General features: G+C 45.9%; 2 protein-coding genes and 1 pseudogene across 2 annotated transcripts; 2 read left to right on the forward strand and 1 right to left on the reverse strand.

The window, feature by feature from the left end:
* The first annotated feature begins 51,004 nt into the window (after positions 1 to 51,004).
* LOC125549238 (sugar transport protein MST3-like) lies at positions 51,005 to 53,470 on the forward strand. The gene is made up of 2 exons (XM_048712698.1): positions 51,005 to 51,496; positions 52,309 to 53,470. The coding sequence occupies exons 1-2, from the start codon at positions 51,041 to 51,043 to the stop codon at positions 53,377 to 53,379; spliced, it is 1,527 nt and encodes a 508-aa protein (XP_048568655.1). The 5' UTR covers positions 51,005 to 51,040; the 3' UTR covers positions 53,380 to 53,470.
* Positions 53,471 to 72,028: 18,558 nt separating this feature from the next.
* LOC125549239 lies at positions 72,029 to 104,151 on the forward strand (annotated as a pseudogene).
* LOC125549240 lies at positions 100,316 to 103,521 on the reverse strand. Its single transcript, XM_048712700.1, has 7 exons — positions 103,311 to 103,521; positions 103,129 to 103,197; positions 102,116 to 102,844; positions 101,828 to 101,992; positions 101,609 to 101,728; positions 101,270 to 101,492; positions 100,316 to 101,146 (listed from the first exon to the last, which is right to left on the reverse strand). The coding sequence occupies exons 4-7, from the start codon at positions 101,951 to 101,953 to the stop codon at positions 100,932 to 100,934; spliced, it is 684 nt and encodes a 227-aa protein (XP_048568657.1). The 5' UTR covers positions 101,954 to 101,992; positions 102,116 to 102,844; positions 103,129 to 103,197; positions 103,311 to 103,521; the 3' UTR covers positions 100,316 to 100,931.
* Positions 104,152 to 133,725: the final 29,574 nt, after the last annotated feature.

Here is a 133,725-nt window from a genome sequence, read left to right on the forward strand (position 1 = left end):
GGAGATTTCACTAAAGACAAGAGTCACGTTCAATGTTATAGCCTTATACACCATCGCATACTACCAAGAAGATTGTCCGGCACATCAGTGGCCATATCATCCGTTCAATTTTTTAACACCCAAGAAAAATCATGATCATCAACGCCATTATCACCGTTCGAATCTTACACGTGCTTTGACAAATTTTTCTATGCGTACACGCAGATACATTACTCCCCCTCTATCAGGGTTTCGGAAAAAAGGCAAAGAATAGGGTTCCCATAACTCCAGCTGCTGAACCTTTTGCCACTCATCACCAGTCCACTTATGCTACTGCTTAGCCTCCTCACCCATTTCTTGCAGCCCAAATGATCTCGATATACATATTAGATCGCATGTTCTATCCTCTCAAGTTCTTGTGGAGACTAAGTTATTACACAATAATTGAATTTAGCTTGAAATTATTATCATTTACTTTTGCATATCTCTCTAAACGCTATAGCGCCGCAATATCAGTGTGTTTTCTGACTCTGGCTGGGCCACTAGTGGATTTTCAGTATTCTTTGGACATAACCTCGTATCATGATGGGCAAAGAAATAGGATATTATATCAAGGTCAAGTGCAGAAGCTGAATAAAAGGCACTAGCAAATGCAAGAACAGAGATTATTCCGGTTCAGTCCATCTTGAGAGAGCTTGCTGTGAAACACACTCAGGCCCCTCGCCCCTCCGCCGGCGCGTCCCCCGCCCTCTCTCCTCCCAGTGGCTGGATGCGTTGGCCGGAGGTGCCCTCCGCCGCTCCGCCGCCCCCTCTCCTCCCAATGGCTGGATGTGGTGGTCGGAGGTCCCCTCCACCAATCCACATCGCGGATCTACGCTACCACACCCGTGGGTCGTAGCCTGCCGCTGCTCGCCCGCTCTGCCCGCTACCGCACCCCTCACCCGATTCAAGGACTTCGTGGAGCTCCCTCTGTTGCGGACGCCAACAAGGCCCTATCTCGGTGTCCAGCAGCGGTTTTAGGGGATGTGGGTGGCGGAGATAACCAACTGGGAGACCTGCAAGCAGATGTGGGTTGGGTCGTTCCACACAGCTGAGCTCGCAGCCATGGAGTACGATCGGTGGCAGGTACGTTTCCACGACCGTGATGCGAGGCTCAACTTCCCCTTCGGGGTGGCTCCGGTCCACCTCGGCCCGCCGTAGCCCGGGAATGGTGAGCGCTCGGATGGCGCGAGTGGATCGAGAGGCAAGGGAGCACCTCGAGGCGGATGCCGCCGCCGAGGCCTACATGGATGACCTCCCCCAGCAGCACCCGGAGCTCATGGAGGCGAAGCGGGCGATATTCGCATCAATGGAGTTGAAGCAGGCGATATTCGCGTAAATGGAGGCAAAGTCATCATCCTCTCTGACGACGAGGAGGGAGGAAAGAAGGGCGGTGAGGAGGAGGAGATCGACGTCGAGGTGTGGTGGAGTGTCTTCACCCGCAACGACGCCGCATCCACCGGCACGGACCCAACTCTCAGCAAGGGTGGTCTCACGAGGAAGGACTGGCTTGACCTCCACTTCGGCCGAATTTGAGTGCAGTTTAGTTTAAGCTTTGAGTGTAGTTTAGTTTAAATTTAAACTTATGTTTAATGTTCGGTTGCGAAGACTATCTACGTTGAACTTATGTTTAAATGCATGCACCTTTCAATTGAAATTTGATTGACAAAATTACTTTTACTCCGCTAACTTTAGGGGTTCAGCTAGAATAGACCAAAATTTAGTGGATCATAAATACTTCACTAAGATTTCCTAGGCCGGATACTCCACTATTTTTAGTGGACCGATTAGAAATGCCCTTACTATGTACCTATGTACCTATCTGCTAACCCAATGTTTCATGCGAGGACAAAACACAATGAAATAGATTTTTATTTTGTTAGAGAAAGAGTTACGCTAACTGACAGTTGGAAATTCGTTTGTGTATTCACGTGATCAGGTTGCACATGGTTTGACAAAAACATTCCCCACAAGAAGCTTTGAAAAAATTAAACGTAATCTCAACTTAACAAAGTTATGATTAAAAGAGTGTGTTAAACATCAACATGCATACATGACAACAGAGGACACGGTTGTGGATTCCAAGTCTCCTACCGAAGATAGACTATGTTGTTAGAGTTTGTTCTTATCTTTGTAACAGAATATCTCTCCCTAGTCTATTCCTTTTTCCTCAAGTTGTAAATCCCAACTGTACGCATATCCAGGGAGACGCGCCCCTGGCGATATAATAAGAAGCTGTCACCCAGAGCTAGGGTATGACGTTTCCCAACAGTGATAACTTCGTCTGTCTATCAGTATTCGCTAAGCATGAATTTGTTCAAGCATGCTTGAAGAATTACAGACAAATTTTGCGGAAGAACCGGATAATAGAGATCATACAGACAATTTACTTGCTAAATTTCCATACCCAATGACAGTCTTGAGAAATCTTGTGCAATCCACAAATTCTTTTGCATGTGCATGAACTTTTATTAGTTTTTAAGCATATTAGTTGACGATTTACCAAATTTCTGACTGCATAAATAGGGACACGAGGTTCTAGTTGTCTCTTTTCAAACCATTGGAATGTATGTTTCCAAGGTGCTTTAGAGCTCGAGAATCAGCCTTGCCATGGGAAAAGTTTGAACTGACTCGACCAAATTTGTTTCCAAATTTTGTTCCTACTTTCAAATCTGAGGCTCCTGCTAGACAATGACGAAATTCGTCATCAGTCATTCATGGATGCTTGCTTTGCTTTGACCATTTGGCGCTTACTCAGTACTTGATTAAGCGCTTAATTAGCTACTTCTTCAAGCACAGGATGCATCATCGCAGGAAAATAAACTAACCACCTGCGTCTGCAGAGTACTGAACAAGGCTGTCAAACTATTGCTAGCTAATCCAGTTACATCTATCAGCATTTGACGCATGCTTGCATGTCCTGGAAAAACGCATACACTAGTAGAAAACAGGGCTATGGTCCAGGCCGGGTCAGCCCATTAGTCCCGGTTCAGTCTAGAACCGGGATCAATGTGGGCATTGGTCCCGGTTCGTGAGCCCAGGGGGCCGGCCGGGCCACGTGGGCCATTGGTCCCGGTTCGTCTGGACCTTTTGGTCCCGGTTGGTGGGACGAACCGGGACCAATGGGCCTCGCTCCTGGCCCACCAACATTGGTCCCGGTTGGTGGCTTGAACCGGGACCAAAGGCTCCCCTTTAGTCCCGGTTCATGCCACCAACCGGGACCAATGAGGTGCCTATATATACCCCCTCGCGCAAGAGCAGAGCACAGTGCTCTATTTTTTCTGGCCGAGGGGGAGAGGGCTTTGTGGTGCTCTAGCTCACCTCCTATGCATATGAGGTGTTCGATGGAATGCCCGAGCCACACTACTTAAGTTTTCTCCTCTCGAAGCTCGACCTCGAAGCTCCATTTTCCTCGAGATTTGTCTAGATTTAGCGGTCCGTCACGCCCCGTCCCCGTCTTCACCGCCGTCGATCACCCGCGCCGATCTCATCACCGACACCACCGTGGTGAACCTCTTGTTCTTATCTTCTTTCTGAAAGGAAAAATATTCTTACTTGTATGTTTAGATAGATACTTGTATCATTTTCTTACATTTATTATTGCATCTTATATAGTGCGATGGTTTTGGTATCCGCCCCCGTCGGCCCTCGTCCTGTCTATGATTCGGATGTGGTATGTATATTATCTTTATAACTATTGGTTCATTTATTGTTTATAAAAATTATGCCGACCAACGTGACATAGATTTTATTTATCTAGGATGTATGTGAATCGGAAATGCCAACCGACCCTATTGTCGAGAGGTTAAATTTAGTTGAAGAAGAAAACAATTTGTTGAAGGAAAAAATAAAAAAAATTAAGGAGGAGAAGATGATATTGGAGTTGCATGTTGCGGATGTCGTCGATGATCACAAGATCAAGATGGATGCAATGCGCTTGAAGATTAGAAAGATTAGAAAATATGCCATTCATACCGAGGCTTGGTATCATTATGCCGTTAGATCAATTGTTACCTTGGTTGCGATTATGATCGCATTTGTTTTCGCATTGAAATATTTTACATAGTTTCAATGTATGGTTTAATTAATTAGATGCTCTAGAGAGCTATATGTTGTTAGATGAGATCTATGTATGGACTTTGGTTTTAATGTGATGATGAACTTCTATTAATTTGAACACTTAATTATATATAATGCACGCAGATGAACCGGCAATGGATGTACGGTGACAGACACACCTCCGAGTACATTAAGGGCGTGCATGAGTTTCTCGATGCGGCTAAGGCAAACAAGCAGAATGGTTTTATGTGTTGTCCATGCATTGAATGTGGGAATACGAGGTCTTACTCTAACCGGAAAATCCTTCACTCCCACCTGCTTTACAAGGATTTCATGCCACACTATAATGTTTGGACGAGGCACAGAGAAATAGAGGTTATGATGGAAGACGGCGAAGAAGAAGAGTACGATGACAACTATGTGCCCCCTGAATACGGTGATGCTGCAACGTGGGGAGCTGGTGAAGATCAAGAGGAAACAGACGATGTGCCCAATGATGCTGCCACGGGTGAAGCTGCTGAAGATCAAGAGGAACCAGACGATGTGCCCGATGATGATGATCTCCGCCGGGTCATTGTCGATGCAAGGACGCAATGCATTAGTCAAAAGGAGAAGCTGAAGTTCGATCGCATGTTAGAGGATCACAAAAAAGGGTTATACCCCAATTGCGAAGATGGCAACACAAAGCTCGGTACCGTACTGGAATTGCTGCAGTGGAAGGCAAAGAATGCTATGGCTGACAAAGGATTTGAGAAGCTACTGAAAATATTGAAGAAGAAGCTTCCAAAGGATAACGAATTGCCCGACAGTACATACGCAGCAAAGAAGGTCGTATGCCCTCTAGGATTGGAGGTGGAGAAGATACATGCATGCCCTAATGACTGCATCCTCTACCGCAGTGCATACAAGGATCTGAACGCATGCCCGGTATGCGGTGCATTGCGGTATAAGATCAGACAAGATGACCCTGGTGATGTTGACGGCGAGCCCCCCAGGAAGAGGGTTCCTGCGAAGGTGATGTGGTATGCTCCTATAATACCACGGTTGAAACGTTTGTTCAAAAACGAAGAGCATGCCAAGTTTATGCGATGGCACAGTGAGAACCGAAAGAAAGATGGGAAGTTGAGAGCACCCGCTGACGGGTCGCAGTGGAGAAAAATCGAGAGGAAGTACTGGGATGAGTTTCCAAAGGACCCAAGGAATGTATGGTTTGCTTTAAGCGCGGATGGCATTAATCCTTTCGGGGAGCAGAGCAGCAATCACAGCACCTGGCCCGTGACTCTATGTATGTATAACCTTCCTCCTTGGATGTGCATGAAGCGGAAGTTCATTATGATGTCAGTTCTCATCCAAGGCCCTAAGCAACCCGGCAACGAAATTGATGTGTACCTAAGGCCATTAGTTGAAGAACTTTTACAGCTGTGGAATGGAAACGGTGTACGTACGTGGGATGAGCACAGACAGGAGGAATTTAACCTTAAGGCGTTGTTGTTTGTGACCATCAACGATTGGCCCGCTCTCAGTAACCTTTCAGGACAGACAAACAAAGGATACCATGCATGCACGCACTGTTTAGATGACACTAAAAGTATATACCTGGACAAATGCAGGAAGAATGTGTACCTGGGCCATCGTCGATTTCTTCCGACCAACCATCAATGTCGAAAGAAAGGCAAGCATTTAAAAGGCGAGGCAGATCACTGGAAGAAGCCCGCCATCCGCACTGGTGATCACGTGCTTTCTATGGTCAATGATTTACACTACGTAATCTTTGGAAAGGGTCCCGGTGGACTAGCTGTTCCGAATGACATTGAGGGACACGCACCCATGTGGAAGAAAAAATCTATATTTTGGGACCTACCCTACTGGAAAGACCTAGAGGTCCGCTCCTCAATCGACGTGATGCACGTGACGAAGAACCTTTGCGTGAACCTGCTAGGCTTCTTGGGCGTGTATGGGAAGACAAAAGATACACCTGAGGCACGGGAGGACCTGCAACGTTTGCACGAAAAAGACGGCATGCCTCTGAAGCAGTATAAAGGTCCTGCCAGCTACACTCTTACGAAAGAAGAGAAAGAAATCTTCTTTGAATGCCTGCTCAGTATGAAGGTCACGACTGGCTTCTCGTCGAATATAAAGGGAATAATAAATATGCCAGAGAAAAAGTTTCAAAACCTAAAGTCTCATGACTGCCATGTGATTATGACGCAACTACTTCCGGTTGCATTGAGGGGGGCTTCTACCGGAAAACGTCCGATTAGCCATTGTGAAGCTATGTGCATTCCTCAATGCAATCTCTCAGAAGGTGATCGATCCAGAAATCGTACCAAGGCTAAGGAGTGATGTGGCGCAATGTCTTGTCAGTTTTGAGCTGGTGTTCCCACCATACTTCTTCAATATCATGACGCACGTCCTAGTTCATCTAGTCGACGAGATTGTCATCCTGGGGCCCGTATTTCTACATAATATGTTCCCCTTTGAGAGGTTCATGGGAGTCCTAAAGAAATATGTCCGTAACCGCGCTAGGCCAGAAGGAAGCATCTCCATGGGCCATCCAACAGAGGATGTTATCGGGTTTTGTGTTGACTTCATTCCTGGCCTTAACAAGATAGGTCTCCCTAAATTGCGGTATGAGGGGAGACTGACTGGAAAAGGCACTCTTGGAAGAGACTCAATAATATGCAGGGACGGATATTCTTGGTCTCAAGCACACTACATAGTTCTACAGAACTCTACCTTGGTGACCCCGTATGTCGATGAACACAAGAACAGTCTGCGCTCCAAACACCCGGAGCAGTGCGACGACTGGATTACATGTGAACACATCAGGACTTTCAGCAGTTGGTTGGAAACACGTCTCAGAGGTGACAACACTGTTTGTGATGAGTTGTACTTGTTGTCCAGGGGATCATCTTTGACTGTATTGACTTACAAAGGATACGAGATAAATGGGAATACATTTCCACGATCGCCCAAGATCAAAAGAGCACCAACCAAAACAGCGGTGTCCGCTTTGATGCAGCAACCGAGAGCGGAAAGGATACATATTATAGTTACATAGTGGACATATGGGAACTTGACTATGGACCTAATTTTAAGGTCCCTTTGTTTAAGTGCAAATGGGTCAATCTGTTAGGCGGCGGGGTACAGGTAGACCCACAGTACGGAATGACAACCGTGGATCTGAAGAATCTTGGGTACACTGACGAACCGTTCGTCCTAGCCAATGATGTGGCACATGTTATCTATGTGAAGGACATGTCTACCAAACCGAGAAAAAGAAAAGATAAGGAAGCGAATACATCATACGATGAGCCAAAGTGCCACATAGTTCTTTCAGGAAAAAGGGACATCCTGGGAGTGGATGGCAAGACAGACATGTCTGAAGATTATGAAAAGTTTCATGAAATTCCTCCCTTCAATGTCAAGGCTGACCCAAGCATCCTGATAAACAATGAAGATTATCCATGGTTACGGCGCAATAAGCAAATGACACAAGCGAAGAAAAAGTGAAGACTTTCTCCCGCAACTATTATGATGATACCATGCCAAATTTGTAACAGACGAACATGCTACCATTGTCCGTTTTGTACATGCACATGCTATGTGGGTGAAATTATGATACTATCCCAACTTTCAACTTTTTCAGAGTTCATTTGAAATGCTTTCATGTCTTATGGTTCCGGCCCTCATAATACCATTATTCAAATTTTAACTATTCAAATTTGAAAACTAATGGCACTAACAGAAAGTTTATAATTTTTCTTTAAAACTGATGGCACTAACAGAAAGTTTATAATTTTTCTGACCTAAAAGCAAAAAGAATTAAAAAATGCAAAAAACAAAAGAAAATAATAATGCAAAAAACAAAAAAACTGGAAAAAGTAAAGTTAATCACAAGAAATTCAAACAAATTTCAAAGAATTCAAATTTTAACTATTCAAATTTGAAAACTAATGTGCACTAACAGAAAGTTTATAATTTTTCTAAAACTAATGGCACTAACAGAAAGTTTATAATTTTGCTCCTCGCCCCTGGCCCATGACCATTAGTCCCGTTTGTGCCACAAACCGGGACTAAAGGGTTGGTCCTCGTTGCGGGCAGAGTTTAGTCCCACCTCGCCAACCGAAGGGGCTCACACCGGTTTATAAGCCCTTCCCTCTCTGCCTTGTTGAGCTCCTCTCAAAGTGAAAATAGATGCCCTAATAGAGAAAAGTTTAACCTAAATTCATAGTGAATTTCTCTGAAATTCATAGAAATTTATGAATTTAGGTTGAATTTTCTCTATTAAGCGCATCTATTCTCAATTTTTAGTAAGTTAATCACAAACTTGTTCACACAAAATTTCAAAGAATTCAAATTAAACTTATTCAAATTTGAAAACTAATGGCACTTAACAAAAAGTTTATAATTTTTCTAAAACTAATGGCACTAACAGAAAGTTTATAATTTTGCTAACCTAAAAGCAAAACAAAATTAAAAATTAAAGCAAAAAAAAGAAAATAAATAATGCAAAAAAAAAATTCAAAAAAATGGAAAAAACTATTTTTATTGTAAAGTTAATCACAAAATAAAATAAATAAAGCAACAAAGAAAACAAAAAAACAAAAAAAATGTTTTCAAATTTGAAAACTAATGGCATTAACAAAAAGTTTATAATTTTCCTAAAACTAAAAGCATAAAGAATTAAAAAATAAAGCATAAAACAAAAGAAAATAAAATAAAGCAACAAAAAACAAAAAAAATGCCACCTACTGGGCCCCCACGGCCTGAATACGACTAGAAACCCATCCAAGGGCCAGGATTCAGACCCGCAGGAGGCCCAGTAGGCCCACAGGCATAGCAGTGACAATTAGGCCCGTAAGCCTGCAATGGAGAGAAGCTCGAGAGGGGTGCGGCAGTGGGGCTTATAAACCACTGTGCACCCCTCTCAACTAGCGAGGTGGGACTAAACTTTCGACGCCGCAGCAACACAAGGCCTTTGGTCCTGGTTGGTGGCACCAACCGGGACTAAAGGGGAGCATTGGTCACGGTTCGTGGCACCAAAGGCCGCCACTTCCCGCCCTTTGGGCTGCTGAAAATTGGTATTTGGTCCCGGTTGGTGGCACCAACCGGGACTAAAGAGGGTATTGGTCCCGGTTGGTGCCACAAACCGGGACCAATACTCTATGTATATAAGCAGGACTTAGGAAAATTTGACGAACTCATCGCCAGTTGCCCCCCGGCCCGCCCGACGACGCCGAGCTCATCGACGCCGCAAGGCTGCCCAGATCGACGCCGTCCGCTGCCCCCCGAGCCCGCACACCCCTGCCCTCGCCCCCGAGCGCGCCTTCACCGTCCGCCGTCCCCGAGCCTTCCTTGTCGCCGACGCCACCTCGCTGTGAGCGCCGCCCGTTCCCCTGCTCCTCCCCTTGTACTGGCCGCCGTCGCCGCCGCCCCTACCCTTCGCGCGTTGCCGCCCTGCGCCGCCCCTGCCCTGCGCGGTCGCCGCGCGCCGCCCTTGCCCTTCGCTGCCGCCGCACGCCGCCCCGCCGCGCGCCTCCCCTGCCCTGCCGTGCCGCCGCCCCTGCGCGCCCTTCATTTTTATTAGTTTAATTTTTTTGTTCATATATATATAATGCATATGTGTATGTATGTGGCTATGTGTATGTATATGTTCAAAATGTATAAAAAATTGTTCTGAGCATGTTCTTGTTCATATATGTATTTTTTTGTTCATATGTGTATTAATCTTTTTCCATATATGTAATTTTTCTGGTTCATAGAAAGAAGAGGAAGAAAGAAGAAAATTTTGTTCATATATATATAGAAAGTTTTTTGTTCATAGAAAGTTTTTTGTTCATATATAGAAAGTTAGAAGAAAATTTAGAATATGCTAAAATTTAGAAGAAAAAGAAGGATATGAAAGAAGAAAATAAGAAGAGGAAGAAAGAAAGAAGAGGAGAGGAAGAAGAGAGAAATAAATAAGAAGAGGAAAAAAGAAGAAAAAGAAGAGGAGAAGAAGAAAGGAATAGAGGAGAAGAAGAAAAAATATCTCCTCTTTTTTTTTCTTCTTTTTTTTCTTCGATCTTCTCCTCCATTCCTTTCTTCTTCTCCTCTTTTTATTTCTTCTTCATTTTCTTATGTTTTATCGGGTCTGTCGTCGTCGATATACCCCTCCCGATAACTTCAACATGAGGGGGGTCGATATACCCCCTCCCCGATAATATTTTTTTTGTTCATATTTTTTTCATAGCATTATTTCCATGTATATATGTATGTGGTTATGTATGTATAGATGGATAGCATTTTTTTCATGTATGCATGTCATTGTCGATATACCCCCTTCCTGTTAACTTCGACAGGAGGGGGGGTCGATATAACCCTCTTCGATAACTTCGAAATGAGGGGGGGAGGGTCGATATACCCCCTCCCTGATAACTTCGACATGAGGGGGGGGTCGAGAACTCGTTTAGGGGGTCGAGGGTTGAGAACTAGTTTAGGGGGTCAAGGGTCGAGAACGTCAGACATTCACGAGAGAGGCGAGGAAGAAGGGGAAGAAGAGGAGAAGAAGAGGAGAGGAAGAAGAGGAAGTCTTCTCCTCTATTCTTTCTTCTCTTCTTTTTTCTTCTTCTTTCTATATGTATTAGTTTTTTTTATTTACGTTGTTAATTAGTAGATATTAATTTTGTTCATATATGTATGGATGCATGTGATATGTATGTATCTATGTATCGGGTTTGTCGTTGTCGATATACCCCCTACCCGATAACTTCGACATGAGGGGGTCGAGAGGGGGTCTAGGGTCGCTGAGGGGTCGAGGGTCGTCGAAACATGAGAGGAAGAAGAGGATAAAAAAAGAAGAGGAAGAAGAAAAAAAAGAGGAGAAGAAAGAATAGAGGAGTTCTTCTCCTCTATTCTTTCTTCTCCTCTTTTTTTTCTTCTTATTCCTCTTTTTTTATCGGGAACAAGGGTCGTCGAGGGACATAGATGTAGTGTCGTCGTTGTCGATATATACCCCCTCCCGGTAGCTTGCTATGATTAGGTAGCTAGTTCTACGTTTGGCACTAATATATTCATCTGTCATGTTTGAATAATAATTGCCATGTTGTAAATATTTGTAGAAACTATGGACACCGCCCGAGACGAAGCAAAAGAAGTGTTGTTGAGGGACATAATCGCAGAAGGAAGTGATGCCGTCTCGTTGTTTCTCAACGACACCGATGGTCTGGAAGGAGAGGGTGAACAAGATGGCTACGGTGACCTAATGCCGGTGCAAGAAGAAGAACATGAGGACGGCTCTGGTGACCCAATGCCGGTGAGAGAAGGAGACCGTGATGACGGCTCCGGTGACCGAACCGAGTCCAGCCAGGTATATGTATTAGTTAAGCCTGTGCTGACTAGCTGATTGATGCATTCATTGTTTTGGTATGTACACATATTAATTAAGTCTTTGTTCTTTTTTCTAGCCCTCCGGATCGAGCACAACTTCGGTAAAGAGACGAGGCCCGAAGAAAAAGTTGAGCTCAGATGAAAAGTTAGAGATCATAGCAATCGCGCCCGACGGCCAACCGATTGAACCCCTCCGGAGAAAGAGCGCATTTGTTGCTTAGTGCGGGGTTCTGGTTAGGGACAAGATCCCGATAAGCATCCAACAATGGTTTAAGCCGGCTACAGAAGACCCTGAGGTGTCTTATGTCAATGATATGCAGAAAAGTGATCTTTGGACTGAGCTGAAGTCAAATTTCACCCTACCCCCATAGGATGATCCGGAGAAGCCAGTTAAAGAGCAATTAATCAAGTCTTTTGCTCTTAAGAGGATGGCAGATCTATTTAGGAGGTGGAAGAAAGAGCTGAATAGGTTTGTCGATAAAAAAGAGACACCAGAATTCAAGGGCAGATATGAGAAGATCAGAGATCACTGGCCCGCATTTGTGGCCCACAAGACATCGGAAAAGAGTAAGAAGATGTCGGCTACAAACAAGCAAAATGCTGCGAAGAAGATGCTTCACCATCGCACGGGGTCAGGTGGCTACCTCGTAGCCCGGCCTAAGTGGGCCAAGACTGAGAATGATCTGGTTGCTAAAGGGATCGAACCAGAGACAATTAGCTGGCCAGACAGTTGCCGGACTTGGTTCTTCGGGGCTGGCAGAACCTTGGACCCTGTAACAGGGAAGTGCATTTGGACGAACGATCAAATGGACATACTAGTCAGGAAGCTTAAGCAGTATATCGAAGCAGCGCAGCAAGGGAAGTTCTTTCCAAACAGAAAGAACGACGAGCTCACAATGGCCCTCGAGAATCCTGAGCACCCTGGACGGACACGAGGCACGCCAGGCTCCATTCCGTGGAAGGTTGGTTTTCCGGACGCAGGCGGTTACAAATCCCATGAGAGGAGGAAAAAAGTGCAGCAGACCCAAATGCAGGCGCTGCAAGCAAGGGTAGACGCGATAGAGGAACGAGAAGCAAATCGCAGCAAACGTACTGCCGAAGCTTCCCCCGAAGCTACCCCGCCATCTCAGGGCAGAAGCAGCGTGGCTTCCACCGAGCTGCTTCAGCCGAAGCATGCCTTGATGGCTCCTGCCAGCTATCCCGTGGATGCTATAACAGAGTCTCAAAATTGCCACCTTATAACGCAATGGATGAATTTGAAGGTCAAGGCGGCTGTTGGCTCTGTTTATCCTACTGAACCCGGCGCAACTTTTCACTGCCAGCCGATTCCAAAAGGATATGCTAGGGTGATGGTGGATGAGATAACGGAGGGATTTGAGGACCTCCAGCTTGACCACCCTACCGGTGAAGGGGAGACTCGGCTGGGGTCTGCTCTGAAGACTCCATGCCTATGGCGGAAGGAGCTCATCAACCTTCCGAACTGGACGCCTCCACCTCCTCCTCCTCCTCCGGCAAGTCAGGGCACTCCGCCTCCTCCACCGCCTCCTCCTCCGGCGAGTGACGATCAGGGCCCTCGGCCGGCTCCTTCTCCGGCGCGTGGCGGCACTCCGCCTCCTTCTCCGCCTGCGCCGACGCGCCCGAGCAGCCAGCCTCCTCCTTCTCCGCCTCGTCAGCAAGGGCGGAAGAGACCTGCCGCCGCTCCAGCTGCTCCGGCGCGTCGTAGTCCTTGTCCTCCGCCTCTTAAGCAAGTAAAGAAGACAACTGCTCCGTCTGCTTGGTCGGCATCTAGCAGTACAACCAGAGGCGGGAGGACATACAGATTCGGTCCTCCTCTGAAGACTCCAGAGAAGTTACCATATGAGAGGACCCTGGAGGAGAACGCCGAGATCGCGCGAACCGAAGTGGATGACTGGTTTCAAGGGTTGAGAGCAAAGAGATATCCACCTCCGGAGGAGAAGGTAGATCCGGTGAAAGTGAAGCGCACTCTGGCTGCCCTGACAAAACCACCGAAGTCTCCGCCGAAAGGAAAATATGACCGCATTATTGGAAAGGAATTTGCCGAAGCGGAGCGGTTGGGAAGTACTGTCAGTGATCAAAGGCTGAAAGAACGACGAGCTGGGAAACAAATTGCCCAGCTCGGCGAACAAGCGAAGCAATCGTGCCCCCCGCTCAAGGTGCCTAGCCACAACGTCGCTAATGATCCGAGGATGGTGCCCGGTTATAGCAATCTTGCAGATTACGTGCCCGACGGAGTACATTATGAACCCATGGACATGCAGATACAAAGATACGAGTACGGGAAGCCTCTCGTCAAAGATGAAAGATCTCTATCAACGATGATGCGAAGATTGCATGATTGGTACTTGAAAATCTGCAGAGACTCTGGGGGAGGAGTACTTTCTATGTGAAAGTTAAAAAGGAGCATGACCTCGTTGGAATTGATCTGTTGACTGTTCCATTTGAGGAGTTCTATCAGTTTTTCAATCAATTGGCCCTCGATAAAACAACGGTCGCCTGCTACTGTCTGTAAGTAGTACTACTTCTGTCATTAAGTTTCTCTATATAGCTTAGCTCTTTCATTGCATGTATTTATAATCATCCTCACTATATTATGCAGATTGAAGATTGCCGAATTGAAGGAAAGACAAGTCGGCGATATTGGGTTCATTAACACATATCTCATAGATGCAACTCAGGTTAAATTTCATGCCGCAGCTCGAGGCCAACTTGCTACGATCGTTCATAATAAATGAAAACAAAGATATAATACTCTTTCCTTACAACTTCAAGTGAGTGTTACTGTCTTGTGCGTATTCGGTTTCCCTTATATATTAGTCAAGGTTATAGTAATGTAATTGATGAGTTATGCATGCGTGTACAGTTTCCACTATATTCTCCTAGAGATTAAGCTTGAGCAGGGACTAGTAACCGTCTTAGACTCAAGACGAAAAGATCCCCAGGACTATGCAGACATGACTCAAATACTCGAGAAGTAAGTTAAATCGATCATTATCCACCATATCAGCAACTTTGTTCATTTCCTGATATATCAAGTAATTGTTTTCTTTGTCCGGCAGGGTTTGGAAAAAATTCACCAGAAAAGCTCCGGGACTGCCGAAGGAGCTGCAATTTAGACACCCGAAAGTAAGTACTATAGTAGCATTTTAAGCGCATCTACTAGTCATTCAAGCGCTAGTTTCATCAATACCATTTGGCATTCTTGCTTATCAGTTTGATTAACCTCTATTTCTTGTAAAGTGGTTGTGGCAAGAACAAGGGAATGATTTCTGTGGATACTATGTTTGCGAGTCCATCCGCCACACGACCTGTGAGCGGGGCTACACTGAAGAACAATATGAAGTACGTAAATAACAACATTCACAATTTTATTTTATTACCATCATTTGTGTTGAGTTTCATTCATTCATATATATATGTATTGACCCCCTTCTTTAAATTAGATGTTTCGGAAGCGGGATGAACTCCTAGCACCAGCTCGCATGCGAGCAATTCAAGAGGAATTGGCGGCATTCTTTTTTGACCACGTGATCCCTAAAGACGGAGAATTCTATGTGGACCCTGAGTCCGTATGGTTATATTTGTAAGAGATAATTATTGTATATATGTAGCCGGTAGTGTCAGATAGATATACGAGAACTTGTTGTTCGACCAATCTCTCGGAGAAGGAGATGTGGTCGATATCACTTCTCTCTGTATGCATATATGTTCATGACGATCTTCTGTTTCCTTCGTTTGCTTACTAGCTAGCCAGCGTGTCTAGTCCTCTCTATACGTATGTATAGTACGTAGCGTCGACCAAGCACGGACATAAGAGAGGACACTTCTCTCTATTAATTATAGCTAGCTAACACAATATATGAAACACCTAAATTAACCCCCCAAAACCCCCAAACACCCGCCCCCCTTGAAAAAACAAAAACCCCAGCCACAGAAATGCTGACGCGTGGATGTCTATTGGTCCCGGTTGGTGCCACCAACCGGGACCAAAGGGTCTCCTGCCTGGGCTCTGCGCACTGTCCATGTGGAGGCCCATCAGTCCCGGTTCTGGATTGAACCGGGATTAAAGGGTCGGGGCATTAGTACCGACACTTTAGTCCCGGTTCAGGAACCGGGACTAAAGGCCCTTACGAACCGAGACTATAGACCCTTTTTCTACCAGTGATAGTCCCCCGTAGCTGCCCATGCGAACTGACGGCCTTCACCATTCCTGCTGAAGGCCACTACTGTTGGGTGCCTGGAGTCGAAGCTGGCAAAAGGGCGCTTGTGGTCGAGAAGCTGACACCGGTGTGTGACGTGGTAGTTTGCTTGCTCGACCTGGGCTGTCAGTGCTATGCCAACAACTCGGAGGCAACAACTCTTCACTACCTCCCTCCTCGCGAATACTTGTCGCGGGTATCCTTTTACATCCCATGCATTTTTTTCAAAATGTTGTGTCTCCGTATGCCTCCCATTCATATTTCATAACGAATTGCATCAATCAAACTTATTGTTGATCTTCATTGATCCCTCACTCAGGAGCCTCGACCTTTTTTTCGATAAAAGGGCCACATGGCCCCCATTTTCATTAAGAAAATAGAAGTCTAGATACAACCACCACACCACTTTTTCCATCAGACCTGATGCATCACCTCATCAACTGATAAGCAACCTACATCCTAGACATATAACCATATCTATAGGATGCCAAATCACCCACTACCGGAGAGAGAACAGACTTTTGAACATCTTTTACAAATTGCACATCGGCCAAAACAATAGGCAAATCTAAAACCAGAACATACTACAGAACCGCCCAATTTCAGGTAGACACAAAACCCAGTCTTAGAGCAGAAGGATTCCACCCATATGTTCTTCTGTAGACTTGATTTGCTACCCGAGATAGCCTCTTGAAAACCTCCCTAAGCATTTTTTGCACACCTTTTCTCTGTAGAATCATCCATGAATCCAACAAAGAACACAGGGTAAATATTACATTGATAGGATTTGAAAGGAAAACACGTTGAAAACAGGATTTGTTCCTTGTTTTCCAAATTGTCCATATCAAAGCAGCAGCACCAATAGAAACAATAGCCCTATCCTTTCCAGAATAGGATGGTATCCAGTTTTGACAAAGATCAAAGAAAGATAAAGGTAATTTCGGGTTACCTAGTGTACCACATATCACATTCCATAAAAACCTAGCACAAGAGCACGAAAAGAATAGATGATCAATGCTCTCAGAAACGCCACAAAACTCGCAGAAATTTGGTGCTTTCCACCCTCGTCTAGATAAGTTATCCTTGGTTAGGATCCTCCCTTTGATCACTAACCATAAGGAGCCTCGACCTCGATCTTGTTTCTTTGCTTGCTAGTACTTTCTATCCTAAGAACATAGCTAGAGGATACCAGGATACTAAAGAAAGAAGTGTGTCCTTTATAAAGTCCGATCATGCTTACACCAAGGGAAGTTGGTGAGCGTATTACCTATCTATACATTAATTTTTTGACCAACTATTAGAGCCTACTTTTTACTCAAGCTATAACTTTCCTTTCGGTTACACATTGGTGCTCTGCAATATTGTCTCGGCTTTCTCTAGCCTCCACACTCAACACCGATTTGCCAGGCTTGTGGGAGATGTGTGTTCAGAGCTTGTACGTACTGAAAACCTGAATCATGCTCAACATTATAGCCTTGTACATCATCGGAAATTTGTGAAAGGAGCAATCTACTCGAATCTTCAGTGACATCACCTCCCACCACTTGCAACCACATGTGTCCATATTGCAAAGGAATTATCATCCATGTTGTAGTGGCATAATAGCCTAATGCTATATTTCTTCATTGTAACTCCAGTTTCCCTTTTGATACCTGCTAGGTTGGTTTAAATCTTATATCTACATGAATTTACTTCAATCTAAAATCAACATATCATCTAGCACAATAGAAAGCCTTGACATCATGTTGCTTCAGTTTAATGTTTGACTGTGAGATCTAGTGAAAATATGACCATCCATTCCATAACCATCCAGGTTTTATTTGTTTCTCAACGCATGCTACATTGCCTCTCCATGAGTTTGAAAATATAATTCTAGCTTTTGGATTTCATTCCCAACAAAAGGCTATTATACTATCTCACAGCAACCTTTTAGTACTTTTCTCCATTTCAGACAGGTCGTGTCATCTTATTTCTAAGATTCTACAGCAAAACACGCTCCTAGTGCTTTGGCATGTCATCTTTAGTGCCACAGTTGCAGGGAAATAGGTCTTATTTGTGTTTCATTTCAAAGTATTAGAATGTAGGCTTCCAACGCATTTTAAGATATGATTGTGCGTGCTCTAGTGAAAATCTTAATCTAACATTCCAAAACCTTACATATTTTTTCCCAAATGAATGATGCATTACCTATCCATGACTTATATCTGACTGTGTGCTGTTGTGAAAATCTGAATCGGCTATTCCAAGACCTCTCAGATTTTGTTTGTTCCTAAATGCATGTTCCATTGCCTCCCCATGAGTTTGAATCTAGATTTTGGATTTTATTCCCTACTGCAAAGTATTGTACTATCTCGAGGCAAAAAAATTAGTATCCTTCTCCATTCAAAATCAGGATTTCTGCACAATAGTTGATAATTATATATAGACTTTTTATATAAATATACATAGGAATCAGGCAGCACTGAAATGATAGCACTGGCCATGCCGCTGTGCAGTACGATGATGCTCCGGGATACTTGTATCCTTTAGTATGCTGTTTTCTCGATCTCAATGAAAATAAAGAAAATATTTCTGGGATATCATCAAGACTGACTTTTTGGAGTTGTTCAATTATTTCATGCCGACCGACTAGACCTATTCAAACTTAATTTTGGCGAGATTGTCTTGTTGCCAAAGATTAAAGAGGCCGAACGGATCCAACAGTTCAGACCTATATGCCTCCTTAATGTTAGCTTCAAAATTTTCACCAAAGTGGCTACGAATAGATTAAACCGGTAGCTGACCATGTTGTCCGGCCATCTCAAATGGCATTCATGCAAGGAAGAAATATACTCGATGGTGTAGTAATTTTTGCATGAGACCGTTCATGAGATGCATTGGAAAAACATGAGTGGGGTAGTATTCAAGATCGACCTTGAAAAATCATATGACAAGGTCAAATGGTCTTTCCTCCAACAGGCACTAAGAATGGAAGGTTTCTCAGAGAAATGGCGCCAGTGGATCCAAAATTTTGTAACTGGAGGTAGTGTAGCCATCAAAGTCAATGATGATGTAGGCCATTACTTTCAGACAAAAAAAGGACTACGACAGGGTGACTACATGTCTCCAATATTATATAACATTGTCGCTGACATGTTGGCTATTCTGATTGAGCGCGCCAAGCAGGACGGCCAGGTTGCCGAAGTAGTGCCACACCTTGTGGATGGTGGCCTCTCTATTCTGCTATATGCCGATGACATAATTCTTTTTATGAAAAATGACCTGGACAAGGCTCGAAACCTGAAACTCTTACTTTCAGTGTTTGAGCAAATGCCGGGTCGCAAAATTAACTTACATAAAAGTGAACTTTTCTTCTTTGGAGATGCTGCTGAGACGGCTACCGATTATGCTGACCTGTTTGGTTGTGCACACGGGCAAATCCTGATTAAATATCTGGGAATACCTATTCACTATCGGCGTCTCATCATTGCGGAGTGGAAACATGTAGAGGAGCGTTTAGAGAAATGGTTGAGCAGTTAGAAAGGCAAGATGCTCTCAGTTGGAGGACGGCTGGTTTTGATTAAGTTTGTCCTCACAATTATGGTTCTCTATATGATTTCTTTTTTCCAACTCCCAAAAGGGGTGCTGCAAAGACTGGACTATTTTAGATCCAGATTCTTTTGACAAGGAGATGGTGAAAAGAAAAAGTATAGGCTGGCCAAATGGAGCGTGGTTTGTAGGCCGAAAGACCAAGGTGGCCTTGGAATTCATGACCTGCAGGTCAAGAATGTGTCCCTACTTAGTAAATGGTTGTTCAAACTTCTTACTGACGATGGTGTTTGGCAAACCATGTTGCACAACAAGTATCTAGACCAAAAGGCAGTGGCTCAGGCCTATTGGAAATCTGGCAACTCGCACTTTTGGGCTGGCCTAATGGCAGCAAAGAAACATCTCTTTCGCTTTGGGTCTTCCACGATAAAGAACGGGTCGGAAATTAGTTTCTGGGAAGAAATATGGCTAGGCAATTCCAGTCTCCGAGAACAATACCCAACCTTATACACCATTGCTCGCGATAAAAATAATACTATTGCGCACGTGCTCAGTTCGTTTTCGCCGAATATTTCGTTCAGGCGGGACTTGATTGGCCCCTGACTTATGTCATGGCATAATATTTTATCCCGACTGGATTCGATTAACCTGACACACGGCAGGGATGTTTTTTGCTGGAACCTTACTACATCGGGGTCTTTCACAGTAGACTCTATGTATCGTGCGCTAATGCATTCTGAGGTACCAGTGAGTAATAACAAGAAAATTTGAAAGTCGAAGATTCCACTAAAAGTTAAAATCTTCATGTGGTATCTTCGTAGGGTTGTTGTGCTAACCAAAGACAACCTTGCACGATGCAACTGGCCAGGAAGTAAGCAGTGTTGCATTTGTGCTCACGACGAGACAATCAAGCACCTCTCTTTCCAATGCAAGTTTGCACGTTCTACATGGTCAGTCATTCAAATAGCATCAAATTTGTATCCGCCCACAAGCGTTGTTAATATATTTGGCCATTGGTTGAAAGGTATTTCAAATAAGTTCAAAATGCTAATAAGGGTGGGAGCGTATGTCTTACTTTGGTCGCTTTGGCTATGCAGAAATGATTTCATTTTAAGGACAAAAATGCTTCTCCTCAACAAGTTATTTTCCGTTGTACGCACTTGCTTCGTATGTGGTCTACGCTACAGCGACCGGAGCACCAACCGTTATTCAAGACGGTGTGTACGCGGTTGGAGCAGGCGGCTATGGAGGTTTTTTGCCAACATTGGTGGCATCATAACCTATGAATTGATCTACCTCCATTTTTGACATAGGCATAGTGTCGGTCTGTAGGACTCTACTGTTGTCGACTTATCATTTTTGTTACTTATCCTTTTGATAGACTTTTGTTGTTTGGCTGTGTGCATCCTAATTATGCAGAGGCCGGGTAATACTTATGATGTTTTGTATCCGTTTGATGCTATATTTTAAGTTAATAAAAGCGCCCTTTATCGAAAAATAGGGATATTTGAAAGATAGAGCTTGTATACATACGGGGAGAAAGATGGGGCCGTGGCCTCTGGCAGTGAACAGGATTTTATTCTAACTTCACCGCACTATTTTATCTCCTAGAATGCTTGGAAATCAGTTCCACTCAGTTGTTTCTACGCCGTTTCACATTGTGACACATTACGTGTTCCCATATGCCTCCCATTCACAGTGTATGGTCGTATTGCACCATAACAAACCATCGTAACTGTCACTGCTTACATCTGCTAGGTTGGTGAGAGCATTAGAAACCATAGGTTCACCCCGCAAAAAAGAAAAGAAAAAAAAAGAAACCATAGGTTTTTAAAAAAAAAAACCATCCCACACTCTCTCTCGTGTGTCGCCCTCCGTAGCTCGGACATCGCCATATCTGTCCCAGATGATGAATCCCCGCTTGCCTATATCTGATTATGCATTAGAAGATTCGTCACACTTAACCTTGAGTCTGTCACCATCAGGGTTTCTTCCAGACAGCCTCGACTTGTTTGTCCCTAGAAAGCACAGACACGCCAGATATTGTCAAATTGTTGTCCTGATACGGCAGGATACGCCGCGAAACACGATTTTTGCAGTATCCCCAAAAGTCAAATTAAAAAAAATACAAGGATACGCCGGGACACGTTTGGGATACGGCCTGGCCCAGAAAACAGCCTCGGCATAAGGAAGAGGTGCTCCCTGCCTCCTAGGTCTCACAGAAGGAGCGGCCACCTCCTGGATCGTCGCCGCCACCACCTGGACTCGCCGCCGCCGCCGGCGACGCCTAGATTGGGCCGGCGACCGTCCCCTCCAGCACCAGAAGCAGCAATCTCTCCTCGCAGCCGCAGATAACCCAGCAGCCTCTCGTCATTCCTCAGCCTCTTCCACTTTTAATCTTCAGATTTATTCCACTAAGCTATTGGATCTGGATGCTTGCTAGCTTGCTGCTCTTTGCTTGTGCGGCAGCTGTTCTGTTTGCTATCTGTCATAAAAGCAACTTAGTATTATCAAGAGGCAAAAGCCATCATATATACATGTAAAGGGAAGGCCAAAGGCCGAAATGCAAAAGGCCAAAGGCCACCATAAATATAACTCTAACACCCTCCCCCCTTCCCCCTCAAACTCATGGTGGATCCACAACACTGAGTTTGAAGAGGTAAAATCCATGTTGTGCTCTAGTCTGGGCCTTCGTGAAGAAGTCCGCCAGCTGTAACTCGGAAGGCACATACTGAAGAGCAATAACATGGTCTTGTACACCAGTGCGCACAAAGAAAGTATCAACACCAATATTCTTGGTAAGCTCATGCTTCACTGGGTCCCGCGCAATACTGATAGCACATGTACTGTCTGACAATAGTGCAGTAGGTGTAGTAACAGTAACACCAAAATCCTCAAGTAACCAGTGTAACCAAGTCACCTCTGCCGTGAGAAGAGCCATAGCTCGTAACTCAGCCTCTGCACTCGAACGGGAAACTGCAGTCTGTTTCTTCGTCTTCCAGACAATGAGAGAACCACCAAGAAAGACAGAGTAAGCAGAAAGTAAACGGCGATCCGAATAATCACTAGCCTAGGTAGCATCCGAATAGGCCTGGAGCATTAACGAGCCGGAACGAGGAAAGAAGAGACGGTGAGAGATCGTGCCACGAAGATATCGTAGAACACGAAGAAGGTGACTATAGTGAACCGAGGTGGGAGAAGAAACAAACTGACTTAGGATATGAACAGGATAGAAGATATCCGGACGAGTGATAGCGAGATAGACAAGACTCCCAACAAGATGACGATAACGAGTCGGATCAAACAAGGGCTCACCATCAGAAGCACAAAGGAGAACATTAAGCTCCATAGGAGTCTCAACAGTGCGCTCATCGGTAAGAGCCGCACGAGCAAGAAGATCCTGGATATACTTTTCTTGGGAAATAAAAAAGACATCAGAGGTGGAGGAAATCTCAATCCCAAGAAAGTAACAAAGAGGACCAAGATCAGACATAGAAACTGCTCGCTGAGACGGGCCTTGACAAAGGCAATGTACTCAAGATCATCGCTGGTGATGATCATGTCATCAACATATAGAAGAAGAAGAGTGCGACCACGAGTAGAAAGGTGGATAAACAACGCTTGATCATGGGCACTGGGCGAAAAACCAGCTGCAGTGACCACTGAGGCAAAACGCTCAAACCAAGCGCGGGGGCTTACTTAAGGCCATAGAGAGAGCGACGAAGACGACAAACCGTGCCATCAGGAACTGAATACCCAGGTGGTGGATGCATATAAACTTCCTCACGCAACTCATCATTAAGAAAGGCATTCTTAACATCAAGCTAAGACACGGACCAATGGCGAACAGAGGCCACGGCGAGAAGTGTGCGAACAGTGGTCATATGGGCCACGGGAGCAAAAGTCTCATCGTAATCACGACCATGCTCATGTTGAAAGCCACGAGCCACAAGACGAGCTTTATAATGCTCAAGAGAACCATCAGAGCGAGTCTTAATCTTATAGACCCACTTACAAGTGATGGGATGAACACGGGAAGGAAGAGAAACCAGATCCCACGTGTCGGTGCGCTCAAGGGCAGCGATCTCTTCTGCCGTGGCAAACTGCCATTTAGGATGAACAATAGCATCTCAATAAAAAGTCGTCTCAACAACAGTCGAAAGACCATAGCGAAAAGGAGAATACCGATCAGGGGGCGGACAAGGCCGAGAACGAAGACCATAAGTCGGCTGAGAGGAGGAAGATGACACATCAGAAGTAGAGGGTACATCAGTAGACTCATCCACAACACGTCGATGACGAGTATAATGGAAAGGAAAGGAGAGGAGAGGTGGAATCACTGGAGGTGGAGACGGGGAATGTATCGGTGATGAGAGTGAAGAAGAGGAAGGTGTCGGTGATGAAGGTGGAGAGGCATGCGATGAGGAAGGAGAAGAAATCATAGGAAAGGACAGCGTCAGATCTGCAACACCGGGACAAGTAGTAGGAATACTGGGCATAGAGGGAGGGGTATCCGGAAACGTAAGAAAAGAGATGTCCTCCATGGAAAAAGCCGGGGAGGATGGACGCGGGTAGAAGGAACAAGACTCATCAAAGGTGACATCCCGGGAAATACGCATCTGGCGACCCACAGGATCCCAACACCGATAGCCCTTATGCTCATCACTGTATCCGGGAAAGACACACTCAACAGACTGAGCGATCAGTTTGGTGCGTTCACGAGGGGCAAGCAAAACATAGCAAACACAACCGAACAAACGAAGCACCGAATAATCAGGAGAGCGACCGGAAAGACGCTCAAGAGGAATACAACCCTGTAGAGCAGCAGATGGCTGAAGGTTGATGAGATAGGTGGAAGTGGTAACAGCCTCAGCCCAGAAGTGAGGCGGGAGAGAGGCGGCGATCATCATCGCACGCGCCGTCTCAAGAAGTTGACGATGCTTGCGTTCAGCCACACCATTCTGAGCATGAGCACCAGGACAAGAGAATTGAGCAAGAGTAGCCTGCTCAGCAAGGAATCCTCGCAGCGCATGAGAGATATACTCACCAGTTGAATCTGTGCGAAAAACACGGGTAGGAGTGGAAAACTGGGTATGAACCATGGCAGCAAAAAATTTGTATATAAATAAGACCTCACTACGAGAAGACATGAAATAGATCCAAGTGTACCGAAAAAAAATCATCTATAAAGATAATATAGTAGCGATGACCCCAAACATCAGAGTGAGCGAGATCAAAAGGGCACTTAGAAACTGACTCACTGTGAGGATAGGGTAGCTGAATCTGCTTGCCAAGCCTACAACCTAGACAATCCAGCGAAGCGTTACCAAAGACAGACCCCAGAACACCACGATGAACCAAAGACGAGAGACGAGAACCACCTAAATGGCCAAGACGATGATGCCACTGCTGAAAAGAGCTGGTAGATGCAGCAGCAGGGGCTGTGAGACTAGCGACGGTGGCAGCGGAGGGAAGACGAAGCCAGTCAAGCTCCCATAGACCATCAGAGCGTCGAGGGCCAGCACCAAGCAGATCGCCTGTGCGACGATCCTGAACAGAACACGAATCGAAGTCGAGAATGACCCTACAGCTAGAGTCAACAATTTGACCACCGGATATGAGCTGCATAGTAAGTCTAGGAACATGAGCGACAGAGGAAACATGAAATGAAGAAGTGCTAAGAGTGCCTCGACTAGCAACAGGGAGGGGAGTGCCGTCAGCCGTAAGAACACAAACAAGAGATTCGATAGGTTGAACGGAGGTCAAAGCGGAAGAATCCTAAGTCTTATGAAAAGACGCTCCAGTATCAAAAATCCATGGAGATGTACCTGAATGAGCAGAATGTGATTTCTCAGTGCCAGAAGAGTTAGTCACAGAACTTGGAGAACCTGTCGGTGAAGAATCCCAAGCAGCAATCAGGCACCGCAGCAGCGCAATCTCACGCGCGGACAGGGACACAATGGAAGAGGTCGAGGTAGAAACACATGTTGACAATGAGCAGTCACCACCACCCGTGGAAGCCGCATGGAGAGTCGACGTAGAGCGGCCACCGTCGCGCGCAGAAGCCGCGGACGGAGTCGACGTAGAGCGGCCACCGGCGTGCGCAGAAGCCGCGGATGCAGTCGATGTAGAGCGGTCACCGGCGCGCACGGAAGCCGCGGACGAAGTCGACGTAGAGCGGACATCGGCACGCGCAGAAGCCGCGGACGAAGTTGACATAGAGCGGTCACCGGCGCGCGCGAAAGACGCGGACGGAGTCGACGTAGAACGGCCACCGGCGCATGCAAAAGCCGCGGGCGGATTCGACGTGCCACCGCCACACGCGAAAGCCACGATAGAGTCGACAAATAGCGACCCGCAAAGCCTGCTGAAGATGCCATGGAGACCAACGTCACACATGGACGTGCACCAAGCACCGAGCGACGACATATATGTGAGACTGGATCAGTGTAGGGAACCTGGTCGAAAATCACCAGACAACAAGGATGAGAGACCCGCCGCGACATCAAACTGAACAATCCTCAAACCAACAGAAGCAGCCAACAGCCGAACGAGCTGAGCCGAGCCCGTAGTAGCCGAGCTGAGTCGATCCACAGGATCTGAGCCGATCAGAAGCAGAGCAACTGCACATATGCAGTCGATCCGAAGAGAACAGCAGCGCGCGACGATGGGGGCCGGCGGCGGATGCGCAGAGGACCCGCGGCAGGCAGCCGGCGCCGACGGAGACCGGGCGGAGCAGGCAGCCACCGGCGACGGACACCTGGCGGAGCAGGCAGCCGCCGGCGACGGACACCAGGCGGAGCAGGAAGCCGCCGGTGATGGAGACCGGCCAGAGCAGGAGAGCAGACGGCAGCGGGAGGCCCACGCGAAACAGGGCAACGACCTGCTTGGGCAGGACGCGTTGTGGCAGAGACGGCCGGCTGGATTGCCATGCTGACCAGGCGAAGAAGAGCTGGAGGTGAGGCGAGCTGAGATGATCACCTCGAGCAGTGGATCGAAGCAGCCTGCAGGGATCCAGGCGTTTGACCTGATGCCAAAACGCACTAGCCAGACCAACCCGAAGAGAGCAGCGGCAGCAGAGAAAGACACCGGTGAGTTTGCAGTTCCTGGTCTTCCAGCGGAAGCAGATGAAGAACAGGGGAAAAAATCGATCACGCAAGGCAGATCAGGATCGAGCGTGGAGTTGCGGCACGCAGAGGAGTCCAAAACCTAGGCTCTAATACCATGTCATGAAAGCAACTTAGTATTATCAAGAGGCAAAAGCCATCATATATACATGTACAAGAAAAGCCAAAGGCCGGAATGTAAAAGGCCAAAGGCCACCATAAATATAACTCTAACACTATCCACATTACGCTGCTGCTGCTGCCCGCTTGTGTTGCTACTCGCTTGTGCTACTGCTGCTAATTCGCTACGGGTAGCTTAGCCTGGACGGGCTTTCAGCCCGGCTCGCGGCCCGCTATAGACCGGACCATACGGTCCTGGCCCGCTCAAGAAATTGGTCGGTCTGGTTATGTAATATCGGCTCGTAAAAGTCTCGGTCCGGTCCGGTTTTAGCTCGGTTCAACTCGGTTAACCGAAACAATGCAGCTCAAAAACAACCCAGCACCCGATTCTGCGATGTGCGTAATCAGCATATTTTTGTTTTCTTTCCTTTTTATTATGTCCGATCCACACATCTCGGGGATCATGACCGGTCGTTACGCTACGCCTCCCAACGATCCTATTAACCTGTGCCATCTAACTGAAGATCGATCAGAGGCAGACCAAACTTGTACGTGGGCATACCGGTGATAGGCCCTGTTTATTTGCCACATGTAGATGGTAAAGATGATTAATATGGCACATGCAACAACCCTGCAATGCAGACTCCTTTCGGCTCAACAGAGTTAACGTGACAGAAATCAGAATTAACGTGTCGAAAAACAGGAAGCAACGAGGCAACACCATCAATTGCATAACACTACGTCGCAAGTAACAGAGCTGTGTGGCCGTGTCCATGGGCTTCATCCGCTCGGGGGCCTCCCAGGTGAAAAGAACTCCAGCTACCCATGGTAGGAAGGAAGAATAGTGGCACCAGCCAGAACGCACTGACGGTGACACCGCCGCTGCTACTCGAGTCATCCCTGCGCTTCTTCTCAACGAGCTCAGAGAAGGCCATGCCGAGCGTGGCGATGACGAGGCTCGTGGCTGTTTCCTCTCTCCTTCCTCTCCTTCCCTGATAGAAATAAACCGTGATGGGTATGCACCCAGAGTACGTGTGTGCGTGTGTGTCACGATGGTGTACGTGCGTGTGCGTGCAGTCGTGGCCATGGCGAGTAGTTAGTCCAGCGCGTAGTGTTTAGTCGAGGTGGTTAGTTGGTTAGCTAGCTTCATGGCATGATAGGATAGTCATGCATGTAGTTAGTTAGCTGGATAAGTTGTTAGCTGGCCGGATAGACTTCATGGTTAGTTAGCATGCATCACAATAGGGGAGGTGGCGTGTGTGCCAGCCTATAAATAGAGGCCGATCTGAGTTGGTTGCATGTACGTAGTACGTGCCACAGTTTGAGCTGGAGAAAAACGCTGTTCGTTAGCGAGGCGTTTGTCGCCGCAAAACACCTATGCATTTACTTCTTCTTCTTCTACCTCTGTCCCCGAAAACCAGTTCGTGCTATCTAGGGTTAGACCCAACAATTGGCATCAGAGCCTTGTCGATCCGCGGTGAGTTCGCAGCGAGCGTGGTGGCGCAGAGGTCGTGGTGGCGCGGCGAGGAAGCTGCAGAGGCGCGGCATAACGAGGCAGCGTGGAGGCGCTGCACGTCGGCGGTGAGGCGCGTGGTGGCGTTGTTCCTCATGCCGGATGCATGCCGGTGGTGGCGGCGTTCGCCGGCGGCTGCGCGATGGAGCTCTGGGCCGTGTGTCGGCCCAAGGAAATGTGCGGTGCTGCGGCTATCACTGGCATGTGTCGTCAGAGTCGGAGGAGATGGCATATGTCGCTGCAACCGGAGACGAGAAAGACGGCGTATGTCGCCATAACGTCAGGCGTGTTTCGCCGGCGGAGAAGGAGCTCGACGTGTGTCGCCGAGGAAGAGCATGGAGGCTGCGTCAAGCGTGACGGAGGCCGTAGCGGCGGCCATGACGACGACAACGATGGGAGTGGCAACAAACTCCAGCGATGATGAGTCACGGTTTAAGGGGAGAATGTTAGAAATAAACCGTGATGGGTATGCACCCAGAGTACGTGTGTGCGTGTGTGTCACGATGGTGTACGTGCGTGTGCGTGCAGTCGTGGCCATGGCGAGTAGTTAGTCCAGCGCGTAGTGTTTAGTCGAGGTGGTTAGTTGGTTAGCTAGCTTCATGGCATGATAGGATAGTCATGCATGTAGTTAGTTAGCTGGATAAGTTGTTAGCTGGCCGGATAGACTTCATGGTTAGTTAGCATGCATCACAATAGGGGAGGTGGCGTGTGTGCCAGCCTATAAATAGAGGCCGATCTGAGTTGGTTGCATGTACGTGGTACGTGCCACAGTTTGAGCTGGAGAAAAACGTTGTTCGTCAGCGAGGCGTTTGTCGCCGCAAAATACCTATGCATTTACTTCTTCTTCTACCTCTGTCCCTGAAAACCAGTTCGTGCTATCTAGGGTTAGACCCAACATTCCCATACCCCGTAGACTCCTGCCGACGTGCGCTGCCGCTCGTCATCGCCGTGCGCCGCACTCGCCGACGCCGTACACCAACATGGACTGTCCACTCGGTCTGGCCTGAGCCTTACCACTGCCGGTCCGGTCCAGGAAAAGAGGACCGAGGAGCTGTTCGGTCTGGTCCGGTCTTGTCTGTCGGCGGCTGGTCCAAACGGCGGCTCGGTCAGGGACCGGACCGGCCCGGACCGTGTCGACCCTGGTAGCCCTGCTCAGCTGCTCTCTTTGAATGCTTGTGCTGCTGCTACTTGCCTGAATATATAGTCGAATCAATGCTTTTGCAGTAATGCTTGTGCTGTTGTAATGTTATTCAATGTTCATTATTCAATCTTTTGCTTTAATTTTGTTTCTTAGCTCTATATTATATGTCTTTTTTTTGAAAGATCTAGACTTGCTGGCTTTTCATTGGCTTAGCAGGGGAGAGTTATAAAATATGTGATCAACTAATCAGTGAAGAGAAAATTGTGTTACAGAGGCGTAGGAGGAGGGAGCAGTATGGCCCTTTCCCTCTCCGCTGCCTAGCAAAAATCTAGTCTATTCCTCGCGGTGTATCCATGAACAGGGGCGCTATGGCATGTGCTCCGGCGAGTCTCCATTGCTCGATGTCTGTCCGGCAGGCCTCTGTTATACTGAGTGCACTTGGTGTCTTTCCTCTGAATGTGCATCTGTTTTCCTCAAGTCAGATTTGCCAGGCGACCAATGCCACCATAGTCTTGGCTCCTCTTCTTTCCCTTGGCGCCGCGACGTTTAGGATTGCGGTGGCAGCATCTGTTGTAGTGTTGCATGTACTCCAGGATGCTAGGAGAGCGCCGCACAGCCCATCCAGGTGGCTGCCTTAACCCAAACCTCCTTCGATATGTTGCATTTCCAAATTAGGTGGAAGGAGGACTCAAGGTTGCGGCAGCAGAGCTGGCAGAAGTAGGGATTTTCCCAGCCCCTATGTTGTAGGCGATCATTGCACCAGAGCCGATTTTGGTGGAGAAGCCAGAGAAAAAACTTGATCTTTCTAGGTGCCTAGATCTTCCAAACCAAGCTTTTCATGGCCGAGGTTGGTTGCGGGGGGAGCTGAGAGTGGTATGCTGACCTCGCCGTGTAGTCTCCACCGGCTTTCCAGGTGATCTTGTCCTCGGTCCCTCCATGTAGCACCAAGTTGGCTTCTCTGATGCGTCGCTGCAATAGCACGACTTGGGGGATGATTTCCAGGCTGCTGCCGAGCCTCAGGTCCATGATCCATCTGTCGTCGCGTAACGCCTTCGCAACAATGCGGTTCTTTCTGGTTGAGCGCCTGAATAGGTCGGGGTAATCTTGCCGCAGCGGTTGCTCGCCGAGCCAGGAGCAGTGCCAGAAGAGCGCTCTGTGGCCGTCGCCCACTGTCACCGTCGTGGCCGAGGCGAAGAGTGCTCTATCGTTATCGTCGCAGGGCAACTCCAGGTGCGTCCATGGCCTGGCCGGGTCCATCCACGCCAGCCAAAGCCAGCGGAGGCGCAAGGCGCGCGCGAACCGCTCCATGTTGGGGATGCCGAGGCCGCCATGCTCGATCGGGGACGTGACAAGTTGCCAGTTGACTTTGCATCTACCTCCGGTGACCTCCTCGTCTTGTGCCCACAAGAACCGACGACGCGCTTTGTCTACATCTTTGTAGAATCTCTTGGGGATACGTAGCACAGCCATGGCGAAAGCCGTCAGCGCAGATAGGACGCACCTGACAAGTACGCGGCGCCCTGCGATCGACATGAGTCGGCCTTTCGAAACTACTAACCTTGCGCGGATGCGGTCGAGGAGGTACTGAATGTGCACGAGCCGAAGCCTGCCGATGCATAGTGGGAGGCCTAGATATCTGATCTATATTACATGTCATATTTTTATTTTATTTTATATACTCGTTGTATTCTCGAATGGCTGTTTTTGAAGAATGCCGTATCCCGTATCCCGTCTTTCCATCCCTCTGTCCGTGCTTTTTAGGTTTATCCCATTCCTACGCTGATTTCCACACAGATTGACCGAATCAATGACCATATGACTGATTTCTGCATCAAGTCGATCCACTGGTACAATATTTTCCCCTGCATTTAATTTATTACGCCAACACCACCAACTCCAGAATAGCCACGCAATCAGTACCTTTTTAGGTTCCTACTACAGCTGAAGAGTCACATGCATGAGCTCCATCGCGTCCTTGCATGCACACATGCGCTCACGCTCCTCCTCTAACTAGATACGATAATCCTACACCTACGAAGACTAACCTAAATCTCTTACATAACCTTCTATCAATACTTCTCTTCCCCCTGATTTTAATTGCGGTGGGGCCCGCCTTCTTTCTAACCCCAATCATAACCTGTCAGCTGTCTAATTACGTAATGATTACGTTAAACCATTCGTATGTGTAGCATTGCCCAACTAGATAACACCCCGAACGTTGCCACGGGAAAATTAGTAACCAAGTTGCAAAAAATGCATGATGTGTATTCTTAGAGGACATATAAGAGATAAGAAGGAAATTAAATTTATCACTGAAGTGGGATGTGTGCAAGCTAACGCAAACCACATATCCAAAATGACAGCTCTGTTATTTCAATCCTGCAAACTACAAAAAGCTTGTCAAAACAATATTCATAGTAAGGCGTTCATTCTTGAAAGTCTCATCACAAAGTCCCAACAATTATTAGATGTACGGTTTATGGAAAATAAATTCACTTCATGGACCAGACCTACTTGGCCATGCAAGCATACTTACAACACATACATGTGAAAATATGGCTAGCTTTAAACATACATACATCACCAATGGTATCAGATTAAAGAAACTTGATATGTTGTACAAAGATAGATATCAATAAAGAACATGATGTCAACATTTAAATAAACTGAATGGAATAACCAAAATCCATACATACAGATCAATTTAATACACTCTTTTTGCATGGAGAGATATTGGTCCAGAACTTAGGAAATAAATATATTGTAGAACAAACATTTGAGTCAATTAAAAAAAGTAATTCCTTTACATGTACATACACAAAAACACACCAGGTGTTGGCAAGTCTGCTTGCATAATCTTTGTTTGAGTTTGTTTCTGCTTCACCTATATATTTTACTGCATATAAGATATAGGGTTACTGATACAAAAGAGAGATGACCTTAGTAAGGTAGAAGCAAGAAGAATATGACCATAGATTAGCAGGAATAAGACCGTGGGCATAAGACACCTGGTAGTGTACAAGTATGTTTAGTGCCGAGGAATAAACTTTTGAAATCACTCGCTTCTTGGATGCATGCATCAGACTTACAAAAATAATGTCATGTGACAATAATATACTCAACCTTAATTTTTCTTTCTCCATATTGGTTTGCCTACGCATGTGCACTCTGCTCTATTGTACCTAGCTCACCACGCCCTATAAACTCAACACTGTTTCTTTTGGTTTTGTTTTTATAGATTACTTTCGCTACTTCTGTCAAACACGAGTACGACATGCAGAAACAGCGACCTTTTACCTTTCATAAGCATGGAGCAGACAAGAATGAGAGGCCTGAGGACGACCCACTATATCTTATTGTCTCAAGATTTTTTTACCTGTTCTTGGTTAGAGTTTTGATTCATGTGTTGGCTGTTGATGTGTTGCATACTCCCTTTGATATTTTTTTACTTGTTCTTGGTGAGAGTTTTGATGCATGTATCTGCTTGCTAGACTATAGTGCATATAAGGTTTTGATATTTTTTCCATATTACAAAATGTATGCTAGCTCATCTTTGCAAATCACAAAAAAAAAATTAAATAGCAGAAAACAGACAAGTTTTTATTGAGCATATGGACTACATCTAGAAGGCTTACACATCGAAACTACAACAATAGCTAGGCCCCTTGTAGAAGCGAGGATGCGAGTTAATGGAGGTGCTGAGCTCCCCGCCCTCACCATACTTGACAACGAATGTGGTCAAGCGGAGCACATACATCGACTTGTCCACTCCCTCGGATAGGAGGCGCTCCACAAGGCAATACTTACCACGCACACGCATGTAAACAAGCTTCGCATCCACATGTCTCCAGTGTGAGTCCTCTAGAAAAAGCTTCTCCTTGCTTACTTCCCACTTGGGCGGCTGCCAGCCAGACATGATGCAGCACGCACAAAGGTACCCACTAGCATCATCACTGTAAACAGATTGGTGGTGGAGGCCAACCCATGCGCCAAGGTGATGGTCATAATAGGCATGACCGTTGAATGGCAGCACCCAATCACCACGGTGCTTCCACTGCCCACTACCTCCGATGCCATAGGAAAACGTACCCCAGCGCCAGCTCAGATACCCTTAAGCAGACACGAAGATGGTGCCCGTCCGTGGGTGCACCACGTGTGCAACGATTTTAGAGGCATCTGTTGGAATGAGTGCCCACGTACTTCTCCAACTAATCACGACCGGCATGCCTCGCCTGCCTCCTAGCTTCTAGGGTAGATAGTGGGAGTCTGTTAGTTTGTTAGAAAAGTACGGGTGTGCGTTGTGGTGTTGTAATCTGTATATATATGATCTGAAGCTCAATACAAACAGTGTGTTCAGTCTTTACATGGTATCAGATACTTCCACGATCTTCTTCTTCCTCGCTTCCACTCATCGATGGATCTCTCTGATCTCTCCTCCGCCGGCTCCGGCTCCGGCACAAACCCCTTCGGTGATCCACCCTCCGCCAGCCCCTCCGTGCCTCTACACCTCATCCTCTCTCTCAACATCGCCTCCGCCATGCCCGTCACCCTAGAGCTGCACCCCCCCAACTACACCACCTAGAGCTCCTTCCTCCATGCCCTTCTCATGTCCTACAACATCCAGGACCATGTCAATGGCACTGTTGACACCTGGAACCGGCTCACCGACACCGTCTGGACGCAGGTCGACTGGTGTATCATCCGGTGGCTTCTCGGCTCCATCTCCGCCCAAGTTCGGGGGGCGGTCAACCACCGGAACCCCACGGCGTACACGCTCTGGACGGCGATTCGGCAGCTCTTCCTCTCTAATCGAAATCAGCAGGGTATTCTCGCTCTGGAGGAGTTCCACGGCCTGCATCAAATCGAACTCTCACCGAGGGCCTGTGTAGCCTCCTTTTCCACTCTTCCACGCCTTCTAGATTTTGGCCCGACGCCCTCGCCACCACAACCTATCTTCTCAACTTGCGCCCATGCCGGCCTCGCCAACATGTCACACCTTTTGAGCTCCTCTACGGAAAAACCCCATCCTATTCCCACCTACGAGTCTTTGGATGCCTATGTTACCCTAACACTACAGCAACAGCTCCCAACAAACTCTCCCCTCGATCTAAGCCGTGCGTGTTTCTGGGCTACCCTCCCGATCATGTTGGCTACAAGTGCTTCGACCCCACCACAGGCCGGATCATCATATCCCGTCACGTCTTTTTCAACGAGCACTCCTTCCCGTTTGCGCAGGTCTCGGCGTCTCCCTCTGCGTCCGACTACGTCCTCACCAGGGACACCTCGCCGCCACTGCTCCTCGCTGGGCCGCCGCCTCTGCCGCCTGCTGCTCGGACACCCCTGACTACAGCAGCAGCGCACCTCGGATCGGCTGCCTCGGCAGCGACTTCTGCTGCCACGGCTGCGGTTTCGTCGCCCGGATCGGCTGCCATGGCTGCAAATTCGGCTGCCTCGGCCGCGACTACTACTGCCACGACAGCAGTTTCATCGCACGGATCGGCTGCAGCTCGTGCGTCGCCCAGGACGGCTGCCATGGCAGCAGATTCGGCCGCCTCGGCAGCGACTTCTACTGCCACGGCAGCAGTCTCGCCCGGCACAGCTGCAGAATCGCCTGCACCTTCATCGTCGAGCGCGACCAGTGGCTGCAGCTCCCCTGTGGTCTTCGCCGGTGGCTCTACCCCACCTTCACCGCCCGGCCGAGCTCATCCCATGGTGACACGGGCTCGCGCGGGCATCACTCGCTGCAATACGCAGTACGACGACGACTACATCCTCACTGCCACCGTACCTTCTCCATCACCTGTTCCCAAGTCGGTTCGAGCAGCCCTCGCGGATGCTCACTGGCGACAGGCCATGCAGGAGGAATTTGACGCCCTCCGCGCCAACGCTACCTGGACCTTGGTTCCTCGGCCGCCCGGCGCCCACGTCATCTCCGGCAAGTGGATTTTTCGCCACAAGCTACATCCCGATGGCACTTTGGATCGGTACAAGGCGAGGTGGGTCGTCCGTGGCTTCACCCAGCGTCACGGCATCGACTACCATGACACCTTCTCGCCCGTCGTCAAGCCGGCGTCCATCCGCATCGTCCTCTAGCTCACCGCCTCTCGGAATTGGCCGGTCCACCAGCTTGACGTTAAAAACGCCTTTCTCCACGGTGAACTAACCGAGCATGTCTACTGTCAGCAGCCAGCGGGTTTTCTCGACGAGGCACGCCCACATGATGTGTGTCTTCTCTCCAAGTCGCTCTACGGCCTCAAGCAGGCTCCACGTGCTTGGTTTACGAAGATCACCACCTGTCTACGTTCCATTGGGTTCACGGCGACTCGCTCCGATGCCTCGCTCTTTGTCTATCGTCACAGGCCACGACATCGCCTACCTGCTACTCTACGTCGACGACATCGTCCTCACCGCCTCGTCAGACGTACTGCTCCGCCGTGTCATCGCGCACCTCACCGCCGCCGTCGCGCTGAAGGACTTGGGCGCGCTGCACTTCTTCCTCGGCATCCAAGTGCGGCGCACCTCGGCGGGGTTCTTTCTTCATCAACATCAGTATGCCAAGGACCTGCTACATCGCGCTGGCATGACCAACTGCAGGCCGGTCCAAGCTCTCTGCCTCCGACGGAGAACTTGCGGATGATGCCACCTCCTACCGCAGTATCACCGGTGCACTGCAGTATCTCATGTTGACGCGCCCGAATCTTACTTATGCTGTTCAACAGGTGTGCTTATACATGCACGCTCCCCGGCAGCCCCACTGGTCCATGGTGAAGCGCATCCTTTGCTATGTCCGCGGGACTGTCAGCCACGGCATAACCATCAGCTCCTCACCGCTGCATGAGCTCGTCGCATACAGTGACGCCGACTGGGCTGGCTGCCCCGACACATGACGTTCCACCTCCGGTTATTGCCTGTTTCTTGGTGGGTCGCTCATCTCTTGGTCGTCCAAGAGGCAACCCACCGTGTCCAGGTCCAGTGCAGAGGCGGAGTACCGCACTGTGGCCAATGCCGTTGCCGAGTGCTGTTGGACGCGGCAGCTTCTCCAGGAGCTTCACTCCGGCATCGACAAAGCCACGGTTGTTTACTGTGACAATGTGTCAGCCGTCTACCTTGCTCAGAATCCTGTACATCACCGCTGGACCAAGCACATTGAACTTGACATCCACTTTGTTCGTGAGAAGGTTGCTCTTGGTCAGTTTCGCGTCCTGCATGTGCCGACCACCTCGCAGTTCGCTGACATCATGACCAAAGGGCTGCCGACCGCCACGTTTGAGGATTTCAGGTCCAGCCTGTGCGTCACCAACGGCGACGCCCTGTCTGCGGGGGGGTGTTGGAATGAGTCTGCAGGCCCACGTACTTCTCCAACTAATCACGACCGGCATGCCTCGCCTGCCTCCTAGCTTCTAGGGTAGATATTGGGAGTCTGTTAGTTGTAATCTGTATATATATGATCTGAAGCTCAATACAAACAGTGCGTTCAGTCTCTACATGGAAACTCGGGAGGCCAGTCAGTCCAACTCCAAGAGAACTGCGAAGAACTGAACAAGGGTCGCCACGCCCAGTGCATCTCATCATCATCATTCGGATTTGCTGTGAGGCGGTGTAGGCCTCCACGTACATCTACATCTGTGCGGAAGCTGCTGTCTGAAACTGATTCAAGCACATATAGTCTGTTCCTGACGGCTATGGCAGCCTCATAGCGGCTAGGTAGGCCTCTCGGCCGAATTGGCGACACGCTTAAAGTTGCAGTCTCTTGGTGTCATAGGTGAGGGTGCCTCCCAAGCTGGGGTCTTATTTTACTGACATTCTCATGGTGGGGCATGTGGCGATGATGTGGCTGCCAAGGGCAGTAAACTGTGCGTTACTTCCAATTGTCGGAGGCCCTATACGGAGGACAGGTGGCTCTGAGAAGCGCCATGGGGTTTCTGCAGAGCAGCCGCTCTCATCCAGGTCGTCATTGTCATCTATGTCCAGTTTGTGGATGCTGAATGAGTCCTCTTGGTCATCAAGGACCAGGTACAAATGTTGCTTCATGGCCTGCAGATTCCTTCGTGGGCGGCCGTTGTCGATGTCCAACCCAGAATGGAAGAACCTTGCTGGCTCGCGCAAGACACAGATCCGATGTTTGCAACATCATGCCTGCTACCGCCAACATCCTGTCGACTTTGACAGAGATCGGGATGTGGTGCCCAATAAGTGGTGGTGCCGGAGGTTAGAAGGAAACGGAACCCGATCTACAAAACAAGAAGGGGAAACCAGACCGTGGGAGGACGAGAAGGGATGAGGCGTCGACCGGCTCTCCATACCGGTGCCTCGCTCATCTCCTGTGACGAAGGACATCTGGAGGAGGAGGTGCTCGTGATCTGAGTAAGCCGCCGCAGATCTGAAATTGACGGCGGCCGCTGCCAAATCGACCGCCATGCCACCGTATATCTGGAAGGAGAGGGTAGTCGCCTGAGTCTGAAGGGAGACGGCGTATTTTATATGCGGAAAAGAGGGGTTGGGGTCTGGTTTGGTCCGGTCTGAGCCAACCAAGGGTGGTCTTTTCCTGGACGGACCGGCTTGGTTCCAGTTCATGAAGCAAGAGATGGCGTGTCAGAGTGTTTCACAAAAAGGCAAGGACGAGTGTTGGTTGAGAACATTAGCCTACATTTTTTGTTGCCTGCAAGTGTGATTCCACCTGTCTTTGTGCATGTGGCAAAGTCTCAACAACCTGTCCAGTTGACTTTGTAAGACAGTGGTGGTTGCATTTATAAATACTAGCAAGGAACACTTGATATTTAACTAAGAATTTGTATGAAACAAACCTTCTCCATCAGAGCATCAAGTACAGGTTTCCCATGGAGATGCCATTTGGCAGATGCTAGTTCCTGCAAATGCACCAAAGAAACCTAAATCGAAGTCTCGAAAGCTGCATAAAGTTCCATACCACATGATGAATCCACATATACCTAACAATGTACAGAGCGCGATGCGAACCAATACTGAAGCCATATGCCATGAACCTGAAAATGAGCCGTCATGTGTTAAGTTCTCTGCAGATCACTGACGTCTAAGCAAAAATATTGTACTTCTAGTTACGCATACATTTGCCAACTCCTGAACCTTCAATTTTGCTTGTCTTTGCACCCCAGACAGTTTATCCTGAACATGAAGCATTTTTTAGTTGTAAAACACTCAGTTTTTTCTCGTTGATACAGAATAAAACCAGGAAGTTCAATTTTAGAAAGGGAAGTAGTTCGAAAACTATTACAATTAGTTGTAGAACACTCAGTTTTTTCTCGTTGATACAGAATAAAACCAGGAAGTTCAATTGTAGAAAGGGAAGTAGTTCGAAAATTATTACAATACTCGGATTATTCCCGTACAGAAGAACAAAACAAAAAGTCCAATGGTATATCACTTGCCCCGTTCCGCTAAATCATGCAAATATATAACAGAGCATTTTATTTTCACATTTTCAAAAAACAACGAGAAGTCCAAATTAAAAAATTAAGAAGTTCGAATTTAAAAACTCGGATTTTACTTGCTACTAAACAAATAAAATCGAGAAGTTTAAATAAAATAACGAAGTACTTCGATGTATATGGAAAACTCAAATTATTTCCTATTATAGGAAACAAAATTATGAAGTTCATTCAAAAATTGTTTGATGCTTATTTAAAAACATATTTTTCTAAAAAAAAGGTTGAGAAGTTCAAATTAAAATAACAGAGAAGATCGAAGTATATAAAAATTAAAAAAATTCTCGTTAATAAAAATAAAAAGGAGAAGTTCAAATTAAAAAAAAGGAACAACTAAAAAAGTTTTAAAAGATTTTCCCCGCTATAGAAAAAACTAGAAGTTCAAACTAAAACAGCGAAGTGCTCAATGTTTATTTAAAAATATATGATTTTACCTTTTTATAAAACTCATATATATTCGTTGTTATTAAAGAATCAACCATGAAGTGCAAACTAAAAACTGTGAAGTTCGTTGTTTGTTTGAAAAATCACAAAGAAATCTTTACTCAAAAAATGCAAAATGTGAAGTTTAGATAAAAAATAACACACAAGTTCAAAGTGAAAACAACCATCGATTCAACTACTACATTGAGTGTTTTTCATATACGAAAAAGGAATAAAAAGGCAAAGTTAAAAAAACGTTTGCTAAAAGTTTACGTGGTGGGCAAGGAAGTTCAAAACCTCTTATGAAGGAGGTCCGTGTATTTACTTGTGCAAACACACACACACACACACACACAATATGTTAGTTTTTATGTTTTAACAAAATTCTCTTTATCCATTACAAATTGGAAAACAAAAATTCTCTACATGAAAAAAGTTTCTCCTATTCAACAACTTTCCTAGGGTATATTGTATACTATGTTCCAAAAATAAATGGTAAAAACAAATTGGCGTATGTTGTTCGGAAAGAAAAGTTTACCCGTATTTGAAAAAGTTGCGTCTTTTCAACAAGTTTCTAATGATTTACCATTTGTGGAACTCCGAGGAACGGGTGAGGGATAACATACAAAAAATATGTGGCCAAAGTTCAATATAAAAACAACGAGAAGTTGAACTACTATGCAGAATGCGTTTCGGAATAGGAGTGGGCAATTACAAACAGAAGAAGGGGACAGAAGTTCAAGGTGAAAACAACGAGCAGTTCAATTACTACACGGCATGCGTTTCAGCAGAGAATAAAAGAATACTAAAATAAAAACCTAAAAGGTTTGTTGCAAGAAGTTCACGTGCTCCTCCTGGTGAATTGCAAGATCTCTAATGCGACACGTCCAACCTTCAATTACATGTTAAAAACAAAGGAAAAATGATGTTGTTTTTGCCATTTTTAATACTGCTCTCAAACGGCAACAAACTTGTGACGGTTGTCTTGATGAATAATTTAGTTGCTCGAAGTTCAAGTGACCTGCCCGGGAAAATTGAAAAAGGATTTTCGCCATTACTAACAAATAAAACTAAGAAGTTCAAATTTAAAAAATGGTGAAGTTCGATGTCTATAAAAAATGTAGATTTTCTCATAATTTTTCCCGTTACTAACGAAAAAACCAAGAAGTTCAGTTCGAAAATATCCAAGAATTTGTACAATTTTTATTGCAAAATTAGGATTTTTTCCGTTAAAAATGAATAACACCAAGAAGTCCAAATTGAAAAAACCAAGAAGTTCAATTTAAAAAAATACAATAGTTCAATGTATATGAAAAAAAATCAGATTTTCCTAGATGATAAATAATAAACCAAGAAGTTCAATTTCAAAAAATGGAGCAGTTCAATATTTATCACAAAAACTTATTTTTTTTACCGTTGCTAACGAATAAACCAAGAATTTCAGTTCGAAATAACGAAGAAGTTGTATAATGTTTATTATAAAACTAATATTTTTCCCGTATAAAAATCGAATACAATTCTTTACTCAAAATATAAAAAGGTGAAGTTCAAATTGAAATAACAAACAAGTTTGGAGTATATTAAAACCTAGGATTTACCTGTTCAAAAAATAAAAAACACAACGCCATTTTTTGTACTTTTAAAAACAACTCATAAACGGAAAAAAATGGTTGCTAGAAGTTCAAGTGCTCGACGAGGAAAAGGTCAAAAACTTCTTGTGAGAGAAGTTCATCGTGTATTTAGATGTCCAAAATACGTAAAAAAATATGTTGTTTTTGGTGTTATAAAATAATTCTCTCAAACCAGAGAGAAATTCAAAGTGATAACAACTGGAAGTTCACGTACTACATGGTGTGTATTTCATATAAGAGAAATACAATAAAGTGAAATAGAGTGAAGTTCAAACAGACATGCCCTAGAAGTTCAACTACTTCACACAGTGCAAAAGACAACATGTCAAAAACAGAGTGAGGGTCAAACAAACATGGCCGAGAAGTTCAACTACTTCACGCAGTGCGTTTCCATTCGCAATGAAGGCATAAATCATGATCTCGTCATCTCTCTAATTTACTTCAAAACAACAGGAATGTCATTTGTGTAAATTCAAGGCCTTGGTCGAAGAAAGTTAAAAAATATATTGTGAGAGAGGTTTGTACAAAGAGAATATCATTTGTGTAACACTGACGAAATGGATGGTAAAATTAAAAACGAAAATACGTCACAGAAGTTCAACGTGAAAACAACACGAAGTTCGACTACTATAGTGAATGAATTTGAGATGAAAAACTTTTAAAATTGTCGCGAGTATGAAAAACGATCAACACGGGAAAGTTACGTGTTTACAGCAGTTTTTCATCGGTATATCACTTGCTCAATTCCGGTGAGTGGATGGAGAGCTACGAGCAGTGGATGGAGAGCTACGGGCAAAAAAAGGACGTGAAAAACAGAGTGAAGTTCAAGTAGACATGCCGAGAAGTTCAGGTTCTTTACGCGGTGCATTTTTGAAGAATCCGTTTCGCGATAAAGGCAGAACGAACGATCTCGCCATTTTCGAAATTACTTCAAAATGGCAAGGAATCACATAAAACCATCAACATGAAAAAGTTTCGAATTTTCTGTAGATTTTCAGATGTATATTATTTGCCCCATTCCGATAAAGTTTGTAGAAATTACGGCAAAAATATGTTTTTAGCCATTTTCAAAACTGACATAAAACCGTAATGAATTAGGAGAAACAATATATACAAAAAAGTTTCACATTTCTTCAAGCTTTCCAACGCCATATCATCAGCTGCATTTGGACGTACGGTTAAAAAATTAGCTTGAAAATACGAACTCGGTGGAACTTGTACCGTTTTCTAAATTACTTTTAAACCGTTAAAAATTAGAAAAAAACTTTTAACATGAAAAAGTAGCGCATTTTCATAAGCTTTCCAACGTCATATTATTTGCCTCAATTGGATTAGGCATTTAGAAATGGCATCGAAAATATAAACTCGGGTGTTCCATTTGCGAAATTTTACGATATGCCGAATTAGTTTTTAATCGTAGGTAATTAGAGAAAGCTTTCAACAAGTGGAAGGAGGGGTTTTTCAACAGCTTTCCAACGCCATATTATTTGCCTCATTTCGATAAACAGTCTAAAAATGCGATCGAAAATACGATTCACGTTTTTTGTATGAAGAAAAAACGATTTTCAAAACTGCTCTTAATCTGCTTACATTTTGCCAAAAAATTAATTTGGGTCATGATACTGATGTCCATAGCTTTCCAACGGTATATCGCAAGCCCCATTTGGACACATTTTAGCTGAAGTTCAACCTAGTACTCGGGGAAAGTCAGACGCGTTACTCGGGAAGTTCATGTTGTGATCAGAATATTATTTTGATCCCGTGATCAGAATAGTGTTTATGTATATATATATATAGTATATATATATATAGTGTTACTATTCATCACCCAGGGTGCAGAATAAGTTATTGTTCACCCGAGGTAATCTTACGATCATTTCATAATTAAATTACATTTGGAATTCAAATAGTTACAATCCTATTGATTCACTAGGTAAAATTTGACAAAAGAAAAAATAAAAATATAGGTCATAAGACAAGAAATTTACAGTTTATGTGTATTTTGGACTATGTTTTTATGTTTGTAATTTTACATAACATTCAATATTTTTTACAGCGATTATATATTTTCTCACGGTCCCTTTTTGCGTCGGAAATAAGACAAAACTTACGAAACGTAAAATTACGATGCATTGATGGTAAAATAGAGGGGGGGGGTGAAGAATAACTATTCCTCTCCCAGGGTGACGAATAGGGCGACCATATATATATATATATATATATATACACTAGCAAAAATGCCCGTGCCTTGCAACGGAAGAAAAAAGATAGTGTTTATCACCGAAATTAATTGGAGTTTTTTTCTTTGGCGGAACGCATGTGCTTTACCATAGAATAAACACCAAAGCTGGAGTCTGTCTCGTTTGTTGCGAACTAATGCAAGTGGGTCCAACGAGTCAGGCTTCTTCGTAGAGGCATGGGCTTTGGCGGACACCCTGTCATGCCATCACCCATGCATATGTGTTTCATGAGTGTGGCGACGAGCTAGTCGGGAAACTATGAGCCGCTCCTCGTCTCCTACAATGCCTCATTGGTTTACAGTATATACATCATATGTCTTCGGATAATGGTCGACAACTCCTTATTTGGAGTAAGAATTTAACCATGGTGAGATCGCCACAATCCACTAGTAGAAAAAGGGTCTAATGTGAGACACATTAGTGTGGGTTTGAAGTTGGCCCGGCACTAAAGGCACCATATACATTATTACCGGTTCGTGTTGAGCCTTTAGTACCGGTTCGTGCCACGAACCGGTACTAAAGGGGTAGTGGCAGGCTGGCGTCAGGCCGGGTCCCCACGAGCCCCTTTAGTACCAGTTTGTGACACAAACCGATACTAAAGGTCTAACCTATAGTACCGGTTCGTGCCATGAACCCACACTAAAGGGGGCAATTTTCAAACTCTACCCCCCTGTATCGCCATTTCAGTTTTGAAAAAATCAAAAGAAAATGATAAAAACTTCAAAAAAATAAAATACTTCGAGAGGTAGTTATATTACTACATCTACTAGTTAGGAAAATTTGAAAACTTAAATTTGGACATGTTTTGCAAAAAGTGTAGGGAAAATGTAAAACGGCTATAACTTTTGCATACGATGTCGGAAAAAACGTATAATATATCAAAAGATTCAGCACGAAAATCCGCATCCGATGAAGACCGCCTACGGCCTGTTTGCAATTTTTTACAATCGTCAAATTCCAAAAGGAAAAAAAGATATGGTCAAATTTCAATTTTTTAAAAAAAATTTGGTTAAATCTGGTCAAACTACTTATTCAAGAAGTATTAATGTTACTACATAATTATTCAAGAGTATTAGTGTTACTAAATAATTATTTCAATTTTTTGAATTTTGGTCAAATCTGGCCAAACTATGATCAAACTGTGGTCAAACTATGGTCAAAATTATTCAAGAAATATTAGTGTTACTAAATAATTACTATTTTTTTAGAATAATAGTTTCAAACTCAAACGGTGAAACGTGTGACCTAATGCTCAAGCTAAACTGCTGAGGGTTAATAGGATTGACAGTTTACATTTGTCAGGAAAACAACAAGTGCAGACTTGGAATGTAGGGGGAATAGAACTCCGAAGTTAAGCGTGCTCAGGCTAGGGGAGTGAGAGGATGGGTGACCGGCCGGAAAGTTAGGCGATTTGGAATGAGTGATCCACACTTGAGCAGTTAAGAGAGATGATTAGAGACTAAATCATCAAATAATTCAGAAAAATTAAAAATAAAAAAATCAAAAAAAATTCCAAAATTTTCAAAAAAAATTCAAAAAAAACCTTTAGTACCGGTTGGTAACACCAACCGGTACTAAAGGTCCCCCATACCAGGGCACGAGTTCACGCCACGTGGTGGCACTTTAGCGCCGGTTCGTGTCGAACCGGTACTAAAGGGGGGGGGGCTTTAGTGCTCACCCTTTAGTGCCAGTTATGGAACCGGCACTAAATGCCCTTACGGACAGGTTTTAAAGCTCCGTTTTCTACTAGCGATCCTATGATAGCAACCTGGAAGGTGTAGCCCAAATATTCACGTCCTCGACGGTCCGGATACCACTAATGATCAAAAACTGCTAAAATAAGTCTAGGAACTGCAGTGTTATGAATTTAGAAGCATCACCTCCTCTACGTTGTCATGTATGTGTTTGTGAGCGTCGGCGTCTATGTTGTGTCTTTTAAAAAAAAGTTCCACTTACACCTTTGCATGCATTAACTTAATGTGCTTGTGCGTTGCACTGGGAATAAAAATTGTCTACTCAAATATTGCCACTTTTCATATTCACCATCACAGATGATTTTCATGTTCACCACCTCCGTTCATGATGGTATGATTCTTAGTGTCCTCAATTTTTTTTATGTTAGCTGAAAGAGTGGTGATGGATCCAAGTGGGATTATTTCTATAAAAAAATTTATATTCGAAAGCAAATGTGTTTTTACTATCTTATTTTGTTAGGAGAATGTTAGTTGTTTGGTTTACAAGATTATATTGCTTCTTGTTGCACTATTTTTTAAACAGAATACAGACGCAATCGCTCATCCTATGAACGTACACATGCACACCTACCCCTATGAACATCTTGAGATTTACGAAGTCACTGTAGACGTCTTGTCTTCAATGGAAACGTCTCTCCCACTAAAAACACATCGCCGGAAATCCTATAATAAATTTAGAAATAATGTGAGCATCAACCATCTAACCATTCATCTGAACACAAACATTTCATGTAGACAACACATATGCTCTTTGTCTAAAACAGATAGTACCAAAACTGCATGCACATATCTTCCCCTGCCAATTCTCAGTAAGAAAACTTTTCTATGTTTCCCATGAGTAAACTTCTCCCCCGGCCTGTAAACAGTAAACACACACCCATCCACATGTTGTTGCTTCATCCTGTCCACCTCTTGCTTCAGGGAGAGATAAGAGAGAGCCACCGAGGGAGAGATGGTAGCGGCTGCTGCCCAAATCTTGCTTCAGGAAAGTCCCGCCCCCCTTCTGTTCGGCTCGCCATCGAGCGTATTCCCGCTACGCCTCGAGGTCCTCCGCCGCATCAGCCTGGGCAGCGTGATTCCTCCTTCTCCTCCCTCCCTCGTTAATAGGCCTTCCATTTCCCTTGTTAATTAGCACATGTGATTCCTCTAATCACGCAGCCGTCCTTCTCCCTCGTCAATTACACCTGTTGCCGGTCTCTCTTCTTCCCACACGATCCTTTTCCCTGCTTGTATCTCTCTAGATCGTTTGAAATCCTCTTGATTCCTCAGACACCTCCTTGAGACCCAGGAACCTGGAAGACATATATAAATTAGGAGGATTTAGTGGAAGGAAGCGAGGTGGGACTATTAGTATAAGTCAATCTTCTTCTTTTTTTGAGAAAAATATAAGTCAATCTTCTAATTTGAACAATCAATAGAGCTAGCTTATTTGGCTGTAGTCCTTAAGAAAGAAGGGCTAGTCGTGGGTTCGAATATCCATACCGCACCTTCTTTTTGTTTTCCAAAAAAGTAGGACTAGGCCCAGCTCGGCCCATAGGGGTGCCGGGTGGACCAAACCAACGTTTTAACTGGATGGGGTCGCTGGCCTGTTTCTTCGTTCTGGATGGGCTGTAGCGAAATCGATCAACGCTTTAGTACCACATCGCGTATATGTTTTAAATTCAAACTGAAAGCATAAATTCACAGAAAGAAAGCGTATTGTGACGGTGAACCCACGAAGTCAGTTCATGCTTTATTATTAGGTACTGAAGAAACCAATAAAAACAGTACCCTACAAGCAATAAACGCTGACCACATTAGCCAATCTCTTGGAAAAAGAGATGTGCAGGACAGCCTTCTAGGGTGCAGACTGAATCTCAGATCCTTCAGACACTGAACAATGGAGAAAGTCAGCATAGTTGAAATTTTCATGGGAGGCACTCCTGATTTCATTTGTTGGCACTCCTGATGATGTATGCCCTCCCGATTTCACAATACAACACTCAGTTTTGCACACCTGACTTCATTTTACGAAGACATAGCAGCCAATGAAACATCAAATAATGAATGGAAGTACCAGTTCATCAAAGCCCTAATTACTCAGTGGCTACACAAACACACACGTACAATGTTGCAGCTTTCCTGGCATGGGAGCTCCGCCAGACCGGTCATAATGTTGTGATACCTGCTGCCGCACAATAACCACCGCCTGTGGTGCATACGGCCCGCCAGCACTCCTTCACACACTGGCTGGCCTCACTATATCGTTTACAAATGCATCTTCTCTGTTTTTTTTTAATGCAGAGACAATGAATTTGAAGCACCTAACATTGACGTTTCATGCGAGGTTAGTTCCAACACAACACATAGACATATTTTCCAGACTTTTCCATGTTAGCACAATGCATAATATCATAGCACATAATTTTTCTCAACTTTTCCCTCCATAGTCCATAGTCATAAGCACTTCAACACTCGTTTTATGAAATAAACAAAAATAAAACTTACTCCCGCTACTCTTTCATTTTTCCATGTACTAATGGTGAATTATAATAATAAACCTTATTTCTGTCTTTAGCTCCTATATAGCTTCAAATCATTTCTTATATGATGTGGTAATCAATGGCTTTCCCTGGTACAGGCCTGTAGAACTGTAGATGATCTATTCTGGACAAAAGGGTCGAGGAATGGTGCGAAGGAAGCTTCTTCTCTGTTGGAAACTTAGGAAGGATATCGGAGCTAGAATCATGTTTTACTGTTTCTTTTGATGTGAAGTTCGGTTTTTGAAATTGCGTTCTTAAGTTCGGTTGTGGTAATATTTGAAATGCAAGACTGACTTGTGATTGTTCTGTAAATGAGTGTCAGTTTGAATTAGTTAGACAGGTGCTCTCTTGGAGCCAGCTACACACGTGATCGGCACCTTTCTTTCACGTACTTCATGTCTTTGGTCTCGTGGAAACAATTAGCAAGTTATTTGCACGTTGTATGTTCAAATTAACCTCTTGTAATCCCTGCACAACCGAACAACTATAAGGGAAACCTAAAAGGGATTGGCTGACTACGGTTTGACTGCATGTTGTCCTGGCAGCGGCGGCGGCTAAGTCTTAGATGCCGGGCCGATGCCCCTGTGATGTGAGGGTGGATGGATTGGCTCTCCTGTGAGCGGCCCTTCAACAGGTGTTGGTTGTGTGCTTCGGCCATGTGGTTGACAGAGGCGTTCGATGGCGAGTGGTCCCGGCGAACACGTCGCCAGGAGTGGCGTCCTGATACTGATCCGGACCTAGAGTCTGTGCTCCACTGGGTGGGGTGCCCATCATGGTGGTCCTGTTCCCACAATGTTGTGAGTAGGGGAAGTTCGCCGAAAGCTCTGCACCTCTGCGACAGTGGCGGCGATGCCTGCGGGTATCAGCACCCTCTTGGGGTGTCGCCTTGATTCTCTCTCTGCCCTCCGATCGACACTCAGGTGAAAACCTTTTGTACGCTTCGGCTGACACAGTGATCATGTTGCTTCACGCCATGTCCTCTTGAGGGATTCGTGGATGAGTGTTAAGGACCCTCGGGCGTGAGTGCATGACTGAGTGACTCATGTGCTTTTTCTCGGCGACTTGGACGAGGTATTTAGTTGTGCACGCGTGTGCATTTTTACCATTCTCAGCCAGTTTTATCGTGCCTTTATGTTTGATCAGCTGTTTAGGATTTCGTTAATATCATGTATCATTTGGCCTTGTAGCTTTACTAATATATCAACGTGAAAGCATGTTTCAATGAACAGGGATTTCAGTAAAAAAAAATGACAAACACCTGTAATTTTATTCATACTCATAACTATTACAGTTACATGTAAGATCCAAGAAAATAAGAAGTAAACTTTAGGACTAAGAATTACATTCACATCTCTTGGAAACACCTACTATGTGGTGTCAATCCCTGCTAGACGAAATACTCCTAATACTTCAGTAAAGAAGTTGCAGTTAGACCGAACCAATGATATTGTCACTTTCTCACCCGCACGAAAATTAAAAAAAAAAGGTTTTGAAAGTCCAATGAGTCACCCATCCAAAAAATGGGAAGCCTTGAGCGATGAACATACTTGGGCCGGGTATGATCAACATGTGTAGATCATGGAATCACAATATCTTAACCATAGTGTCTTTGAAATGTTTCACCTCCAGAAAGAATAAAACCAACAAAAAGAAAACTTCATACACTAATATAAACTCTTAAGAGCAAATTATCGAATCTGCGAGCACACCAAACTCTCTAGCTTCGTGGCACCACCAAAAAAAATGAGAGTAATTTACTCTCACAAACCTATGATCACCACTAGATGTTGGCGAAGAACATAGAACACTTGAAGATCCAAGGGCCCCCACCTCACAGGGCCAATACGGCAGCCAGAGGAGAGGGGACCAAAATGTTTCTCTGGCAATTGCAGCTAGAGTAGTTTCGATGTAGTGTAGGTCAATGTAAAAAGAAGTAAATGTTGTAATGATAGATTAATTGGACAGGGGATCCACTCAATCCCTACAGGGCTTAGGACATTTCAAACCTATAAAAATGGTGGAGTAAAACCGTAGTGGAGTATTTTTACTCCACTAAGTTTTGGCCCAACCTAACCGATACCTTATATGTAACGGAGTATTTTTTTTTCATTCGCGTTTCGCTGTCGGAACACATGCTTTGCCTCTTTATTTCGTTCAGTGACATTTTGATACATTGGAGTACATAATTCACCTATTCTTCGCTATGAGAGTAAGACAAAAAAAACAAGAACCACAATTAAACATTATAAAAGATATCCAACTTCCATAACAGTTCCCACTAGTTGGATTAATATCTTCTCTATGTCTTTATTGTTGATCTGCGGCTTCTCGAGCTTGCACACTTTTTTCTTCTTCGGTTTTGAACAAGTAGACGTTGTTTCGCAACTAGTCTCATCTCTAGCATCTAGTCTAGCAACGAATAAATGAGCATTTATCAATTTTTGTGCTATCAACACTTGCATCCACCCAACACACAAATTACAGCAAACAATGAGCTACCGAAATTGCATCAAATTCGGTGAACAACCGAATGAAAAGAGGCACATACGCCATCTTTTTTGCACTTGAAGAACAACCATCTGGGATGCTCTAGCATGGCAGAAACTCGGTGCACCACCGGCCGCGGGCAATCGTCGCACTTTATGACCGACAATGGTCAGCCGACGAGCCGCTGGGCCACCGCCGAGCCCGAGCGACGGCCGGGCGCGTCTTTGTCGGCGAACCGCCGACGGGAGAGATCTGACCGACTGGAGGCGGAATCAACACCAGCATGCAACACAGAGGCTTTGCCGGGGCTATGCGGTCCGATACCCGGCCAATCCATGGCAAGGCCTAGTCGTTGGCGACCGGATGCGCCAAATTCGGCAGTGAACGCGGAAGCCGTAGATCTACTGGTTGTGCACCGGCGACCGGACGAGAGGGGCACAAATCCGGATGCTCAAGGACCGCGACGGGGCATCCGCGGCGGCGGCCGGTGGCCGGTTGGGCGTGGGAGGGGTGGCGCCGGCGTAGATGCGGCACGGAAGTGGAGCGGGGGAGACAGCAGAGGAGAGAGGATTCATTTTTACTCGGCCGCCAAGTGGTGGAGTAAATATAGAGAGACGGAGCACGGCTGGGGATAATTAATCATCCACTAACGCCGATTGGGGATCGGCTAGGTGCCGCTTAGAGAAGTAAAGCCGAATTTTTACTTCTCTAAACAGTTATTGGGAATTGGTTAGAAATGCCGTTAGTTCACTGTTGGGAATTAATCCCCAAAACCGAACTCGGCCAAAGCCAGGTGGGAGTACGGTTAACATTTGAGAGAGCATAGGCTTTCCTACACCACCTTATCTATCCATTCATTTCTGCATCGCGATTCGTGCAAACACTTTTGTCTTTTTTTGTTTCTTCTAAATAAAACAACGTATGAAGTTCAAACTTTGGAGAACAACAAAACATTCTAACTAGAATGTGGGAAAAATACTTTGAGATTTTTTTTGAACTGTATATACAAAAAAATAGTATTTTTTACTCAAAAAAATCTCATTTTGTATATTTATGTCGGACCAAAAAATCTGAAAGTTTTTTCCCACATTGCAGTAAGTATGTTTTGTTGTCCTGCGAAGTTTAAAGTTCATATGTTGTTTCGTTTTGAAGAAAAAAAGAGAAAATTGCATGTAGTAAGTTAGTTGTGTAGCATGGATCTCAAAGCAACATTGGACGGTAAAGATAAGAGGTGTCCAGAAACCTGAGCTTTATAAATCCACATTCGTGGGAGTACCTAGCCCAGCCCATTGAAGAGGAGCACAATTTTATAGGCTCCGTCCTTGATATAAGCAGATTGAGCTGCGCTCCCTCTCCTCGGTGGCATGCTGGCATCATATATTCCAACCTTAATAGTGAGCTAGTAGCAAAGTATTCGCCCAATCCTACCATCCCTAGCTTCGATCAACCATGGCCGGCGGCGTCATGATGAACACGGCTGGTGGAAAGCCATACCCTGGCAAGCTCACTCTATACGTCGTCTTCACATGCGTCGTCGCCTCCACCGGCGGCCTCATCTTTGGCTATGACATCGGCATCTCAGGCGGCGTCACGTCCATGGACCCGTTCCTCTTGAAGTTCTTCCCAGAGGTGTACTGGAAGAAGCAGGAGGCGAGCAAGAGCAACCAGTACTGCCGGTACGACAACCAGCTGCTACAGGCCTTCACCTCCTCCCTCTACCTCGCCGCCCTCATCGCCTCCTTCTTTGCATCCACCGTCACCCGCGTCCTAGGCCGCAGGTGGTCCATGTTTGCCGGCGGCTTCGCCTTTCTCGTGGGAGCGGCCCTGAACGGCGCCGCGCAGAACATTGCCATGCTCATCGTTGGACGCACATTGCTCGGAGTCGGCATTGGCTTCGCCAATCAGGTACGAGGTTGTTCACTCCAATGACTTTTTTGCATGAGATGAGATGTGTGCGTGTGCAAATATATTTATCTATATCGCCATCAAGGTCACATCACAGTTCCGTATGCAAATATATGTCGCCATGAAGGTCACATCACAGTTCCGTATGCAAATATATGTTGCCCTCAAGGTCACATCAAAATGCCGCCACATGCAAATATATATCGCCCAAGTTGAAGCCAGAAATTTCAAAGAGCTTGACTGCTTTGTTGTTCTGCGTCACTCGTTTGTGTCTTACTACCTCTGTAACTTAATATAGAAGTTTTTTAACACTATGATAGTGTCCAATAACGTCTTATATTTTGATACGCATGGAGTAGTTATTGATTAATTACATTTACAGTTGCATCAACAGGTACGTACACAGAAATGGGAAGAGAATGAGACATATATGGGGCACATTCATTTCTTTGTTTCATTTGTTTAGGATATGCATGGACCAACGGGGAAGATATATGGATTGAAAACCAACTAAACATCAAGTCCCATTGACAATTTTTTAAGTAGTAAAAAATAGTATAAAAGAAAAGCATGAACTGAGGTGGTGCTAGGTGCTGTCTTGTAGTATCTCGTCCATGTCTATCCCACTGCATTACTATGTGCAGAAATAAATCGATAGTTGTGCAAGCAAGTATGAAAGTATATTGATGGTGAGTCAAAATCATCCAATATTATGTGCACGCCACATAATTTCGGGCATATTGTGAGTACACATGATGAATCAAGTGTGTAAAAGTACAATTGAATGATTACTTTGATACGCATGCATGCAGTCTGTGCCGTTGTACATGTCGGAGATGGCACCAGCGCGTCTTCGTGGCATGCTCGGCACTGGTTTCAACCTCATGATCACCACCGGCATCCTGACAGCAGAGCTCATCAACTACGGTACCAACAAGATCAAAGGCGGCCATGGTTGGCGCTTCAGCCTAGGGCTCGCGGCTGTGCCAGCGGCGGTCATCACGCTCGGCTCACTCTTCCTCCCTGACACCCCCAACTCATTGATGGAGCGAGGCCACCCAGAGGCGTCCCGTCGGATGCTACGCCGTATTCGCGGCACCGACGACATCGGTGATGAGTACGCGGACCTGGTGGCAGCAAGGGAGGTGTCAAAGCTAGTGCAACATCCATGGCGCAACATTGTGTTGCGCAAGTACCGTGCGCAGCTCACCATGGCCGTGCTCATCCCCTTCTTCCAGCAGCTCTCTGGCATCAACGTCATCAACTTCTACGCACCCGTGCTTTTTGAGACGCTCGGTTTTAAAGGGGACGCGTCGCTCGTGTCGTCAGTTATGACAGGCGGCGTCCTCGTGCTTGGCTCGCTGGTGACAATGCTCATCGTCGACAGGCTGGGGCGGCGGAAGTTGTTCCTGCAGGGTGGCGCGCAGATGCTAGTGTCTCAGCTCGCGGTGGGGACGCTGATCGCGGCAAGGTTCGGGACGAGCGGTGTTGGAGAGATGCCCAAAGGCTACGCGGCGGCGGTGGTGCTCTTCATCTGCTTGTACGTGGCGGGCTTCGTGTGGTCGTGGGGTGCGCTGGGGTGGCTGGTGCCGAGCGAGATCTTCCCGCTGGAGATCCGGTCGGCGGCGCAGAGCATCAACGTATCGGTGAACATGCTCTTCACCTTCGTCATCGCGCAAGCCTTCCTCACGATGCTCTGCCACATGAAATTCGGGCTCTTCTACTTCTTCGCCGGATGGGGGGTGGTCATGACCGTCTTCGTGGCGCTCTTCCTGCCGGAGACCAAGAACGTCCCCATCGAGGAGATGGTGCTCGTCTGGAAGGGACACTGGTTCTGGAGTAGGTTTGTCGGAGATGACGACATCCACGTTCAAGAGCCTTGAATGGAGATGAATAATGAAATATCATGAAAACCTCATTGTAGATGACAACATCCACGTTCAATAGTTCCCTCAAAAACCTCTTCCTATTACCTTTAAGTACGTTTAGGGGTCTGTCCAATAAAGTTATTGGATTTGAATGGTGTGCAGCTGTAAATTCGATCTTATAATTCCTGTTACTCTTTACACTAATGCATACATTTTTACCATAAAAAATATTTTTATCTTCAACACATACTCCCTTCTTCCCAAAATCTTAGGCGCCTAACCTTTCTCAAAACTTCTAAACATCTAAGGCGTGTTAGCACTGAGCCCCTGATATTCTCTCTTGGATGGTCAGACTAAACTAACCATTGCTAATGGTGGATTAGCCAACCATGTTTGTAAAGGATATCATGGAAGAAGAACGCATCATAACCAATCGATCGGCTCGACCCCTCCGCGAAAAAAGGCTCTTCCCACGTCACCCAGCCCAAGGCAACTCGGGCGCGGCCAGCAATCCACACACCAGCGCCGCTCTTTCCCCTCCTCACGCCGCGCCGCCACTGGGTGAAGCCCCCGCGGCCGACAGCGGAGGCCAGGCTCTCTCCCACGGCGGCTTCCTTCCTGTAGGGCAGCAGGTTGGGAAGTGCAACGGTGCGCACTGGGCCTTAGGATCCCGGCGACCGGTGGCAGACCTCACGTCCTCACATGGGTGTGGCAGCGGCTACCGGCGTCGTGGCCATTTGGGGCTGCATCGGGGGAGGATGTCAAGCGTGACACTGCCCAGATCCGGCCATCGGGATCCAGGCGAGCCCCGAGGTGGTTGGCCCTACTATTCTTCAAGCTCCATAACTTCGATCTGCTTCATGCCGGCCTCCTCGATCTGGACAGCTTTTGGCGATTGCATCACTTGATATCTAGATCGGAATTGATCCGGTTGGGAGCGCCCTCATCTTCAGCCAGAGAGGCTTTATGAGGGTGTGGCGCGAAGCTTCGCTGCCATGTCGGTGCCATGGAGCATGTGGTGAAGAAAGTCACGGTGGCTGCGATCGGAGACTTGTAATAGCGGATAGGAGTTTTGGTTGTGCTGAAGACTGGCGGCATTTTCCTGTGTGTCCGGTGTTGAGCATTTGCAGTGGTGGCCTTGGAAAGAGGGGGCGGCAACATAGGTGAACAACATTTTTGGCGGTGCTTCTCGAGTTCCGAGCCATGATCTCCAGGGTGAAATCCCAAGGTTTGGCTTCCATTGGTTGTACATGGCAATGGTCATTGCGAAGGCATTGTTTTTTGAGATCTCGGACTCTCCAGGGTGATTTTTTTTAATTTTTGTTCGTAGTTGTGTGCATCCTTGATGTATTTCAATATCTTGTTTGTGGAGAGGCAGGATATAATTGGTATCTTCGCGATATTAATATATTCCATTTATCAAAAAAGTGGAAGAAACTTTTTGTAACCATGGCAATAATTTGCGAGAAGCCTTGTGCTAATTTCCTTACCAAAAGCTTACACACCCTACACAATGGGAAGGAGGGAGTATCATTCATCCTAATTTCAAATCTACAAGTATGGAAATTTAAATTCACACATAATAAATGGTCAAAATGCTTTCGAAGTAAACATGAGGAAGTTCAACACCGATGTAGCTCCCACAAGTGCTCCATAAGGTCATCATAAAGTTGTTCATGCCCCGTGGAGTCTTCGATCTATCGATGCACTTGAAAAAAAATCAAAAGACGATGTTCATCCCTGCTTGGGTTCGACAGAGCTATGTAAATTTTCTTTCCCTCATTCTCATAACAAGATTCATATGGCTGACTTGGTCGGTGTTCTATGGTCATAATGTGCATGATCACACACAGTCATGATGCGCCATAAAAGGTTTTTATCTCAGAATCTTGTTGGGCCACAAACTATGACGAATCAAGCTTGCAACACCCCGAATGCTAGCGCGGCATCTCTCCTGCAGCAAGTTGATTCTTCAAGGCATGGCGTCGTGCCGTGCCAAGCAGCAACAAGTAATCAATTTTTTTCACCCACCCACCACCCATCTGATTGCCAACATCGAAGATCTCACCGACATCCTGGAGGACGCAGCCGAGGAACACGCGGAAAAGGACGAGGAGATGTGCAAGTTTGCAGACAGCCTACAACGAGCCATGGCACCGTCATGCACGTGGCATCCGGCCTCGGTCCAGGAGTTCTACATGGTTGATCCGACGAGCTTCATGGCCAGTGATGAAATTTTTAGCATATATGTGGAAATCGACATGGCTACCTTGGATATGACAAAAATTATAGCATATATGTGTATTTTTAGGCGAATTCTAATAAAAATTATGCAATAATTAATTTATATTATCAAGGGCAAAATACTTCACCTTTTTTACTTCATGTCTATTTGGAGGATTATTGAGCACTTCTATAAACCATGTGTTGTAATAAAGAAGTTACAGTTCAAGTTCTACGTGTTATGGACTCAGTTTCAAACTACACACACATATCTGACTTCAAATGCCTGTAACTTTTTCATTCGAACTCTGAATTAGGTGAATCTTATTTTGTTGGACAACTTATCTTGTGAACTTTCCAACCCCATTAGATTCACCTTCAAATTCGTCCCGAGCACGTAGATATCACCGAAACAATCTGATGTTGATCCAGAATCCAATTCAAACTACAAATCAAATGGTGATGTGTCACCTTTACTTGGGCCCAAGGGTCTTGCATGACCTACAGTTGGTTTTCACTGCCTTGGAAGTATGTCCATCCCCTTGGTCGTCATGCCTTAGTCCTAGATAAGTAGATCAATTCCCTAGTGTTTTTCTTGGGTTTTATTTAGTTAAAAGTTAGCCATTGCGAGGTACTTCGATTGTGTCCAACGAACTGGACAAGAATACTATCGGAACCCCACTTTTATGAATACTTCATCTATATCTGCAATATTCAGATTGCTTTGATCATATTCTTTCTCGTTCTTCGCTGGCTTCTAGGAACAGATCTTCGGTGTTATGCTAATCTTTTTTATGGGATCGCCATTAACCTCTAGGAAATTAGTTTGCTGATTTCTAAGTAGCAACGTGGTTGCATGTTGTAATCGGATTGTCAATCGATATTTATCATCTCAAAGAAAGATCGTCCCACAAGAGACACATATTGGAATTGATTAGAAAACTGCCCCCGCGTTGCTCCCTCCCCATGGCGACACGTGTGGCGGCGGTGCATCTACCTTCCCTCCCCTCCTCCCCGCCCTCTCCCTCGCTGCCGCCGGCAGCTCCCTTCCAAGAAAAGCCGGGAGGGAGCCGGCGGCGGCGGGCCTTGTTCCTCCGCTCAATGGAGGCTCGCTTGCGGTGGGCTATGCGGCGAGGCGTCAACTAGTGGCGGGTTGTGCGGTGCTAATCTAGGCGTCGTGCTGGTTGCGTGGAGGAATGCCAAGGAGGCATCGGAGCTCGGCGGTCGTTGTGGCTGCGCGCGCGATGGCTCTTTGGCCAAGATCATGGAAACCCGATTTTCCTGCTCTAGCGTTTGCGTTCGAGGTCTTATGTCACGCGGTTGTGCTCCTGCGCTTGCGGCATGGAGGCATTCTGTTGGGTGTGGCAGCGTGGCACGGCGCGCACACGGTGGTGCTGGCGGCTTGATTTGGGTCACGGATGGCCCGATATTTGCCCGAATGGGCTGCGGCCGGAGTAAGCTTTGGCAAACGAGCGTCCTCTCTGTTGTCACTCATTTGTGGTTCCGATCATGGCAAGTTGGTGTCACGGTATGCTTTGGTTGTGGCTTGCGTTGTGGCCGGGCATGCACCATACAACATGATTGGCCTCGGTGATGCTGCAGCTATGTGTTGCTGTTGGCATATAGGCGGCGATGTGGCTTGTGGGAGCCCTCGTTGTTGTGGTGATGGTGGTGGTGCCAGCATCGATGTATGCAATCCACCATGGCGATGTGGAGGCCATTGCGTCCTTCTGTTCATTCTGGTCATGCTTGCCACTGCTGAATGCCAGCGGAGACGCGATTTGGTATAGTAAGGTTCACAGCGGCCTGGTGCCCACCCTAGGTGAGAGGTGGCGAGGCATAAGGCTTTGGGCGAAAGCTTTTGTTCTTTGACAGGGGTCATTGCTGGTGATTTTGGCGCCCATGGGTGTCCTCCTCCATGGAGGCATTTTGGAAGAGTACTTGCTTACACTGGGCCATGACCGGTTGTGGTGGAATGGACATTGGAGGCTGTTGGCTTGGCCGAACCACTGGCATGGTTCGGTGGGGCGGTGGAGCGCAGGGCTGGGCGAAAGCTTTGTGTTCGACCGGGATCGATGCCACTAATGGCGATGTCCTTGGCCGTCATTCGCCTTCTTGAACGTGTTTCTGAAGATCTTGCTCTCGATCTCTGGGGCAGAGGCGATGTTAGGTGTTGGTGGTCTGCTTTGATTGTCGTTGGCGGTTATTTTCTTTTCTTTTCTTTGTTGTTATTGTGGTTTTCCGGCCTAGCTTCGCTTATATACTGGGTCACTCTGTATTTGTTTCTTGCACGTCCAAAAGAAAAGGATCCTGCCACCTTTGCCTATCAATTGGTATCAGGCCTTATATCACACGATCAAACCCACCCTGATCTAGTCGGACTCCTTTGGGGCACTATTTATTCTTTCTAGGAATATGTTGGCATGTTCCGTTTATAGACATCTCACAGTGAAAACCAAAGCACTCATGGGTTGCAGATTGGCTAGCTAATTATAGTCGTACGGAGTCTACTACTGTTGTATTGATGCATAGACACTAGTAGAAAAAGGGCCATTTGTCCCGGTTCGTAAGGCTCATCTGTCCCGGTTGACGAACGAACCGGGACTAAAGGGTCGTTACTAATGCCCTAGGCCTTTAGTCCCGGTTCTTACACGAACCGGGACAGATGGGCCGCTGCGGCGAGCCCAGGCAGAAGGGCCTTTGGTCTCGGTTGGTGGCACCAACCGGGACCAAAAGACATCCACGCGTCAGCAGCTAGCAAGAGCTGAGGTTTTTTTTTAAAATGGGGTGGTTTAGGGGTTTTGGGGGTTAATTTAGGTTGTTAGCTAGCTAATAGAGAGAAGTGCCCACTCTTATCTCCGTGCTTGGTTTACCAACGCTACTGCTATGCCTAAACATGGCTTAGATTGAAGTGAACGCAATATGTGGTGCATGTCGAGAGTAATACTAGTCCTAACTTGATCAAGTTTGGATTGTACTACTTTCGACATGCACCACATGCATGTTGCCTTCACTTCAATCCAATCCATGTTCATTTCACTCACTGATATATAATAACTCTTCATGCTCGCATCATGTATCATCATAATAACAAGTCCTACTAATCAGCATCATAAAACTTCTACTCGTTATTAGTAACAAGTCATACGATCATCATCCTCATAGTCATCGAATCAACCCTACTTACTTGTTCTTAGCACATGATCATCAGTATTAGGTAGGACATAAATACCCTCTTTAAGGTAAAATAGCATAAAACAATATAGATCATGTCTCCAATTCTTGCGCTTCGCTTCCTTTTGCTTTTAAGAACCTCCTTACGACTGTCCATACATTTTTTCCATTCTTTGATTAGCATGTCTCCAATTCTTTTAGAAATCCGTTATGGACGGTTCAGATTCGTAGGATGACCTGGATGTATGTTCAAAACATCAAGGCTACCTTTCTGCTACATCAAATGAGGCACACAATCCATCGGGATTCTCTGTTAAAAAACATAGTAATAACTTCATAGTTAGCAATGATGTACTAGTTTTAGAAGTACGCAAAAGATGCACGGATGTCATAATAGTAAAAAATCTTACCAGGGTATCTCCATGGTAGTTATCGTGGTTCAACACGTGCACTAGTGGCACGTATTGACCATAATGTTGAGGAGTTTGATTGTGGATATTGTAATTCTCAATATCAGTACAAAATGCAATTAGATGATTGCTACCTCTTGAGCATTGCGTTGGATTTCCCCGAAGAGGAGAGGATAATGCAGCAAAGTAGCGTAAGTATTTCCCTCGGTTTTTGAGAACCAAGGTATCAATGCAGTAGGAGGCTACGCGCGAGTCCCTCGTACCTACACAAAAACAATAGCTCAACGCAACCAACGCGCTTAGGGGGTTGTCAATCCCTTCACGGTCACTTACGAAAGTGAGATCTGATAGAGATGATAGATAATATTTTTGGTATTTCTGGTATAGAGATGCAAAGTAAATAGTAAAAGGGCAAAGTAAAAAAAGCAAAGCAATAATAAAGTGATAGAGATTGATATGATGAGAAAGAGACCCGGGGGCCATAGATTTCATGGTGGGTGAACAAATTACTGTTGAGCAATTGACAGAATTGAGCATAGTTATGAGAATATCTAGGTATGATCATGTATATAGACATTACGTCCGAGACAAGTAGACCGACTCCTGCCTGCATCTACTACTATTACTCCACTCATCGACCGCTATCCAGCATGCATCTAGAGTATTAAGTTAAAAACAGAGTAACGCCTTAAGCAAGATCACATGATGTAGAGGGATAGTTTCATGCAATATGATAAAAACCCCATCTTGTTATCCTCGATGGCAACAATACAATACGTGCCTTGCTGCCCCTTCTGTCACTGGGAAAGGACACCGCAAGATCGAACCCAAAGCTAAGCACTTCTCCCATGGCAAGAAAAACCAATCTAGTAGGCCAAACCAAACTGATAATTTGAAGAGACTTGCAAAGATAACCAATCATACATAAAAGAATTCAGAGAAGATTCAAATATTATTCATAGATAGACTAGATCATAAACCCACAATTCATCGGTCTCAACAAACACACCGCAAAAAGAAGATTACATCGAATAGATCTCCACGAGAGAGGGGGAGAACATTGTATTGAGATCCAAAAAGAGAGAAGAAGCCATCTACCTACTAACTATGGACCCGTAGGTCTAAAGTAAACTACTCACACTTCATCGGAGGGGCTTGGATGATGATGTAGAAGGCCTCCGTGATCGATGCCCCCTCCGGCGGAGCTCCGGAACAGGCCCCAAGATGGGATCTCGTGGATACATAAAGTTGCGGTGGTGGAATTAGATTTTTAGCTCCATCTCTGTTTGTTTGGGGGTACGTAGGTATATTTAGGAGGAATGAGTACGTCGGTGGAGCTTCGAGGGGCCCACGAGGCAGGGGGCGCGCCCTAGGAGGGGCGCCCTCCACCCTCGTGACCGCCTCGTGGCTTTCTTGACGGAGGGTCCAAGTCTCCTGGGTCTTATCTGATGAGAAAATCGCGTTCCCAAAGGTTTCATTCCATTTGGACTCCGTTTGATATTCTGTTTCTCCGAAATACTGAAATAGGCAAAAAAAAACATCAATTCTGGGCTGGGCCTCTGGTTAATAGGTTAGTCCCAAAAATAATATAAAAGTGGAAAATAAATCCCAATATAGTCCAAAACAGTAGGTAATATAGCATGGAACAATCAAAAATTATAGATACGTTGGAGACGTATCAATGATTTTTCTCCTGATAAGTTAATTCGGAGCCATCGATGTAGTGGGTTTTGTCTACCATCTTCCACACATTCTTTGAATAATGAAAATAATTTGTCAACTATTTTGAAATAAACAATATAAATTAGTTAATAACTATGTTTGAGAAACTCACATAACGGTAGAATTGGAGGCGTATCAACAAGGACCCAAATGTCCATATTGTCTTGCTCTATTTCAGGATCACCAAGATCCATGGTGACAAGCATATCCTCATGAAAACCATATATCTTGCAAAGTGCTTTCCATTTTTTGCAACCAAAATGGGTTACGCTCTCAGAATTGTACAGCTTTCCTTCGAAATCCATACCATGATGGGCCCTTAGGTGAATTTTCTTTGTTTCCATCCTTTCATGGTCTTCAAAACCCATCCTCTCCAAGACATAGCGTCTTGCATGGCATGGGATAAGCCAGTTGAATTGTAAAAGATGAAAATTACACGTTGAAATAGTTGAAGTCGTTCTTAATTACGAAAAAAACACTTGTCGTCGTTGCGTACCGTTTCAGCATCGAAGGTCTCCTCGAGCTTAATGTTGAAGCGCCGATCTTCATCTAGGTGAGTCCTGTCGCACAGACCTCGGTCATCGTGGCACCAGTCGCACTCCCCCGGGAGACTTTCGTCGTCCGAGTATGACATTTCCTATGTTCATAATTCAAATATTAAACTTCTACATCATATGAGCATTCAAACTTGATGGCCATTACATTTCAATGGTTGAAAATATGAGAAAAACATTTCAAAATATCTTATAGGACTCATATTGACATGGAGATTTGGCTGGTCTCACCTCGAGGTCGGAGGGGGGTCGGTGACGGGGGCGATGGTGGGGATGATGGAGGGGGCTCCTAGATTTCTGCAAAAACAAAAACCCTATAAGCTATCAACTAATCAAATGCATACGCCTTGCATAGTGCTCTCCAATTTTAGCATTCAAAGTAGGAGTAGTTTTTCCAATTTGAGCATTCAATAAGCAAAACCAAATCGTAAAATAATGTAGTATTCAAATTAGCATGCATTCAATTATAAGCAAAACTACATCATCTCTTGCGTCCGTACATCTTCGAATATTATCACTAATACACCTCGAATACTATCATAAATATAGAATCGCTAATACAGCTAGAACTGTAGCGCCTGACAAATATCGGCGCGGGCGGTGGACACCCAAAGAGAAGGAACCATCACAGGATCATAGCTCCAGTGAGATCCCTGAAGAACCTGCCAGGTATTGTTGAACCTGCCCTCCAACGCAACCATGTAGCGACGGACGTGCTCGTCCTCCTCGCTGACACGGTGACGTACCACCTCCGCGGTGTCCGGAAGCCTCGGCACCATTACTGGCCCACGCGACCGCCACCAAATAAGTATCGGGTTAATGACGGGCTAGCTCCTCACCAACCTACGCCCCCCCGGAAGGTAGCACCTGCCAATACCAGTGTAGCGACCCGACTAGGTAAGAGTCGAAGTCTCTGTGCTTACCGTGCTAGTACCTGGATCGACTTGCTAGCACACACAGTACTCGATGAAATAACAGAAATAACACACATCTCTTTATTACATCGATAGTCCAGGAGCAATACATTTATTACAAAATAGGGCATAGAGCCAATAAGCAAATACTGCGGAAGCAAAGAAGTACATGAGTCCAACTCCACGAGCAAGGTTGGGTGTAGAACATCGACCTATCGCACCTTAATCCTCGTCGGATATATCTGCAACGTGATAAGTTGCAGCCAAATGGGTCAGTACATTGAATGTACTGGCAAGTCACATCATAGTGTAATGAACCTACTTCTACATGCAATTTGGCTGGTGGAAAGCTCTAAGTTTAGTTTTTGCATAAAGCTAGTTTTTCCCTATTAGAAAAGATGTTATTCTACTACTACACATTTGCATAGGATGAGTTGGCAAATCCAACTCCATCCATTCCCAAGTTTCATTTAAAACCCAACTGTTTAATTTAAAGGTGAGGAGATCTCCCGGCATTTCCACTACTAGATGCTCAAGTTGTCCGTAACCGGGGACACGGCTAATCGATTAGGTCGAAACTCTGCAGAGGTTGTGCACTTTTCCCCACAAGACTCGACCACCTCCATGATCGGAAGATCGAGACATAGCATTTCGAAAATGTTCCCCCTTAACCCACGGATAGGCCGGTACACCTACATCATTCTACATCTGCTAGCCCATCCCGGAAGGGGTCACACTAACTACTCAACTAAGCCAGAGCCCATATTGGCCTGTGGCTGCACACGTAAGCTTCTAGACATGGGAATACGATTGATCTCTTTGAGCCTAAGCGGACGGTCCACTAGTGGTGCACCACCATGGATTTCCCATGCGTGCCCCACTGTACTTAGCCACCATTCCCACAAGTTTCCGCCTAGGTAGTTAATTAATTAACTTAGGTCCTATTTACTACATTGTCACTCAAACTTTACAATGGTCACTCCCCAATCCACGTCTACTTAGCATAGCAACATAAAGTAAAACGATGGTGACAAAGTTATATGGTTCAGACCTACCTCAATGAACTACTGGGTGAAAAGCAAGGTCATGCGGCACCAGTTTCCTACCATGTAGTCCTACCGCAAAGAACTAAGTGCATAATTAAAAACATAGGTAATGAAACATGATCAAGATGCAACTTGCCTTGGTACTGCTGGTTGAATTCTAAAGACTGGTAATATTCTGCTTCGCACTCCGGGCAATCTATCGCGAAGAAGATAACAAACATAAGCAAACATTGCAGAGAACCAAAAGAACATGCATAGCAAAAAGTCTCGGAAAAACCAAATGAACATACAACACACTAAGCTAATACAGAAATACTCTAAGTGCAAAACATCATAGGCCTATGGTTCAAACGGTGATGTGAAATATAGTGCATACTATGCATACTAGTAAAAATATTAAAGGGCAAATTCTAGTATGTGAAAAATTATTGTGACAAAGGTCTAGGTGATAGGGTTTTGCTACGGTGACAGCATGCAAAAGGAATCAACTTAATCGGAGCTACGGTTTCGGAGATATGGCTATTTGAAGTTTGAATTCGAATCTGAATAAATTCAAATTTGAATCTAACAAAATTTGCAAAAACTATGCTACTGGATTGATCTAGACAATACGAAGAATTTGTCGCTGGTTTCATCGAGTTTGGATCTACGGTTAAAAAGTTATGGCTAATCTAAGATCAGGGACTGATCTGCTATTTACAGGGACTAAACAGAAAAAGAATTATCGCAAACAAGTCCCTGGCCACGTGGCAGCTCCTGGCTGGCCGAGCAGCGTCCGCTGCGGAGGCTATATGGTGAACGGCCGCTAAATAAAAAAACAACGGCGGTGGCTAACTAAAGAAAAACCGACGCTCAGTTTAAATAAACCGCACGGTCCAAGGGAACCGCGGTTAACCGCGTACCTCTTTGCGAAATAAAAAAAACGGACCTAATCTAATCTGGGCCGTGGATCTTCGATCTAACGAACGAGAGGAGGTGCGCCGGCTTACAGCGACTGGCGACGTCGGCGACGAGCAGAAGACGGCGGCGCGACGTCGGTGATGGAGGGGACGACGGCTGCGGTGGTCCTCGTCGACGGGGAGGTGCGGCGCGGCTTGGGCGTCCGGATGGCGGCGTCGGGGCTCCTCAGGGGCGTCGGGGTCGGCGAGGTGAAGGCGGCGGCGCTCCGTGGGCTCCGGCGAGGTCGGGCGTCGTCGGGGCGTCGTCTCTGGCGGGACCTAGGCAAGGAAAAGGTGTCAAACGGGTGCGTTTTGCCGCGGGGAGCCATTTGACGAAGAAGGGGAGGCCATGGTGGCTTACTGGCGACGGCAGGGACGACAGAGCGGCGCGGCTCCGGCGAGATGTAAACGGCGACAGCGGCGGCTATGGGCGGCGTGGGGAGAAGCGGGACGGCGAGGTCGACTGAGGGGAGCTCGGGGCATTTATAAGCGAGGGAAGGGCGTGCGGGTGCCGCGGATATGCATTATCCACGAGGGGCTCGCTCGGCGGTTGCGGGAGCGCGGCGGCGACCTCACCCGTGCGGGGAAAGCGGGAGGTTGGGGGAGATGAGGTGGAGCGGGGCCCACCCGTCATTGGCGGCGGCGGTAGCGAGCGAGGTGAGGCTGCGGGCGGTCGACGGGTGCGGGAGGTTGGGGCGCGCGGGCGACCATGGGCCGAAATGGCCAGCTGGGCCGGTCGGGCGCTCCTGGGCCGAATCCAGTTTCGGTCCAGGCTGCATGTGTGTGTGTGTGTGTTTTAATAGGAGATCAAAATGCTCATAACTAAAATTAATTTTTAAAATAACTACATAATATTTAGAGCCTAATGAACATTAACTTAAGCACAGAACATTATGAAAATAGATTTCCTAATGCAACTAATGCACTTTTTGCAAATAAAATAAATACCAAACAACTCCAAAACTTAAAGTAATATTCAAAATAAATTTTTCCACTCTTTTTATATTTTGAGGAAGTCATCTTATCCCCTCTCATTTGTTTTTCTCGAGTGGAAAACTGTTATTTGAATATTTCAAAAACTCCAAAATGCAAAGAAATATGATATGCATTGAATGATTTTATTAACATCCAAATTTAATAAAATTGGGATGTTACAAACAGCCTGACGGAGCCCAGCCCCAGACATGGCCCCCCTGATCAAGCCGGCCTCCTCCGCCGAGTCGACGACGAGGATGCGGGATAGGCATCGACGGCGTCGATGCGGGAATAATTGCTTGAACTAAAAAAATAAACTAGTTCTATTAATTTTCTTACTACAAATAAACTACTTCTATAGTAAAATAAAGTAGTTTTATCAAATCAACTAGTTCAACTACTAAGCACTTACTATAAATAAAGTAAAGTAGTACTTACTAAAAATAAACTACTTTTATAGTAAAATAAAGTAGTTTTATTAAATCAACTAATTCAACTACTAAGCACTTACTATAAATAAAATAAAGTAGTACTTACCAAAAATAAACTACTTCTATAGTGAAATAAAGTAGTTTTATTAAATCAAGTAGTTCAACTACTAAGCAGTTACTAAAAAAACTAGTTTAACTAGTCTATTATTTTTCTAACTAATTATATTAAACACTTTCTAAGTAGTAGTTACTAAAAGTTATCGGGGAGGGGGGGTATATCAACAACGACATACCCGATAAAAAATAAGAAGAGGAAGAAGAATACATACACAATATGAACAAAAAAACATCATATATGAACATTCTGTATATACATCCATATCGATCCATCCATCCATACATCCATACATCTTCCTTGCTAAAAAAATCTGAATTTTGAGCACTAACAAGTTTTTTTCTTTTATCAAACCAACTTGACCATCTTCACTAACATCCATGGAGACATCATCCTGCCAAGTTTCTCATAAAATAAAGTTCCCTAGCTAGCCCTAGCATTCCATCAAACACCTTGTGAACATGGCTGAAAACATGCAATTCTCTGAAATTTTGCACTGAACCAACTTCACCATCATTGCATACATGGAGGAAGGACAGAGGAGAGGGGTGGGAGGGAGGAGGGAGTACCGGCCTGTCTGACGGGCAGTGGTGCGGCGGCGTTGATGGCAAGGCAGGGGCGCGGCGCAACGTCGGGGCAGGACAGGGGCGCGGCGGCGTTCGCGTCGAGGTCGAGGCAGGGGCACATGGCGGCGGCGGTGAGGTCGAGGCAGGGAAGGGGCGCACGGATCGAAGAACTAAATGAAAAATTTGACAAGTGCTGCTTATATACACTCAGCATTTGTCCCAGTTCGTGCTAGCTGAGAGAGTTCGAAAGTGGTTTATAAGCGCGGTTGCGCCAACCCTCTCGAGCTCCTCTCTTTTGGGCCTAACCTGACAACCTCTCGAGCTCCTCTCTTTTGGGCCTAACCTGACACTGTTTGCCTGTGGGCATATTGGACCTGTAGCGGGTAGGCCTGGGCATTCGGTATAAAGCGAAAATTCGGTTTCTACCGTTCGGTATTTTAGTAAAATCGGTTAGCAAAGATGAAAACCGAAAAAAGCATCCAAAACTAGCTAACCGAAAATTCGGTTAACCGAGTTTTTCGGTTCGGTAATCGGTGTATACTGTATTTGCTGAATGTGCAGAAGATTCAGCTACGTGCCTTTGATTCCTCTCCACCCGCACTCTTATATAGGCTAGCTAACCACGTCCTTGTGTGTTGCTGGCCGAGGTGGGACTAAACCACCAGACGGGAGCGCCGGTGCTGCTTTCATAAGTAGGTGCGTGCAAGTATACTACATCAGCCTCACAACTGAAAAAGAAGCCCACGACAGCTTGTCAGCTTGGGCCTTGCTTGTAGGTCCTCGATTTAGCCCATAAATTTTTGTCGCGAGCGCACGCACGCTCTCGAGGCTACCTAGCGCGGGAGCAGATTATAAAAATAAAAAACCAAGCGCGAGAGCAGCTCCTTTCGCTGTAGGTTCAAGTGCCCTTGCGTATGTTCGGTTTCCTGTTCGGTTACAGGTGGTAATACCGAACCGAAGGAATCAAGTTCGGTTAGCAGAGTGGAAAACCGAATTTTTCTATAGGAACAAGAAAAACCGAACTTTCGGTTTTTTCGGTTTCGGCTTCGGTCCGGTGTTCGGTTTGTTGGTTTTTATGCCCATCCCTAGTAGCGGGGCTGAATTCTGGCCCATGATTGGGTTTCTACTCATATTCAGGCTGTGGTGGCCCAGTAGGTGGCATTTGTTTTTATTTTTTTCTAACTTTTTTGTTTTCTTTGTTCTTTAATTTTTTATATTGTTTGTACTTACAACAAAATACTGACTGTTGCTATTTTTATTTATTTTATTAAGGTTTATTTATTTTATTTTATTTTGTTTCTACTTATTTATTTTATAAAAGTTTATTTTATTTTATTTTATTTTATTTTATTTCGTTTCTACTTATATATTTTAAAAAAGTTTACTTTATTTTATTTTATTTTGTTTCTTCTTATTTATTTTATTCTATTTTATTTCTTCTTATTTATAAAAGTTTATTTTGTTTATACTTATTTATTTTATTTTATTTTTTGCTTTTCGTATTTATTTTATGAATTTTTTTTGCTTTTAATGTTTTGAACAGAAAATACTTTGGTAATTTTAGTTGCATAAATTCTATATAATTTTAGTTTCAATAATACTAGAGGTTTAAAAAAGCTTTAGTACCGTCCTTTTTAGTTGATTCCTCTGAGACGTGTTTCCAACCAACTGCTGAAAGTCTCTATGTGTTCACATGTAATCAAGTCATCACACTGTTCCGGTTGTTTGGAGCGCAGAATGTTCTTATGTTTATCGACATACGGGGTCATCAAGGTAGAGTTCTGTAGGACCGTGTAGTGTGCTTAAGACCAAGAATGTCCATCCCTGCATATTATTGAGTCCCCTTCAAGGGTGCCTTTTCTAGTCTGTCTCCCCTTATACCGCGATTTAGGTTGACCTATCTTCTTAAGGCCAGGAATGAAGTCAACACAAAACCCAATGACATCCTCTGTTTGATGGCCCATGGAGATGCTTCCTTCTAGCCTAGCACGGTTACAGACATATTTTTTAGAACTCCCATGAACCTTTCAAAGGGAACATATTGTGTAGAAATACGGGCCCCAGAATGACAATCTCGTCGACTAGATGAACTAGGATGTGCATCATGATATTGAAGAAGGATGGTGGGAACATCAGCTCGAAACTCACAAAACATTGCGCCACATCACTCCTTAGCCTTGGTATGATTTCTGGATCGATCACCTTCTGAGAGATTGCATTGAGGAATGCACATAGCTTCACAATGGCTAATCGGACGTTTTCCAGTAGAAGCCCCCTCAATGCAACCGGAAGCAGTTGCGTCACAATCACCTGGCAGTCACGAGACTTTAGGTTCTGGAACTTTTCCTCTGGCATATTTATTATTCCCTTTATATTCGACGAGAAGCCAGTCAGGACCTTCATACTGAGCAGGAATTGAAAGAAGATTTCCTTCTTTTCTTTGGTAAGAGCGTAGCTGGCAGGACCTTCATACTGCTTTGGAGGCATGCCATCTTTTTCGTGCAAACATTGCAGGTCCTCCCGTGTCTCGGGTGTATCTTTTGTCTTCCCATACACATCCAAGAAGCTTAGCAGATTCACTCAAAGGTTCTTCGTCACGTGCATCACGTTGATTGAAGAGCGGACCTCTAGGACTTTCAAGTACGGTAGGTCCCAAAATATAGATTTCTTCTTCCATATGGGTGCACGTCCCTCAGCGTTATTCGGAACAGCTAGTCTGCCGGGACCCTTTTCGAAGATTACGTGTAAATCATTGACCATAGAAAGTATGTGATCACCAGTACGCATGGCGGACTTCTTCCGGTGATATTCGTCGCCTTTGAAATGCTTGGCTTTCTTTCGACATTGATGGTTGGTCGAAAGAAATCGACGATGTCCCAGGTACACATTCTTCCTGCATTTGTCTAGGTATACACTTTCGGTGTCAGCTAAACAATGCGTGCATGCGTGGTATCCCTTATTTGTCTGTCCTGAAAGGTTACTGAGGGCGGGCTAATCGTTGATGGTTACAAACAGCAACACGTGCAGGTTAAATTCCTCCTGTTTGTGCTCATCCCACACACGTACACCGTTTTCATTCCACGGCTGTAAAAGTTCTTCAACTAATGGCCTTAGGTATACGTCAATGTCGTTGCCGGGTTGCTTAGGGCCTTGGATGAGAATTGGCATCATAATGAACTTCCACTTCATGCACATCCAAGGAGGAAGGTTATACATACATAGAGTCACGGGCTAGGTGCTGTGATTGCTGCTCTGCTCCCCGAAAGGATTAATGCCATCCGCGCTTAAACCAAACCATACGTTCCTTGGTTCACCTGCAAACTCAGCCCAGTACTTTCTCTCGATTTTTCTCCACTGCGACTCGTCAGCGGGTGCTCTCAACTTCCCGTCTTTCTTACGGCCCTCTCTGTGCCATCGCATCAACTTGGCATGCTCTTCGTTTCTGAATAGACATTTCAACGGTGGTATTATAGGAGCATATCACATCACCTTTGCAGGAACCCTCTTCCTGGGGGGCTCGCCGTCAACATCACCAGGGTCATCTCGTCTGATCTTATACTGCAATGCACCGCATACCGGGCATGCGTTCAAATCCTCGTACGCACCGCGGTAGAGGATGCAGTCATTAGGGCACGCATGTATCTTCTGCACCTCCAATTCTATAGGGCACACGACCTTCTTTGCTGCGTACGTATTGTCGGACAATTCGTTATCCTTTGAAAACTTCTTCTTCAATATTTTCAGTAGCTTCTCAAATCCTTTCTCAGGCACAGCATTCTCTGCCTTCCACTACAGCAATTCCAGTATGGTACTGAGCTTTGTGTTGCCATCATCGCAATTGGGGTACAACCCTTTTTTGTGATCCTCTAACATGCGATCAAACTTCAACTTCTTCTTTTGACTTTCGCACTATGTCCTTGCATCAATAATGACCCGGTGGAGATCATTATCATCGGGCACATCGTCTGGTTCATCTTGATCTTCAGCAGCTTCCCCCGTTGCAGCATCACGGTATTCAGGGGGCACATAGTTGTCATCGTCCTCTTCTTCTTCGCTATCTTCTATCATAACCCTTATTTCTCCATACTTCGTCCAAACATTATAGTGTGGCATGAAACCCTTATAAAGCATGTGGGTGTGAAGGATTTTCCGGTTAGAGTAAGACTTCGTATTCCCATATATAGGGCATGGACAACACATAAAACCATTCTATTTGTTTGCCTCAGCCACTTCGAGAAAATTATGCAGGCCCTTAATGTACTCGTAGGTGTGTATGTCACCGTACATCCATTGCCGATTCATCTGCGGGCTTTATATATAATTATGTGTGTCAAAAGTAAGAAAATTAGACAAGTATCTATCTAAAGTAAGAATTGTTTTTCTTTCAGAAAGAAGATAAGAACAAGAGGCTCACCACGGTGGTGTCGGCGACGAGATCAGCGCGGGCGATCGACGGCGGTGAAGACGGGGACGGGACATGACAGACCGCTAAACCTATGCAAATCTTGGGGAAATGGAGGAGGTCCAGCTTCGAGAGGAGAAAACATAACTAGCGTGGCTCAGACATTTCATCGAACACCTCATGTGCATTGGAGGTGAGCTAGAGCACCCAAATGCCCTGCTCTCGCCGGTCAAAAAAACAGAGCAGTGTGGAGTGCTCTGCTCGTCGGCGAGGGGATATATAGGCAACTCGTTTGTCCCGGTTCGTGACTGGAACCGAGACTAAAGGCCCGCCTTCTGTCCCGGTTCTAGGCACGAACCGGGACCAATGGCTGTGGGTCAGGAGCGAGGCCCATTGATCCCGGTTCGTGTCTAGAATCGAAACAAATGGGTCCACATAAACCGGGACAAATGCCTCCCAAGGATCGGCCGGGCCTCTGGACGCACGAACCGGAACGTATATCCTCATGGGTCCCGATTCTTAACTGAACTGGGACTAATAGGCTTGGCAGGCTCTAATCACAGCCCTATTTTCTACTAGTGAGAGGTCCTAGGTGTATCAAGGTACGGTAGCTCCTGACCGCACCCTCTGGAGAGCAGGATGCCGGCCGAGACGCGGTGCCAATCAGACTTTTTCTTGACTTGTGTTGCACCAATATATAAATAAAGGGCCGGCGCCGGAAAGGAAGGACGATGCGGCTTCATTTAGCTTATTCCTCCATTCGTTATTTGTTTGCTTCACGTACCAGACACCGACATTGTGAAATCGAATCAGTGGTTTATCTTGGTGGGAGCACTAAGTACATACTCCTGACAATTTGCTTTGCCAACTATTGCAAAGAGAAACACCTGTAACCACCACGTGACATATGTGGTAAACAATCCAAACAACTCAAAAAAAAACACCTATAACCCTTCAGTTTCCGTAGCTCTAATTATGCGCAACCATACACGTTGTAGCCTATATAAAATGAGTATATAAACGAAGACAAATATCCATTTTTTCTGACTTCGTCTGTGGAATAAGCAGACAACAGACTGAGTTAAGCTCCGCTCCTCGGTGGCCTGACGGAAGCCCGGCATTATATATTCAACTTCGGGAAGCTCGTAGTCAGTAACTTAGTATTCGTCCATCCGTAGCTGTGATCAGACAGCTATGGCCGGCGGCGCCATTGTGAACACGGCCACCGGAAAGCAATACCCTGGCAAGCTTACCCTGTATGTCGTCTTCGCCTGCGTCGTTGCCTCCACCGGCGGCCTCATTTTTGGGTACGATATCGGCATCTCAGGTGGCGTAACATCCATGGACACCTTCCTCTTAAAGTTTTTCCCAGAGGTGTACCGGCAGAAGCAGGCTGCGAGCAAGACCAACCAGTATTGCCAGTACGACAACCAGCTGCTGCAGGCCTTCACCTCCTCACTCTACCTCGCCGCCCTCGTCACCTCCTTCTTCGCGTCTGCTGTCACCCGCATCCTCGGCCGCAAGTGGTCCATGTTAGCCAGCGGCTTCACCTTCCTTGTGGGAGCCGCCCTGAATGGCGCCGCCCAGAACCTCGCGATGCTCATCGTTGGACACATTCTGCTTGGCATCGGCATCGGGTTCACCAATCAGGTACGAGACCGTTCACTACGTTGATTCTTGTATATGTTGCCATGAGCCCATGACATGAGATGTGTGTGGATCCCGAAAATTCAAAACAGGCTGATTCATTTAGCTATTTCAGTTGTGCATATGTCACCCTCAAGTTAACATCGCAATCCCTTATGCAAATATATGTCGCCCTCAAGGTCACATCAAAATGCCGCCGTATGCAAATATATGTCTCCCAAGTGCAACCAAGAAATTTCCAATAGGTTTGACTGCTTTGTTGTTTGCCTCATCACTAGGTGGTTTGTATCTTAATTATTATTAATTAACTAGATGATGTATGCATCGTGCATTGATGTAGGAATCGTGTGAAAATAAATACATAAAAAGTAGTTGTTTAAAACAATCTTATCTTATATTTACTAATTGAAAGCACCATACGAGGCACACCATATGAGGCTCCAAGTTAAATCTAGAGGTTAGGAAATTCCATCCATAGGATTAACTAATGAAAAATAACAATCCGATGATGTGCCCTACATGGCCGCTTCCACCCACGTGAGAGAGGAGGACTCTAATAACTTTTCTATGTGCACGCGGGGACTCTAATCTCTTTCCATCTCCCCCGGTAATAAAAAATTGGAAATACAGGATTAAATACATCTAATCCTCACTGCAGCTACTAATTAATTCCTGTCCTCAACAAGCCGCCCTGTACATCTAATCCGCTGGAGGACAAATTGCCTCCTGTCGTCAACACCCTCCACGTGCGGCATCACCAATCGATCTTTCTGACATCCAACGTCGCAGCCATGTAATCGGATCTCGCTGTACGCACCAGCAGTCGTGTGTTTTTAAAAAACCATGACTTTTAAACGCTAGTGAATTCATGACCATCCAATAGATGAGGTGAAGTGCTTAAGAGGTCCATGCCACGAGATGACGGGGGGTACTGGGCTACTGGCCGGCAGCAGGCCAACAACACCAGTATATTCTTTGGTCTAACTGCACAAGCCAGCTTCATCGTTCCTCCGGTTGTGGCTATCTCATGTTCATGCTTTTGCTCTTTGTGAGCCTTTTTGTTATTCGGGACTTAGAGACGTTGTTGAACTTTGCTTATTAATAAGATGGCCGCATGCACCACTCCGATGCAGAGGCCGGGGGATAACCTCCTTTTCAGAAGAAAAAAAATGTGTGCTCCAGATTTGTGGTAGTTCAGATGATTGGATACATGTGTCAAATTTTCTGATACTTTGATGGAAGGTGTGATAACTACACAATTTTCTCTATTTTTTCTGAATTAGGAGAAATAAATATTAATAATGATTATATCCTAAAATCTCCATGCCAATATACTGACATAAGGTAATAAAAGTAAGCCTTATGCCTGTCAGCCGTTAGAAAAATAAATATAATCTGATGTTGCGTAACAGAAAAAACTAAGAAAACAATACAACAATATCTATTGACGCAGATATTGTTGCTAGGATCTGCTCAGTATCATATATGTGGCTCGAGTATCACATATTTGTAGAAGAAATTAAAATCATATTATCTATCTGATGTAGTTTAAGAGAAAAAACTAAGAAAAAATTATTACAGTTGCATTTCATGTAATATAAATGGGCTCAGTATCACATCTGTCCGGACAGAAAACAGTGCATGGATTCACTATGTATCATGAGTGAAATGAATTACCTCATGTACTCCTGAATAAAACATTTTGCGTGCATATTTTATGTAAATATGATCTAAAAAACAATATGATATAATAAAGGTAATTTTTTTACCGACGGCATGCTGAAAGTCTTCAAACCATAACACCAAACTTCATCATAATTTTTGGGGAAAAGGGCAAGAAATGATACATCCACCGAATTTTGTATTTGCAACACTATAGCTACCAATACGGAGGCAACCTTTATAAAACTGGAACGGTGTTACAACTATTATAAAACCAAACTTCCCCGGGCGTGGCGTCACACAACAAGAATATCACCCACATAAGTGTGACACAATTGATGGTTGGAAAGGATATGCATGCAAACAGTACATTCACAAGGGGATGGAGTGGTTTAACTCAATTTTTTTTGTATAGCAAATCAGAAAATAAATACTTCTACAATGATCGAATAGCATCCCAAATGCCCCTACATTTAAATAAAAAATTACTAGCCCGTGCAGGTGCACAGGTTTGATGACTAGTTAAACCTAATGGAAATAAAAATGTAAAAGTATTCTCGGTACACATTTCAAAAGCAATAGAATAAGTGCATCAGAAAGTGATGTATCAAAAGAGAATCATTGAAACAGAACTTAACTTGATGTCATCTTTAAAAAAATGTGAGCAATGAATTATCTCGTTTTTGCTCCGAGGTCCAACACAGATGCCGTTCATGACCATACAATAATCAAAGAAAAAATAATAAATTGTGACTCACATGCATAACTTGATACCCCTAAAAATACTTGCATGACATGGTGAGGTGGCATGACTCGCATGAAAAATATTAATGCAAAGTTGAAGATGTTGGCATGTGTGTATATTCGTCTTCTGGAGGTACTGCTGTGGAAGAACCTCTCACGGTTCTTGTACTTTCAAATGTGGTGGTCAGTGTTGTTTTATGTTGTTGTGCATTGTCGTTTGTTTTCAGCATGATTTTTCTGGGTCGTCTCTTTTTGTTCTATGTGCATCCTTGATGTCTTGACTAACTATACATCATGTTCTTGGGTGAAATTAGAATCACTCTCTACGAACGAGAAATGTGTTGGCCTATGTAAAAATATAGTCAACGTCTATCTCATATTGTGATCTAAATAGGGGGAAATCAAGCACACCAGCTAATTTAATTGAATGATTATATTGGTATGCATGGATGCAGTCTCTGCCGGTGTACTTGTCGGAGATGGCACCGGCGCATCTCCGTGGCATGCTCAACATCGGTTTCCAGCTCATGCTCAACATCGGCATCCTGGCAGCGGCCCTCATAAACTATGGCACTAACAAGATCAAAGGAGGCCACGGTTGGCGCGTCAGCTAGGCACTCGCGGCTGTGCCTGCAGTCATCTTCACCGTCGGCTCACTCTTACTCCCTGACACCCCTAACTCACTGATGGAGCGAGGCCACCCGGAGGCGTCCCGTCGGATGCTACGCCATATCCGCGGCACCGACAACATCAACGAGGAGTACGCGGACCTGGTGGCGGCGAGGGAAGTATCAAAGCTAGTACAACATCCGTGGCGCAATATCCTGCAGCGCAAGTACCGTGCGCAGCTCACCATGGCCGTGCTCATCCCCTTCTTCCAGCAGGTCACCGGCATCAATGTCATCAACTTCTACGCGCCCGTGCTGTTTGAGACCCTGGGTTTCAAGGGAGACGCATCGCTCCTCTCGTCGGTGATGACCGGCAGCGTCCCCGTGCTCGGGTCGGTGGTGTCGATGTTCGCCGTCGATAGGCTGGGGCGGCGCAAGCTGTTCATACAGGGTGGCGCGCAGATGCTGGTGTCCCAGATCGCGGTGGGAACTCTTATTGCCGTGAGGTTTGGGACAAGCGGGGTGGGGGAGATGCCCGGACGCGGATTTTTCGCACACCTGCACCGGGGCCGCGTTATCGTGGCGGTTGAAATGTTGCGATTTACCTCGAGATGGCCGACGCGGGATAGCGTTTTAGAGCACGTATTAGCGTGTCAGGCATCTGTCACGGTTCCTGCCGTCGTAGGGTAACAGGTATCCGGTAGCCTCTGATATTTTTTGTCTTCCATACAGACGACCTGTACAGCGCACTGCTCAGTCTTTTGACTTATCGCTCTAATGGATCTGGTGCACAGGGGCGATTCAATGGCGCCGGTGCTCGCCGCACCGAGGACCTCTCTGCCGGCCGGCTGTAGGTACGTATCGAGACCGGATACTGCTGTAGTTTCTGCAACGCTCGTCCGGGGAATAATCGATTTCTTTTAATCTTCCCCAAATGAGATTCTGAATCCCCTTTCCTCCTTGATTCTGCGCCGGAGCATAGATCCAACCCCGCCGCCGGCGAACCGTTCTTGGCGGTCATGCAGATCGACGGAGGGGAGTCGACGGCGGAAATATCGTCGCGGCCAAGCATCCAAGATATTGTGCATGTCCCAGACGAAAGACCATACTCCAAGTAAGTTTATCTTTTTTCAGTATGTCGGATGCAGAAATCGCAGTGTTAAGTTCATGCATGTCCCCATAGATAACTGATATCAACTGTTCAGCGCGCACTTGGGGGCAGTAACGCCTCCAGCCACATTGAGGGGCGCGGATGCATGCGACCACCGCTCGGATCTTAAATCAGGTGTACCTGCTGATTACTCTGAAGGTGTTATAGTTGTGCCTGGATGGAAGAAAAGGTAAATATCTGCATACATATATACACCATTATTTTAGAACTGGACGTTTCGTACGTCCCAACATTGAAAAACAACAAATATGTCAAGTAGACTTCCGATAATCTTGCCTCCTACTATAGTCGTTCCACTGTCTAGGATAGTTATTTAAATTCAATGTTGATGTTCGGATGTTGCCTGATCGCGGTCGCGATAATGTTATCAGTCAACATCACTATATATTCATCATACGTATATTGCTGGAATGTTATGTGTAGGTCGTAAATGATAACAGATTTGTTTATGTTATATCCAGAAATATTGGGGCTAATGGCCCTGACACGAGGACGCCTCCGTCCACAAAGACGGCTATCGAGCGACGTCTGCTCGAAATGAATGACCGTAGAGGCAATGAAATCTTCGAGCCAATGGTCGGAACCGATTTCAACTCATGTCAAGAGGCATATGATTTTTACAACTTATATTCATGGGAGCACGGATTCGGCATCCGGCGTGGAAGAAGTAGAGTTAACACAAACAAGTACAGGACCATGCATGATCTGGTGTGTCAATGCGCGGTATGTAATATCTTTGTGCTCATTGTATTTCCATTAAGATTATGTGTTCTAATTTATTTTCATGTGTGTCTGACCCGCTTCTTCATGCCGTGGAACAACTGTTCAGGGCAAGAATGACAAAGAAAATTCATCATCATGCAAGATTGACTGCAAGGCCATGGTGCGGTTACTTCGTACCAAGGATCATGGGTGGTACGTCAGTACGTTTGTCAAGGAACACAACCACCATTTGTCTGTTGGGTACGATGCGAAAATTCAGTGGAATTCGCATGATTCCATAGACCCAATAGCATTTGACTTCATCAAGAATCTTCGAAGTAATAATGTCAGTGTTGGCAAAGTTTATAACATCCTGGGTGGAGCAGAATGGAATTTGCAAGCAGTGCCATATAGGAAGCAAGTATTGCTAACACTATGTGCCAAATTATCTCAGGACACAGTAAAAGATGATCTGACGAAGACCATGAAACTCATGCAAGATATGAAAATGGAGGACATGAATTTGAAAGTTGAGATAGACGTAGACGGAGATGGTCGTGTCCGTACAATGCTATGGGTAACAGGGAAAAAATGACAAGATTATTTCCACTTTGGTGACGTCGTGACCTTCGACACAACATACAAGACTAATTTGTATAATATGCCGTTTGCGCTATTCGTCGGTGTAAACAACCACTTCCAGTCCGTTATATTTGGAGGTGCACTAATGCGAGAGGAAACTGAAGCTGCTTTTAATTGGCTGTTCAAGACATTTGTGGCTCTGATGAATGACAAGCATCCCGTGACGATCCTAACAGGTATTGGCAAATGCAAGTAGCACACATATTTGATACTAAAAAATCCTACACATCATGAATTTCCTCTGAACTCACGTTTATATGTATGTGCATATTTGCAACTTTCAGATCAAGCTTTAGCGATGAAAGATGCGATTGAGAGTGCACCCCCGAACACCAAACATAGATGGTGTAAATGGCATGTCCTTCTGACGTTAAAGGAAACATCGGCCACGTGTATAACAAGCATTCTGGGTTCAAGAAGGAATTCAACAAGCTAGTCAATGATGTGATGTGTGTCGATGAGTTCGAATCAAAATGGTCGTCCCTCATGCACAAATTCAAGGTCGGTGATAATGAGTACATGGTCAGGCTATATGATAAGAGGGCCATGTGGGCGAAGCCATACTTCCAGGGTATTTTTTGCGCTGGTATGACAAGCACCCAGCGTAGTGAGAGTGCTAATCATATGCTGAAACAGTACATACCGAGGTCATCCCCCATGCATGTGTTTGTCCGTCAATACAACAAATTCCTTGGGTCAAGGAGAAGCGACGAGGCGAGGGAATTCCACTTGAATGCAAATGTAAGACCCACGTTTCCGTTTCCATCACAACATCTAACATCGTTATGTATTTTGATATATCGGTTTACTTATGTGCCATCGTTTGTGTCCAGATAGAGGATGATGCTGCGTCAATATACACACGCTCTGTTTTGTTGAAGTTCCAAGACGAGCTTTATAAGTGTGGGAGCTATGTAGTGACTCCCGTGGTGCACGGTGCACACTATATGGTTAGTGTTGCACCATCCAAGGTTAAGGATGCAACAAGGAGGAAGTCGTGAAACGTCAAGCTAGATGTCGATGGCCAGTTCATAAACTGCAATTGTGGGATGTTTGACCATGTCGGCATGTTGTGCAGACATGCATTGAAGGTATATTCATGTCTATGTTGGCATGATGTGATATTTCTTTATGATTGCTTATCCCATCTTAATGGCACCCCCGTAGGACAATTAACTGTATTCATTCACCCCCATGCAGGTGATGATTCGTGAGGATTTTCTGAAGATCCCCGCTAGAAATATATTGAAGCGATGGACTATATGGGCAACCGGTAGTTATCCAGCAGGTATGGACATGAGCGACAAAGGGCCACATACAGATGACACCAGTTATCTAAAGAACCTCCTGTATATTGCTGTTGAGGATCTCATGAAGGCGAGTTCTCGTGATAAGAAGAGCCTAGCAGATGCGCTAGAAGGGATTGGCAAACTCACTGCTACAATTCGGAAGAACAATACTATGACTGAAACCAATAATCGACCGGAACCGCCACATGTCGAGAGCTTCGTCAATATCCACTTCAACACAATTCTCGCTCTTGAACGGGTGAAAAAAAGCGGAAGGCCAGCCTCCGCGAGACCTAAGTCAAAGATGGATCACGTTGCGTCATCCGCTCAGAAGAAAAACAAGAGCATTAAATCTTCTGGGAAGAAGCCATGTGGTGAGTCGAAACAAAGGGAACATGCTCTGTCTTCCTTGTATGATAATGAATAGACCACAGATACCCCGTCAAAGGAGTTGGAAGATGAAGTCTCGCCAAATATCCCCAGTAAGAAAAGGAAGGTAATATGTAGCACATGCCATGAGCCTGGCCACACGCGTCTGAAATGCACCAGAAGGGGCATTGCCCAAAATCTGTTTGAGTGCATAAAAATATAATCGTGCCTGAACGTGGGCAAGTTGTGCACGAAGTTGTTTGGGTTTGTACTAATCGTTTGCTCATTTGGGACATATTATTGAACCAAGTAGTTGTACGCATTGAACGAGTTTAAAGGCTATCATTGTATCATCATTTGGAAATGAGGTCGCATACTACCGTTGTATACTCTTCTCATATGCTATGCTAAACCTATATTTATCTTTTTTTGAGATTGCATAGCATTCCTCAGACAGGTGTAGTGTGAAGCAAACATACTATAAGTCTTCTTGTTTCATAATTTTGTTTATCTCCATCACATGCAAACACCATATTTCCCCAATATTATCTCGATCATGTAATTCCTTTTATGATTTTTATTTGATGGCGCACTCTGTAGTAATACATACATGATTATATGCCCACTAAATCCACGTGGATGCCAATAAAATTTTCCAATACATTAAATGCCGTCGACATGAAACACGGGTTCATGTGTATATATATGAAGGTGGTTTGTGCCATAACGCACGTCCGTTTTATGATCTTCATGTATTCATCTTACTTACATTTGTTGTGAAAATTCTGTTGGTGCATAATGCTAACGAAATGCGCGATGCATGTTGAATTTGGATGATGGCAAAAAGATGGTACTCGGCGCATCGTCATGATATAACCCGTTTGATGGAACCATATACCATGAAATTGACCTTTATTAACAATGCATAGATATCGATGCATCTTGTTCTTAGTTTTGTTTTCATCCATTCCATGTTTTGTTTCATTTAGTATCGGGCTGCTGATACATGTTAGATTTTATATAGTGCATGTTCTTATTGCATGATCATAACAGCTACAATACTAAGCAACATATATTACATATATTACATGTTTTCTTACCATAAAAAACCATATTATGGAGCCGTGCAACAAAATTGTAATCGTAAATATCGCCCCCCTAGAGAGAAAGTAAACACATAATCATCATGATTGCCCCCATCCGATCTGTCCGATACACATAAATTACTTGATGTTCATACTGATAACCATAATTAAGTACTAAACTGCATGGATAACGACACAAAGCATAAGTTCCAAACCAGACCAGATCTTATAACCGGTGCATTATAAAACATCCGGTACATAATACGACATGGCTGAATGAACTAAGACCCGTTGACGAACATCATCAACATGACTTGCGGTCTTGAAAACGCTCACCGATAGTGCCCCATAATATAGCTATTTATTGAAAATGGAGATTGATGAGGTCCCCATCCTTGGGATATCACTCAGCGAAGCTTTCCCCGTCGACCATGTTTTCATTGTACTCCATGGTCAGCAAGAGGTATGCGAGCGCTCTCACAAACCTCTTCATAGTTTGCACAATTCCATGATGACACGATGTTAAGAAAACAATGTTGGATAAAGCAATGTCATGGGGAAGAAAACGTTGTGCTTAATAAAGATAATTGTTTAGTAATATACCTTGTCTCCATGTTTCGTGACCCTGGTGTCACCGAAATGCCAGCATGCATATGCCGCGTCCAAACCAGTGTGCCCGTTGTAAGATACCGTTCATTTAGTCCAGATATCAACTAATATAAAACATGCAATTTTTTGGTATTTGAAAAACATGATGTGATGTTTGTATACGGTACCATTTGATCTCTTTTCTCCCATGCCATCCCGGTAAGAACTCCCAACCTTTGACATCCCATTCCGGTTGTCCTCTAATGTACTTAACAGAGTAGTAAAGCGACTTCAAAATGGTTTCAGCCTTGTTCTGGTGCCTTTCAGTCATAGTCCTGCATGACATTGTTGTGCAATCCACCATGTACGCCTTCTTCGAATTCGTGTCATAAACATAGGTTGTCCATAAATCATTCTCCTTGTGCGGTACAACGAACTGCATAAATCCCATCGAACATTCTAGGATTAATATTTGCCTTGCATCATAGGAAAAGTATTTTTTATTTTATCGAGATGTAATGATCTGTGATCACCTTATCACATAACCGCGGGTTATGCGTGTCCACCCCACCAACATTAAACATCACCATAACATAGTATATCAGGAAATTGCCTCCGTCCTCTTCTATGGAGATCTCCTGTCAAACGAAACAGAATATTGTACGTTAATATCTAAAGCAGTAGGATGAACACGAAATGTCAAAAAAATGCCTTGCATTGTCATCTACAATACATATGTAGATAACTAGGAAGCAACGTGGTATTACACTTACAGCGAATTCGGGCGGCAGAAAATGTGTGCACGGGCAATTAGGATCATTCTTTCGATGATCTGATTTGTCTTGGAGCTCGTTATACAAGCATGCTATGGCAGCAAAAGTTTTCTTTGATACATCTGAATGCTCTATCAACTCCATTGTGAGTTGCTCTCTAGATATGTTCTGGCATACATGATACATAATTCTGATATATGACATGACACCATCATTTGAAAGTAGGATTGTTAGCTACTGATTAGTTCCTGGATCCCACAACACAAACGCACAAACATTTAATGTGTACATACCTGGACGTATCAGCCAGCGGCCCTGGTTTTACCAGATATTTGAACAATACCTTTGCTCGATCATACTGGCATAAATCCTTCAGATTGTGCCAAATGATGGGCACTCTGCTATCTACCATAAAGATATTCTGGTTTGCAACGTGTTGGGTATTATCCGGCACGACCTCCTCAATTCCAACGTCAGAGGCAGGACCCATGTTGGCATTTCCAGATGCAAACCCAGCCAATGATGCCCCTACGTTTGATGCACCTGATAAGATAACACAATCAAAACCGATAGTCAATCAAACGTGATATGGACATCAGGAGGGGATGGGAGGGGGGGTTGTGTTGTGCGGGTGCACTAAGATCATGATTAATTTATGAAATACTATATTACCATCGTCAACGCTGTGTGCGGCCATATTGCTGGGTGGCACACCGAGGATTAGAGCCGGTGGTGGATATATACCCCTCTCGGCGGCTATGAACACCATGGTTAGAATGTTGAGAGCGTCTGTATGACGTGTAAAAGCGAGGCATGACCATTCATAAATTGCATTCAAATATGATGTGTAAACAGGTCCGACACATTCCGATTGACCGGATAATTTCCAGATGGGGCATGGCGGTTTGCTTATGTGTGTTAATCAGAAATGTACACTCGTAATATACCCTTATAGTATGTTGAATATCACTCGTGATATGCTTTATTTAATTTGGGCATACCGAAAAGTAATTCATGACGACTATAGGTTCATGTATGTATAATTTTGATTATATCAAACAAAGCGGGTTTAACTTTTTTATATAAACACGTCATTGATGATCCTAACGTCATACGTTTAAACAAGATATATCAGTCTGTTCTTTTTTTGTTATCATGAATGTATGGGGGAGCATTTCATTTGTTCTTAAGAGTAAACGTTAAGGGGGGCTCACCAGCCGGCAATGGGTTGGGGACGTCTGTTGGGACACCACGTGAGTAGACATCTACTTCGCGAGCGATATCAGCTGGACGTTCATCTATATCCATCATAGATGTGCGGTCCGCAGCATTCCCATGAGATGTATAAACACGAGTACAATTTTCAGACCCCCCATTATTAGCTAGCAACACAGGAACCGCAACATCATTGCGTAAGTTCTTCTCGGTGCAATCCCCAGCAGGTTCATTGCCATGTTTTCTTTCTGTTTCGTGTCTCGGTTGGACGTTACGAATGTCGCCGCGTGCAGCTACATCCGGGGCAACATCTTCTTGAATATGTTCATCTGGCCCTGTGAATTGTCAGTACCAACTTGTTAATTTGATCATCATGGTTAGCGTTGTATAATGTATAAGTCATTTATATTAAAAAATCATCGCAGACTATACGTACCTTCCTGTGTCATCGCGGGCACCATTGGCTCATCATTGTCGTTATGGTCCAGATTTGCAACTATGCGTTGATCACGATTAGCTACTGATTGTCCGACTGTAGGCATGTTCCTACGCCTTAACATATATTCAAGATCTGAAAAAAAAAATCGATGACATTTGTGTTACTTTTTGGTTGTCTCAAGATCATCACGGTGATAACGTATAGTGCAGAAATTATGTGTTACAAATATTACTGCGGACAAAACATACCTTGCGTTGCTTCTGTCATAGCAGGCACGATTGGCTCTTCAGTGGCAGCAGTGTCCATGTTAGCCATCTCAGCTTCGCAGACCGCATGGATCGCCCTTGGCGGTACATCTTCACCGATAGTATGCACATACGACAAGGATGCAGATTAGTTTGGCAGTATGTGAGCATACAAACCACGTTTGATGACATTCATGAAAGTTTACCTTCAGTTATGCGTGACCCATGTTTTATACCTTGCATGGATTTTACTAATGATGGTTCGTCTGGCATTTGAATCCTACGCCGTAACATGTAATTGGGATCTATAACAATTTACAATAAAAGTGATTGTTATGTTGCATCATCATACAGATACGATAACAGGAATGATTGTTGAATCTGAAGTTGGTTGTTTACCACCATTTTGGGAGCCTTCATCCGTGGGATTGTTCTCCATCTGAGTATTTGCATGACCTGTGAAGAAGAATAATCATTCAGGTATATTAATTCAATCATCGAGACATTCAATGTAGGGTTTGGATCAATCGATACAGCCAATAGCTAAATACACTTTAAATCAACCTGCGGTCTGCTCGTTGCCATCATCAGGCAGCACAATAGGGAATGTAGATGTGCCAGGAACTTTTGGCAAATGCGACAGTTTCGCATGCGTGCCCTCCCTGTGATTTGACGATCACTCAGTTTCACTCCCGATAACATGTCTATGCATCAGTACTTTTTACAATGCTTGCACATGTCATACCTGGATGATATTTTAACGACAACTTGGCCTTCATCTTAGAATAATTACTAGTATTGCATCCGTCGCAATAGCCGTATTCCCTCCTGTTGTATTCTGAATATTGCATTCAACGATTTGGGTAAGCCCGGTTAGATTGACGCAAGATTGGTGTGATGGTAACTCAATGATCTCTTACGAAAATAAACGGATGAAATACATATGTGAAGTTGTGTTTAAGACATTATGATTACCGGTTGAAATAGCATACTCCTGAGAGAAATTTCGTTGGTCCGTGGGTTCTGCATGGAGTGGTTTTTTGCCTGCGCCTATTTAATTTGTTGTGTTAATACACGCTCGAATAACGACACTAAGATGCGATAAGATGACAGACCATAATTTGAGAAGATTAAACCAGCAGAAATCAGACTTACTTTCTCTCATCCTAACTTCCAGATCTGGGAATCGACGGCGAGAAACATTTTCATCATCGGTCGGCTCAATCATGTGGACAGGGCGTTTTGCCGGGCACGTAGATACGCGCTTGCCTGCATTTGCTTCTCCGAACCCCGACAGCAGGCCCTCCCTGATGAGCATTTTCAAGGCCGCTCCAGCTACTTTGGTTGCTTTCTGTATCCAAAAGCACACAACAAGTATTGGAACATAATATTTGCAAAACGCTTGAACCGGTATAAACAAGTTAAAATCTATCAAAAACACAAAAAGGAAAGAAACATCCAAACCAAGTGCACAAACACAAATTTATGCAAACTATCATTCGTGTTATGAATGTGGCGCGGGGGCGACTATTACCTTATCACAATCAGAATCATATGAATCATTTTCTTCCGAGCTATCACTCATTATCTCTCTGTTAGGCGTCAGGCTATTGTCAGATGCGACACGACGTGCTCCATGACCTCCTCTATCAGCCTCATTTTTGGCATCTAAAAGGCGAGTCCGTACAAACTGAAAAATCAAAATACAGTCAGGCAACGAGTATTTAAAATATATAAAAGGTGCGTGGTGACACAATGTTCATCAAGGTTGTGTATATATGCATGAATTAGCTATACCTCGCGCAAGCCGTATTTGTGAAGAAGACTTGCCCTCCTATGTGTTTTGGTCGAGTTAATCATGACCTTCATTAGTGTCGGGTTGTACGCCGCCATGCGAGGCTCCTTGGTCCCATCGACTTGATCATTGATGCTACGGAGCAGTTCCATGTATAGAACATGCGGACGGAAAACTTTAAATACGCATGATCAAGTGTGCAAACGAATCGATCCGTGAACATACTAGTGTGTAAGCATAATTGCTCTTACCTGAAGGTACAAGAGACATCCCTCTACATGTACTTTAGTCTTCATTAATTGGAGATCCTGGATTGTGGTTGGAGCTTTTTGAAATATGAAGTCAACTCCGTACTGAGCCCATTTGTACTTCCTGATGCTTGAGACGTCTCTTATCGCTTCAAGGAGTTCCCTTGGCACGTCCTCGCATGGCGCTACGACTCTAGTGATGACGAACACGACGAACACACGGAGAAACATCTCATTCTGCGAGTAGTCCATCTCCTCCCCCGCCATGGATTCTATCTCCTTTAAGCATCGGTTTCTCTTGGCCAAGGATGCAAACTGCAAACAGCAGACAGAACATGCATGAGATGGCGGCTGTGATTAAATACAAGGACGAATTTACTACATGACTATGCTGCTATGTATACACATACCATAACCTTATCGTCCTCGCTAGGATCGCCTTCATGAGCCATGCATGGATGTATGATGATATCTCCCATTGGCACCCCCACAATCTTGCTGAAAGAGCTCGCATCTATCGGCGCTGAGTTCGAATGCCCGTCGACGATGACCTTGTCAGCGACATGCACCAGACTCACCAGGAAGGCCGAGAAGCGTTGATCTAGCTTGTCACACTCCGGTATCTCAAGAACGCCGTCAAACCCTATGGACCTGATCAGGGCCATCTGGTACGACAGCATTTTGGCGATCACACGGCGAAGAAGCTTGATGTTCGCGCTGCTGAAGTTGGTTTCGATCTTCGTCGGATCATAGTGGTAAGCCGACTCAACCATGGGGTTGCTCATCGCAGGGGCTTGCTGTGTCTATCTAGTGGATGCGTTTGACTGGAAGCTCTCGTTCGGCGATGCAACCGATTGAGACTGCATCTCTCTCCACTCACCGCGAGGTGCTCCAGTAGAGCTCAAAAGGATGGAATGGATGCAGGCTTGCGGGGGGTGGGGGGTTGCCAATGTATAAGCTGACTGACTAGCAGCCCTAAAGGAAAATATAGTTTTCAAATTGGGCCGGACCCTTAGACTTCTATAGCTACCCTATAGCTCTATGGTCAAGTCACTGTTCACGTCAGGATGCAGTTTCTCCAACGTAGAGTCTCACTGCCTGGTGTTTTCTTTTGACTGTTTTTGTCTCTTTGTACGTGCTCGTGAACTGGCGATGTCGGAGGGGCAAGCTGCGTAGCCAGCAGTCACCAGATGTCTATGGTTGCCTGCCAAAGGTTGAAAAAACGCCCTTTTGCATGTGGCTGTTGGACGCACCGATTCTCCACCCTGTGCTGTGCATGGCCAAGGCAGTCATATATAGCCCTCCATTGCCATGGTGACCATGCCTCACTCATCTATGATTAGTGCGTAGTACAAGTAGTACAACATGCCGTCAATCGTCATCGTATTCCTAATTAGCATATAGACAATCAGTATTGCATCCGGACCCTTCTAACCTGGCTTGTACCTTGGAGCTTGTGTGCACAGGGTGATTCGGCATGCGCAATCAATTAGCCATACTGCTAGAATTAATAACCCGACCTGGATCGTGCACGATGCATGGGTCTGCAAACGATGTCTTGTACAATTCCCATGTATGCAGCTTGTGGTCATCGATGTGCTATACCGTGTAGCACAGTACGTATTAGTACATATAGGGTATGGCAGATTTTTTTGAGCTTGATCGCATCAGTAGCGAAGTTGGTGCTATTCACGTAATGTCATTACCTACTCATTATTCATCCATCGCATGTTTTTTTACGTACGCCGCACGTGTGTTTTGTCATACATGCATAGTGACTGTAGTTTTTGGTTAGTTTGTGATTGTTTAAATAAGCATCATTTTCATCATGATATAGAAAAAATACTCCGCACACGACATGATTTTTTTTGAGGGTCTATGTTTTAAAACCAAAATTCAGTTGTAATTATTTATATGATTTTTTTGTGTAATATGAGTTGAATTGTTGCGTCGTTCGTCTTTTCCGGATGCATGGTTCAAACATGATACAACATGAAAATCCAAAATGTTTCGAGACAAAATTTTGATGCCGCCCTTTATCGGAGACCTGTGCCAGATACACTCAAAGCTGTCATTGATTATTCCGACATAGGGACTCGATTGTGGTAATGAAGTGCCCATCACGTCACGCACTAACGCATTCATCAGGAAAACCCTCCCTCATTGTTTGGAACGGTCCACTGCTAATCGCATAACCACCACCACCACCCCTCCCACACGCACCCCACCCCCACCGCTCGCCCCTTAGTTGTGAATATATTGTTGACTCGCAACCAAGTCACCGGTAACACGTAGCGACCGGTTGGTCCTATCAACGAACCCAAGTGGACAAGAGACGCCTTACTCATAGGGCTGATGTAGCCGGGTTACGGAATACTAGAACATGAATGTTAGAAGAATCACCACCCATCATAGTAATCATAAACCCGACAAAGGGGAAAACCTGCCCCCGTGTTTCTTGGTGCAGAAGAGGGTATGGGTGACCTTTCGGAAGTAGAATGTGGCCCAACGTGATGGCTGCCCGCATAATTGACTTTGCACAGATATAATCGGCATCGACCGAACCGGGGGGGGGGGGTGGTTATTTCAACGCGCACCACACCCCATATAATTGCATCAGATCCGTATCCTTCATCCCTCGGACACCATATAAACATCTCGGTGCCGCGGTTATTCACCAACGAGGTTTTGCATGCCTCCGTGAGTGTGCTGTGTGTGTGTGGGGGGGGGGGGGGGGAGTGGGAGGGTGGGTTGATGGCATTTACTGTGATCCTCATCTTTGCGGGTTATATGTATCGGGTTAGGAAACTGGGTGAACATTGTTAGTGTCCAGACCGACTTGTCTAAAGTCGGCATAACATTTAATTTATACTCACATCATAATCGGCTGCGATCCGACCATCCGTTCAAAATACATAACAACTATAAATTGATCGTCATGTATTTATATAAATATGGAATTAACGACACCATTCAAAATATACATATTAATAAAAACGACATCATAGCAAGAATGTATCTGCACCTCGTCACATGTGAACTACATGATCATAGGCGTTGATGTACCGCGCTTTATTTGCACACACTAACAACGAACCCTGATACAACGCTACACAGGCACACCAAATGGACCCACCCCATAACGATCGTCAGACCGAAAATGTAATGGTGCATTCGATCTTCTTATTTGACGAACACTAACACTGCAACGGCCAGTAGTATGCAGCAACATATCATCTTGATGACCTGCAAGCTCCCCTCTATTTCTCTTATTTGACGGTTGAGCTCCACCATTGCTCGTGCGGCTTCAGCTTCACGCTGGTTGTCCATTTGCGGCGTCACCGCTGCACCCTGGCCAATGCCGCGGCCCGCCATGCATGCATCCGCGTTGCGGATCAGGAATGCACGGAGATAGACCTTCTCGGACTTGAAGAAACCACATCCATCCGGTCTCCCCTGCAGAATCACAACGAAAATACTATTCTGTCAAGGTATAAATAAGTATGGAACCACATATGCATCAACAAACTGAATGTTTATAGCATCTTATCTAAAATGTGTGAGCACTTTCAAGATTGAGACCACTCACGGATCAGGGTGGATGTACATGTTTACCGTATAGTATGGGCATTTAGAATCGCTGCCCTTCGGTCTCAGGCCTCGTCGAGACGATCAATTCCACCTGTGTTCTTCCATAGAACGGACATGTGATCAGAGGCAACGGAGCGCCTGTGTTCGTCCACCTAGCGGACGAACTTGACGACATAGCTAGAAGCCGATCAAATGGTGCGATTCTGGATGAGTACCTCTATCTGCGTGGTGTGTGTGGATATATATATATAGCATGCTTGGTTGTGTATGATTGCATATGGGTTGTGCGCTCCGCGGACATGCATGGTATTTCTTTTCCTTTTGCAAAAATGGTATCTTGTCTCACGGGTGAGAATCTTTCTATCATGTCGATAAAGCCTAGTTTTACCCCCTTGTATTTTACCGTGGGCTGCCGACGTTGATGCAACGCCCCGCACGACGTATGCACATCCATGTGGCGTTGCTGTAGAATAAAAATAATGATTAAATATTTATATGGTTTAAATTTGGCGCACACGTACGAACCAGCGGGCCAAATGCTTCGGCTTCGACCCACACGCCGCATGATCTTTTTTACTCCTGAAATCTACTTTACCCCGTCCGCGTGCTGGCTTCTGAAAAGTTTGGCATCCGTAACGTCACCTTTGTATGCACGTATTACACAGCGGATGGATCATCTGTGGATTGTGTACGCACCCTTCACTCACGCTGTCATAGAAAATCAAAGTGCATCTGTGCGAGCTACCACCCGTGGTTCACCCTGCAATGATTCCAGCAACGCCAAGTCCCTAGGTCTGTATAGATTCTTCGGCGTATTCCAACACATCCCCTGCGTACTTGTTGTTTGTTCGAATTATGAGCGGGTTGGTTTTGTGTCCGTGAATGGTGCAAATGCTACAACTCAATAAAAATTATTTGTTTGCGTGACCATGATTATATCGCATATAATACGAGGATCAAATCGTATGATTATACGGAAGCTATTCGTAATAGAGCATTTCCAACAGACACCATACGGAGCCGCTTACTAAAAAAATTTACATCGCCAAAATAGCGTTTTAGCGCACCGGAATGCCGGACATCTCCAGCAGACGCCCAAAAAGTATACTGCCGAGCTACATCTCCAGCAGACGCCCAAAACTAATCTCACACGCCCGTGCCATGCTCGCCGCGGTCGTCATGGCAACGCGCTGCCGCCCTGTGGCCTGCTCGGCGCCGTGGGCGTGCCCCGCAGCCGTCATGGCATGGCCCGTAGCCATCATGTCTGTGGTCGTGCTCCTCCCCTGCTAGCCCTACCGTGGCCATGGCCGCGCCCGCGCCCCACCGCCCGTAGCCGTAGCCGTAGGATGGTCGGCCTGCTGCCGCCGTGGCCGTGGACGCGCCCGCGTCCCGCCACCCGTGGCCGCGGCCTGCTCGCCATGCCCGCGCCGCCCTTGGCCGTGGCCACGGCCTGCTCGTCCCGCCATGGTCGTGGTCTGCTCACCCCGCCGCCCCTGCTCGCCTCGACCCGCCGCCCCCGCTCGACCCGCTGCGCCCGCGTCCCGCCGCCTGTGGCCGCGCTCCTCCCCACGCACGCTGCTGTCCTGGCTGTGGCTGGCTGGCGGGTTGGTGAACGCACGCGATGAGGCTGGCAGGCTGGCACGCGCACGCAAGGAGGATGGCGGGCTGGCGCGCACGTGAGGAGGCCGATGGTAACCATGGACGCACAGTGCATTTTTTCAACGTCCGTAGTAAGTTTCAGCGCGCTGGAGCTCACGCCCAAAAAAAATACAGCTTCGGGTCCAGTTGCTTCCAGCACGCTGAACACTTTTTACAGCTTGCTCTATTATGCAACGTCCGTCTTGTTGTTATTTCTAACTCCGTGGGCGTTAAACTTGCGAATTTTTGGGCGTGTCACTGATATTATGCGTCCGTTAGATATGATCTCAATACAGTAACAATCGTGTTTCTATCCCACATCCCACAGCGGGTGCTTCATATACTCTTGGCGTTTTTTGCTACTGACGTCTCTGAAAAAGAGGTGGTATGCAGCACGGCACTGTGACGCCGGACCTCGCTGCCACATCGCGCTCCGCGCCTTGTCTCGGCTTGCGCGGCCCTGAGCGCGCTGCTCATCACGAGAGAACAGTGCCCCGCCGCCGGCCAATGCATGTTTGTGGCGCCGCTGGCACCTCCCACCAAGCAGTAAACAACAAAATAACATTGCAATCCACCTGCCAATGCATGCATGCACCCGTGAGCCCCCCGTGTCTGCACTACCATCTCTGAAACTCCTTAAATGGATGTGGGCGACCATTGCATTTGTACATCATTACGCATCGCATCGCACTCAGCCACCGCAGCACTTTCATAGTTTGTGGGACATGTCGGCACCTCGTCGCTCGTCGTCCGGACCGCGGGGCAGCACGCAAGGCCAGGACGTAGGATCTGGGAGCAACTCCTTTAGCTCTCGTCCTGCGGGTGCCTCTCAAGGCCACGCAAGCTCCCAGCCCGGACGCTCACGGCGATGGCCTGTAAGACATGATTGTAATTCCAACTCACCATGATGCACATGCGTTTTTGTGTTTGCTGTGATATAATCGGATCGTTCATATTATTCAGCTCGCACGTGATGACATGCTCCTGCCAGTCACCGTCAAGCTGTTAGGCGACGCATCTTTATGCACAAATGATGGCAATTGTCCTGTTAACAATGGATATCGCCCGTCAACTATAATTCCACCGTTCCCATTTTCGAATCATCCATTGGCACGCCAAAAAAAATTCTAATACCCAAGTTTTTAACCTTGATAGGTCACCTTGGTGGGACGTCTGATCACTCCATCTGCCACTGGAAACTCGTATCGATTTGTCCTGGATGATGGCACCGGCAGGATCGTTTGCACCTATTGGTACGTGGTGAAATATTCATATGTCCTTTTTCTCAAATTTGTTGTCTGCGTAACCTTGCTGTTCTATTGATTTCCATAGGTTAGCTGGGCACGGCGGAGACAATCGCATCATGAACATACCGTACGTCTCGATTTTTTACAATGTTACACATGTATATGAACCAACAAACACGGAACATTAATAACAAAAAGCCACTTGAGCATATTTATTGTGATAAAATCATATAATCACAAACGCTTCGTTGAATCTCGACTAGTGTTGGCAACTATGTGGATGTTAGCGGGCGTCCAGACGTGAACTCGAACACCCCTACAATCACCGTGTTCAGTTGCAGGTGAGCGTGATTTCACTGTTATCAATGGACTCATCTTTTTTGTTTGGCAAAATTCATTTTCTCACGCATTTGAGTACGTGCAGGCCTATTGCTCCGGATTTCAACCGTATTACACTTCACTTCCTGCAAACAATATATGCATACCTTGATCTATAGCGCATATGTTGAATATCTCCCGTCGTCTATATTTACTTAATCGTTGTTCCATACTAGATGAGATATATGTTCGCAAAAGACGTCTTATGTTTGTATTCTGTTTCATTCGAAAAATAGCCTCCCCCTGAAACGCTCGTTACGGACATGTGCAATTTGCTACGAGACTTCCTCGACACTGGGTATTTATCGATTTGATTTGTGATGCATATGATTCATACTATATTTACAAAATGCTAATGGATTAATTCCAATGGTTCATCATGCAGCGACGAGGGTTTACCGTTCTCATGGATTTGCACGGGCACCAGCTTCAATCATGTCATTGTTAGGTATTTTTCTCGTTGAAATGTCTAGAAACAAATTAAAGACCCGGAAAACGAAATGTAACATGCAACTAACATTATAATGTGTTGTTGGATATCCTTGTATCTCGAGGGTTGGCCACGTATGACCCTGCGGAAGACAAGTATGGTTTACCATGAAGTGTATTCATCATTGTAGACTCCGGACAAAGAGCACGCGGAACTGATTCGTGCTATATTGAGTGGAGTTAATAAAGAAAATGATGGGGGGGGGGGGGTGTCCGCACAGCGGATCGCCTGATAGCATGTCCGGCGTCGTATCTCCATCGCATCAATGTTGTTTCATGTTAAACTTGTGTTTCGTTATTTAATCTAACGTTATGTAGGGTGTATCAATGGTCATGTGTGACCGGCTTCTAAATTGCCTTGTATCGTTATGTTTTAATGTCTGTCTTATGCCTTGACTCAGTTGCATGTTAGGTGTATTCAGGCATCCTGCGCGCTTGGGGTCAGTTATGGGTTGTAACGTTTTTTCTTGTATTATGAATAATGTCGAGTCTCTGCAACTAGCCTCATCTATTGTTTCTATTGGTCATGGTATGTTGTTCCAACCGATCGAACCAGATGCCGGACGTCCTAAATGCTAGTAAGGCCTTAGCTAGAGACCAGCGCCCAGATTCGCATCAATGGTTGTTCGAGCCAAGAACCGGGACCAATGGTTGTGGGCCAGGAGCGAGACCCATTGGTCCCGGTTCGTGCCTAGAACCGGGACAAATGCGTCCATATGAAGAGGGACCAATGCTCACAAGGCCCCAGCCGGCCCCCTGGCTCACGAACCGGAACAAATGCATCCATTGGTCCCGGTTCATGGAAGAACCGGGACTAATGAGCTAGCCAGTCCCGTACGAAAGCCCTTTTTCTACTAGCGTGACTGAATCAATGATGTTCATATATTTAGAATACATATTTCAACACCAACACATCTTCATTATTATGTATGGTAGATAATAATTGTTATTGATTACCCTAATTCAAAACCGAAACCGTCATGGTACTCCGGTTTTATTTTCGTCCGGTCTTAATTTCTCCACCTCCCACCCCCTTCCCATAGTTTTTTTATCTATTGGTTTATTTCTTCACTCCACTCCAAACTTTCAGAAATCAACTCTTTCCTACATCCGAAAAAACATTGGTCCAACTTTCATATCTTAACTAATTTAGTTGTCACCTCTTATTAATGCGGTATTGTTGATGAAACAAAGTAATTACTTTTCGGGAAAGAAACAATGGATTCAAAAAAAAAAACAAAAAATAACCAGGTCAAAGAATTCTTTTTGTGAAAGTATTATCTTCCTAACTAAGGTGTTGTGGCATTGATGGTTTGTTGGTACGTTGTTCATTAGAACGTTCATCCTCCTCTCGAGTTTGCTCATTCGTCAATCTTCCCTAGATAATGGAGCATTAGAATAGAACAAAACATCTATGGAACTACTACGAGCAACTAGACTTATAGCTTCAGATGGTGGCCTTCAAAACTCCTGCGAATGCACCCTTATAGTGTCCACGCATGTCCGCGTTCAACCTTCACTTTACACGGAAACCAACAACACACCGGTGAGCATGCGGCTCCACCCGTGCTGCGTGGCGGCACCCAGGGGGTCTAGCCAAGGAGCACCTCCGGCAATGCTACATGGGTCGCGATCAAGGGGTGCGCTGCCGGATCGGAGCGCGGGAGGCGATGAGGGCGATGCTTGGAGACAATGTACTCTGTCAGCAGGTGTATAGATGATTAGATGTGTATTAAGTAAAAATTCCATTAATATAGCTTTTTTTTATTTGCAGGGGACGTGAATTTATGTAGCCACGTTTCTTCATACACCAATGCGTGGAATCAGTTTTAAGAGAGTTACTGTTGTCGTTTTTTGTATGTGAATAATATATTTATTACTCGGTAAATATTCAATGACGTCTCCAATTAAGGGATAGTTGCTCTATACGTGGCATACACTGCCGTTTTATGTGTATTAATGGGGCGTTTCCTATACACACAACACCTAAATACACACAACAGTATGACGAGTGGCCCCGTCCACGATGGTCCCTGATGTCATGCAAAAAACTGCAGTAGGAATCGCGTGCGCTCAAGAATCTTGGACGGAAGGATCCGGAACACCCCCGCGCGTCTGAGCCCGCTCCTATTCCCCCAAGAACGCGAGCGTCCGCCTCCATATCCCCCAAATAACTCGTCCTTATCCATTGACGGGAGCCGGAAGGAGTCTGAATCATAACTGGCGGATGGAGTGCGAGTACCTCGTCCTGCCCGGATCCCAGGTATGCGTCGTCCTCCTTGTGCCTCCGCTAGATCTGATAGTCTCCTCTGAGTAAGAAAGATTCATTTTTATGCCTCCCTACACCAAATCCAATCACTATCTTCCCCCTCAATATCCGGTAGTTTCTGTGTCTATGTGATTGTTTCTCAACCTTAGATATATTAGTACATGCGAGGAAGGAAATATATGGTTCGAGTGTGATGGGCATTGGTGTAGAGCATTGGATTTAGGATCCGGTGCGGCGCTTATTCGGCCTGCACCATTTCATAAAACTTATGCATGATACTATCTTTTCCCCCAGAAGCAGATGTATTTCTGATGAATGTCGCATTTCGGCAGAAAATGCCATACAAGTTTTCAACCATGGTGTCCGACTGATCATATTTCGGTGTACTCAACTATTTGTACTTTAATAATACAGTCATGACACGATTTTTTTTATACAATCGAAAGATCATTGTTGCAAATAAGGGTGTGGCTCGGCTTTGTAATTGAATTCCCGGATTCAGCGTATTATGGACATGTTTTAATTTGTTTGTATCATTAAAAAATGAGGATGCTTTCAATAAAACATTCATCTGCGCAAAATAATAGTTTAATCCAAAAGATATGCGGTGCTACATCCAAGATTAAGTTTCAAGCAACTGACATTTTTTTTATTTCTCTCACTGTATGCTTATTGCAAAATTCGGTAACCTTGATCATGCACTCATACATATAAACTGACGCGAGCGGAACGTTCGAAAGCACCTATGTACGTTTATGAAAAATCTGTTATAGTATTATAAACATCTGTTATTATTCATAGCAGCCATTTGAACATGTTTTTCAGAACTATTTCCTGTATATTTGCTTACTTTCTCAATACTTAACACGCAGGACATGGTTTGCCCGCATTGCAAAAACCCCGCCTGCTGTGTGTGGAGATCTCGAAGGACCGCCCTGCCACATTTCAGTTCAAATGACAACCTTCTATTGGGTTGAAGCTGTAAGACGGAACCATCATGTCGTTGTTTAGCGAGATTTGTCCTTGCATATGTTCCACGATACGATTGACACTTTGGCATATTTTGTCCACATTTTTTTGCAGTTTGTCCCGTGCTGCAACAGGCGTGTGATCCCGGCATGTATTAAGCATCTGCGGTCTATTGCTGCTAGAGAGAATAAGGCCATGTGCAAGACATTCTTTGTAACCAGAGAACTACCGGAGTACGAAGTACTCCTTGATCATGGGGATAAGAGGACCCGGATTCATGGGGGTGGCTGGCATAGGTTCCTTGATGAGTATGTAGTGCGGCCTGGCGACATGGTGTATATCTGTCTTCCTCGAGGCAATGGAAGGTTTTTTGTGGATGTCGAGAGGGATGGCATGAGGCAGACACCGCTCCCTTATCTTGGTAAGGTTACCGCGCCGAATCCGCAAAATATGTGATATGTATCATTTTATGGAGCATTTTACCTTCATTAAGAAAATGTGAGCAATCTTATATGTTTGATGTTTTGCCTAGCTTTGAATGGCCTGTCACTCATGAAGCGTGAGCTCGTCGACAGTTGCGTGTACACCAGGGGTGTACCTCGGTTTGAATATTCAGATATGAAAAAGATGATCAGATGCGCATTCGGCGTGTTGGACGACGTATGTTGAATTTTTGTGCACAAGATGAATGGAGTTGATGTTAAAGACGGCTACATGGTTAGTGGAAATAGACCTGTTATCCTGCTATATACACTTGTTGATTCATAATTCAAGGTCATCTCATTGCTGATCGCTCATAACCTGTTATTGTTGTTCACAACGTGTTATTGTTGTTTGCATGCCGCAGAGTATCCCGAAGAAAGCCGTTGACATCATCGAGAGCAATGCGGGTGTCTTGGATAATTCAGGGGTCATCGTTCTGCATGATGATGTGGGAGGTCATGTAACGACATCGTTCCAGAAATCTAAAGATGGCAGGCTTGTCATCCAAGGAGGTTTTCGGAAGTATGTCGTAAATCTCGAAATGAAGGAAGATGATCTTGTGGTCATCACGTTTCACAAACGTGCCGGGTCTGCGTCCATGACCGTCCGGGTGTGCAACCTATCTTAAAACACCCATGACGTGCTAGTGTCTGTTCAGGGCAAACTAATAGTCCCTCTATGCTACCTCGTATAATCGTGGAGCATTTCAATGCTCGTTCTATTGGGAACCTTATTAATCTAGAACTCGTATCCCTTTATGTGTGTCATGAAACCGTGTGACATTTCCACCTATGCTTATCCGTTGACTATAACTCCGATCAGTTTGCATACTTTTTACCAGTAGCGATCTGATATGCTTTGCTAAGAATTAATTTCCCACCGGTATCTGTTTTGGTTGGATACTGCACGCGCACTAACATTAATGGAAGTTGTGATTTGGACTACGACGTCAAAAATCATCCCTACATGATAACGGCACTTATGCTAGGTTGAACACTAGTATATGGCCCATAACCCTTCCATCCATATTGTCGTAATATGCATCATGTGCCTGTCACATGTGCCCGCGCATCTTGTGCTTGGCACGTACCGTTTCGCAGTTGAGCCCCGTCCGTGCCTACGCTTCTTGTACCTTGTACATGGCACCTTGATTACTCTTCTTGTACCTTGTACATGGCATCCGGATCACTCGTGCATGGTACACGACACGTGATTGTAGAACACTCTGCATGGACGTGATCGCAATGCGAACCCAAATATGTGCCAGGTACAAAGCCCACTTAGAGACTGTTGCGCATGTGCCACACATGTAATGTAGACGTGCCAGGTACATGATACCGATTTGACTCTGATTTTATAAATCTATAAAAACGTAATTGTGTGTTGTTGATTACAACCAACAACGTTCACATATTCAAACATAAATAAGAACCATGCAACTAGTCCTTCATGTCTTGACGTCCATAGCAAACCACTTATATATTTGGCCATCTCTGAGTACCGTATCTCATACTAACCTTTGAAACCATTCAGTGGTTTGACAACATAAATAAAAAGGTCCAAATAGCCATTCTAGTGCAATATCATACAATCACTTGGGTCCCAAGCATATACGGGTTTGTGCAACATGTGCCCCCTAATAGACATTTGCCCTTACGTTCGCGTGAGACTCTAAATTGTATCATTCATCGATAGACTCGATGAACTGACGTGGCCTCTTTGCATTGTTCTCCTTGAGATGCAGTATGTCGTAAAGGTAATATGATGCAATAGAACTGTCGTCGTCCTGGATATGATTGTGAAAACATGATCAAAGACAGTATACATATAGTAGGAAAAAAGATTCATGAATTTTGAACCTGTGAAATCCTACCCTATGTTTTTTTGGTCTGAAAAAAAATCTAAATCAGCATACTTACCACATGAATATTATCTATGTCTTGGTCGTCGATGATGTTCCTGCAGAAGTTCATGGTATAAAAACCAGATAGGTGCATGCAATGATGATGCATAGAAAACGATGATTTTCTGCAATCACAGAGCATTCAACGGGTATAGCTTATTCATATATAAATAATTTCTTCTCCCGACCGGAAACACTTGTGACCAGAATGGATGTAACTAGATGTATTTTGGTTCTAGTTACCACATGCTGAATCCATTCTTTTTGACGTGTAATTACCGTCCTTAAAGCAAGAGAAACCATTACATTTCATTGATTACCTTTCAGACACTTGACGTTTAGGGAGTATAAACGCCGGTTCTAAATCGCCGAACCCGAATTCCCATGATTCAAAGAATGTTTTTGCAAACTCGGTCATAGCATTCTTCAACAGGTTGCAGTTTCGCATATGTAACTGTTTGATTGCTCCGCCATTCTCCAATGATAGTGTCGGGTCATAGATGAACACCTTCTTTTTAACTGTATGTATTGCGTAACATACCCAAGCGAAGCTGACGTAGGCCAGAAACATAATTTGCATAGCAATTAAAAGTCCGTTGAACCAAAAATTACTCATCTGTACGTTCGAACGGAAAACAATTGTTTGCTTGCAGATCAACAAGTATACGTTCTGCATACCAGCACACAATTCGGTATATCATAGGTGATATGATCTCCAATGAACTGACCCCGAATGGATTTATGCTGACATGGAATATCTCCTGCCATTACACGCATCTTCCATAGGGATTAAGATACAAAATGTAAGAATCTCACAGGCAGAAAATACACTTGCCGGACTGAAAAACTTTTTTTATTTAAAAAAGGTGTTTCACACCTCATTCCTTTAATTAAGACTACCAAAAAATGTTGCGACATGTTACCATGAGGTCAGCCTCCATGTAATGTTTTAATCTGGACATATTCCGGCCTTGGACACCTCTGTCGTCTATCTATTTAAGTCTCCAAATCATAAGGCTAAAAATGTCATGACCTACATCTACCTTACCGTAGAAGGAACTCTTCAGCTGGTCTGCGGTCACCTCTATGTAACTTGGTGTATGGTGCATTATCCACACGCTGTACAGTAAAAAAAGAGGACAAAAGCTTAAGTCGGCATTCATGAAATATGATGTAAACACGAGGTATTGCTAACAAATTACTTGACATATGATGCGAGAACATCTCCCATCAATCGTGTACTCTAAAAAAAACTTTTAAAGTTGGCAAGAACACTTATGTCTTACCATTTCTCTGCATGCGATTCTTCCATACTTGCTGCGAGGCAGAAAAAAAAATCATCTATGACCTTTTTGTCATGATTTGCCAGAGCAGTGATGCATGGCTCTGCCGTCATGTTTGTGTGTGACACAGTTCTCTTTTTGACCACAGGCGAGTTGCTGACGTCGAAATCCAGAGTCTTTGCGTTGAGGTTAATAATGTCCATAAACCTTGTGTCCTTTTCAAACACAAAGTAGTCCTGAATAATCTTATCAACGGATGTAGGTGAGGACGACCTTGTCTGCTCACTGAGGTACCAGTAGTGAGGAATAGAGCCAGATACTGAACTTGCAGGTGTGCCCAAATTGTCCAAAGGACATGTGCCGGGTGTGTGTGATGACTGATTTGGTCCTTGGCCATCAATACTCCCACCCGCGATGCCATCATTCCGCCACGATACGCAAGATGATGTAGCACCTTGTGATCCATTACTAATGTCGGCGGCGTCCCCGTCCGACATAACTCTGCATAAATCATAACCACCGTCTTGAAATCTGCTACCGACGGACGTATTCTTGCCCACCTTGGGTGATGGTGTGAAATCCAAACCTAAATCAAAACTCGGCTCATTGTCCCAGCAGACTGTGGTTACACGATTCCTAACATCCATTGTGTTACCCTCAGTCGTACTAGCCAGTAGGTCGGCCACGTTGAGATCGACATCCAGCTCAGAATTAGACCTCCGCCCCCAACATGTTGTGATGCTACTGTGTTGCTTGGTGCATCGAGATCCACACGAGGGCGTTTATTTTGCGCATGCTGAATGCAAGCGTCCGTGGTCCTCTTTTCTGGGCTGCTCACATCTGTGATCCAACATATACAACTTATGTCGACAACGGTCGAGGTTTACACACAACTACACATACAGATGTAATGCAATTCAACAAAGAAAAAAAACTACGCGCCTGATATGTCCTAACACTTACCATCATAAGCCGTAATAGCTTCCACTATTGACGATATCATGGCATTGTTGTCCCTATTTATTATCGTCGGCCCGGATGTATGCATTACACCCTTATTACGTGGGCCGATGTTATCGTTCAACATCCTATAAATCTTCCCATAAAAACTTGTATTCATAACTTCAACCTGCTTCATGATGCTCTCCTGGTGTGCTTTGAGCTCTTTATACAGGTTAAGTTTAGCCTGCACACAGATCAGTCGTGTGGTTTCAGAAAAATGTATGTCATCAACTAGAAAGGATTGACTCTCTGACATCGCACGCGTATCATGTGAAACAACGTTGCGGTCAGTAATTTCACCTGATGCGTCAATCCCATAGCATCACAAATATTTGTTGCACATGCCCAAGCATCCTCCTGTTGTTGAGCTATATCTTCGACATCTGCCCTGGAATATGCTGAACTAGCAGCATCACGTGGCTGCGAAACAAAAAAAAGTAGAAAAAATTGATGAGTATGCTGTATCTACGAAGTTGCAATGCTAATCTGGATACTAAACTGGTCTGGGTGGAGACTTACTTCTGAGATGTCGAACATGACATCTCCGTTCTTTGTTGAATCCACCGGCCTTTTGTCTGCATTGATCATAGCTCTAATTTTATCCGCGGTGAAAACTTTTATTCTGGGGAAGACATCATGTTTCATGCTTAAATCGCCCAACTAAATGCTGTCTAGATAGAACACCTGGTGAACATGCCAAAACAAAACAACAACATAGGTGTTAAAGAACTCGCCGTTTATCAGTTGCATATATCACAACATTAGCTGTGTGCTGATGAAGTAATGAGGTATTTGAAACGGCCTAACCTGTAGGAAAAGTAGACATCCTGTTATGTTCGACACCGTGGCTTTCCTATGAATATCTTGTTTCATCTTAACGGCTGCTGCACATAGTACTTCGACAATATAACTTCCCCAATTGAACTTATCCAAGCTATCCGGGTCGACCAGTGCGGGCCAATAGTCAGTGTAGAAGTAGTCGTTCTTGGCTGTTGGTGCGAATACATGTGTCATCATGAATACGACGTATGCAGTTTTGAATGCAGCCACCTCTGTTTGTGACATCTTCCCCTTATAGTCACGTGACAGTATCGACTGTATGCTCTTCAAGCTTCTTATATCTTTGTTCTCTATCCCCAAACGACCACACAAGTATGCATATACAGTCTCACTTCTGTCAAGAGTTTTGTCCATGACATCTGTTCCCGCTGTCGGGATTCCGCATACCTTCTCAACATCACTCTCATTGAACTTAAAAACCCTACTCGGTCCGAAAATAATGGCTTGTCTGACCTCATCCACCATCCCTAGAAGCCAAACCATATGCCTGACGCTTAATTTGTTGATCAGAGGAATGGATAGAGTGCCACCCCAACCCATAGAGTTAACTATGTCTCGTTTCTGCTGGTCAAACTATGATATAACAGAGTAAACCTTCTGGACTGAACATCTGAATGTAGGGCCATTATTTGCGTCGCCCCTGTCTTATTCGTCCTCTTCAACTATTGTGGGCAGTTTGTTGAGCCTGCTATAGTTCTGCACATTCAGAGCCTCGGGTTAATGTATAACTCTACTATACGGGTAAACAAAAACTTGTGGTTTCCCAAGTACTGCTGTTATCCAACAAACATCCTTGGCGTATCCCCCTGTAACAAAAAATGCTAACTACAAAACCTTGACACTCCTATAATTGCAAAAGCAACAGACACTAGCACCTGTTCCATCCAATCCAGGCATAATGTGCGAATCAATTTGCATCCCCGTACCCTTTCCCAGTAGCAACAGACTGAGATTCAAAAAAAGATTACATGCCATCTTACCTGCATAATGGCTGATTACTAACGAACACCTGACGCCTATTGTTGCCCCAAAACCGACCCTGATCTGGCCTGCAGAACAACGAGATCCATGAAAAAATCTTCATCCTGATATGTGCCCAATGCCAAAAAAACATCCCTGCCTGCTAAGTAATCTATGCGCATAGCTGAAATAACATATTTACCTAGGGTAGATCCGATCAATGGGGGGCGGCGCGAGACCCCATGGTCTCCGGCGGCCCAGCGCTGGATTTCTCCGGCGGCCCGCCCCTCCCGACGCCTCCTCTTGCACCAGCCACTCCTGCCTCCCGCAAGGATTTGGCTTCAGTTCATGCTCTACCTTCCTTACATCCCCCTCCCTCGCGCCCTGCTCATGCTCCTGGAGGTACGAGTGGGGACACAGATAGCTGGAATCACGGGCCGCCTCCCCTAGAGTCCGACAGTGGTCTGTCCTTTTCTCTAGCTGAACAGTACCCTATGCTATGTAGTAGGTGTATCACGGGCAATGGTACTACTAAACAACTGGATGTAACCGTGCCATGTCTATCTTACGGCAGTGGATGACACTTATCCCGATGTATATGGACAACCCAGATAGGCGGGCCGGGGTGCACATGCTCTATTTTATATTTTCGGGAGATGCCCAAGGGATATGGGGCGGCGGTCGTCCTCTTCATCTTTGTGTATGTGGCGGTCTTCGTGTGGTCATGGGGGGCGCTGGGATGGCTGGTGCCGAGCGAGATCTTCCCTTTGGAGGTTCGATCGGCAGGACAGAGCATCAACGTGTCGGTGAATATGCTCTTCACCTCCATCATTGCACAGGCCTTCCTCACTATGCTCTGCCACATGAAGTTCGGACTCTTCTACTTCTTCGCCGGTTGGGTTGTGATCATGACCGCCTTCATCGCGTTGTTCCTTCCGGAGACCAAGAACGTGCCCATGGAGGAGATGGTACTCGTCTGGAAGGGACACTGGTTCTGGAGCAGGTTCGTCGGAGATGACGACATCCACATTCAAGAACCTTGAACGGAGATGAATATGACATATCATGGAAACCTCATCGTAGATGACAACATCCACGTTCAATATCCTATTAAAGCATCTTCAGTAGTTCCCTCAAAAACGTCTTCATATTTCCTATAAGTACGTTTTAGGGGTCTGTCAACAAAGTTATTGGATTTGAATTGTGTGCGGCTGAAACAGTTTCCCTATAAATTCGATCTTATAATCTGTTTTTCCTGCTTCTATTTACACAAATGCATACATATCTAGACAAGACCATTTCGTTGAGTATATGTGTTATGTGCATATTGTGTATTGTGTCCGCCTCCTAATCCTTGTATAGTTGAGATCCGTGGCCCACCTTTGTACATCACCGCCGCCACCCCCCCCCCCCCCCCCCCCCCCCCCCCCCCGCCTCCCGTGCCGGTCGCCGCCGCCGTTCGCGCGCTGCCCGCGCCGGCCGCTGCTCCCCCACAGCCGCGGCCTCCCTTGCCGCCGCTGCCTCTCCCTCCTGTTAGCGGCTCACCCGCCGATCCCATCCGATCGATCTAGCCAGCGAGTAGTGCGTGCGTGTATCGACCAAGCTAGTTGCTTTGCTTTTCTACGTCAAAATCCATTGACCTCTATGCTTGCTTGCTTCTTTTACTTTGCTACGTATTGCGCTGCACCTTTTTCCCGATCCGCTGCAGCCGCTAACTCCAGCCGCCACCCGCGCCCCCGATCCGCTGCGCCACCCGCCAGCTTCCGCCTGCCACCCACCGCGTGACCCGCTACCCCGCGCTGCATCTACCCAGCGTCGCCTGCTACCCGGCCCGCGCTGCATCGCATTGCATCGTCCACTGTCGCCATCCGAGCGCCCGCTGACTGAGTCATCAAGCACTGCGCCGCTCCACCTGTCCAGCTGCGTCGTTGCTTCCGTAACTCGATCGATCGCCCGACGCCGACCACCGCTGCCCAGCCGCCACCGTCGGACCGTGACGACGTCCACCGGCCCGTCCACCGCCGACTTTGCCGTCCGGCCTCCGGCACTACAAGAATCTGTTAATTTGCCGTCTGTGGATTACAGATGGCAAAAACCTAAAAACAGACGGCAAAGATTTTGCCGTCAGCAGCTGACGACAAAGTCAAAGTCGGCAAAGAATTCTTTGTTGTCAGCATTTAGTCGGGCAGACGGCAAAACTCCATATTTTCCGCCAACCGGAATAATAGCATACGACAAAGAAAAACAACTTTGCCACTAGTAGAAAATAGGGCTTTGGTCCAGGCCAGGTCAGCCCATTAGTCCCGGTTCAGTCCCGAACCGGGACAGTTGGGGGCATTTTTCCCGGTTCGTGAGCCCAGGGGGCCGGCCGGGCCATGTGGGCCATTGGTCCCGGTTCATCTGGACCTTCTGGTCCCGGTTGGTGGGACGAACCGGGACCAATGAAGTGCCTATATATAACCCCTCGCGTAAGAGCAGAGCACACTGCTCTGTTTTTTTCTGGCCGAGGGGGAGAGGGCTTGGTGGTGCTCTAGCTCACCTCCTATGCACACACGGTGTTCGATGGAATGCCCGAGCCACACTACTTAAGCTTTCTCCTCTCCAAGCTCGACCTCCAAACTCCATTTCCCACAATATTTGTCTAGGTTTAGCCGGTCCGTCACGCCCCGTCCCCATCTTCACCGCCATCGATCACCCGCGCCGAGCTCATCGCCGGCACCACCGTGGTGAGCCTCTTGTTCTTATCTTTTTTCTAAAAGGAAAAATATTCTTACTTGTATGTTTACATAGATACTTCTATTATTTTCTTACTTTTATTATTGCAGCTTATATAGTGCGATGGTTTTGGTATCCGCCCCCGTCGGCCCTCGTCCTGTCTATGATTCGGATGTGGTATATATATTATCTTTATAACTATTGGTTCATTTATTGTTTATGAAAATTATGCCGACCAACTTGACATAGATTTTATTTATGTAGGATGTATGTGAATCGGAAATGCCAACCGACCCTATTGTCGAGAGGTTAAATTTAGTTGAAGAAGAAAACAATTTATTGAAGGAAAAAATAAAAAAAATTGAGGAGGAGAAGATGATATTGGAGTTGCATGTTGCGGATGTCGTCGATGATCACAAGATCAAGATGGATGCAATGCGCTTGAAGATTAGAAAGATTAGAAAATATGCCATTCATACCGAGGCTTGGTATCATTATGCCGTTGGATCAATTGTTACCTTGGTTGCGATTATGATCGCATCTGTTTTCGCATTGAAATGTTTTACATAGTTTCAATGTATGGTTTAATTAATTAGATGCTCTGGAGAGCTATATGTTGTTAGATGAGAACTATGTATGCACCGGGACCAATGAAGTGCCTATATATAACCCCTCGCGTAAGAGCAGAGCACACTGCTCTGTTTTTTTCTGGCCGAGGGGGAGAGGGCTTGGTGGTGCTCTAGCTCACCTCCTATGCACACACGGTGTTCGATGGAATGCCCGAGCCACACTACTTAAGCTTTCTCCTCTCCAAGCTCGACCTCCAAACTCCATTTCCCACAATATTTGTCTAGGTTTAGCGGTCCGTCACGCCCCGTCCCCATCTTCACCGCCATCGATCACCCGCGCCGAGCTCATCGCCGGCACCACCGTGGTGAGCCTCTTGTTCTTATCTTTTTTCTAAAAGGAAAAATATTCTTACTTGTATGTTTACATAGATACTTCTATTATTTTCTTACTTTTATTATTGCAGCTTATATAGTGCGATGGTTTTGGTATCCGCCCCCGTCGGCCCTCGTCCTGTCTATGATTCGGATGTGGTATATATATTATCTTTATAACTATTGGTTCATTTATTGTTTATGAAAATTATGCCGACCAACGTGACATAGATTTTATTTATGTAGGATGTATGTGAATCGGAAATGCCAACCGACCCTATTGTCGAGAGGTTAAATTTAGTTGAAGAAGAAAACAATTTATTGAAGGAAAAAATAAAAAAAATTGAGGAGGAGAAGATGATATTGGAGTTGCATGTTGCGGATGTCGTCGATGATCACAAGATCAAGATGGATGCAATGCGCTTGAAGATTAGAAAGATTAGAAAATATGCCATTCATACCGAGGCTTGGTATCATTATGCCGTTGGATCAATTGTTACCTTGGTTGCGATTATGATCGCATCTGTTTTCGCATTGAAATGTTTTACATAGTTTCAATGTATGGTTTAATTAATTAGATGCTCTGGAGAGCTATATGTTGTTAGATGAGAACTATGTATGCACTTTGGTTTTAATGTGATGATGAACTTCTATTAATTTGGACAATTAATTATATATAATGCACGCAGATGAACCGACAATGGATGTACGGTGACAGACACACCTGCGAGTACATTAAGACTGTGCATGAGTTTCTCGATGCGGCTGAGGCAAACAAGCAGAATGGTTTTATGTGTTGTCCATGCACTGAATGTGGGAATACGAGGTCTTACTCTAACCGGAAAATCCTTCACTCCCACCTGCTTTACAAGGGTTTCATGCCACACTATAATGTTTGGACGAGGCACGGAGAAATAGGGGTTATGATGGAAGACGGCGAAGAAGAAGAGTACGATGACAACTATGTGCCCCCTGAATACGGTGATGCTGCAACGGGGGGAGCTGGTGAAGATCAAGAGGAACCAGACGATGTGCCCAATGATGCTGCAACGGGTGAAGCTGCTGAAGATCAAGAGGAACCAGACGATGTGCCCGATGATGATGATCTCCTCCGGGTCATTGTCAATGCAAGGACGCAATGCGAAAGTCAAAAGGAGAAGCTGAAGTTCGATCGCATGTTAGAGGATCACAAAAAAGGGTTGTACCCCAATTGCGATGATGGCAACACAAAGCTCGGTACCGTACTGGAATTGCTGCAGTGGAAGGCAGAGAATGCTTCGGCTGACAAAGGATTTGAGAAGCTACTGAAAATATTGAAGAAGAAGCTTCCAAAGGATAACGAATTGCCCGACAGTACATACGCAACAAAGAAGGTCGTATGCCCTCTAGGATTGGAGGTGGAGAAGATACATGCATGCCCTAATGACTGCATCCTCTACCGCGGTGCATACAAGGATCTAAACGCATGCCCGGTATGCGGTGCATTGCGGTATAAGATCAGACGAGATGACCCTAGTGATGTTGACGGCGAGCCCCCCAGGAAGATGGTTCCTGCGAAGGTGATGTGGTATGCTCCTATAATACCACGGTTGAAACGTCTGTTCAGAAACGAAGAGCATGCCACGTTGATGCGATGGCACAGTGAGAACCGAAACAAAGATGGGAAGTTGAGAGCACCCGCCGACGGGTCGTAGTGGAGAAAAATCGAGAGAAAGTACTGGGATGAGTTTGCAAAGGACCCAAGGAATGTATGGTTTGCTTTAAGCGCGGATGGCATTAATCCTTTCGGGGAGCAGAGCAGCAATCACAGCACCTGGCCCGTGACTCTACGTATGTATAACCTTCCTTCTTGGATGTGCATGAAGCGGAAGTTCATTATGATACCAGTTCTCATCCAAGGCCCTAAGCAACCCGGCAACGACATTGATGTGTACCTAAGGCCATTAGTTGAAGAACTTTTACAGCTGTGGAATGGAAACAGTGTACGTACGTGGGATGAGCACAGACAGGAGGAATTTAACCTTAAGGCGTTGCTGTTCGTGACCATCAACGATTGGCCCGCTCTCAGTAACCTTTCAGGACAGACAAACAAAGGATACCACGCATGCACGCACTGTTTAGATGACACTGAAAGTATATACCTGGACAAATGCAGGAAGAATGTGTACCTGGGCCATTGTCGATTTCTTCCGACCAACCATCACGTACTTGCTATGGTCAATGATTTACACGTAATCTTTGGAAAGGGTCCCGGTGGACTAGCTGTTCCGAATGACGCTGAGGGACACGCACCCATGTGGAAGAAGAAATCTATATTTTGGGACCTACCCTACTGGAAAGACCTAGAGGTCCGGTCTTCAATCGACGTGATGCACGTGACGAAGAACCTTTGCGTGAACCTGCTAGGCTTCTTGGGCGTGTATGGGAAGACAAAAGATACACCTGAGGCACGGGAGGACCTGCAACGTTTGCACGAAAAAGACGGCATGCCTCCGAAGCAGTATAAAGGTCCTGCCAGCTACGCTTTTACGAAAGAAGAGAAATAAATCTTCTTTGAATGCCTGCTCAGTATGAAGGTCACGACTGGCTTCTCGTCGAATTTAAAGGGAATAATAAATATGCCAGAGAAAAAGTTTCAGAACCTAAAGTCTCATGACTGCCACGTGATTATGACGCAGCTGCTTCCGGTTGCATTGAGGGGGCTTCTACCGGAAAACGTCCGATTAGCCATTGTGAAGCTATGTGCATTCCTCAATGCAATCTCTTAGAAGGTGATCGATCCAGAAATCGTACCAAGGCTAAGGAGTGATGTGGCGCAATGTCTTGTCAGTTTCATGCTGGTGTTCCCACCATCCTTCTTCAATATCATGACGCACGTCCTAGTTCATCTAGTCGACGAGATTGTCATCCTGGGGCCTGTATTTCTACACAATATGTTCCCCTTTGAGAGGTTCATGGGAGTCCTAAAGAAATGTGTCCGTAACCGCGCTAGGCCAGAAGGAAGCATCTCCATGGGCCATCAAACAGAGGATGTTATCGGGTTTTGTGTTGACTTCATTCCTGGCCTTAGGAAGATAGGTCTCCCTAAATCGCGGTATGAGGGGAGACTGACTGGAAAAGGCACTCTTGGAAGAGACTCAATAATATGCAGGGACGGATATTCTTGGTCTCAAGCACACTACACAGTTCTACATAACTCTACCTTGGTGACCCCGTATGTCGATGAACACAAGAACAGTCTGCGCTCCAATCACCCGGAGTAGTGCGACGACTGGATTACATGTGAACACATCAGGACTATCAGCAGTTGGTTGGAAACACGTCTCAGAGGTGACAACACTGTTTGTGATGAGTTGTACTTGTTGTCCAAGGGACCATCTTTGACTGTATTGACTTACAAAGGATACGAGATAAATGGGAATACATTTTACACGATCGCCCAAGATCAAAAGAGAACCAACCAAAACAGCGCTGTTCGCTTTGATGCAGCAACCGAGAGCGGAAAGGACACATATTATGGTTACATAGTGGACATATGGAAACTTGACTACGAACCTGATTTTAAGGTCCCTTTGTTTAAGTGCAAATGGGTCAATCTGTCAGGCGGCGGGGTACAGGTAGACCCACAGTACGGAATGACAACAGTGGATCTGAAAAATCTTGGGTACACTGACGAACCGTTCGTCCTAGCCAATGATGTGGCACAGGTTATCTATGTGAAGGACATGTCTGCCAAACCGAGAAAAAGAAAAGATAAGGAAGCGAATACATCATACGATGAGCCAAAGCGCCACATAGTTCTTTCAGGAAAAAGGGACATCCCGGGAGTGGACGGCAAGACAGACATGTCTGAAGATTATGAAAAGTTTCATGAAATTCCTCCCTTCAATGTCAAGGCTGACCCAAGCATCCTGATAAACGATGAAGATTATCCATGGTTACGGCGCAATAAGCAAATGACACAAGCGAAGAAAAAGTGAAGACTTTCTCCCACAACTATTATGATGATACCATGCCAACTTTGTAACACACGAACATGCCACCATTGTCCGTTTTGTACATGCACATGCTATGTGGGTGAAATTATGATACCATGCCAACTTTCAACTTTTTCAGAGTTCATTTGAAATGCTTTAATGTCTTATGGTTCGGCCCTCATAATACCATTATTCAAATTTTAACTATTCAAATTTGAAAACTAATGGCACTAACAGAAAGTTTATAATTTTTCCTAAAACTTATGGCACTAACAGAAAGTTTATAATTTTTCTAAAACTAATGGCACTAACAGAAAGTTTATAATTTTGCTCCTCGCCCCTGGCCCATGACCATTAGTCCCGGTTTGTGCCACAAACCGGGACTAAAGGGTTGGTCCTCGTTGCGGGCAGAGTTTAGTCCCACCTCGCCAACCAAAGGGGGCTCACACCGGTTTATAAGCCCTTCCCTCTCTGCCTTGTTGAGCTCCTCTCAAAGTGAAAATAGATGCCCTAATAGAGAAAAGTTTAACCTAAATTCATAGTGAATTTCTCTGAAATTCATAGAAATTTACTATGAATTTAGGTTGAATTTTCTCTATAAGCGCATCTATTCTCATTTTTTAGTAAGTTAATCACAAACTTGTGATTCACACAAATTTCAAAGAATTCAAATTTTAACTATTCAAATTTGAAAACTAATGGCACTAACAGAAACTTTATAACTTTTCTAAAACTAATGGCACTGACAGAAAGTTTATAATTTTGCTAACCTAAAAGCAAACAGAATTAAAAATTAAAGCAAAAGACAAAAGAAAATAAATAATGCAAAAAACAAATAAAAAATAGGAAAAAAAAACTCTTTTTATAGTAAAGTTAATCACAAAATAAAATAAATAAAGCAACAAAGAAAACTAAAAAACTAAAAAAGTGTTTTCAAATTTGAAAACTAATGGCACTAACAGAAAGTTTATAATTTTTCTAAAACTAAAAGCAAAAAGAATAAAAAAATAAAGCAAAAAACAAAAGAAAATAAATAATGCAGAAAACAAAACAAAAAAACTGGAAAAAAATAGCAACAATAAGTATTTTGTTGTAAGTAGAAACAAAATAAAATAAATAAAGCAACAAAGAAAACAAAAAAAGTGTTTTCAAATTTGAAAACTAATGGCATTAACAAAAAGTTTATAATTTTTCTAAAACTAAAAGCATAAAGAATTAAAAAATAAAGCAAAAAACAAAAGAAAATAAAATAAATAAAGCAACAAAAAAAACAAAAAAAAATGCCACCTACTGGGCCCCCACGGTATGAATACGACTAGAAACCCATCCAAGGGCCAGGATTCAGGCCCGCAGGAGGCCCTGTAGGCCCACAGGCATAGCAGTGACAATTAGGCCCGTAAGCCTGCAATGGAGAGAAGCACGAGAGGGGTGCGGCAGTGGGGCTTATAAACCACTGCGCACCCCTCTCAACTAGCCAGGTGGGATTAAACTTTCGACGCCGCAGCAACACAAGGCCTTTGGTCCCGGTTGGTGGCACCAACCGAGACTAAAGGGGGCATTGGTCACGGTTGGTGCCACGAACCGTAACCAATGCCCCCCTTTAGTCCCGGTTGGTGCTACCAACTGGGACCAAAGGCCGCCGCTTCCAGCCCTTTGGGTTGCTGAAAATTGGCATTTGGTCCCGGTTGATGGCACCAACCGGGACTAAAGGGGGGCATTGGTCCCGGTTGGTGCCACAAACCGGGACCAATACTCTGTGTATATAAGCAGGACTTAGGAAAATTTGACGAACTCATCGCCAGTTGCCCCCCGGCCCGCCCGACGACGCCGAGCTCATCTACGCCGCAAGGCTGCCCAGATCGACGCCGTCCGCCGTCCCCGAGCCCGCGTGCCCCTGCCCTCGCCCCCGAGCGTGCCTTCACCGTCCGCCGTCCCCGAGCCTTCCTCGTCGCCGACGCCACCTCGCTGTGAGCGCCGCCCGTTCCCCTGCTCCTCCCCTTGTACTGGCCGCCGTCGCCGCCGCCCCTGCCCTTCGCGCGCCTCCCCCGCCCTTTGCTGCCGCCGCACGCCGCCCCGCCGCGCGCCTCCCCTGCCCTGTCGTGCCGCCGCCCCTGTGCTCCCTTCATTTTTATTAGTTTTTGTTCATATATATATAATGTATATGTGTGTGTATGTGGCTATGTGTATGTATATGTTCAAAATGTATAAAAAATTGTTCAGAGCATGTTTTTGTTCATATATGTATTTTTTTGTTCATATGTGTATTAATCTTTTTCCATATATGTAATTTTTCTGGTTCATAGAAAGAAGAGGAAGAAAGAAGAAAATTTTGTTCATATATATATAGAAAGTTTTTTGTTCATATATAGAAAGTTAGAAGAAAATTTAGAATATGCTAAAATTTAGAAGAAAAAGAAGGATATGAAAGAAGAAAATAAGAAGAGGTAGAAAGAAAGAAGAGGAGATGAAGAAGAGAAGAAATAAATAAGAAGAGGAAAACAGAAGAAAAAGAAGAGGAGAAGAAGAAAGGAATAGAGGAGAAGAAGAAATATTTCTTGTCCTCTTTTTTTTCTTCTTTTTTTTCTTCGATCTTCTCCTCTATCCCTTTCTTCTTCTCCTCTTTTTTTTTCTTTTTTTTCATAGCATTATTTCCATGTATATATGTATGTGGCTATGTATGTATAGATTGATAGCATTTGTTTCCATGTATGCATGTCATTGTCGATATATCCCCTCCCCGTTAACTTCGACAGGAGGGGGGGTCGATATAACCCTCCCCGATAACTTCAACATGAGGGGGGGTCGATATACCCCCTCCCTGATAACTTCGACATGAGGGGGGGTCGAGAACTAGTTTAGGGGGTCGAGGGTTGAGAACAAGGGTCGAGAACGTCGGACATTCATGAGAGAGGCGAGGAAGAAGGGGAAGAAGAGGGAGAAGAAGAGGAGAGGAAGAAGAGGAAGTCTTCTCCTCTATTCTTTCTTCTCTTCTTTTTTCTTCTTCTTCCTATATGTATTAGTTTTTTTATTTAGGTTGTTAATTAGTAGATATTAATTTTCTTCATATATGTATGGATGCATGTGATATGTATGTATGTATGTATCGGGTATGTCGTTGTCGATATACCCCCTACCCGATAACTTCGACATGAGGGGGTCGAGAGGGGGTCTAGGGTCGCTGAGGGGTCGAGGGTCGTCGAACATGAGAGGAAGAAGAGGATTAAAAAAGAAGAGGAAGAAGAAAAAAAAGAGGAGAAGAAAGAATAGAGGAGATCTTTCTTCCTCTTTTTTTATCGGGAACGAGGGTCGTCGAGGGTCAAGCTTCGAAGCCCGCATCACTTGTGGGACGCGGATGTACTGTCCGACACCGACGACCACATGTATCTCACACCGACGATACTTGCTATTTAGGGTTTCCTCTACCGCTCGGCGACCCTTGACGACCCTCATTCCTGATAAAAAAAAGAGGAAGAAGAAGAAAAAAAGAGGAGAAGAAAGAATAGAGGAGTTCTTACTCCTCTATTCTTTCTTCTCCTCTTTTTTTTCTTCTTCCTCTTCTTTTTTTATCCTTGAAGTGTTGTCGAGGCCACCCCAAACCCTAGAGAAGCAGCGTCAATATTTGTTGTCAATATTTGAATAATATATCCATCTGTCATGTTTGAATAATAATTGCCATGTTGTCAATATTTGTAGAAACTATGGACACCGCCCAAAGAAGAGTTGTTGGGGGACATAATCGCACGAGGAATTGATGCCGTCTGCTCATTGTTTCTCAACGACACCGATGGTCTGGAAGCAGCTGGCTATGATTATGATGGCTCCAGTGACCTAATGGCGGTGCAAGAAGGGGACCGTGATGACGTCTCCGGTGACCGAACCGAGTCCGGCCAGGTATATATATTAGTTAAGCTTCTGCTGACTAGCTAATTGATGCATTCATTGTTTTGGTATGTACACATATTAATTAAGTCTTTGTTCTTTTTTCTAGCCCTCCGGATCGAGCACAACTTCGGTAAAGAGACGAGGCCCGAAGAAAAAGTTGAGCTCGGATGAACAGTTTGAGATCATAGCAATCGCGCCCGACGGCCAACCGATTGAACCCCTCCGGACAAAGAGCGCATTTGTTGCTCAGTGCGGTGTTTTGGTTAGGGACAAGATCCCGATCAGCATCCAGCAATGGTTAAAGCCGGCTACAGAAGACCCTGAGGTGTCTTATGTCAATGATATGCAGAAAAATGATCTTTGGACTGAGCTGAAGTCAAATTTCACCCTACCGCCAGAGGATGATCCAGAGAAGCCAGTTAAAGAGCAATTAATCAAGTCTTTTGCTCTTAATAGGATGGCCGAACTATTCAGGAGGTGGAAGAAAGAGCTGAATAAGTTTGTCAAAAATAAAGAGACACCAGAATTCAAGGGCAGATATGAGAAGATCAGAGATCACTGGCCCACATTTGTGGCCCACAAGACATCGGAAAAGAGTAAGAAGAAGCATCACCATCGCACGGGGTCAGGTGGCTACCTCGTAGCCCGGCCTAAGTGGGCCAAGACTGAGAATGATCTGGTTGATAAAGGGATCAAACCAGAGACAATTAACTGGCCAGACCCTTGCCGGACTTGGTTCTTTGGGGCTGGCGGAACCTTGGACCCTGTAACAGGGAAGTGCATTTGGACGAACGATCAAATGGACATACCAGTCAGGAAGCTTCAGCAGTATATCGAAGCAGCGCAGCAAGGGACGTTCTTTCCAGACAGAGAGAACGACGAGCTCACAATGGCCCTCGGGAATCCTGAGCACCCTGGACGGACACGAGGCATGCCAGTCTCCATTCCGTGGAAGGTTGGGTTTCCGGACGCAGGCGGTTACAAATCCCAGGAGAGGAGGAAAAAATTGCAGCAGACCCAAATGCAGGCGCTTCAAGCAAGGGTACAAGCGATAGAGGAACGAGAAGCAAATCGTAGCAAACATACTGCCGAAGCTACCCCGCCATCTCAGCGGAGAAGCAGCGTGGCTTCCACCGAGCTGCTTCAGCCGGCGCATGCCTTGACGGCTCCTGCCAGCTATCCCGTGGATGCTATCACGGAGTCTTAAAATTTTCACCTTATGACGCAATGGATGAATTTGAAGGTCAAGGCAGCTGTTGGCTCTGTTTATCCTACTGAACCCGGCGCAACTTTTCACTGTCGGCCGATTCCAGAAGGATATGCTAGGGTAATGGTGGATGAAACAACGGAGGGATTTGAGGACCGTCAGCAAGGGCGGAAGAGACCTGCCGCCGCTCCGGCTGCTCCGGCGCGTCGTAGTCCTTCTCCTCCACCTCGTAAGCAAGTAAAGAAGACAACCGCTCCGTCTGCTTTGCCGACGTCTAGCAGTACAGCCAGAGGCGGGAGGAAATACAGATTCGGTCCTTATCTGAAGACTCCAGAGAAGTTACCATACGAGAGGACCCCGGAGGAGAACACCGAGATCGCACAAGAAGAAGTGAGGAACTACTTTCAAGGGGTGAAAGCAAAGAAACATCCACCTCCGGAGGAGAAGGTAGATCTGGTGAAAGCGAAGCGCACTCTGGCTGCCCTGACAAAACCACCCAAGTCTCCGCCGAAAGGAAACTATGAGCGCATTATTGGAATGGAATTTGCCGAAGCGGAGCGGTCGGGAAGTACTGTCAGTGATCAAAGGCTGAAAGAACGACGAGCTGGGAAACAAATTGCCCAGCTCGGCGAACAAGCGAAGCAATCGTGCCCCCGCTCAAGGTGCCTAGCGACATCGTCGCTAATGATCTGAGGATGGTGCCCGGTTATAGCAATCTTGGCGATTACCTGCCCGACGATGTACATTATGATGTCATGGAGGTACAGATACAAAGATACGAGTACGGGAAGCCTCTCGTCAAAGATGAAAGATCTCTATCAACGATGATGCGAAGATTGCATGATTGGTACATGAAAATCTGCAGAGTCTGGGGGGAGGAGTACTTTGTATGTGAGAGTTAAAAAGGAGCATGACCTCGTTGGAATTGAACTGTTGCCTGTTCCATTTGAGGAGTTCTTTCAGTTTTTCAATCAATTGGCCCTCGATAAAACAATGGTCACCTGCTACTGTCTGTAAGTAGTACTACTTCTGTCATTAAGTCTCTCTATATAGCTCAGCTCTTTCATTGCATGTATTTATAATCATCCTCACTATATTATGCAGATTGAAGATCACCGAATTGAAGAAAATACAAGTCGGTGATATTGGGTTCATTAACACATATCTCATAGATGCAACTCAGGTTAAAATTTCATGCCGCAGATACCGAGGCCAACTTGCTACGATCGTTGGTAATAAATGAAAACAAAGATATAATACTCTTTCCTTACAACTTCAAGTGAGTGTTACTGTCTTGTGCGTATTCGGTTTCCCTTATATATTAGTCAAGGTTATAGTACTGTAATTGATGAGTTATGCATGCGTGTGCAGTTTCCACTATATTCTCCTAGAGATTAAGCTTGAGCAGGGACTAGTAACCATCTTAGACTCAAGACGAAAAGATCCCCAGGACTATGCGGACATGACTCAAATGCTCGAGAAGTAAGTTAAATCGATCATTATCCACCATATCAGCAACTTTGTTCATTTCCTGATATATCAAGTAATTGTTTTCTTTGTCTGGCAGGGTTTGGAAAAAATTCACCAAAAAAGCTCCAGGACTCCCGAAGAAGCTGCAATTTAGACACCCGAAAGTTAGTACTATAGTAGCATGTTCCGCGCATCTCCTATTGATTCAAGCGCTAGTTTCATCAATACCATTTGGCATTCTTTCTTATCAGTTTGATTGACCTCTATTTCTTGTAAAGTGGTTGTGGCAGGAACAAGGGAATGATTTCTGTGGATACTACGTTTGCGAGTCCATCCACCACACGACCTGTGAGCGGGGCTACACTGACGAACAATATGAAGTACGTAAATAACAACATTCACAATTTTATTTTATTACCATCATTTGTGTTGAGTTTCATTCATTCATATATATATATATGTATTGACCCCCTTCTTCAAATTAGATGTTTCGGAAGCGGGATGAACTCCTAGCACCAGCTCGCATGCGAGCAATTCAAGAGGAATTGGCGGCATTCTTTCTTGACCACGTGATCGTTGAAGACGGAGAATACTATGTGGACCATGAGTCCGTATGATTATATTTGTAAGAGATAATTATTGTATATATGTAGCCGGTAGTGTCGGATAGATATACGAGAACTTGTTGTTCGACCAATCTCTCGGAGAAGGAGAGGTGGTTGATATCACTTCTCTCTGTATGCATATATGTTCATGACGATCTTCTGTTTCCTTCGTTTGCTTACTAGCTAGCTAGCGTGTCGAGTCCTCTCTATACGTATGTATAGTACGTAGCGTCGACCAAGCACGGACATAAGAGAGGACACTTCTCTCTATTAATTATAGCTAGCTAACACAATATATGAAACACCTATATTAACCCCCCAAAACCCCCCCTTTAAAAAAACAAAAACCCCAGCCACAGAAATGCTGACGCGTGGATGCCAACCGGGACCAAAGGTCCTCCTGCCTGGGCTCTGCGCACAGGCCACGTGGAGGCCCATCTATCCCGGTTCTGGATTGAACCGGGACTAAAGGGACAGGGCATTAGTACCGACCCTTATTTCGTTTAAAAAAATATGAACAAAAATAATTTCTCAGCGATTTCACCGTCAACAAGAATGGATGACGACTGAATGGATTTTACAAGACACAAATACTCTATTTGCACAGTATATCCATCATCACAATATTGACATAGAAATACCCTCTTTACATATGAAGTTCTCCATTTACATGACGAACAAATGAACGAATCTGCACACAAAAAAACTACAATATTTCACAAAAAAAACCAGACGAACTGGCCCTTTCCAGTGGCAAGATCCGAGCGTGGACGTTGAGCTCGAGGCGGCAGATGGTGGTCTTGGAGGAGGATGTCGCAACGGGAAGGAGGAGGAGGATCTCGTGACGCCCCCTGCTCAGGCGGCGGTGAGATCTTGCGGCTTGTCGGGATCGAAGGGCGGTGGCGGTTGACGAGCAGAGGAGCTCGAGATCGGGAGGAGGGGCGGGGTTGCGGGCAGGGAAGAGGAGGACCCCACGACGAGGAGGAGGAGGATGCCGCGGTGGCCTCCTACTTAGGAGGCAGCGAGCTCTTGCGGGCCGGCTGGATCGAAGGGCGGCGGTGGTTGACGAGCAGGGGCTCGGGATCGTGAGGAAGCGCGGGGGTCGCGGGAAGGGAGGAGAAGGTGGATCCCACGGCGAGGAGAAGGAGGAGGATCCCGCGGTGGCCTCCTGCTCAGGCGGCGGCGAGGCTGGGTCGACCGGAGCGGCGGCGAGGTAGATCGAGAGAAGGGTGCAGGGAGGCACAGGAGGGGGTCGGGTTCGGAGAGAAAGGCCGGTGGGGATAAGGGAGAGATGGGCGGGTTGGGAGAGAGAGTGGTGGGGTCGGCGTGGGACAGAGCGATGTGTGGAGCAGATGAGCAGATCGTGGTGTGCGTAGCAGATGATGCCATGTCATCGATCCATGGGTTCGATCCACGTGATGTGTTTTCTTGTTTGCCGTCATAAATTTCTTTTACAGATCTTTGCCGTCTTCATTTTTTTTACAGACGGGAAAGACATACTTTGCCGTCTCCATTTTTTTACAGACGGCAAAGGATGTCTTTGCCGGCTGTAAAAAAATGAGCGGCAGATCTTTGCCGTCTGTAAAAAAAAGGCAGACGGCCAAGTATGTTTATGCCGTCAGTCATTCTTTGCCGTCAGTAGCTGACGGCAGAAGTGATATTTGCCGTCTACGCCGATGAAATGCTGACGGCAAAGAGCAGTACTAACGGCAAATCTCCTGTTTCCTGTAGTGCAGCGCCCTACGGGGAGAACCCACCGGCCCGTCTCGACATGCCACACGGCTTGGCTCCGCTGCCCCTGCTGGCGTAAGTCGTCGCCCCACCGCCAGCGCTCTCCGGCCAGTCTGTCGTCGCCCCACCGCCGGCGCCGACTCTGTCCGTCCACCCCTTGCTGTCGCGCGGCGCGTTCGGCGCGCCCGTGTATGAGGCTCCCGGGTACTGGTGGGGGTCGTCCGCAGGCCAGCACTCGCCTGCTGGGCCGCAGCCAGACGACGCCCAGCATCTGTCAGCGGGCCAACAGGTTTTCCTGGCAGGCCATCCAGCCTACCCGGCACCGCAGTCGCAGACAGCGCTGCTTCCCATACCGTCTGGAGAGTTCCCACTGCCGTTGCCGAGCGGTGGCTATGGCCTCCCCATGACGTATCCATCCCCCTCGCCGGCCCTGCCGCCGGCGCCCTGGGACCCGGTGCTCCTTCCCACAATACATGCCGCTCCTACGCCGAACAACTACACCTGAGCTGATGGTTGGTACATGGACACCGAGGCTACGGCTCACATGTTTGCTCATTCTGATAATCTTGCCTCCTTCACTCCCGTCACCACCGACCGCCGCATCTTCATCGGGGACGGTTCCACACTCCCTATCACACATGTCGGGCACACTTCTTTTCCTTCAAATTCCATGCCTATTACTTTGTCTAATATACTTGTGTCACCTCATCTTATTAAGAACCCTTTTTCCGTTCGACGTTTAACTCGTGAAAATCCTGTTACTGTTGAGTTTGACGAGCTTGGGTTTTATGTTAAGGACGCTCGCACCAGGATGGTTCTTCACCGATATGACATCCTCGACGAGCTCTATCTGGTGCATTCGTCGTCCACCTCCACCACCGCATCGGTTGCTCTCTCCGTCGACGTCGATCTCTGGCACACTCGTTTGTGTCATCCCAACCCCGTCACACTTCATCATATTCTTAGGAGTTTCAGTTTCAGTTGCCATAAGATAGAGGATCACACCTGGCATGCCTGTCGTGTCGGAAAACATGTTCGCCTCCCGTTTAATAACTCCACCACCATCGCGTCTTTTCCTTTTCAGTTGATTCATAGCGATGTGTGGACCTCTCCGGTTCCTAGTAATTTGGGCTATTTATATTATCTGGTTATCCTTGATGATTATTCTCATTATGTGTGGACTTTTCCTTTGCGCAGAAAGTCGGATGCACTCTCCACTTTGACGGCCTTTTACTCCTATGTCAACACGCAGTTCGGGCGTCCCATCCTTGCTCTTCAGACTGACAACGGAAAAGAGTTTGACAATCTTGCTTTCCGCACTCTTCTGTTGCATCACGGCACAGTTTTTCGTCTCACATGCCCGTATACTTCACAGCAGAACGGTCAAGCCGAACGCGTCCTTCGCACCCTGAACGACTGCGTTCGCACGCTCCTTTTTTATGCTAACATGCCACCTCATTTCTGGCCGGACGCACTCGCCTCTGCATCACTTCTCCTTAACATTAGACCCTGCCGCCCACGGTGGAACTACGCACCTCGCCATCTTCTCTTTGGTACGCCCCCATCTTATGATGGCTTGCGTATTTTTGGGTGCCTTTGCTATCCCAGCACTGCCGACACTGCTTCTCACAAGCTTGCACCTCGATCTGTCACTTGCATCTTCATCGGCTACCCCTCCAACTCCAAGGGATATCGGTGCTACAATCTTGTCGCCCACCGTGTGTTCACTTCCCGGCACGTTTACTTTGATGAGCATGTGTTTCCGTTTCACCAGGTACCCCCGGCTGTCCCTCCCGCCACTGGTGATGCGGGCTCCTCGACGTCTCTCCCAGGGCGCTCGGACGCCTCTCTTGGCCCGCCCTCCGGCTTTGAGTCGCGCCCCCTGCATGCGGTGCCTCCTACAGCCGCGGCGCTGGCGCCCCCGACGTTGGCGCCTGCGGCAGCCCCGACATTGGCGCCCGCGACCCCCGCGGCACGCCCGGCCCCCGCGCCACCCCCCGGCGCCCCCGCCCCCCTCGGTGTCCCATGCCTCCTCGGCGCCTCGGCCCCCTCGGCGCCTATGGCCGGCCCGGTCACCCGCGCACGTATGGACGTTTTTCGCCCGAGCTCGCGCTACGCCTCAGATGACTACGTCCATGCGGCGCCCAGCTCTGAGCCGTTGCCGGTGCCGTCCTCTGTTCGAGCCGCTCTTCGTGACCCACTCTGGATGGCTGCGATGCAAGAGGAGTTTGGCCCCCTGTTGTGCAACCGGACGTGCGAGCTTGTTCCCCGTCCCCGGCATGACAACGTGATTACCGGGAAGTGGGTCCTTAAACACAAGCTCCGTCCTGATGGTACCCTTGATCGCTACAAAGCGCGCTGGGTCGTTCGTGGCTTCCGACAGCGTGCTGGCATCAACTTCACCGACACCTTCGCTCCGGTCGTCAAGCCCGGCACGATACGCACGGTTCGCTACCTTGCGGTCTCCCGTGCTTGGCCGGTGCACCAAATGGACGTCTCCAACGCCTTCCTCCATGGTCACCTCGAGGAGCAGGTCTTCTGCCAGCAGCCCACCGGGTTTGTTGACCCGGCGCTTCCCGACCACGTGCTCCTGCTTTCGCGGTCCTTGTACGGACTCAAGCAGGCTCCGCGCGCTTGGTACCGGCGCATCGCGGCGTTTCTCCACCAGCTTGGGTTCCATTCTACCCGCTCAGATGCCTCGCTCTTCGTCTATCATCAGGGCTCTAACATGGCCTACTTGCTGCTCTATGTCGACGACATCATCCTAACGGCATGTACGGCTGGTCTCCTCAGTCAGCTCACGGCTCGTCTTCACGCTGAGTTCGCCATCAAGGACTTGGGTCCTTTGCACTACTTCCTCGGTGTCGAGGTGGTGCGCCGTCCGGATGGCTTCTTCCTTCATCAGCGGAAGTATGCTCATGAGCTCCTCGAGCGCGCCAGCATGCTTAACTGCAAGCACGCCGCTACACCTGTTGATACGAAGGCCAAGCTCTCTGCCACGGATGGTTCTCCTGTTCCGGATGCTGCTTTCTATCAGTCTATCACTACAAGAAATATGTCAACTAGTGACCTTCTGTCAGTGACCCTGGAAGAATTGGTCATAGATCTATGACCATTTCAGACCAATTGGTCAAAGCTGTTCGGGGGGCTCCAAACCCTAAACTATAACGACCATTTTGGTCAGAAAGGTCGTAATTTCCTTACACGAAATGATCATAAAGAAGATAGTGTTGGTCTGCTCACTACTAGGAAAAGGGCTATAGATAGGATTGATACTAATGGCGCACCATGGAAGCAGTGCGCCACTACTATATACTAATGGCGCACCGGTTGGTGATGCGCCATTAGTGTGGAAGACACTAATGGCGCACCAGAAACAGGGTGCGCCACTAGTATTAAATTTTTTTTCCATTTTTCGATACAAACTAATGGCGCATCAGGTCGAAGTGCGCCATTACTAGTTCTAACTAGTAATGGCACACCAGGCAGACAGTGCCTATTACTGTAAAAAAAAATTATTCTTTTTTTCGCAAAACTACTAATGGCGCACCGTTTCACAGTGCGCCATTACTAGTTTAAACTAGTAATGGCGCACTATTACCCGGTGCGCCATTAGTGTATTTATTTATTTATTTTTACTTTTTTGCAAAACTACTAATGGCGCACCACCTGCAGGTGCGCCATTAGTAACCAGGGTTACTAATGGCGCATTTGCTGGTGGTGCGCCATTAGTAACCTGGGACCCCAACAAGATATTTTGGACAGCCCCACACCTACCCACTCACTTTCCCCACTTCATTGCCTCCACCTCCTTCTCCAAGCTTTCGGCTGCCTCCTCCTCCTCACCTCATTTCCACCATAGATTCATCAAAATTAAGTGGTGAAATCACCTTTTTTGATAGGTAAGTAAGGGGAAAGCTATCTTCATGATGTAGATCTACTTTTTTTCTCCCTAGCTCGCTCCAACAACATGCACATGCACTTTTTGTGGCCTAGCTAGATCTATGTATGTTTGTGGTGTTGCATGTGTTTGTGGTGTTGCATATATGTTTGTGTTTGAAGGTACCGGGATTTGAAATGCGATAGTTGCCAATATTTTGCTGGAATGTTTTGATTCATTTCCGTTTCGGCGAGAATTTTGGCACTATGCATTCTTTTTGGTCCTATTTTTAGGGAAGGTCATGCCAAATTTTTTCTTGGTTCTAAAATATCGTTTTGCTCTACCCCGTAGGCGACCATGGTCCGCACGATGACTGAAGGCATCGTGAATGGGTTTTTGAGCTCCGCGAAGGCCGAGATGCTTCAAAAGAACAAGATGGAGATAAGATGTCCGTGTCAAAGATGCAAGCTGAAGAGCCTTATTGCGGACCCAGATTCCAGGCAGGTGCAGGACCACCTGCTCTTGCGTGGTTTCATGGATGGCTATCGGTGGCAAGGTGATGAAGATGACTATGAAGTCGTCCATGGGGGCCGGGCAAGAAATGAGGAAGGGCAACAAGACAAGTACCACCGCGGCGAGGGCGGGCGAGAAGACGAAGAATCTCCAGGACATGATCACGACGGTGATGCTGTACACAGTCATCATGTAGAAGATGTCCTACATGATGATGAGGAAGATCAAGACGAAGGGCATGATCATGAAGATGAAGATTCCGGAGCAGACGACGATGGAGGCTGGGTGCAGGACCCTCATATTCAAGAGCTGCTTCTCAAGTAGACGGATAACGCAAGAGCTGCCGCCCGAGAGAAAGCCAAGCTGGATCAACTGGAGATAGACACGGTTACTCCATTGTATGAAGGATGCAGGCCATAGGATACCTGCGTGAAAGTAACGCTCATGGCTCTGGAGATGAAGGTAAAACACAAAATGACCGAAGCATGCTTCGACGAGAACATGTCATTTTGGCACGAACGTCTTCCCAAGGGGAACAAGTGCCCAACCAGTTTCGAGGAGGCGAAGAAAATCGTGTGTCCTCTGGATTTACCGCACGTGAAATACCATGTGTGCATGAACAATTGTATCATTTATCGGGACGAGCACACGAAGTCTACCATATGTCCAGTGTGCGGCGTCACTCGATACAAGAAGAGGAAGAAAGCTCCTCGAAAATCGGTGTGGTACTTTCTGATCACTCCTCGTCTGCAGCGGTATTTCGCGGACCCTAAGGTCGCAAAGCTCCTGCGTTGGCACGCGGATAGGGAGGAGAAGAAGCGGGAAGATGACGGAAATGATCCGGAGATAAATAAAAAAGACAAGATGCTGAGTCACCCTAAGGATGCGAGCCAGTGGCTAGCGTTGAACTTCGAATACCCAGAATTTGGGAAGGATCCAAGGAACATCGTGCTGGGCGCGAGCACCGATGGAGTCAATCCGTTTGGCAGCCAGAGAAGCACACGTAGCACCTGGCATGTGTTTGTGTGGATGTACAACCTTCCCCCCTAGTTGTGCATGTAGAGGAAGTACATTCACATGAGTATGCTAATTGAAGGGCCGAAACAACCAGGGAACGACATCAATCTGTATCTGGGGCTGCCGAAGGAGGAGCTAGACACGCTGTGGAAAACGCCAGCCAATACGTGGGACGCCGCAGAGAAAGAATATTTCCCTATGAGAGCCGCACTGCTCACGACGGTGCACGACTATCTCGGTTACGGATATCTCGCGGGGCAGGTAGTCCACGGATTTTCTGGATGCGTAAGGTGCATGGATGACACAATGTATCGCCGGCTAGATAGAGATCCCGGGTCTTCGAAAACCGTGTTCATGGGACATCGAAGGTGGCTTCACGACGATGACCCGTGGAGGAAACGCAAGGATCTGTTCGATGGTGAAACCGAACCCCGAAAACGCCCATGTACGAGGAGCGGCGAGGAAATAGACGAGCTGTTGAAAAATTGGAAAGACTGCCCACTGCCAGGAAAGAAGCAAAAGGCGCCAGAGCCGGGAAAGAAGCGAAAGGCGCCAGAGCCGCTGCTGAAGGTATGGAAAACGAGGTCTGTTTTCTGGGACTTGCCGTACTGGAAGATCCACCGTGTGCCTCACAGCCTTGATGTCATGCATATCACGAACAACGTGTGCGAGAGTATGCTTGGTACCCTGCTCAACATGCCAGAGAGGACCAAAGATGGGCCGAAAGCAAGGGCAGACTTGAAATCAATGGGCATCAGGCAGGAGCTTCACGCTAATGATGATGATGATGATGATGATGATGATGATGAGGTGAAGCAGGACACAGAAAGTCGTCGCAAAGGCAAAAAGGCCAAGAAGACCGAAAATGACTACCCTCCCGCGTGCTTCACTCTAAGTCAGGAGGAGATCGAGCAGTTTTTCACCTGCCTCCTAGGAGTAAAACTTCCTTACGGTTACGCGAGGAAGATAAGAAGATACCTAGACCCAGCGAAGCAGAAGTTCAGCGGGATGAAGTCTCACGACTGTCACGTGCTGATGACGCAGATACTTCCAGTTGCAAGCCGTGGGATCATGGACGCGCACGTCCGTGAAACGCCATTTGGCCTATGCAACTTTTTTGACGTCATCTCTCGGAAGTCGATTGACGTGAGGCAACTCAGAAGGCTACAGGAAGAGATCATGGCGATACTATGCGAGCTTGAGATGTACTTCCCGCCCGCATTCTTCGACGTTATGGTGCATCTGCTGGTCCATATCGTGGAGGATATCATCCAACTCGGGCCGACGTTCCTGCACAGCATGATGCCGTTCGAAAGGATGAATGGTGTCATCAAAGGATACGTTCGCAACATGTCACGTCCAGAGGGAAGTATAGCCAGGGGCTTTCTGACCGAAGAGTGCATCTCCTACTGCACGAATTATCTAGACATCAAGAACCCCATTGGTCTGCCCGTCAACAGGCACCTCGGCAGGCTCGCTGGATGGGGTCACCGTGAGGGTCGCCGCCAAATGCATGTCGACTTCGAGGGTCGACTCACCGACTTTGAAAGAGCAAACCTAGTCGCGCTACAACACATAGACGTGGTCGATCCTTGGGTGGTAGAGCACAAAACCTTTATTGAGAAGACGTACAATGACCGAGGCCAACAGAGGACGGACGGAGATATACTCAAAGAGCACAACTCATGTTTCACGCGTTGGTTCAAGCAGAAGCTTCTGTCGTACCTTTACATGAGGATTCTTCCGCGGAAGAACAACTCATATTCGCCTTGTCACAGGGCGCCGAGCACAACTTGATGACCTATGAGGCGTACGATATCAACGACTACACATTCTACACCGATGACAAGGACATGAAGAGCGATGGTTATCAGAACTCCAGGGTAACGATGGAATCCTACACCGGTAACGACAAGGACGGATACTACGGAAGGATCGAGGAGATCTGGGAGCTGATCTACACTGGAGAGAAGGTCCCGATGTTCCGTGTCAGATGGGCCAAGAGCGTCCTAAAAGAAGACCGGTATTTCACCACCATGGTTATACCCGAAGCCAAATCCAAGACCGCGGGCGCAAACATCACCGCGAAAAATGAGCCATGGGTACTGGCTTCCCAAGTGGACCAATGCTTCTTCATTACCGACCCGTCAAAGCCCAGTCGTGTTGTCGTGAGGAGAGGCAAAAGGAAGATCATCGGAATGGATGGAGTAGCCAATGAGCAAGACTTCGACAAGTACGGCGACCCGAAGATCGAACATGACGACGAAGATGAAGTAGCAGCACACACTACAAGAAGAAGCAGGACCACCCTACCTAAAGGCGTCCGTTCCACAGAAGAACTCCATTTGCGAAAAAGAAGGGCAAGAAGATTGTGAACAGATAGCTACCTAAGATCGATTGTATTTAAATCGTAGTCTTCATTTCTCGATTGTATTTCATGGAGCGCCACCGATGGTTCTTTATACAGATACTGGGACTGCATGACCCATATTTGATTCTCATATTTGATTCCCCGAGATTGAACTGTACTAAGAATTTTTCCCATTGAAATCCAGTACTGTGAAATCTGAAGAAAATTTCAGTGACAAGTATCTTGTTGTCTCTTAATAAGAAATCTGAAGAGAATTGTATTGTGAAAGCATGGAACTGCATTTTCTTTGTTTAGCTGTGTTGGATGGATGCCCAGGGCCTCTTTTGCTTCATGCAACAATATTCCAGTGAATTTGGATTCATGCAACAATATGAAACATGTAAGAAGTCCATAATGATAGATGTAACATGTAAGAAGTCCATAATTGATTAATGGATCTGTTAGTTTGATAGTTTTTTTAGTGTTGCACCTTTTCCTTCTACAACTTGCAGATGTGCACACAGTTTTTTGTGTTCAGTTTAGGAGTTGGTCCTTGGGAAGCATAAATAAAACATTATTGGCAAGTGCAGTCTTGTTACTCCTAGGTATCTACAAATGAGTAGATGAATATTTGTTACTCCAAGAATGTGAACACTTGGTCCATATTCATTTGCAGTGAACATACATTTTCACTGTTCTTATATTATTTGCTTGATGTCAGATTATCCTATGAGGATATTAGTCTAAGCCCAGTCTTGGATGCATTGTTTTATCCTACGGTGGTTAAACCGGTTCTGAAAATTATCTAGTTTGACATGTACTTGTCCAGCTATCATAATCTATTCTTTGACCATGGCAGTAGCTGGCATTTTGTTATGATAATTTCAGTATATATCTTACTGTCCTTTGCTGATCTCGTTGTATTTTCAATTCACAGGCAACTCTCCGATGAAGTCTCCTCCAGGTAATATATGTCTCATGCTTTCTAAAGAGTACTAGTATACTGACTAAACTATCCACTTGCTATGCTTAGCCACTCTGTTGTCTGAATCGTGACACTTTGCCAGCTGAAACTTGCCTATCACACTGTCGCTGCATTGCTCAACTAAAAACACAAATATTTGTAGTTTTTGCCTGTCATAATGCAACTAAGCATACTAGTCTCAACTAAGCATACTATTTTTTTGTAGTGAGACAGTAAGATAGTGAGACTGTAAGAAGGAAACTTCCCAGATTATGTAGAAAGAAAATACTTGGTTTGACAGCAAGTACCATGACATGAATCAAAAAACATATACGATGGGAAAAATAAAATGGCAGAAACCTGGGAGGTTCTAGTTTGATGTATCTCCACCAGTTTGGGTTGGTGAATGTGGATGATTTTTTTATCCTGTGAACTCATTGTACTGCTACAAGAATTTGGTATCATCATGGTGTAATTTTGTTAACGTTCTGGTTTTGTTAGATAGTGGCTACACTAATCTAGAGTGATACAATTTTCCTTCCCATTTGGTATCATCATGTTCAGTGTATATAGTTATAACATCATGTGGGTTTTTTAAGTCTGTTTACAGCTCATGTGGGTTTTAACATCATGTGGGTTGGTGAATGTGGATGATTTTTTTATCCTGTGAACTTGAATGTTGCAATGCTGTTTTCTTCAGAGGCTACTGTCAAAAACTTGAGCTACTGTCTTGCAAAGATGATGATCATCTTGCTAGTTTGCTGGGTTTTGTCTCCGACCATTGTGTCGTGATGAATTTGCAGGTACCCCGAGTTGCCCTTGAGTTTGCCGGAATGTCGATTAACTTCCGTTCCGGCAAATTCGGGTACTCCATATGTCCTATTTTCAGCAAAGGTCATGCTAAAATTTTCCGTGAATTTTAGCATGACTTTGCTAAAAATAGGACATATGGGGTACTTGCGACTAATGCATGGGCCGGGGTATCTCTTAGTTAAGTAGGATCTGCCCTGTCATTCTTGCTGCATTAAACCATAGGTGGCAATAGAGCCAAGTTATTAGGCCCAACTTAGAATTCTCCTTAGCATCGATAAACCCTAGATGATAAACCCAACATAGGTGGCAATAGAGCCAAGTGATTAGTGCCAAGTGATTAGGCCCAACCTAGGGTGCCTCGGCATCGATAAACCCTAAATGATGAAAACTTAACTTGGCTGCCCCGGATGCCTCGGTGTCGATGAGAACCTAAATGATGTACGCTTAGGCTTTTAGGGTGCCTCAGCGTCGACAAACCCTAAATGATGAAATCTTAGCATTTAGGGTGCCTCGGCGTCGACAAACCCTAAATGATGAAATCTTAGCATTTAGGGTGCCTCGGCGTCGACAAACCCTAAATGATGAAACCTTGGCTTTTAGGGTGCCTCGGTGTCGATGAGAACCTAAATGATGTATGCTTAGGCTTTTAGGGTGCCTCGGCGTCGACAAACCCTAAATGATAAAAGCTTAGCTTTTAGGATGCCTCGGTGTCGACAAACCCTAAATGATGAGACCATGATCTTGTTCCTTGACAATAACCAACTTTTTGACCATACTTTTTTCCTATTTAGAGCGAAACATGGCCCACAACGATGAGGCCGGCGGTTCGGGCGGCAAGCAATTCTGGGAGCTGTCCCAGGAGTTGGAGGAAGAACCTCACCGCTATGAGGACGCCGCGGAAGACACCAATCCTGACTACACAACCCCTAGTGGCGTCGGGGATGACACCACTGATGATGGCGGCGCACGCACAGATGGCAGCCAACCGAAGAGGCAACGGAAGGACCGGCGCCCGAACATTCTCGGCACCGTCAGGGAGGAATTTACTGAAGTGAACTCCAACGGGCATCCGACGGCGCCCAAACACATAGTCAAGGGGTACTCGATTCAGCTCGGGTGCATTCTCCGGAGCACCGCCTCGATCAACACCGAGAACCTAAGGCATAAGGACCGAGGGAATTTGTGCAGCCTCCTCTTCACGAAGCTGCACGAACGATACAAGTTCCTCGCTGAGTTCGCAAACACACGCCTCTCGGGTAATAAAGTGAAAGGTGCCGCCCTCACGATGATGAGCACGACCCTGTCTACTTGGAAAACCACGGTGAAGGCAATGATTGACAAAGGTGATAGTTATGAGAAGATCAAGGCGAAATATCCTTTGATGAGCGAAGATGACTACAAGGAGTTCAAGATCAAGTGCGAGAGCCCCGCAACCTCCGAATCAAGTAAGTGGGGGAAAGAAATGCGGCAGTTGAACATAGGGGTCCACCAACTCGGTCCCGGCGGAGCCTGTATGGGACAAGGAGGACGCGGAGCGTGCCGAGCAAGGCCTACCGCCCCGCTTCGAGAAATACAGTGACAAGCAGACCAGGAACTTTCTCAGGGCCCGGTACAAGGAGGACCCGGTAACAAAGGAGCTTACCACGGATCCGAAGACCAAGGAGCTTGAGCTTGTTCTGGTAAGGAATACACCCCCGCGTAATTTGCTCCATATGGTTGCATTCTAATTAATCCCCAATATTTCTAAATGGTTCACGTTCCTTCTGCAGGACAAAGAAAGCAGTAGCGCGGGGTCGTCTCAGAGCTCCCCTTTCGACACCCCTTTGAATAGGGTGTTGAACGTAATGAAAAACAAGGATAAGCTCAGTAAGCCAACATCAGCTGGTTGTGTGGCCGGCAAAGGCTTGTCCACAAAATGGTCGTCATACTATACCGCTGGTGGGCGAAAGGAGAAAAAGACCAGCTCGGAAAGCCAGTCGCGCGAGGTTGAAGCACTCAAGGCGCAAGTGGCGCGGATTCCGGAGATGGTCCAAGAGAAAGTGCAACAACAACTGGGATCGACGCTCACCGGCATTATGCCTACCTTGATTCATGGGATAACGACGTGGATTGCGGGTGGCCAATAGGGGCCGCCCCCGATTCCCAGCTTCACGGCCAGCAACTCGCACAACGCGCAGGCGGCGCCATTGGTGTCTCCGGCGGCGGCGGTATTGGTGTCTACGGCGGCGGTGCCATTGGTGTCTCCGGCGGCGGCGGTATTGGTGTCTCCGACGCCGGCATTGGAGCTTAATGCACCCGGGTGTACGCCGGTCGGCACCTCGCCAGCAAGCGGCCCCTCCGTCAGTTGCACGCCCGCCGTTGGCGGTGCCTCGACATTAGCCGAGCTCGACGGCATCACGGTAACTAAGCCTCTCGGCCGAGGACTTCATCTCCTTGCCTTTGACTGGGCATCCCTAACGCCCTACATGTTTTCGCAGGGCGCCGCCGACGTTCCTTGCACTCTCCTGCACTTCGTGGGCGGCGAGTTGGTCGATGTCGCTAAGGGCAGAATCGTCCCCGTGTTCCACGGTAATCCGATGCCACCCACAATGTATAGGGTTGAAGTGGTTCGGGTGCTGCCAGGCTGCGATGAGCTGTTACCTCCGATTCGACCCGCTGGGGCCGACGAAGAAGATGAGATGACCCTCAGCGCCTGCGTAAGCTGGCCCCTGCTTTGGCCGAAGAGCCAGATTCGTTTGGGGCCGGGGGACACCACCCCACAGACTAGACCGCCAGTCATGCCGGCGCCAAGCCATGGCAAGAATGTCGCAACGCTGATGGCACAGGATCCGGACATGCATATGGCACCGGATCCGGACGACGACGACAACTACGATGGTACATTTACCAACGTCGATAAGTACTTTGCCGAACATGGGTACGGTGACGAGTTCTGCGGGCCTCCTTCTCAAGAACCCAAACAAGACGACCGCGATCTAGGTGGTACGGCGGAGAAACCCAATTGCAACAGGCGTCGTCTGGCGTTCAGTTCTCAAGAGACGCCTCCAGCCGCCGCCTTCACCGAGCCTCAGATAGCGGAGGTGCCAAATATTATCAGCCCCAAAACGCTCAAGAAGGTGGTCTGTGAGCAGAACTCGGTCCCATTATAGCAGATCGAGAAGAAGGGCCAGAAACGGCCGACTAAAAAGGGCGCCGATGCGAGCCAGCCGGCACCGAGTACGATCCATGCTCAGGACGGGATACCTTCACCTAAGGATATCTCGAGGAGGGTGCATGTGGCGGGTAGGGCGATGCTACCGACAAATATGCTCAATGCTGCAACCGGTGCTATGCGGAGTCTGCACGACAGTGTTCTTTCTTTGGAGAAGCGGCATCTCAGAGAGAATGATGTGGCATACACGGTTTTCGTGGCCAAGGTGCCAGAGGGCAAGGGCTTTGTGGATGGCACCATCGGGGGTACGATCGTCCTGCGGTTTGATGACATCTTTGCTATGTTCAACCTTCATCCGCTACACTACACCTTCATTCGGCTGTTTTCGCTGAGTATGGAGATGCGGATCATTAGAGACAAGACCCCGGACATCGTGATCGTCGACCCCTTCTACATGCATGCCAAGCTCTTGAGCAGCGCTGGGGACCGCCAAGTCGCGAGTTCACACCTCGAAGACGTCATTCTGGCAAACCCAGATAAGGATAACTTCCTTGTGGCTTACTTTCCCGAGTAAGTCATCCCTTAACCGCCCCGTAACATATGATTTCTTAGATATCGATCGTTCTTTTTTTTCTAACATTCCGTGTTCTATGCAGTGACACACATTGCACACTCATCCTCTTAAGCCCGAAATATTCCATGGCCACGTATTTTGACCCAAACCGTAACTCCAAGATAGACTACACAAATATCAAGAAAGTTCTTGATGATGTTCTCCCTGGCTATGCCAAATCTGGAGGCACCTTCATCAGGGCAGTTCGTAAGTACGGCAAGCACGTGTTCGCCCACAATACGACGTTCTGCTGCGTCAAGCAGCCGCCTGGCGGTCAGAAGGATGCCTACTACGCCCTCCATCACATGCGGGCGATCGTAAGGGACCATCATCACCTTCTGCTACCAAATAATCTCAAAGATTGGGCCACGAGCTTGTCGGCAATCCAGGACGCGGACATCAGACAAGAATTCTTTCGCATCCAGTCGGAGTTTGCGGACATCATCCATCAAGATGTCCTTCATACCTCGGGGCAGTTCTTCCTCAGATATCAACCGTCCAACATTGAGATAGACGGAATGCTACAAATGCAGGCTGCAACGCCCGCGATTTCATGACCATCACGACAGACGGCGGCTTCATCCACGCTCCTGTCCATGAGTCGAGTCGAAAGTAGTGATTTGTAGTTCTGAAGCATTGATTGGCTCATGTTGTAATTAAACTTTAATGAATTGTATGTCTCTTTGGTTTGGACAGTCGTTCAACTTAGATGTAATCGATGCTATTTATTAGTAGGACCATGAATCGTGCTATTAATGTCTTGCTTTTCTCTTCCGATCCTTTTGTTG

The sequence above is a fragment of the Triticum urartu genome, chromosome 3 (assembly GCF_003073215.2).
Source record: "Triticum urartu cultivar G1812 chromosome 3, Tu2.1, whole genome shotgun sequence".
Classification (NCBI taxonomy): Eukaryota; Viridiplantae; Streptophyta; class Magnoliopsida; order Poales; family Poaceae; genus Triticum; species Triticum urartu.

Bases quoted from the DNA above. Each gene is read 5' to 3' on its own strand.
- LOC125549238 (XM_048712698.1), top strand. From the start codon at position 51,041: ATGGCCGGCGGCGTCATGATGAACACGGCTGGTGGAAAGCCATACCCT. The intron at 51,497-52,308 runs GTACGAGGTTGT...GCATGCATGCAG, and splicing joins GCATTGGCTTCGCCAATCAG to TCTGTGCCGTTGTACATGTC.
- LOC125549240 (XM_048712700.1), bottom strand. From the start codon at position 101,953: ATGAAACATGATGTCTTCCCCAGAATAAAAGTTTTCACCGCGGATAAA. The intron at 101,729-101,827 runs GTAAGTCTCCAC...TTTGTTTCGCAG, and splicing joins TCATGTTCGACATCTCAGAA to CCACGTGATGCTGCTAGTTC. The intron at 101,147-101,269 runs GTAAGTGTTAGG...GTTGGATCACAG, and splicing joins AGCTATTACGGCTTATGATG to ATGTGAGCAGCCCAGAAAAG.